At 45.6% G+C, this 111210-nt stretch overlaps 4 protein-coding genes across 6 annotated transcripts; 3 read left to right on the top strand and 1 right to left on the bottom strand.

Annotated features, from left to right (window-relative positions):
• The first annotated feature begins 16133 nt into the window (after positions 1-16133).
• On the top strand, positions 16134-22866 carry LOC133948484 (protein FAM180A). Its single transcript, XM_062382262.1, has 3 exons — positions 16134-16361; positions 21190-21287; positions 22186-22866. Exons 1-3 carry the CDS (start codon positions 16286-16288, stop codon positions 22528-22530), a joined length of 519 nt encoding a protein of 172 aa, XP_062238246.1. The 5' UTR covers positions 16134-16285; the 3' UTR covers positions 22531-22866.
• A 19737-nt stretch (positions 22867-42603) lies between these two features.
• On the top strand, positions 42604-79611 carry sema3c (sema domain, immunoglobulin domain (Ig), short basic domain, secreted, (semaphorin) 3C). Of its 2 annotated transcripts, none has more exons than XM_062383197.1 (18): positions 42604-42737; positions 47482-47658; positions 61251-61411; positions 61960-62022; positions 65126-65245; positions 66827-66917; positions 68185-68304; positions 68452-68594; positions 68686-68800; positions 69220-69289; positions 70500-70644; positions 70763-70985; positions 72577-72665; positions 73464-73505; positions 73739-73896; positions 75130-75197; positions 76194-76324; positions 77310-79611. In XM_062383197.1, the coding sequence occupies exons 2-18, from the start codon at positions 47523-47525 to the stop codon at positions 77745-77747; spliced, it is 2313 nt and encodes a 770-aa protein (XP_062239181.1). In that variant the 5' UTR covers positions 42604-42737; positions 47482-47522; the 3' UTR covers positions 77748-79611. The 2 variants fall into 2 exon arrangements, with proteins under 2 accessions (XP_062239181.1, XP_062239180.1); XM_062383196.1 differs by lacking the exon at positions 42604-42737 and adding an exon at positions 43678-43847.
• A 728-nt stretch (positions 79612-80339) lies between these two features.
• Positions 80340-86346, bottom strand: cd36 (CD36 molecule (thrombospondin receptor)). Of its 2 annotated transcripts, XM_062383403.1 has the most exons (13): positions 86279-86346; positions 84448-85333; positions 83948-84108; positions 83694-83838; positions 82939-83094; positions 82745-82836; positions 82599-82648; positions 82397-82466; positions 82056-82243; positions 81850-81968; positions 81700-81773; positions 81208-81262; positions 80340-81106 (listed from the first exon to the last, which is right to left on the bottom strand). In XM_062383403.1, the coding sequence occupies exons 2-13, from the start codon at positions 84568-84570 to the stop codon at positions 80933-80935; spliced, it is 1407 nt and encodes a 468-aa protein (XP_062239387.1). In that variant the 5' UTR covers positions 84571-85333; positions 86279-86346; the 3' UTR covers positions 80340-80932. The 2 variants fall into 2 exon arrangements, with proteins under 2 accessions (XP_062239387.1, XP_062239386.1); XM_062383402.1 differs by lacking the exon at positions 86279-86346 and having other exon boundaries at positions 84448-85628.
• A 2370-nt stretch (positions 86347-88716) lies between these two features.
• Positions 88717-104431, top strand: gnai1 (guanine nucleotide binding protein (G protein), alpha inhibiting activity polypeptide 1). The gene is made up of 9 exons (XM_062382673.1): positions 88717-89208; positions 96505-96547; positions 97659-97800; positions 98171-98328; positions 100654-100782; positions 101956-102085; positions 102205-102358; positions 102492-102715; positions 103218-104431. Exons 1-8 carry the CDS (start codon positions 89091-89093, stop codon positions 102680-102682), a joined length of 1065 nt encoding a protein of 354 aa, XP_062238657.1. The 5' UTR covers positions 88717-89090; the 3' UTR covers positions 102683-102715; positions 103218-104431.
• Positions 104432-111210: the final 6779 nt, after the last annotated feature.

Raw genomic sequence — 111210 nt, 5'->3', positions numbered from 1 at the left:
GGGAAAAGTTTTGAAAGAACACACCACGGACGTGGAATCAGATCGATTCACTTCCTGTAGAACACGTCATCCGGAGGGAATCAAGGTGAAGAAGGCATCAGGGGCTAAGAATAATCATGTGTTTGCTTTTAAAAAGAACACTTGAGGCTGGATGAACTCTCACGCTGCAAATAAAGCTTTAATCTGACACCTTTCCTTTTTCATAACGAGCTCTGCACTGAGCTATATCTGGAGTCTTCATATTTCCTGTGACATTGCTTTACGTCGTGGGGAAAGCTGCCGTGTCTCTGAATCCATGATAATTGGATAAACGTACCATAATAAAAAAGAAGAATAAACAGGATATGATGCAACATGTGCTCCATCGCACCCCCCCCCCCCCCCCCCCCCCCCCGCTGTATCTTTTGTGCTTTTTAATGCTATTTTTGGGGCCTTATAATATTTGTATTTGATCTCTGAGGACGCTCCGTGTTCATCGCCATCCACTTTTTGTTTTCACGCCGCGCAGCTGTGAGCGGCTCCCATTATGTCCTCGGTGCACTGCATTGTGGGGGATTACTGAAAAACACAATCAGACATCAAGCGCTGTCGGAAACGCACGCTGACTTTTCTGATTATGCATAATTTTGTGTAGACACGTGACACACTCAGAGGCAGAGTGAGGATGTGAGGGGAAATGCGGGCAGAGATATTAAACTCGGCTGATTGAGGACACAGTGGTCAACAAGTCACTCGTCACATGACACACTGATCTTATAATAATCCTACAAACATTCCCTTATCATAATCATAAGTATGTTTTCATTGATTTGGACTTTAGGTTATATATTTCTTTCGGTATTGAGGTACTGTTACTTTAAGAAAACACGCACCTTGTAGGATTTGCATTGGGGGCCGTGAACACTGTGTGAGTGACAGCCAGCCCAGCCCAATAGTTGGAGGGTCGCAGGTGTAGGTGGGTGTGTCCACGAGCTCTCAGTCAGGCTCCCACCCCCATAAGTCCAAATATGGCTAACTATGGTTTCTAAAAACTAATTTGGCGCCGAACAACATTTCTTAAATATGAATATTCTCTAGGAATCTAATGGAAGTTATGGAGGAGCTGCTGAATATTAATAAATATACCTTGACCTCTTGTGGATTTGACCAGCTCTCAGGAAAGTACCCTCAACTTCTCTCCATCGTAGAAACCATCGACCCGTCTGTTGTCTCTTCGTCCTCAAACAGCCTCGTCCTTTTTTTCCTTTAACTTAAACTCACACTTTGGTTCAAGTCCTCCACCAACAGCCGGGATGAGACACCCACCCGTCCCCCCGTCCCCCCCCTTTAAGATGATTCATTCCTAAATATATCCTCACGTTCGTTTCTCGTGGCTCCACCATCTGGTTGCTCGGCAGAACCAAGGCACAGACCAAGGTTCCAGTTCTTTCAGCTCGTCTGTATTTAGAACGCCGATCTGGAGAAGCGATCACTTGAATTACCGAGCCAAGGTTAATTGAATGACAAACGCACCGTTATGTCAACTGCTGACCTCCATTATGACGCTGATGCGGCCATTGACGTTTATGGGAACATGTCAGCATCATGCCGATTTCTGACCCCCGGTGAACGCGGTGTATTACGAGGTGTTACAGGCCATTGACTCTCGCACGTGATCGGCCCTTCCCTCAGGTCTGAGAGACGAGCTGATTACAAGTGTCACATTTATCACTACAACATTTAGCTCTGCCATCCCCTCATCTCCTGCCTCCATTTCCCCGGATCCTGAACAAACACATTGCGGTGGAACCTCCACCCACTCCGGGACAAATGGGATGGAGCGGACCCCGATAGAGGCAGAGGACGCCCGCCAGCGTCTTTCTTTTAATTGGAGGAGTGGGCGACTGAAAGATAAATATCACTTCCCCTCTCCTCCCTTTTCCGTGAGGCTGCGATGCTGTGCTTTACGATGAGATGACACAAGGAGGTGAAGAAAAGATGGCAGCGGGATGAAGAGGAGGAGGAGGAGGAGGAGGAGGAATTATCTGTTTAACAATAGAAGTTTATATAACAAACTGGAGAGATCCAGCCCCTCCAGGGACGACTAAAACACTGCGGCACCAATTGTAGAAAATCCCATAATGTGTGATTTTCTCATGTTGAAAAACTGCAGCGATTTTCTCCCCCGGGCCATTTCCAATAAATTACAGTGAAATCATCAGGAGCTGATATCTTCATTTCTAAATCAATACATCGTTAGGCTCACCTGGCTATTGATCAATTATTTTAAATTGCTCTCATTCCTCAAACAAGGTAATTTTGCTCTGGATGAATGGAACCAAATTCAGCTTTATTGAATAGAATGTTAGCATCATTTACCTCGTGTAAATCTAGTGTTAATAAATCATTTAATACTTTGTTCATACTCTGTTAAACGGGTCCATCATTATGTATAAAGTTTCAACAATCCAAATATCAGAAACACTTGAACAATCATCAGAATCATCAGAACTCGATAGAACCACTAAATATTAGAGAAACTTTTATTTAACAGATCGTTTAATTGGGTTTTTCCTTTTCATTATATTTATTATAACGTTTATTATTAATACATCCTCTGCGTTCTGCTCTGCTGACCACACTCACCTCTCCGACTCTTTCTATTAACTCCACACTGAAGGTCAAACTTCTCCTCCTTCATTGAGCAGCAGCGGGCGTCGTCCCAGGCTCTGAACTGTGGCCCCGTCTGACTGATGAGGTGCTCGCCCGGCGCTCTGCAGGTTAATGGTTTTCATCAGCCACGTGTTAGGAAAGGAAAAAACGAATATAAACATCTTTTATAGTTGAAGTGTCCGAGCAGTTCCTGAAATTGAAGTGGTCGGGGTTTTTTTTAAAAGATAAAGAACGTTCATTGTTTGTGTTGTTTTAGACACAGATGCTTTAAAGTTGTTATTCATTTGAAATGTCACGACACACACACACACACACACAAAAGAGAGAAAGGCAAAGTAAACAGTTAACTCGCCCAAAGAAAGCCGCTCTGTTGACACGAGGATGATTAAGCACCGTGACAGACTTGATATGCAGAACAGTTTTGTTTTGAACGCCTCGCTGCCCCCCCCCTCCCCCCCACCCCTTTTTCCATTTCATGAGCTGTTCTACAACCCAAACTGCCATTTTCAGCTTTCTCCTAATTAAACAAATATCATATCTCTTCAAAAGACAGCCAACAAACAAGTAAACTCGCTAATGAAAATGCTATTAGATTCCTCCGTGCCTCCGCGCTCAAGGGGGGGGGGGGGGCGGGGATTATTAATTTATATTATTTCTGGGCTGACAGTTTTCTGCAGGACTGCTGTGAGGCTGTGAGGCTCTGAAATAAACAAGACGCTGCTTCGGGTTTCAAAACTATATGCAAGCTATTGAGATGCAGGGTTTCAGCAACTCGTGCAAACTGAATATTTTCTTGTTATTAGCGGGGGGGGGGGGGGTCTTCGAGGTCGTGGTGTTTTTTTCACAGGTGCTCTGTTTGCAAACGTTTCCTCTTTGTTTCATTTGCTCTACGATAGAGTTCCCAGCGAAGTGGTCTGTGATCGAGATGTAACCCTGGTGCTGCTTGACACCGGCTTGGCACCGGCTTGGCACCGGCTTGGCACCGTGTGGAAGCCGCGGCACTCCACCACAGAAGCGAGGGCTGACAATTATTGATTACACGTGATGGAGAGCTCATTTGGAAAAGGTTGGAGCCGCGGCCGCTTCTGTTTGTCTAACAAGCCGTGCCGACACGACTCGGTAATTTCTCTTCATTAAAACGGAGGGAATTATATTTTTTGATTTATGTCGAAGGCACAGAAGGGCTGCTCGTGTTACCTGAAGGGAAACAAAGACGCAGGTAGATCATTATTTAGACTTTACACACATCGCAGGTGACAGTTATTTCCCTCTGGCCCGGCACACGGAGTAGACCCGTGTGAGCGTGGGCGTCCTCTGTGTGTCGTGCATGTGTGTTAGTGAGTCCTCATCCAAATAGCTCCTCCCCACAGAGGGGACATTTCTGTCAGGTGTTAACTGAGTCGTCTGACCTGTGAAGAAAGATGGACGACGAGTCCCAGCTTCCTCCTACTCGACAAAAATGAAGCCAAAACATCCCTGGAGTATTCCACTAGAGGGCGCACTACAGGACGCAGACAGTGGATTTGCATTCTGTACAATGTCTGGCAACGTTACAAGAGTTCACGGGGACTTCTGATAGAAAAAGGTGATTGTGTAGCCGATGTGTGAGTCCCCTTGAATCATTGTTGTTTCATTTTTGAGGACATGCACGACAACAGCACCAAACGGACACGGGATCCTCAAGCCAGCGATGATGCACCTGCTTCAAGGCAAGAATATCTCAGGACTTAAAAAGCCGTTAACAAGTGTAAAAATCCTGGAAATGTTGAGAGACGCCTGAAGGCATCATTAATTTAAGCCTCTGTCAAGTTTCAGTCGTCTGGAGGAGATCCAGAGCTGAAAGACTCGTTTCCCGACAGGTAAACTTAGAAACAACAATTCTGAGGAGTTCTCACATCTCCACCTGTTCCTCTCCTCTCGACACCAGCTCCACAAATTAGCTTCCTGGTAGTTTCAGGGTCATTTCAGGATCACCCTGTCGTTTCTGCAAGTCCTGTTGAGACGATAAAACTCTACCTGTCTTCAAAACACTGGAGCGGCTCTTCTCGGAGGAGGACAGCCCCCCCCTCCCCCCTCACCCCCCCTTCTGTGGAGATCCTGTCTCATCCCCGCCGAGCTCCCGATGCTCGAGTCCTCGCTGTCAGCAGGCGCCGGCTCTTAATTGCACGAGGCCTCTGCTTTGGTAATTATGTTGTCGAACGCAGAAGAGTCGCGAGTGCAGATAACGTGAATGGTACAGTGTCTCCTCTCTCTCTCTCTCTCTCTCTCTCTCTCCCTCTCAGATTCATCTTGATCCCGGGGGAAGACCTCCCCCCCATGAGAGGAGAAAATGAGCCGCCCAGGAAGCAATTGAGCAGACAAAGAACTTTGTCACATCGCTCGCAATCAGGAAACTGGAAAATAAGAAGACTCTATTTTTTCTGCCGTGCCTGAAATAGAGCGGCACAAAGAGAACGCGTCTCCTTTGATTGTCTCGTTTTATAAAGTAAAAGGTTTGTGTCACGTTGGTAGCGTGGCTCTTAATTACAGAGGAGCTGCTCTGAGTTTAATTGCACAGAGTATTTTGTTTATCAGAAGATCTCCCACCTTTGAGAAAGTTTTCCAAAAAACTTTAATGTGAATTCATCCTCATGGGTGGCAGTGTTCTAGAGCTGGAGTCGGAGTTTCTGCCTTTGTGCTCAACACAATAAAATATGTATGCGTTGGACAAAGTGTGGTGTCTTCAGGGAGGAGTCTGCTTCCTCTGGGTGGAGGCTTGAATCAATGGCTGGGTTTTTTGAGCGATGGGAGAACCTGAGGAGAACCCGGCAGGTCAGCCTCTTGTCTTCTGATGTCATCAGGAGGTCTCTCCTCGGGCGCTCCACCCTGGTCTCTTCAAATACAAAGGGTTTCATCACTGATACAGAAGATAGAAATAATTCTGAACCATTTCTGAACAAGCGAACGAGTTGAAGGCACGAAATCCAACCTTCTGTGAGGAGTGGTGCAGGCGCCTGCAGCCCATGGGAAGTGAAGACCCAACTCAAAGCTCACCTTTCATCTTCTCACCTTCTCAACTGTATTGACTAGAAGATAAAACCTCATTGTCACAACCTAATATCTTCTCTCATCTGTCGCTAACAAGTTTGATGAGGATGCTGAAGCTGTGTCTGCAGGTTATACCCTCTGATTTAATTGCTTATATGATTCCTTATATATATATATATTCTACTAAAGTGTAATCAGTTCAAAGCTCAGCTGGATGGGGCCCAGTGTTGCATGTCTGTTCCCTGGAGTCTGTGGTTGGCTTTGTCACATCGTGTGAGAGGTGATCGATGCAGACTACCAGGGTCAGTGTTCATCTGAGCGCCGCAGAGAGAGGGTGATAGAATCCATACGGCCCCGTCGGTGGCCTCATTCTCTCCACTCACAGACCAGCATGCACCAGTTCACCGAAGATTCTCTGCTGTGGCGTGCAAACCCCCTCGCCTGCGTGTGTCACGAGCGCACACATGTGGAGGAGGGACGAGTGTGCACAGCTGGGGTGCAGTGCCTGGTCGCTGGGGTCAGTACAGTCACTGCCAGAGGGGCCCTGAATGCAACCTCTGGAGGGGTCCGGGGGGACGACAGAAGAGGACAACTGACGATAAACAAATAAACAAACAGACTCGTAGGCCAACGACCCCTCGTGGTTCTGACGAGTCCCGACCTGCTGCGGGGGTGCATCTGCAGCGTGTTGCCTTCAGGCCGGGTCACCGCCACAGTCGAGAGGACTTGTCTGTGATTAAAACTCCAGAAACTGACCTTGAGGCTGCGAGTGAGAAATGCTTGCATCCTAATACAAAGAGGGAAGGATTAAAGGGGGGGGGGGAATTGAAAGATAATGGGAAAAAAAAGACAAAGGCAGGAGGAAATAAAGGGGAAAGGGAAGGGCGGGCGAGAGTCAGGGAGACATAATGGAATAAGTTATGAGTAGGCAAGATGGGCAGATAGAGAGCAGGAGGAGATAAATAACAGAAATTACGGCGGGGGGGGGGGGGGGGGAGGAGCATCCAGGGCAGCGCTCGCTCACCGCCCGGGTTCGGTTCAAGTTGGTGCACGGAAAGATTAAAACCAAACCAAGAGATAATCCTTCAAGAAAAATATGTAGCTTCAACATCGTGTGGATTTTGATTGAGTAAATCCCAGTTTTTTTTTCCGGTGCATGTGAAGTCTCTTCTTTTGTCCTGTCGCCGTTTTGTAAAGGAAGCTGAATGAAATGCTGGAGGCGAAAAGTCACAGGGAAGCTTATGCCTCACAATTGCCCTTTAAATCAGCTTGGATCATCAGAAGTGAACAAGGAAAAGGAGGAAAATGCAGGAGGAAGTTTCTTTGACGGGATGAGACGGGGGGACGTGGAGGCAGCGAGAGGTCCGGGGGGGAAGGGTTGTTTGAGGAGCAGAGGGTTCAGCGGAGGACGAACCCGAGCTCCAGCATCTTTAATCTCCATCTCATCAGTTTGTCAACGTGAAAGACAAATCCAAACGATATGTGCTTAAAAACATCCATTAGCATCAGCGAGGAGGAATCAAGGGCGAAGACGTGGTCCCACTTTGTCAGAAAATAGACAAATCCGTCTATTAAACATCAAACTACAGCCACTAGCTGGTTAGCGTATAGGTTAGCTTTTTGCAGAAGAATCGAAGCAGAAGAAAGAGCTAGCCTCGATCCGTCCATCTCTCTAATTAAAATGTCCCATCCTGTTGCCTGGGAGCCTATGGATGAATGAAAGCCTCTGTGAGAAAGACATGTGTGTTAATTAACGAGCTTTGTTTGACGTATACGGGGCAAGTGTCAGTCAAACTAGTGTCCATTTTCAATCCTTGATATTCAAGATGTCAGTGTCCTTCGTGTACGTTGAGTTATATGTTTGCATATTTGCATGTGCTTCAGCTGCCTGCATGGTTTTTACCCCTACATCTTCAAAATACACAAAGTGCAGCTTAACTCGAGTTAACTGCCTGGAGGTGGGAAGGTCAGAGGAGTTGTTGTTGGCTATAGTGCTATAGATAATAGATGGACAGCACAATGAGGTTTTTCAACACACTAAGGCAAAAATAAACCTACCGTGTTAGATAAAGGGGCAAGTTGGGTTTCTCCTCAGAGGCATTCATTGTGTTGCACTCACAAGAAAATGTAAAAAAGTAAGTGAACAAAAAATGAAACGAGAGCCTGAAGGAGAAGTGGTAATCTTTACTTATAGCTCCACTGCACACCAGCCAATCACCGACAACTGGAAAAGTACTAGAGGCCGTCCATCGATCCAACTGGAACTTCGTTAAAAAGCCTAGATGCAAACAACCAGTGCAGTTCAAACAAGGTCATTTAAATGTAAATATACGGTTCCCGGGACGTGCATGGTAACTCTCTAAGGTATTGATTCCCTGAGTCTGTGTCTAAAGATGTCACCACTAGTTTGTGACAGGTCTACAGCTCTATGGGGGGGGGGGGGCAGCAGAGACACAGAGGTGTTTGCTGCAAAAGGGGGAATCAACACTTGACTTTCAGACACAACACAACTGAGCGTTTGCTTTTTGCCGTCACTGACTGGTCCTGAGGATGTGAGGAAATGAGCAAAGCCACCGGAGCGAGGCAGCACCGCAGGAGAAGCCTAGATGGAGGAAGCTTGGAGAGGTGACTTGTACCGCGCCACGACTAATGAGACTAATGAGAGGAGATGGGGGGGGGAAACACATTCACAGTAAACAACCTGAAGAGAGAAAAACAGAGAGAAGAAGGGAAAAACGGCTTAAAGGCACAAAACTGTGACTCACACAACCGGTTGTTTGCGTTTGTGATAAAGACGCATGTTCCGTCGTATGTGCGCGTCTCGTGTTTCGAGTTGCTTCGCTCACACAACCCAGTTGTGTGTCGTTTTGTGCTTTGATGAAGAGCTTAGGCTTTGAAATGTGGAGTTTAATTGTATAATCCGGACTTTGTGAGCCAGGAGAACCGGCGACGGATCTGATCTAACAAGACACACGGCTCCACGGTAGACAGCTTTGAGAGGATTGGGAAGGGGGGGGGGGGGGGGGGTAAGAAGTGTGCGATTTTTAACAAGGGAGAGATTTGGATTTGGTCGCCTTTGTGACAGTCGCGAAGACAGACGCACAATGAAGAGAGAAAGGCAGGTTGGAGCCGAGCTGCATCCCTCCCTCCCTCTCCATGTTGTTTTTGAAATCGGATACCGAGGCTGAAGAGACGAAAGCTCAGAAGCTTTGAGATGAAATGTGTTAGAGAAATGGGATTTTCTTTTCTCCCAGCTGTTCGGTGCATCCGGATTCCAAACCCTGTGAATATTTATATATCAACAAGGTTAACATTGATAAGTGATTTGATGTGATTTTATAGAAATATTCCTTTTAGTGTCATTGATATTGACAAGGTGGCTTTGGTTGAATTGGATTTCGAGAAAAGGGCGAGTCAGGGTGTGTTAGTGGGTTTTATCATTCTGCTCTGACTGATTCTCATCTGAATGTCCATCACGTATCATCACAATGCTTCTCACTGCAGGTTATCATGGTTTAAATCAGAAACTGTCCTGGATTAACATCAGTATTTGACAACTGTACATAAACAGACACGGCTAAATCTGTTAAATCATAGTTTCATCAAGTGTTAGCAAGGAGCTAGCATCTTTATTATAAACTGTGGTCATACTTATACTATGACTAACTTATTATGACCAGATAATCCATTAATAACAACAAATAGATCCAATAAGCAGTTTTAGCATAGACATAACTGCTGTCTTCTTAATCTACGTTATGTCAGTGTAATTCCATAAAATGGTCCATAGGAGGCGTCACTGTGCAGCTCTTTAATGCAAAAAACGAAACACGTGTGTGAACTCAACCTGGTCTAAGGTATCCTGAGCCCTTTGGAATATTGCAGCTGCCACAAGAGGCCCAGATGTCAGACGTAGAGATTGATGCAGATGCAGATTCAGAGTCTCGGGTCTTTGTTTGTTTCACAGAAGAAGAAGTGCAGGTTTTATTTCTCTTGTCATTGATGCTCAGCTCAAGGGGAAAGAACACAGAGGAAAATATGAGACTTTCTTTCCTCAAAGTTTCCAATGAGACTGAAAGCAAATAAAGAAAGTAAGCAAATAAAACCCATAAATTCTGCTGAAATAATATATGAAATATGTGTCCGCCTGTGCTGGAGTGTTGAGTTCTTCATCTTATTTCCTTCCAGTCGCTCGCTTTTCATCATCATCAAGTAGATTTACTGAATTCACAGCTTCAGGATCGGAGTGAAATCTGTAATTCAGGTCCAAACCTTCTTTGGACATTTTGCACGGTTGCGACTTTCACTCACGTTGCATCAGCCCCGGGCCAAGTTCCCATCTTGTTGCATCCACGTGCATATGTCGCTCATAAAAATTAGCTCCTTGTTCGGTCCGACAACACGTAGAGAAGATAAAAGCACCCCCCCCCCCCCTCTAGTAAGATATGCACTGTGTGAAAGAAACGCCTGACATATGTAGAAGCTCAATTTCACAACTCTCCTTTACTTTGAAAACTCAAAAAAGGGTCATTGTATAGGATAAAAAACAACTCTTCTTCTCTCCTGACCCATCCCACGTCCCTCCTTCAACTGTATCACACAATGTTACACAACCTGCTGCTCAGTTTCTTCAGTAGTTTTTGCATGATTGTGCTTACAAGCAAACAAACGGGAGCGAAGGAAATAAAAAATCAAAACTGGGACATTCTTCTCTCATAACTTTCAAACTCTTTGATTGACAAAATTTCAAGTTTTTAATCAGTCTCGAGTGTTTAGGTCATTAAACTGAATCAGAACAAATGAACACTGCTCTTGAAATAACTATTATCTACAGATAATTAGAGCAATCAAGATTGTGCCCAATTACAAGCAAGAGAAACAGAACCACACTGAAGTCTCAATCTTATTTCCTGCTTTAAAACTCTTCCTTGAACTTCTTCTCTCCTGGAATATATAAAGACAGACACTCCCTCTGTTCGCATATACATACATCTGATTTTCATTTCCTGTATTTATATACCCTCTCACACTCTGGGCCCGCTCTCGTTCTCGGTGCCTCTGGCTGCAGTCGTGACTTCCCCCCCCGCTCGTTAACGCCGCGCGCCCTAATGACTCATGACCAGCTGACGACGGGTCGCCGGGAACCGTCGGGTCCAAAGTCACGCATCCATCACGTCCCAGTGACAGATGTTATCGCCTCTGTCCGTGTGTTGGCGGCACGACTCCGTGAGCACCTTTCATTAACGGGCAGAATACCGCCAACGCTCCAGCTCGAGTGCGAGCGGCGCCGTGATTACACAGGAAGTGAAGTGTGCACATCCGTCATTAATCTGGTTATTGGGCAGCAGTCCCTGGCAGCTGGGAGCGTTGGGCCCACTTGATTCGGATTCAAACCCGGGAGGCTGGCAAGGATCTACGTCGCTGGAGTGCCCTTGAGCAGAGCACTAAATCCTTACGAGCTCTGACTGATGCCGGTCATCAATAAATCATCGTAATAACTATTGTGCAGATTTCAACCGCAGGTGCTGCAGTCGAAAACTTTTTGAAGTTTGGCTTCGACCGGCACCGGAGAGCAGAATCCCCCGAACAGCCTCGGAGGCCTGTGAACTCCTGATATCACCGTCAGCTCCCAGATAACAAGTTTGAGAGGTTTCATTTAGATTCAGGTAGAAATCAAGTCAAACTTTTATCCCTGCTTCATCATCTTCTGTGAAAAGAGATTTTAGACTTTCCTTTTTCTATTTGTTGCAACCAAGGAGCTGTGCAGAGCAGGCAAGGAGGGATTTGTTCACTAGGGGGCGCTGATGCTGTAATCTGCTGTGGGCCCCAATTCAGCCTCCTCATTCGGACCCAGGTTTCCTGTTTGTACTTTAATCACTGACTGAAACAATTTAGATCTTAAAGCCTTGGCTCCAAAAATACGACTCAAATTCCTTTAAAATTGCCATTTGCTCGATTTATATTCACAACCCCCACATTTGCACATTTAAATCTGTGCCAAAGTTTAAGCACCACATAGATTTAGGAAAGTCTGTTTTGCCTGCAGCCAAAAATGTTCAAGAAGTCCAGCAAGTGATCGAACGTCTCTAACTTTAACGACCAGCGGGGAAAACTTTACCTCCTAATGAATCCCGACGAGTTGAAAGAAGTTAACGTGAGTAGAGGGACCTTTGGTAGAGATTGATTCGTCTAGAAATGACAAAGTGAAAAGACTGCCAGAATAAGAGATGCAAGAAGTGATATCAATCTTCTTATACAACACACACACACACACACACACACACAGACACACACAACCAAACACGCCACGTTTCAACTCGTTATAAAATAATTGGTCAAAAAGCACCGGCAGGAGAACAAAGCGGGAAATTAGCGACGTCAACTCTACAAAGACGTTTCTATTAATCCCACGACAGACACGGGTCTTTATTTACGCTAATGCCTGATTACACGTTAACGAGACAGGTGGCCTGCTCGCTCCAGACTGCGACTGTAGCTGTCGTCTCTGCACCAGACAGCGGAGACGTGAGTGTGGGTATATAAATGTAAATCAGGCAGCCGGCGCCCACCAGGACCGAATCACGATAATGCAAGCTGTCCGAGACGTGCCAGCTCCGTTTACCGACCGGCCGCTGAGCCGTGACGCTGCTCTTATTCAGATGAGCCCTGATGAGGCCGCGTGTGATGGACAGGCCAGGTGATTATTCCACGGACAGGTGCGGTGATTCGGGCTTCGAGGCCCCGGCGCTCCGAGCTCAGTGTTTCTGAGGAGTTGTTTTGATGCGTGGTGTTTCCTCACAGCTCCAGGTGGAGACGGTGCAGACAGACGGTTCTCCCTCTCGCTCTCCTTGTGACGGCTGCCATGCTGCCACTGACTCCGCTCAATCAACAGATGCAGGGTTTTTTATCCAACTTTCAAATAGTTCATTTCCAACTTCTCCCTCGCTTTCTCTCTCTCTCTCTCTGGCTCCAGCTTTCTGGAAGACAAAGAATGTTTCCCTCGTGACTTTGCACAAATCCCTCCTGCAGCCTCTCGTTCCTTTTTCTCCTTCGCTCGTTCATTTACGTGTTTTTTAATTTTTTGTTTTTTCACCTCCTTGCAACCTTGTGGATCAAGCACAACACAAACAAACCGGACCGATGAAAGAACCCATGAAAGCTTTTTGGCACAGTTTTGGTTGGGGGATTAAAAATAATTACAAAATTCTAAAGCCCAACCTCTCAAATGTCTCCGCTTGGTTCTCCACAGACGGAAGGAGTGAAGCGCGGGTACAGAGAACACAGTTTCCTTCATACTTCATAGCGGGAGGCTTTTATCCTCCAGGAAGAAACAGTGTTTTACAGCCAGCACCTCGGCTTCAGGCTTCAGCTCCTGCAAATTGTTAGAAACAATAATCAGCTCAAACTTAAAGCTGTTACTTCAGAGCATGAGTCACTGTCCCACGGATTGAAAATCTCAGCGTTTTGTGTATTTGCAGGAACCAGGTCAGGTGTTAGCTCATTATTCTGACCCGTAGCGTTGTGATATGAAACTGCAGCTGCAGACTTATTGTTTTTCTTATTGTAGCTGTAATTTGCTTATTAAATGAGCCTCTTGCAAGTTCAGATGTACAGTGTCCTCGCGTCCAATTTGCATATTTGAGGCATTCCAGTGATTTACAGCACAGGAGCAATTAAAGCCAAGGACGTCTCGAGGGTCCCCACCTGGTCTGAACCCAAGCAGCCCTTCTGATCTCTGCTAAGCGGACGCATTCATATTTTTTTCCCAGAGACTTTATCTGCATAGAATTCAATTAGTTCTGAATTCATGCAGCATCACCACAAAGAGTCGGGGCGACGGAGCAATCAGGGCGGGGATCTTCTTCTGTGCGTCAGGAGGGATGTGTGTCTTAACACTGCCCCCCCATGGACACCACAGGAAACACTTGGTAGTATATCCTCTTGCACCAGTTCAGGGGCCCTTGTGAAGCCTCATTAGTGAGTCCTCATCAAACCGTTGTGTAATAAACTGTCACTTTTAATTTTTAAGTTTTGTGCTCATCCTACCTGGTTTATCTACAGTGAAGATTTGAACATTCAATATTTCATATGAAATGAAACTGAATTGTCTTTATTACTGTTCACGTGTTGTTATTAGTTTGAATGATTTAGTGATCTGCTGTTATTATTTTCAGACCCACGTTCACAACTTTTCAAAATAAAAGCGGTAGATTCCACTTGAACAAACCAGTAGATATCGGGTGTCCTGTGGGTTTGACCTCACTCAATCACTGTGGGACCATTTCCTCCAGAGTTACAGTCGCTGGATCTCTTCCCCTTCAAGACGCCATCTGCCCTCACCTTATGTGTTACTCATGTGAATCACACGCCAGCAGCAGTCACCGCTCAGTCCACCGGGACGCGCGCAGCTTCCTCATCCATGCAAACGTGTTTTTATCTTCCTCATGCGACAGAAAAACAAGGATACATACCTTGTGGTGCCCATCTGCCACCGGCACACATCACATCAAACATATGGCGGCAGCTAAAAGGAGATGAGAGCCACGCCGAGCTGTGCAGATTAATCAAACCGTTTGAACGTAGAACTAGATTATCAAGAAGATCTTTTATGTCGTGTTTTGCCGTAAACCCCCCCCCCCCCCCCTCCACCCCGCTCCTCCCATTCCAACGTTGAATCGTAAAAACATCTTTTCTTTTACGTCACACGGAGACATCAACTCGAGGAGCGTCCAGATGAACAGAGTTACGACTCCCACGTGGGCACTCAATACTTTTACCGCCCCTGAAATGAACCGGGGGGGGGGCGCCGCTCATCTGCCGCCGCCGCCGTCGTTTATGGTTTTCGTTTCTTGTGACTTGAAGTCCTGACGCTTTGGTCAACGGGGAATTCATTCTGCTGACACGACTTCTGAGGCTTCTCCGTGTTAAACAAGTGGAAGACGTCAGCGTTGATTCCAACATCGATAGGAAACGGTGGATTATTACATATTCAAAATAATGAACTGCTCCTCTCTAATCTACCGAAAGGCCTTTCTTATTTTTTATGTTATTCTACACAGGACTCATCACAGGAATATTAACTGTTATTCATTTTAGCAGGTGCAACTCGAGGGGGCCGAGCCAAGAAAGCAAAGCCCAGTGCACCTACGCACTCTTTTTTTATTGCTCTGGCAGCAGAACAGGGACTGTGTGTGTTTACTGCCCATTTTCTGTGGCAACAAAGAGCTGAAGAGGAGGCGGCGGCGGAGGAGAGTTCTTTAAAGATGAGGGAGAGAGTCTTGACAGCCTTGGATCGAGATGCTCTTGAGTGGGTCGTCGACATGAAGCTGTTCGCCTGCGTCTGGGTTTTCGCCACCTGCAATCAAACCAGCCTCTGAAGTCAGGGCTTTGTTTATGCTTCGTTAATTAACCTGGAATTTAAGAGCACAACTGCAAGGAAAATGTCAAAATGAAGAAAGAGTTCGGAGCTAGAGGGAGGAGGATGTGATTTCCAGCTTTAGTGATTAAAGTGGAGGAAAAACACGACTTATTTTTCTGGGTTTGGCCGCAGTTTCAGGTATTTCCCTAAATTCAGATTTGCCAGTTCTCTGAAAAAGCACAAAATAAAGGCAGATGGTGAATTTATTAGCCACAACAAATATCTGGGGCTGGAGCCACGATCGTCCAAACACTGAGGTCACGAGCCCGGTGACCTGCTGCAGAAACGTCTGAGCTCCAGACAGAGAGTTGATATTGGACGATTCTGCACAACCACAGAAATGATTATGTCCACATTTCCACTGAGTAAATGTTTGTTAAATAAAAAGGTTAACTAAAAGGTTTACTGGCAATTGTGCTTTTAAAAATAAAAACATTAACTGCGGGTCCAAGATGAATGTAATCCCTGCTATGGCCACAAGTTAAAAGTTTTCCGTCTATCCTCTGAAATGTAGAATAAGTTTGTAATTATAGAAAATCAACTCTGAGAATGTGACCCAAAATTACATTTCGGAGCATAACCATATAAACGGATGGATCCAGGACTGATACCTTGTTGCCGCCCCCTAGTGTCCAATTCAATGAATCGCGGTTTTTTTTGCCAGAGGAGACCATCCAGCGCCAGTTGGGTTCTGGCTCTTCGGACGCTGTTGTGCTCCGTCAGCTGCCGAGTTGGTCGGAGGCCTTGTTATCCAGTCGGTCGTATCGGGAGTCACTCTGTAAACTGAACAAGCCAGTAGCTGTGAGAAAAGTGCAGCCAAGAGGGCAGACACTTCCCAAATCCTGATGATTTCCAGATGAGAGCCCAGACTGCTTTGGCCTGAGAGGAGAACACACACACACTCACGCACACATAGAGAGAGAGAGAGAGAGAGAGAGAGAGAGAGAGAGAGAGAGAGAGAGAGAGAATAATAATACAAATAGGGAGGGTAAGAGGGGATGGAGGGAGGAGGGAACACTCAAGATGAACACGGTGAATGAAGGATGGTGTGAGATGTGGAAACGCAGCAGCGATGCTCACTTCTCACGTCTGTGACTGTTTCCCTTGAGGGAGTCGGAGGCTGACGGGGGGGAGGGGGGGGGGGGGAGCGTGCGCTGACCTGTGACCCCCGGCGTGAGGATCGTCAACATGACGCGTTGGTGGGCGCCGCTCGCCGTTGTTTACCTGTCCGTCTACCTGGCAGCCGCTCAGCACCACAGGAGAGGTAGGCGCCCTCGTCTCTGTTTACCTTCACAGGCCGAGTGTGGAACATCCTCAAATATCACAACCCGTTTAAATCCTCTTTTTAAAAGACTTCTAGACTTGTTAGAAAATGAAACAAGTGTGATGGTTTGTTTTTGTCGCACATCTTCGCTTCTGTGAAAGAACGAGTTTCTCTCAGAGACATCAGAGGCGTCGCCACATGACGGACGTCCACAGATCTTTTTCCAGTGAAGAGTGACTGGCCTGATGTTACTGGATCCACTCACTGAGGAAATTCCTTTCTCAACACTCACATAGCTTCAATTCTTTGGAAAGACTCAAGATGCTGCAGCAGCAGGGCCACTGACAGTTAGAGGCTGTTATTCTGTGTGTTTTTATGTCATTATTCAATTAAAAATACTGGTTTGATCCATGGTTTGACAACAAAGATGTTTTCTAAGAGTCAGGATCTTTGTTGTTGTATTTATTTGTATACTTGCTTCACTTTGGAGCAGTGTAAATACAACACTTGTATATTTTTACCTTAAATCCAGCCACAGAGCAACACTAGCATCTTAATGGAGTCTTGTTTCTGGACACCTGATGAATTTAATCCAGTGTTCACGACACTAATGTCTCTGCTTTGGTCTCCACCAGCTCCTGAGGGAAATACCTCCTCAGCTGCTAGATGCACCACTAGGAGAAGCTGCTGCTGTTTGTTTGGGGAGATGGATTTTAATTATGAAAAGCAGCACATGGGCCATTCAATCCTGAACACATCATACATATAATTTCTAACATCTCTATATTAAGACCCTGTTAAACACTTTTCATCAAGGTCGTTCCAAGCGTTTCAGACTGGTGGTGAAGTTCACTTTGAGCTCAATGATCCCGTGTCTCCAGTATTTCAGAGTCCACAAGCTCAGACCTCAGCCCAGAGAATGTTAAATATGTTTTCTCACAGTTCAGCCTCTCGCAGATCGGGCTCACAGAGGGAGGGTCGATGCTGAAGTCTGTGTTTACAGTGTAAATAGTGGATTTTCTCTCTGACTCTCTGTAATAACATTCTTTGTTTGGATTGTAACGATCATTTGAAATACTTAGCAGAAGATGAAGCCACCGGGGCTTTTTAAACTTCCATTTTGTTTGTTTGTTTGTTTGTTTGTTTGTCCCCCCCCCCCCCCCCCTCTCTCTCTCTCTGTATCTCTCTCGTGAAGACATCCCTCTCCAGCCGGGAGTTACCCCTCCTAATTAATGAATCTCTGTTGTTCCCTCATCTCCTCGCAAGCCGTTAGCGGGAGATTACATGTTCCCTGCCTGTGCATAATGACACCGGGGGAAGCCGGCGCTGATTGTTTTGGAGGATTGGCGGAGGGGGGGGGGGGGGAGGAGTCAAGATGGACGAGCAGCTGGGGGAAGCTGACATGTTGTGAAGAAGGACGTCTACGTTAAATCTTCAACTGATGTGAAAATAGACAAAAAACATCAATTAACACAATGTTTGTGGGTAATTGGACACTTGGCTGCTAAAAGTGTCTCGAGCAGATGTGTTGTTGTGTCAATGAACGAGCTCACATGTGAGGGCGTGTGCATGTCGGAGCCGTACCATCACCGTAAATCGTGGGGGGGTGGGGGGGGGGGCAGTGCAGCCAATAGTTGTAGGGAGATGGAGCCTTTAGTGTTTTTTTCATGAAAACACGATCTGCTTGGCAAAGAATGTTTACGGGAAGACGTGGAAGGAGCCGGTCGACTGAGGAGAACAAAGCTTGTGGATGAACGGATGTCAGTAAGTAGAAAATAAACGTTTATGACTCCACAGCAAGTCGAGGTTGGATTCCAGGACGTAGCTGGCATGTTCCCTGGTCAACGACCAAGAGAAGGATTCACGACCAGAACCTCAGTGGATTCACCACAAGGCTGCAGCTCGCGTAAACATGCAAGAAGAAAACATGACGATGAAGGTGGAGAGGGACAAAAACGTGGCGGTGGTGTTGTAATGGTGGAGTCGCCAGAGGAAGCTGCTCACTGGCATTTATCGATGATTTCACTGGTGAGAGAAGCAACAGGACGAGGTGGAGAGGAGCTTCCTGTTTGTTCAGAGGCTCATTGGACAATGTTTCATCCCGTGCCCCACAAAATTAAGCCTAATTAGTTGGATTGCCCCCTGGTGGCCGGCTGGAGTATAACTCATTAACTCCACTGCCTCCATGTTAGCAGATGGGACATGCATGGACGTTAAATACGTTTTTTCCTTCTCTTTTCTAGGGTTTGTTTTTGATTTTTGAATAGTAAAAACTTCACGATTGACAGTTTAATTCACATTCTCTTTACGACAACTTTGCTTGAGCTCAGAGAACGAGAGAGAGAGAGAGCCGTGGATCTGAGTCTCTGACTTCTGAAGGTGAAACTCACACAAAACTACCACCTATGCTTTTATGCACTATTATGCACTCGAGATGCAAAGTGCTACGTTTTACAGATACAGTAAAAAAATTACAGCCGTGCGACTCTGCACCTGTCAGCGGTGACACGAGATGACAGTGATTCACTGGTTCAAGTCTCTACTTACTGCTCATCACGGAGGGAACCAGTGGGTTTGTGGGATTTCAGAACCACCCACTAATTTTCATGTCCTTCCAGAGGATGATGAATTTTTCTCCTCGCTGTCCTCGGCTTTTCTTCATCACCTGACCTCCACGCCTACCTGTGCACCTGCTCCCGATGCCTCCGTCAGCTCCTCTCTATTTATAGCTTCCCCTTTCCTTCGCTCTCCTGCCAGATCGTCTGCGGTGCAGCTCAGCGTCTCTTTGCTTTCAGCTCAACCAGTTTGCCCCTAAGCCATTTAAGTCTCCTGCTACGTGCTTTAAAGAAAGACTCGACTGACTCGTTTCCAAACCAGTGTTTTTGATTTTTCTATCCTCGACCTGTTTTCTGAGCCCCCCCCCCCGATCCTCCGCCAACCACATGAGCGTTCACCTGCTGTAACCTCTCATTGCAAACTGCTGTAGCTGCTTTTAGAAACATGACACAGACACTTTGAACCACATTAAAGGACAAAAAACGAGAAGTCGTAGAAAAGTTTTATGTAAATCACAGATTATTAAGTTTAATTGTAAATCACCACTGGGTTCGTGGCCTCCGAGCTGTCGTCTCCCCGCTGCGCCTCCATTCTTCACCTCCTCGTTCTAACGAGCGCACACTCCCCCCGGGCCGGGGTTCTGTTTACATTGAGTAAACCCCCGCTGATAATGTGGCGTCTCCTCTGCTCAGTATCTAATGTGAGTGCACGGTCGTTCCACTCGGGCCCTTTGGACTCCTGCCCTCCTGTCCTGTTTCCCAGAAGTCCCGGCTGCGGCCCTGCTTGGGTGGGGGCGGTTGAAGAGGTGAAGGTTTCACGAGGACGTCACATATACACCCAATTGTCCCCGGCTGTAATATTCTAGCACCAGAACTCCGAGCCACAGATTGTCTTCACCTCCCGAGCGGCGTCTGGGCCGTGAGATCCAAGCCAGAGCGGAGACTGGCTGTCGGCCCGGGGCGGGAGGCAGGTGCACGGGGAGATCTGCCAGTTGCATGTGGCGTTGGCTCGACTCACAAACGCCATAAAGAGCAGAATGTATCTGGGCTGCGAGGCTTCGGGGCAGCCGGGCTGATCGCTACTGCAGAACTGGCAAAGCAGCTCGCAGAGGGCGACGCTGAGGGCCGGAGGAATTCAGATCAGGCCCGGTGTTTATTCTCTACACCTCATTAAGATCTGTGTCTGAGTGTGTGTGTCTGTGTGTGTGTGTGTGTGTGTGTGTGTGTGTGTGTGAGCAGAGTGCTGGATGGCAGCAGGATAAAAACGAAGCAGCTGAAAAAGGGGGAGCAAGATATCTGGAGAAGCTCAGAGGGAAGTTCTAACTTCCATTTTTAGAATCCTCTCTCTCTGCTCTAATCAAATTCAATTTCCCCCTCTCTCTCTTTAAGGCAACAAAATGCTCCCGGAGTCTCCGACAATAAAAGATTCACAATATCCACATGTTTAAAGAGTCTGGGAAGACAACGGAGACACATTTAGAAACTGTATTAAATTGGAAATGTGACCAATATTCCTTTTTATTTCAGCCTTGTTTTGAGTTTCCAGTGCAAGTGGGAATATCTGCTCCCAGTAACTGGTGTGGTTAGATCCAGGCCTCGTTCATAAACATCTCCGTGAACCCAGTCCGTCTGATTTCATTAAGAATTCTGAGAACTTAGCTTTTCATCATACTTTTCAAACCACAGAATCAAAAGATGAGTTAAAACGTTTAGGTTTTTTACTCCAAAACTTATTTCTTTCATTAAATATTCATTTGAAGGTGAATGGTATAAAAACTCCTTTAAGTTCTTCAGAGTCCTGCAAAAGAAGTGTTGTGAAACTATACTTGCTCAAATATAAAATGTGAGGATTATATCATAGTGATGAACCCACAATGAATTAGGAGTTCTCTCTGGAGAAATGGGATCTGACCACATGAAAAAACGAGTCCAGGTCGATGTGGAACCTCAGATCTCAGGGCCCCTGGGCTGTAAACACATATCTGGACCTACTCTTTAAAATGTGAGGATGTCAAATACACCTGTGTGACCTGTGAGCTCAGGTACTGGCCTCTGGATCCATGGCTAATAAATATGGGAGCTTCTGCCTCCAGGCTCGGGTCACAGACCAGTGACCCTCTGCTCAGCTGCAGCCGGGTTCTCACCCGCCTGCATAATATTTGAGCTGTAATGAATCTGTGTTGACTTGACCTGTGCCCCCCCCCCCCCCACACACACACGCACGCATGCAGCAGTGGCTCTAATCTGATTTCCCTCCCTCCCCTGTGTTCCAGCTCTGTTTCCGGCCGCGTACAGAATAAAGCGCGAGGCGTACTCGCTGATCAACCCCACGTTCCAGAAGTCGGTGGAGGACGTCAACCTGCTCTTTGAGGTCGGTTCAGATCCCGTGGCTTCAGGGAAATGAAATGAGTCAGCTCACAGGAAGCTTGTTTGAATGTGTAGCGACGTTTCCAAGTCACACATGTGTGGTCCACACTGTTCAGCAGAGCATGGGGACAAGGCCCAATGCAAAGAGCTAGAGATGGAAGATTTTATTTTAATTTTTCCATTTTGCTTTAAGTCGGAAATGTCAAAAAAGGGTGCAATGTCAAGAAGAAGGATCAGGAGTTTTTTATTTAGCATATTGAGAATTAAGTCTAAATTTTAAATAGGTTGAAATGCCAAAACAAGTCAACATGTCAAAATAAAGTCCAGAAGCAGAATATTTTTGCATATATGGAGAATTAAGTGATACAAAGTAAAGTAAAATACCTTAGAAAGTTTAAAATGTAGAAAAAAGTCAAAATGTTAACAACATTTTTATATTTGGGGGGAAAAAGTTGCATAAAGTCAACGTTTTAGAAATATTTTAAATTTCATAACATTTGAAGATATGATTGTCTTTAAAAATGTGCTTTGTGTAGATAAATTGACGAAAATTCAACATTTCAAAACACTTCTAGAAACTTAAAAATTATTCTCCTTGTATTATTGACTTCAACATTTTTCATTCTCAAAGAGCACAAGAAACAAAAAGTCTTCCTGCTCTCGTGTTATGCTCGACCATAATTCTCTCAACATCCAGCTCCTGTTGAACAGAGAGAAGAATGAAAACACTGCGTTCTCGTGCTAATCATTAGCAGCAAAGTGAAATATGTGTTGACGCGTCTTCCTGACAGTGAAGCATGTATTCATATCCTGGTGTTGAGCAGGTGACGCAGATCTTTGGTGTCAGTGTCTGTGGAAAGTCGTTGTGTGTTTGTGAATGTAAATGTGTGGTGTCTCCCCAGATCCTGCTCGCTGGAATGCAGATAGAAGGAGAAGACCACGCCATGCTGATCCCAGATGAGGAGCTGGCGTCCCTGAGGAGCGTGGAGAAGCTGGACGTCATCTGCGAGGACGTCCTGCCCAAGAGGCTCTCCGACATCCGGCGTCTGACGGCCGAGCTCGCCGGGCGCCGCCGGCGTCTGAGCGGTCAGGAGTTCGAGAGGACGGTGCTGACCCTGGTGTTCGCCGCCCAGACGCTGGCTGGATCCAGCAGCCCGCAGCAGAGGGAGGCCTGGACCGAGGAGCTGCTCCAGCTGTTCAGAGCCGTTCAGAGAGACCTCACCCCCACCGGAGGAGCAGCCTCCTGAAGACGGACAAGTCATTATCAGTCTGATGCGTGTAATTATCTGAAGCTTATTTTAACCCGAGGCAGTTTCATGTATAATCTGCAAACTAACTGTAAACATTATGTACGGTAACACAACTATTCTTAATTCTACTAACTGAAAACAACATGTTTTGCAAAAGTCAGTGAGAGATCTGTATGAATTTAATAATTCATTTTCATGATTCAGAAATAATTAGCTTTGCTGTTTCTAACAACAGGAAATGATGCCATGTATGAACTTTATCACAGGAATGCAACTGTACATTAAACTGCAAAACTTCCAGAGCTTTAATCAGATTTATGGCTTTTTCTACAATCGACTCAAATTTGGTGTTTATATTTCCGTTGTGTGTTTGTGTTTTTGGGATAACTGTGTCCAACAACAAGTATTTTAAAATGTCTACAGGTTTCACTTGATTAAATGGACATATTAGTTGTTATTCCTGTTTATATCTGGTTGTGAACGTGTTTTTATTAAACTTGTTTGCTGGGAAAAAGATAAATTCAACAAAGTGTCTGAGCTCCACTGAACCACAGGCTGTATTGGTGCCATGGCCAAGAGGAGGTTGTGTCTTCATCCCTCTAAGGTTGTTGATTGGTTGGTTTGTCCGCAGGAGTCTTCCAGGAAACTTGAAGGATTATGGGACACGGGACAAAGAAAGATAAGGGGGCGGATCCATGATTTGATTTCTCAGGGATCTGGATAAAAAAGATCTGATCTGATATCTGAGCGTGAGCCACTTGGTGCAGCCTGATTGAATTTAAGGGCCGTTGGCTGGAGGTGTGTTCTCCACTGAGCGTCACTCCTCGTCCTCCTGTGCCACCTGGGAACATCTATCATCACATAAATTCATCCAGTCGGTGCTTTTCTCAGTGAAAATATCATTTGATTTACCAGTAAAACTCTTTACAGATTTGCACTGAAGTGTGTGTGTATACATCGAAATGTGTGATCGCTCATTTCCCAGTAAATCCCAGTAAACTGGAGGAGGTTTGCTGCCACTCTCTTGTTGGGAAGGAGCTACCTGCAGTTGGAGGAGATAGAACGTGAACATCTGGTTTGTAATGGTTCCTCACCTTCTTCTCTTCTTTGGAGAGGATGTTCCTCCCAGTGTTCCTCATCCACAGCCACCAACTGCAGCACCGGGTGTCTGAAACGTCCACTGAGACCACGGGGGGCCTCTTCATCTTGCTGGAGTCTCTCTCTCTCCTCCCTCCTCATGTCTGTTTTTCATCCACTGCCCCGAGCTGCTGCTGGCGCTGACTCAGGAGGCCTGATTGATGAGGAGGTGAAAAAACGGTGGTGCACAGATTTCCTTCCAAGACGCAGGATAAGCCTTCAGTCCGTGCGCCGCTCTAACGATGATGATGATGAGGCCGCTTCTTGACAGAGCGTAAAGAAGAAGTAGGGGATACTGAAAGAAAGGGAAAGTGGAGAAGCTCAGGGTTTTATTTTTCTGGTGTCCGCTCTGACAGCAGCGAGTTTCATTAAAGCATCTCAAACCTGTGTTTCCTCACATTGTTGTTGTGTGGGTGTTTGCTTCTAGTCAAAGTGAAATTGCATTTCCACGTTAATTTGTTTAAGCTGCCTCATGAATTCCAGATGAGTGTCTATGCAGTTGTGCAATATGGGCAAAACTCATTCATTTAATTCTCCTCTGTGCCAGGACGGAATATGTTAAATATTAGTGACTCACAGTTTCTTTTTGCAGAAGTTAATCCTGTTAAAACTTTCCTGACGACTCCCTTATTGCTCCAGCCCCCCCCCCCCCCCCCCGCGCTCTGATCGAGCTGCAGATTTAATAAGAGGAATGAGGCTTTACTGACTTATCACTGTCCTTTATGATGAATGACTTTCTAATATTTGTATCCATTAAGTGTGTTATCATATAGGCAGCGGGTGGCAGGAAGCATGTTGAGAGAGCGGCACCAAGTGGCCTTGGAGGGAAGTGCCGCCTCGTGGGGCTCTCGTGTCCTTAATTTAACTTTGTCGCCTAATATCCATGTTTCTGTAAGATTAGTGAAAACGTTCTCTCTCCAGATTAGGACCTAATATCATGGATGGATGGATGTAATATCTGGTGCTGAGATAAAACACGGTCCTGATCCAGAAGATGGAGACGATAGAGAAGTGCTCACCTGTGAATCTTTGTGGAGTTTCAGTCAGTGAAACTTTCTCTACATCCCGTTCACCCACAGTTATCTACCGCTCTCCCTGCCTCGTCCAATCAGCCGACTGTCGGGTGTTAACGTCAATCAAATGAGCCTAATCAGCCAATCGGGTCGTTGCTGACAACCTCTTAAAAACTTGGCCCCCGGTCAGAGAACATGAAGATGGAACACAACGTTCTCCTCTCTCTCTCTCACTGTCAGTCGTTCCCCCACTCACCTCCAGTCTCCCCCTCTGGAGCCCTGGAAGATCTCCTCCCTTCAACCAGCACCAGTGTCACGACCCCAAGGGGGGGGGACTAATCAACCCTGATGCCTAAGCACCAAATAAACTCTGATTTATATCGTGAAGGCCCCTTGTTTGACGTGCACACATTGATCATAGCAAACGTGCACTCTCTCACTGCCACATCTTCTTTTGAATTGTTTCTGTCTGATCTTACAAATCTCAGTTTGTGAAGCCCGAAGTCCGTGAACGTCTCCCTCCTCCATCGTAACAACGAAGAATCCAGTAAGGATAAACATGTCTACATCAACATAAGTAAGTTCTTTCGTTTTGTACTCATCAGCCACAAAGAAGATAAACTTGCAACAAACACAGAAATAAAACCAGAACTTGTTTCATTACTTTGCAAATAAAAGTCTTTTTAACACGTACATGACCAGCCCCTGAAATGATGAGATAGTGAGCAATAAAACATCCAATAGACTTCATCTTCATTCTCACTCCTTCATTATGAAAACCACAGGGACACCATTAAACCTGCCTAAACAACATATTCATAATTTAGCCTCTTTATTTACCTTCTGTCACGTCTATGTGGATGTGTTGCTCCACATCCCCACTAGGTGGCGGCATATCCAAACCCGACTGGATCCTCACTCATGGTTCAGGTCATGATTTTGACTTTTCTTAGAGTTCAATGCAGATATCATGTTAACATTTACGTAATATGCACAATTGTATATAACATCCTCCTCATACTCTCTTTTACCTTCATGTTGGGAATGTGTGGAAGCTGTAAAAACGTCTTTCAAATCTCTGGGGCTCATTACAATATTTTATTTTCTGCACATAAGGGGCAGCGATGTGGATTTCCCTCTTTGATAGCTGCAGGGATGCTTTTCCTTTACGGTGGCTTAATTGGAGCAGAGTCTTGTCCACGCTGGAATGTGTCTCCCGGTGGAAATGCTTTGTGATCACCTCCAGCTGAACACACAGTTGTTTTAACTCAAGCTTATCAGCTGCATGTGTGTTTCTCTCCCTGCAGCTGTCGGACACATTTTCCTGTCTCGAATCCGTCTCGAAGCCGTGGCAGCATCTTCCAAACACACACGTCTTTTCTGCACCGAATCAAAAGACTAATCACCTTTTAACCACGTGTTTCATAAATGGCCACTCGACAACCTGCCATAATAAAGATCTCCGAAAGACCCAATGGATTTTTCTTTCGGGTCCTCTCTCTCTCTCTCTCTATCTCTCTCTCTCTCTCTCTCTCTCTCTCTCTCTCTCTCTCTCTCTCTCTCTCTCTCTCTCTCTCTCTCTCTCTCTCTGCCCTGTCACATGACTCTAAGTATAACTTGGAGATCGGCTTCCTCGGATATTATGAGAAAATAATTCAGGATCTTGATCTCGGACATCAAACACTGCAGCCACACCATTAAAAACATTCCTCTGGCAGAAAGGAAATTCTGCAAAAAGCCCGAGCTGGGCAGAGTCCAAGCTTTGAAGATTCCTCAGACACAATGTGTTCATGTGGAAAATGTCAGATCTTTAGAAGATGGTCCCTGAGCTGCCCTTGTGAGGGTGATTTTGCATCTTTCTTGCAACGCTAAAAGCAACACAATGTAAGTTTTACTGAGCAACAGCGCCCTCTGCAGCCGGACAGGGTAGTTCATTCTGTTGTGCTGAGTCATATATATAGATCCACGTGTCAGAAATTAAGCTAAGATGACAGAAACCCTGTTCGAGTCAAACTTCATTTCACGTGTACTTTGACTTTTTTACTTTGGTCCACGTCCCATCTGCTAACACGGAGGAGGCAGTGCTGCAGCCAGTCACCAGGTGGCGATCACACAGCTTTGGCTTCACTTTTGGGGATGTTGTTATATCGTCCATCTTTATATTTTAAATGTTTACAATACAATACAATAATTTCAATTGAAGCTGTGACTCAGTCAGTTTCTCACAGGAGATCGAACCCACTCACCAAAGTAACAGAGCAGACGTTCGGGGAGTGAAGAGTGGGAACGAAAGAGGAAACATTCTCCAAATTCCCAGTCACCGAACCATCAAACCCATTTTAATGAAGCTGGTGATTTAATGGTTAAAAAACGTGCACAGTGCCGCTTTAACTGTCACCACCTTTGCGTGGTCTGGGATATAGATTTATATATAACCATCATATAAACATTATGGCCACTCAGCAGTTGAAACCACAACTCCACATCACGGCCATGTTGTTCTAATGTGGCTAATGCGGCCAAATGAGTGAAGGAGAGAGGTGGTGACGGAGGAGAGAAGCTGCAGAGAGGACGGATGGATGGATGATAGACGGGTGGATGAAAGTGGGATGCTTTTTGTGAGGGAGTGGAATATCTCACTGTGTCCCAGACCTCTTGTCCCAACAGCTGGGAGACGCCGTCCGATGGAAATCTCCAATTACATGAGTGAGACAGAGGAGACCGAGTTGTGTGGATTGTTATTAATGTCCTGATTTTTTATCTCACACCAGTGAAGTCAACAGTTCCCACAACAATCCCAGCTCTCAGATACTTTCCCACCGAAGCAGGTTTGCAGGTTTTCTTTGATAAGGCGTCGGGAGAAAGTCGGACTCTCCAGGAAACTTATCGCACATTGTTATGAGGAGCTGCGTGATTCACATGGGAGTTGTGGTATGTCCAGTTTCAACACTAGTCTCCGCAGGACTCTAATTTGATTTGGCTCGGTCCAGGGCGGCCGCAGGTGGAACGTCCCCCCCCCGACGGAGCCTGAAAGCCTGAGAATGCAACGTGCGGGTGATTGATAACTCTGCTGCGTGAGGAGCTCGTCCTCTGTGAGGTGAAATCAATGTATTATCTCATCTACTCTATACAGATCTTTTACACAGGCTGAAACTGCATTTAAACACATATTCTGTCCACATGAGGATTTTTTAAAGGTTCTAAATCTGCTCTGATCAATGTTTTCGAATTGACAATGTAGTGAAAACCCAATAAAACCCATTCTCCTGTTTTCCAGCTTTTTATTGTTTTTCCTTATTTTAGTTTTATGCCCCATAACTTGGGGAAATTTGAAGATATAGGCAACATTCTTTTTTTCCTGTTTAAAGTGTATATACACAGATTTTCCCGCTGTGGGAGTAATAAAGAAGTATATCTTAACTTGTATGTAGTTCCTTACATTCAAAATGGGAATCGATTGATACAAGTATTTATAAAGCACCTTTCATCAAATCCAATCCAATTCAAAGAGCTGTGCATGTGAGGAACAAAACAGAGGATGTTAAAAACGATCTGCCCCCTTTCTCCAGATCCAATGCCAAACTTTAACAGCTTCTTATTTGGCCTACGTCCCATCATTCCATACAGTTTTTTGAAATCCTTTCAGTACTCTCCTGCAGACCGTTTTAACAGGGGTGAGAACATAACCTCCCTGGTGGAGGTAATTCAATTAGCCTTCAGCTCTGCGTCTGGCAGTGCACACCATTGTACCCACTTGGCGGACGACCAGAACAGCAGTTCCACGTTTTTGAGCTCGTCACCGTTGTTCGAAAACATCGGCCGTGACTAATGGACATTTTCCGTCTCATGTTCTTCACATAGCTCCTCACTGAAGTCGTATAGGATGAACGGAGGCCGCTTAAAGAGAGGAAATCGACAACAGAAGATCAGGTTGTGATTGTGAAGTGCTTCTGATGTGTGTGTCGTCTGGAGCTGCTCTCCTCACACAGGCCGACGTCTCCTGCTCATATCAGAGGCCTGATGATGAGATGTTATGGCAGGAGGAGGAAGAGAGCGAGACCCCCCAAATCACTGCAGGTCAAAGTTTCTCTGACCCCAACCCCCCCGCACCCCCCCTGAAAAGGAAAGACTGATGATGCCTTCCTTGCATGTTGGCTCCTTTCAGATTTTGAGATAAACCTTTGTATCAAGTTGCATGGCGCTGATATTCAGAATTGTGGGCTGCAGAAGAACCGCGGCCAAGAATTCCTCCTGATATAGCTCCGCAAATTTGCAAACTTGATTTCAGAAGTGAGTGTGGTTCCAAAGATAGACCCTGGCGGGACTCCGTGGAACCAGATCCCGCCTGGTGGGGCGATGAGTAAACAGCCGAGGCTCAGAGGCCGGACTCGTGGGCGTAATCCTCCGTGTAAACACACGCTGAAACATTTGATTTCCTCTTTAGAAAAATGAATATTTGTTGATTTCCAGCCTGGCTTCCGTTGACCTCTCAAGATCAAGGCTGAGTGATCCACCAGCAGCAGGTGGCTGCGGCTCAAAACACACTTGACTGTGAATCACTGGCTCGATTCTCTGGTCAGAGGAAAACTGACCAGACTGAGCCTGTCAGCTTTGTTTTCCCTGCAGCCATCTTGGTTTTGCTTTAAACGGACACTGCGCTTTAGCGTAAACACACTCAGGAAACAAAGCGTCACAACGAGGGAATAGGAGTGTTTGTTACTTGAAACTGCTGTGTGTGTGTGTCTGTGTGTGTCTGTGTGGACTGGAGCTCCGGCCAGATCACCAGGGGCCGCCTGCCTGCCCCATGATGTGCTTGGTGTTAAACCGACTGTGAAGAAGTGTACAGGGCCCCTGGGAGTGGTACACCAACCGTTACACTCTCATCCCTCCGCACCCTGCCGTGTTGTGTATCGTCCGTATTCGCACTCTGGAGGAAAAACAAACAGCCGGCGAGTGTCCTCGTCTTCACCCTGGACGTCCACCGCTCGCCGCTCCCTGCATTGTCCCGACACGCCTTTATTTTTTCCTCCGCAAGAAACACGAAGATGACGAAGAGCTGAGAGAAAACAAAGAAAAACAAGATTTATTGTTCCCCCGGTCGCAGTTTACCACAGTCCGTTTTCTGGAGAAACAGATGTGTGTCTTCACATAAGTGGCTTCGCAGATGCTTTTAGTTTGATGGCACAACTACGCTCGACACACACACACACGCACAAACATACACACACACACTCACTCGCTGTGAAATGTGGGACTGAGGTTACATCCATACCACTACATTATCATTTTGAACCGCTCTGCGATGGATCTGCCCGGCGTCCACTCCAATCCTGAGTTTTAGAGCCACTTCAATGGAGTTTGGAAAACGCTGCCTGCCCCGTTTTATTTTGAAACCTTCAGGACTCGATAATAATTTATTACAAGCGTTGCTGAGTCTGTTAAGTTAAATTTTGCTTTTTATGATGATACAAAACTCTCAAATGGACCAAGATCATTTTAGTTTGACAATGTCCTTTTCAAACTAAAACATATATGCATGGATGTAGCCTGAACGTTCACTGCTTCTTTTCTCCACCTCATTCAACTCCTTTTTCCAGATCCACTGAACTTTTAACTTCATTGTCACAGCGAGGGGAACGCGTGGCATCTTTCTTCTTCCACAGTAAATCTATAATTCATATTCAATGGGCTCAGGAATGTTTTTTTGCTTCTGGGAACTCCTTTAAAATAAGAGCACAGAGGACGAAATTCCTACCGGTGTTGTTGTCTGCTCTGAGGGAAAACCCGACTTTACCCAGGAAATCCTCGTCTGCAGCGGGGGGGCCGGGGTCGACCAGCGTCACACAGGCACATGCTTCTCATCTGTGTTCCTGCTCCCGGTGAACTTTGCATTTAATCAAACAAAAACAACAAAAACCAGCAAAAAAGAAGCTGAATGAATGAGAATAATCAACATAAATTTAATGGTTTATTAGCGTTGACCTCAAAACGGATCGTATGCTTCATTTGCATTATTTCTCATTGAGCACTAATGCTGTGCATGGGGGGGGGGGGGGGGAGAAGGGGGGAGGTGTGGCCGATGTTTTGAAATGTATGCAAGAAAGTGCAGTCGATACCGAGCTGCCAATAAACTGTAGCTAGTATAGATAAAGCTCGAACTGCAGCAAGATTAATTGTCTTTTTATCGTAAGGTCTGTAAATTAAAAATACCATAATCCATTTAAGTGAGTCGATAAAATCTGACTGTGCTGATTTGCACCTTATTTATTTGCTGATTCTGTTACACTGGTTATCCTTGAGACTCCTTATGAATAGTTTATTGTGGTCGGAAGCTCTCGACTCCAGCGCTGCCCTCTAGTGGACGTACTGCTTGACAATAACAACGACTTTACACCGACCCACACGATCAATGTGTCCATCAGATGCTTGTGGACATCCCGAGGTCCAGATTGAAACAGAAAGGAGATCAGCTCTTAACCCCTTGACATGAGGACGTCACCACCTCAGCTTATGTCTTCTTGGATTCTAGCTTCATCTTTTTGTCTCTGTTTGAACCGAGCAGCACTTCGGTCCACGTGGCCTTTAAATGATTTTGGTTTGGAATGTTTGGCAGATGCAAAAGCTTCAAGGCTGCTCCGGATTATTTTGTTTTTCTCCCAGAAGATTCGCTCACGATCTGTTTTTACATAAGAGCGAGTGAGTGAAATTATGTCCAGGTCCCTTTAATATAATATTTCATCGGTTCAGACCGCATGTCCTCGGGAAAGATACTGATCCCCAAATTACCGGTGATGGTTGTATCATGTGTGTGTGTGAGTGAGTGGATGTTGTGTCGTATAAATCCCTTTGAGCCGTGGATTGGACCAGAACAGTGGGATATAACTGTGGTGTATTAACCATTCTGTGGCATCGTGTTTCATCTGATAATAAACAACAGGTTTTTCCTCTGGAACCGGCTGCTGAGGCTGTCGGCTCTGTGAAGAGTCGAGAAGTCGAGACGCTACTTCACGTCGGCTCCTCCACTCTTAATCTTTTTCTTTCTTTTCATTTTCTGTTCTTCTTTCCCCTTCCAGCACCATTGACTCTCCTCTTTCTGAAACTGACCGTGCATTTGTCTTCAATTGTTCACTGTTGAAATTAAGCTTCCAGGCACTGAATAAAAGATTGTATTAATCAAATTCCTCGACTGTTCAATTTAAACCTGTGAAGTATATCTTCAAAACCTGCCTTCTTTTGATCTGACCATATATTTAAATAATTAATGTTTAAATATTTTGACTCTGAACTCCTCCGTATCATTTTTTATTTCTATATCTGTGTTCCTACTGTGATTGTAACTGCTTTCTGTTGTTTGCCTTCAATTTTAAAACTTGTAAAGCACCTTGTAACTAAGTTTTGGACGGTGCATAATACAGTTTATTATCATTATTAATATAAAGCAGAGTGACCTGTCTCCTGCTCTGAGGGTGAACCCACTTGCAGCAGATAGATGTCCGCCCTACACCCCACCCGCCCCACTCCTCCTGGGAAAACGAGTCCACTGGTTAATTGCAAGCCCGATCAATCTGAGCCTGGATTGGCTTTACCTGCGAGTATCCCTGATCTTTCACTCACCTAATTAGCACTATTCATCTACGTGGGCTGGAGACGGTCCCCTGGCACTTCAGAGGACGGGGCTCATTAAACATCTCGTCTCTGAACGGCCCTTTCGCTGCTGCTGACCTCCTCCTCCTCCTCTCTTTCTGGGGACACTCCCCGGAGGTCGGGGCGGTGCAGCTCTTTCACTCTGCAGACTTGCACTGGCTTTGATTATTGATCTGGAACCTGAAGTCATCCCCCCCCCGCTTGAATGTTTAGATGTTCTGCAGGGGGTCACCCCGTGGAGGTAATCAGGGACAAGGGGAGAGACAGGTCAGAGACCCTTGTGTAATTGAATTGTCGTGAGGCAAAAAGCAACAAGCAACTCGGAGTCATACAGACGAGGGGGGGGGTCAGGTCAGAGTTAGATGTTATTACTGCATTTTAATAATTTGTCTTCAATTTAAACGATTGGTGCTGAAATTAAACAAAAACCTTCTGGGGAATAGATTAAGCAGTGTTTCAGGGTTGAAAGCTCCGCCTCCCATCGAGCAAGGCAGTAAGGATAATTAAAAGTTGCAGTTAATCAGGTGACGTCTTTTTTTTTACAACTAATCCTGAGCTTATTGATTTAACTGTCTGAGCAGCAATCAGGGTGCCACTCAGGGTTCGATTGGCTCGGTCTTTAGATGCATGTCAGCGGCTTCACTTCAAACCGCTCAATCTGAAGTTTATGTTGCTTCACTGAAATCAATGCAGCTTTATGAATACGGAGAAATCAAAGAAACAAGCTGCACAGATCTACGTGACTTTGTGAGTCTGTATTTTGAGCTTTGTGTATTTTGAGACTCGGGGGGGGGGGGGGGGGGGCAGAGAAACTCACGGGAGGCAAATGTAAAGTTCAAAATGACTCTAGTCGCAAAAACAGGTGGTCACACACACAGGAAGTCCGACCGGAAAACAGGCACAGCTCCAGGAACCTAAAGTCGCAAACCGTGGAGAACAACAGTAACATGAGGTAAAGCACAGAATATCAGCAGAGGACAAAAGAAGCAGGAGGAACGAGGTGGGCAGGTAAATTGATAAAGTGAAGGTGTGGACCATTAAGAGGAGGGAGGCAAATGAAAACAGGAAATTTTTTCATATCCCCAGTCGTGACAATTCATCATTTAAAAGGACATAAATGTGAAACAAGCTCAGATACATCATGTGCAATATCACCACCGGTCTAATATAGGTGTTTGGGCAAAATTGCACATTTTTATCTAAGGAGCAGAAATCAAACTGGTATAGAAGTAGATTCTACGTGAGCAAAGTCGTCCACTTGTGATGTTTCTCTTAGCAAACTCCACGTTTCCACACTTCCAGCTAATGCAGTGTTTACCCAGTGTATATTTAAACCCACCATTAAAAACGTCATCCATCAAGATGAGTAACTTTTGGGGTGAAGTGTTTCTCTTTGCAAACGAATAGAGGCCATATTGAACTCTACTGTGCCGATGACAGAGCGTTTTCAGATGTTGATTTATCTCGCGATTGGTCTCGCTCATCAGCTGACCTCTTGACCCCCAGGACCCTGCATATAAAACAGCAGGAAGTTTACACAAGGCCCCCCGATTTGTAAGTGAAGGGTTACACAGGACAAGTAGAGCCTCCCTGTCTCTGCCATGCAGCCGCTCGCATCTGATAAATGAGCCTTTTGTTTCACATTCATTTATTCAAATCTGAATCCATAAAAAAGTTAACGCAATTAACGTTATATTCCCCGTTTCCAGGAATAGAACTTTGAAGTGGAATTGGAGAACAAGCTGCGATTCTTTGGGAATCCGAGTATGGCTTGTTTAAACTGGAGTCTCGTTCCCAGTGGAGGAGCAGCTGTGTGAAACCAGCTTTCTTCCAGTAACGATGCAGATAACACATTGTTCAAATTCAACATCTGCTGCTTATGAAGAAGTCTTCCATCCATCGCCGGAGCTGCAGCACAAGTGATCAGATCAGATTTGTGACTGTTGAACTGTTGAGTCATTTCTCAAGAGGGTGCAGAGTGCAGCGGGGCCTGTTTACTACAGGGTGCCTTCACTAAGTGGCCAGCCTGTGTAGTGTTCCATAAATAATAAAAAAAGGGGCTGCCATGCACCAGGTTTTTTTTACAAGGCCGGGGCGCGGTGGAGCCGTGACCTACAAGCTGCGACATCATATATATACGCTCCCTTCCACAGGTGACTGGCTTTGGTGGGCGTCGGGGGGGCTGGGATCGAGGTGAAAGGCGGGTGAAGGTGAATGGAAAGAAAGCGAGCAGCTCCTCTGGGATGGAATCATTCCTAGAAGGGTGTATCTGGGATCTGGAGGGTTCATGGCGAGCAGTGGCCTGGTTGGCAGTGAAGTGTGGTCTTGGGGGGGGGTTGGGGGGGGGTTGCAGTCACCTTCCTGTTGCAGCGCAGGCAACTGACATCATGCATCTGTGTCTCGTGCCACGGCGAGGGTAAGGGATACAACTTGACCTCTTGACCTCTGGTGAAATTCAGCCATTCGTCATGCATCGCCGGATTCAGGGGCTCGGGCTCCCGGCACATCTGCTCATAATGCAGGTAGTGTGCGAGTGGGGGGGGGGGGGGGGTGGGTGGGTTGGGGTGGTGGGGGGGGGAGTGGTCGCAGCCTCAATGAATCCGAAACAATCTGCTGATGTATATGAATTGATGGCAGTTGAGCCGCCGCCTGCAGAGAGACGGTGGCTCTCAGCGTAATGAGGTTATATATGCGTCCTCTGGTTTCCAGCTCCTCACCCTTGAATCCCGACCAGCGGCACTGAGGTGGTTTTTGAAAACGTACGATACATCAGCTCACGCGCTCCAATCCATCCTCATACTTTCAAACTATGCCATGATTGCTGCAGAGTGTCCCATTTAGCTGTCCGCCGGTGTTTAAAATGATGGTGAGTAGGAGCCTTTAGGGAACTTCAGGTGTTTACATTCTCCGAGACAGATGACGCTATAGCTCTCGTCGGCTTAAACACTCTGAGGGCATTAGGATTTTATGTTTTGGACCCCCTTGGTGCCAGATCTCTCTTTTGTACTGTACGCTCCCACAGCACAAGATGTTCCTCAGGCAGCGTTTAGCGAATCAGGCACAGAAATTACATTAAAGGTCTTTTTTTAGTTTGGACAGAACACAGAGTCGTTTTTGACTCCACGAGCTATTTGGAGTCCCTGATGGAAGTCTTGTGAGGTCGAAAGAAGTTTGAACCAAGTTGCCAATTCAATTAAAGATAAAAAGGTTATTTTATCTATGTGGTGATAATCAGACAGATGCCTTCAGGGGCCTGGGTGCTCGCTGGAGAAGCAGATGCAATACAAAATGGGGAGTGGCGCGGAAACGACATGATTAATATCAAACAAAAATAAAAAATAATGTCAACAGTTGCAGTCAACAGTTTTTTAAATCCTAAATATAGAACAGTGTAGTTTGGTATAAGACGTGAGAGGAAAATGTCTGTGGCATTCAGGAGGCGTCTGGCTCCAGCAGCAGGAAACAGGATGTGACGTTTCATTTCCGGGTCGTCACGGGCGTTTGAGCCTTCATCACCAAATCTCATCAAATCACTGACATCGTCTTCGTCCTCTAGGAAGAAGACATCCGGAGACACATGCCGGCTCATCGCTCTGACAGTGTCACCTGGGTTAGGAGAAGGTCTGACAGCAGAGAAAGACGCCCTTTATCTCTGCTTGAGGCTGTTGTTCCAACCCTACTGTCAGTATGGTAGTTAGTTGCATTGTGGGTAATACAGGTTCCTTGGTCTTCACCTTCTTCTTCGCTCTCCTCTTCCTCAAAACAACTCTCTCATTGACCCTCACTGTGTTTCGACTTGTCCCGCGAGTCGCAGCGACAGCATCTTCTCCGCTCCTCGTCTCGGTCACAGAGGTCAAAGCTGTGATTGACACCCGGTCGATGACGGACAGGTGACCTCCGACCTCTTGATGACGTTCAGGTCTCGACTCTGACATGATCTCCTTAAAGTCAGGTACGCCGACAGAATATATTTGGCCATCGCACGCTATCGAGTGACCTCGTTGTTCTCAGCCAATTCAGGGGTGGTATACGCCCCCAATAGAGCCCCCCCTTGTCCCCCCCCCGCCCATTGACCTGATGGTAACTCATGTGGAAGAACCACATGGAGATCTGGACTCACTGAAGATATCCGCAGTGACAGACAAATTACAGGAATGGAGATAAAGGAAGTAGCTCCGCCTCCATCCTGGACTTTCTACTTAACCCATTTAAATTATGACAAATGGTGCGGAGGAGGAATGAGCTCGTTGCAACAGGCATCTTTTTTCCTTTTGAGGATTTACCCGGACTGGTATGTGGTAACCCTGCATCGCTCCCGCTGGGTGTTTACCATCAGAGCAATCACCGCAGATCTTATCGCAGTTTCGATCCACTGGTCAAACTGGGCACCCCGCTGAGCCGAGAGTTTAACTGCAGGTTAAACCAACACGGTCCTGACGTGATGCAACCAACTTTCCCTTATCAGCGGATTCTTCTCCGAGCTTTTTCTTTGTTCACGTTAGATTAAGATAAGATTCTCCCATTTTCTGGTTTCAAAGCATCACAATCACTGGTGCTCGGTTGTTCTGTTCTTAGTTTGAAGACGCTGTCGTGTTTAATATCCCAGTTGAAGGATGCATCTCTTAGTGCGTTCCCCCTGTTGGAAAACAAAGAGCGATGGAGGCAGTGACACTTCAGGGAAATGAGGTTTTGAAATTTAATTAACTACAGCAGGAGGCAGAGTAACGAGACGGGAGCTGCCGCGGCAGGTTAATGAGCTGACAGGCCGAAATGGATTCTCCTGAGCGGTGATGGTGCTGAACGAGAAGGCAAAGCCCGAGGAGAACAGGAGGATCTCGAGTGTGGGGCGTGATGTTCCATCTTCTCCTACTTGCTCCCGTCTTTGTCTCGCTCATCATTTAAATAAGTTATTGAGCCGATAACATCTAGTGAGTGGCTGTGTTCTCTCGGTGAATGGAGCGTGGAGGCTATGGAGAATTACAGAGGTCACACATTTGGGAGAGGAGACTACACACTAACGCACATAAAAACAACACAATGCTTCATTTTCAAAAACGCTGGAGGTTTTATTTTGGTCGTTTTTTAGATGTTTAAACTTCTTAGTTCCTTTTTAACAATTATAAGAGAAGAATAAGCTCGCTGAAAGGAAAATAAAATATTATATTTATATGAACTGCAGATCTAGCTTCACCTCCTCCTGATAGTTTGACACGATATGATGGGAAAGGTGATCAGTTCTTTGCAGGACATGTACTTGCAGGTGAAATCCAGTCGGCTCGTTGTCTGTGCTCAGGCATGAGTTGGTGAACGGGTCCAAATTCCTCCGGGCCACACCTTTTGTCTTTTCTTACCAAACAACTCGCCGGCGCTCAGTTGAGATCACACTTTGAAAAACGATTAATTCAGCAGCATGGTTTTTGGATTAAGCCATTTTCAGCAAAAACATTGTAGAGCTGGAGTCTGTCTACAAGCAGACATCTCCCTGACCCTCTGATGTAACGTTCCCTGATTCCCAAAGCTTTTCATTGATTCTTGACTTCTTGCCATCTGCTCTTAAAATGATAAAACGGCCTCATCACACCGTGGAACAATGACACCTTCTGTCCTCCAGCAGCAGTGAGGAGGTCCCGTCTTCAGTCTGCAGCATTCGGTCCAGCCAAGTGGACTGGAATCCATCCAAAGACCTCATGTAGCCTCCTGACTCTCCCCAGAGATCCTCAAGCTTACTTTTATCTTCCCAGATTAAACCTGGCAGGACCACGTGTCTTCTAGTGAGGGTCTGGACGTCAGTGATGTCACATCTTGTAACTTCAGGCTCAAATTGACTTGCACCACTTCCTTCTTACAACTCCCATCTGCTCCCAGTTCCTCCATCACTGCCTCAGCGGCAATAAAACATCAGACACATGACAAACCTTGAAATGGCATCCAACATTTTCTGTTTTCCAAAAGCCCAATTTCTCTACATCTGTACTAGCCCCGCTGCCACTGCCCCCCCATTGAGATAATCCCTGTGTCTGCAGCCAGCAGCTCTCCTGGACCTCCTCACTCTTACAACCCTCTCCACCTTCCAGCAACTCCATTACTCCAGGGTCTGCTTCCAGAACTCTCCTCCCAGCAGCTGTCACTCGTCCCAGTCCAACCACTCGTCCCAGCTCCAAGAGTGGAGTCTCTCGGGCCGATTGTCTCATCGCGTCGTCGACCAAGTGGATTAGCCTATCTGCACCGGGAGCCAAATATCCACACACAGACACACAACACTCCCAGCATGCTCTGTTTCAATTTCCCTGGAAATCCCTGCTACCCATGTTTTGTTACTCATCTGAAAACTGTCCAGCCCTCAGGAAACACTATTCAGACAAAAAGCTAATGTATTTTTTATGTTTGATTTAATTCTCCCTCATGGAAAAGAGGCTTAATCTATAACTACACTAGGTTATGTGTTTGTCTGGTAGTTATCAGTGTTACACAACTACTACCAAACGAATTACAGGGAAACTTGGTGGAAAGAATCAGTTTGGGTCGGGAGGGAAACCACTGTTCAGATTCAGGAGTTTCTTTTCAGCATTTAAGGCCTTTTGCCTCATTCTCAGATAGTTATTCCTGGTTTTTTGATTAAAAACATCAGGCATTAGGGGGGTGATATTTATGAGTTTGTCCGATTTGGTGCAGATCCAAATAAAAAGTTAAATCGAGTGCCCAATTTAAAATGAATCCCATGCCCCTGGCTTAGTTACTTACTCACTGTTTCTTACCTCATGCAGATCTGCCACAGTTCCTTAGGTTAATTCTGTTGGAAGCAAGTTAGGGGGGAAACGTCAAGGGTCAATAAAGGATCATCACAGAGGGCCGCTAGGTCTTGATCTTGAAATGGTTGGTTTATTTAACTTATTAACTCGTGGATGTGGACGGTTAACAGATCTCACCATGAAGCTCGGCATCAGGAGTGGAACAGAAGCTGTAGAACACAGGAAGAAGGATAAATCACAACCAGGTTCTGTTAGTTACCACCGGTGGAAGAAGCAAAAGGCCTGAAGGAGAAAAACTTCTAATTTGATTTATCGTGTCCTCCCGCCCACCGACATGGAAGTGTGCAGGACAGGAAATGATGTGCATTGATGGGGGGGGGGGGGGGGGCAGAGGGGCTCCACATTGACCACTTTCTGACCATAACACTAGAATATCCTGGTCAAAATACATTGTGTAATAAATCCAATTTAACCATTAACCATAGTGAGATAGCAAATTTACCCTCATTTCATACCGAGTGGAATCAAGGAGGGTCGGTTCTGTGTGTTCTTTTCTTTGTTTCTAAGTTTTGAGTCGTGCACCGCAAAGCTTGTACAATCTTGTGTTTAGAAATATTTCAAAAACATGTTGCACCATAACTTTCAAAAGACAAAGACACAATCCAGTACCCTGCATGTCTCCGTCGTGTCTGGACGTCAGCCATTTTACCTGCCTCAACCAAGAGTCTGTGGAACAACTCCAGCCAGCTGCCAAATCTTTGTTATTTTTGCTTTGATGATGATTATATGATTTATTTGTTTTAATTGCTGCCTTGTAATCTGTCTATTTTTCAATGTGCTCTATCTGATGAGGATTCTTAGTATTTCTATATCATTATTGTTATGTTTTAGAGAGTTCTTGTACTTTTAAAAGCCAAAATGTTTATTTTTTATTCCTCTGTTGTTTTGTCCTTTGTTTAAACTTTAAACAGTTTGTGGCTTCGTACCATGTGACACAGTGAGAATGAAACCGAGAGAAACCTCATTTTTGTTGCTGCTCTTAGAAATGCATCGCCTGGGTTTGGACAGAACTCAGAGACAACATCTGGGTCTAGGTGTGTTTTACTTTCTCTAGCTTCGGAAACCAGTGAGTCGACAAATGAGTCACTTTAACGAGTTTTCCCCTCATCACTGGCTGGTCTGTCTCTGTTTGTCCTCTTCTCTCTGCTGGACTTTCACTTTCACGTCAAGGCCACAGTCAGACCACGTTACCCCGAGCCCGGACTCCATCACTGTGCTGTTACACTGATGTATGAATTCCAGCTGATGCTTCGACTCTGAGAACGAGGTGCAGGGAAATGTCTCCGGAGCTGCTCTGCCGCCGAGCGTGACTTTGGCAGGTTTCCTCACCTCTGGCTACAGAGGCGGCGAAACCTCTCATATTAATCTCCGGGAGTGAGAGAGCCTGTTTGAAAGTGAAGGACGCTGCCTGTTCCTGTTTAGCATTTATCAGATTTTGCCCTCTGGTGCCTGGCAGCCAATTAGCGGTTCCATTATTCACGTCTGTGCCCCCTTGCTTTTAGTTTTCCCTCCCTCTCGCACAAGTGTCGGCCACAAGCACACACCAGCTGCACGGATGGAATGAACATACGCAAAACATCCCAGCAGCTGCCATGATGGGAAAATATAATCTGTTATGGGTTTTTTTTTTCTTCCAGAAGCATTATGGGAAGAACACAGATTGTTGAATCGGGGGTTTAATCTCAAACCAGCCTGGAAAACATCGGAAATCATTATCAAGCAATCGTCAACACATCAAGTCACATGTCTCCCTGCATCACGTTGACTGGAATCTGTATCATCGCTCACTTATGGATTAAATGGAGCAACACTTTACTACTGTACAAGATAACCGCTCCAATGGATCTTCGGGGGACGAGATGGAAAATCCATTAAAGTGCAGCAGAATAAAGCTGTCAACACCCAGACCGGGGTTTGGAGAGGAAACAGCAGTTTGTGGAAATAAAACCAGTTTTGTGTTCATAGATATGGACTCTCTCTCTTTTTTTTGTTTGTGAGGGCGGTGCAGGGTTTTAGGAACCCATAAAGTATTTTTATGTCTTTAGAGGATATTTTTGAAAGTAGTTTATCGAGTAAATCTACAACAAATCCTGGTTTCAACCTCTTAAATTTATATTTCAGGACTTCTCATCTTCACCGATACGCTGTGAAGACCGAACCTTGTGCTCCGGTTATTTATCGAGCTTAGTTTGGGCTATTTTCGGACATTCAGAGACTATCAGAACAATAGAAACATTTTATGGGTTCTTCCCCGACTCATATCGCATTCATTCATCCAGGTTTTGTGATAATCTGTTCAGGTGATTTTGTGTAATCTCACCAACAAACAAACCAACAAACAAACAGGGATGAAAACATAACCTCCGTGAAAAACCAAAGTTTGAAATGTCAGCAATGGTTTCCTTACATCTCTTCGTCGTGCTGGTTTCCCAGTTCGACCGATGTTCGACAAAGAGAAGCCGGATGATGAAAACACATCCTGCCTGTGTTCAACCGGCTTCGTGGCACCAGCCGCTGCTTCTTGAACCTCACAGGAAATAAACAGATGTCCTGCATTCTGGTTGATCATGTTTCTCACAGCGAGGAAAGAGCAGAACCGTAAAAAAACTGAAACGCCAGCAGTGACCCCGAGTGGATGTGTATTAGTGTGTCACGGTTACTCGGTGTCTAAACAACGTCTTACAAAGTGCAAACATGTGCACGTGATGTGGCGAGCATCACGGGGGGGGGGGGGGGGGGGGGGCTCCCCTGACCTTTGCATGCGCGTCACCCATCAGTGTGACAAACGTGCAACATCTGCAGCTCTAACATGGCACCGCAGCCCAGATGTTCAACGACAAGAGACCACGCAAGCGTCATTTTTCAGAAAGAAAATGGAAAAACCCTTTTCATTGAACTCGCTGAAAGACACAAGCCCGTCTCCTGTCAGACGTCCCACCTGTTTGCCAGACCCTCTCTGCGGCTCACCACACTCATTAAGTGGATTTACAGCCCGGGCTCCGTCGCGGGGATAGTAAAGGATGCGCCTCATCTCCATTTAGCGCTCACCCACCTCCTTTCCATTCTTCTCCTCCTCCCAACAGTGATGGGCATGCCAACGGGGCCAATGAATACCCCCGCACCGCTCTGGTGGGGCTGACACTTTAATTGAAGAGGCGTAAATCACGCTGCATTGTCAGGGACGGAGGTAATTATTTCCCTCTGGCTGAGAGACACCAGCGATCCCCCCCCCCCCCCCCCCCCCCCCCGTTCTCCCCTCGTCCTCTGTTTCACACATTCTGATTTAACAATAAGCTCCACTTGTCAGCCTTGAGGCCAAAGTGCTAAAAGTGTGAAAAATCCCTTCAGGTCCCGGGCTCCTACCTGCAGCCGACTGACATGTGACACTCAGGGCTCGGGGGGGGGAAACACAAACACACCCATTCATGAAAATGCAAGCGGAGCATAAAGTCTGTCTCTGCGGAGCTCAGCGTGGAAACACAGTTAATCTGCGGTGCTGGTTCGGCCAGCCGAGCCAAGTCGGCCGAGACTCCTGACTCCTCTGGTTTGGGCTCGTGTGGAAGCCGCGTCTGTTTTGGAACCGGGGATCGTGTTGATGCAGGTTTGGCTCAGTCCAGGATTTCATTCTAAACTCCAATGAGCCCATTTAATGGATTATTATTATCCATTTTTTATATGTACAAGTTTGGGTTTGCATGCTTTTGGTTTGTGCTTCGGTCGACAAAACCAAATCCAAATCCTCTGTTTTTCCCGGTCGACCACATCGGATGAGGATTGTTATGACTTCACGAGGACGACAGTTGATCACGCTAAATGGTCGAGGGGGTTTGAGAGGGAATGTCGGTAATACAGGGACAGATCAGCACTTTTTTAGCCGTGCTAGCTGTGTGTGGTTCTTTGGGGAAGGTTGTGTGGTTTCTGATGGTTAGTCCACCACACTGGTCAGGGCTGAAACATTTCATCAACTACTCACAGAAGTATTGATTATTCCTTAAAAACCAAGAGGATAGGACCGACTGACTTTGACATCTAAGACCTCCTCAGCATTTTGGAGTCTTGAAGAAACAGGAGCTGAAACCAAGTGTTTCAGACAGAGGCTGAAAAGAGGAGCTGCAGCAGAGGACAGTCTGAGGAGAGTGATGTGTATCCTGAACATTAGAACAAGTAAACAGATTTTTTAAACAAGAATATGAGCAGAATTTGTATTTGGGGATGGAATTTGATGGAAAATCTGTTTTTTAAATTTGGCCTAAATGTGTTTGAACTCTCAGGCTTCACCTTCCCTCTCTCTCTCTCTTTCTGTGTGTGTGTGTGTGTGTGAGGTACGTGTCGTCCACTTCATGTTCTGAGCTGTACATGTAGTTAACAGGAGGGAGGGGAGGGGTGGGGGGGTAGGACGATCATGTCAGGGAGGGGTAGGTGGGAGGAGAAGAGGGAGGACGGGGGCTCGAGTTGGAGAGTGTGTAATAGGACACCAGCCCTCTCTCTCTCTGTCTTCTCTCTCTCCTCTCTCTCTCCTCCCTCTCCTCTCTCCCTCTCTCTCTCTCAGTCAAGCCTGCTGTGGGAGCTCTTAGATGGAATAGCTGCATTTTTCTTCTGTGGTGTCACTGGAGGAGACTGGAAACAAGGTGGTTGTGAACAGAAGGGATAAATAAGGACCCGGGTCTGGTGTGATACCTGGTTTTTCTTCACATCTGATCCACACTGGAAGGTGAGTCCTGGTCCGAGGACTGATCTTAAACCCTGTCTCTGTCGGAACAGGGTCTGTCTGCTGCTCTGTGCTGAGGCAGGATGCAGAGAGGAGCTGGTGGGCTTCAGGCTTAACAGGTGCAGGGTCCCACCAGTGAGGATAAACTGACTCAATCTTCAATCTTCACTTGTGTGTTATTACATTTGTCTCCTTGCTACACGGCTTGATTTCCCTCATTGGATTGCACTGTCCAGAAAATGAGTCATGACTTTGCTGCAGCTGTCTGATGGAAGCTGAAAAATGTGTCTGGGGCAATTCAACTTTTTTAAAAGCCAACCTTTGTCTTCTACTATAAAAAATGCTCTTATTTGTGAACGTGAAAGAGGATTGTCTTAGATCACAGGGTTTGAATGCTGCCATCACAAGATCCACATGCTGGTTTTGAAGTTTTGATACTTGAAACACACACACACTCTGTCTTTGCTGTGCCCGGTAGGCGTGTTTGTGTGTGTGTGTGTGTGTGTGTGTTTGTGTGAGTGTAACAGATCCACAGACATCTGAATGACAGGGTGTGGTATGAACACACATCGCCCTCTCACAGACGGGACAGGGAGCAGCTTGTTTACGATTTCAGTTTTAATTCTCGTGGGCAAAAAAACAGAGGGACATTAGAAAACAATTCAATCCCTCAAAAACCTAAATTTAGAGGAACTTTCTCTTTCAATTTCCTGTCCCCAAATTGTGTTCATGTGTTTAACGCATTAACACGAGCCAAACAATTACTGAGCCAGTTTGGAAAAATTAAGGGAAGGGGAAAAAAGGATTTGCTTGTACAGCGCTGCAGTTTTCTCCTATCAAAATCAATCAATATTAGTTTTTGAGCAGCGCTGGTGGAGGTGAAAGTGCGATGGAAAACTCATCAGGCTGTCGACCAAGGGAACGCACAATAAACACAATTAGCATTACACTGGAAGTACAGCTCTGACTCTCTGACCTCCCTTGAGGAAAAGCATTTAATTACCTTTCCAGAGATGCTAAGCTGGAATGTCGAGATTTTGATGAACTCCAGATGATTATTTAAAGTATGTATTATCTTTTTCATTCCCTTGGCAACAAACTGGGAAGCAACTCTTAATGGGAGACCATTACACGGGGGGGGTGGCGCGCACGCTAGAGTCCTCGTGTGACGATCATCAAAGAAATCGAGGCGTTTGTGAAACTGAGGAAGTGCCTGAACCTGATCTGGTGGAGATGTCACAAGACGCTCGGGAGGTGACTAACTCCCCGGATGATGAGTTTAGCAGCTGTGGGGCCGACGTTTCCGTGCCAGAGCTCCTGCCGGGGAGATCACCCACCTCTCCCAGTCTGCATGGGGGGGGGGGGGGGGGGCAATCCACTTCAATTATTAAAATTAACCATTTTCCCCTATTTGCTTGTTTATTTGTCACTGGACGAGAACGTCAACACTGGACCGTTCTGCAAATCCCCACGTTGGACTCATTTTTATTTTTACGACGTCCAATTTATAAAATCCCCCAAAAAACACTTAGTTAGGATTTAGGGGAAAGCTTGTGGTTAAAGTAAACAATGTGACGTCCCCCCCCCCCCCCGGTTCCATACTCTGACGTGTTGCCCCTTAATAAATAAGATAAGACTACGCTTTTTACTGCACTGGCACTGATCTGTGGCATTGGATATAAACGCGTGACATATGGAATTACTCAAGCGGATGTCATTTTTTTATTTTTTCCGGACCCATTGCTGTGGATAATTCCCAGACCACAGCGTTTTACACTGGAACTAATGTGCACCAGAGAAATTGGTATTTTTCCCAAAAAACTGCAGAGTTAAAACTCTCGTCAAACTTTAAATGACCCTTTTGTTAAATGTGGATTTTGAAACTTGGACTCTGTAGAGTTGAGTAGTGAAAATGATTAACTTGGTGATCTGGTTAAAAGTCTTGTAAGGCCGCACACAGCTCCGGTGCTTATCCACAACTGCTTCATCTTTTTGGAAAAACCTCAAAATCTTATCACACTAGAATCAGTGGAGCACGAACCTCCAGCATCAGTCTCCTTTAATTCAATCAAGCTGCAACAAACTACACAAACTCATGGATATCAGTTCTCTAAATACGCCAGATTTTTCACAATCTGTAAATTATAAAATGCTGCAATGGCAAAGAAAGTGGAAAACAGAAAAATCCTGCATCTGCACCAAAATGTATTGAGTTCCTCCCTCACTCATGCTGCAGCCTTCCAAGTTTCGTGGATATCTACTTATTCTTTCTGTAATCTGGCTTGCAAACGACCAAACTACCCAAAAAAATAAGGACCCAAGCTTTGTGCAATGACGAGACACCACGAGAGGCAAGTGAGGACATCAGAGACATACGTTTTTTGTAATGTTTGGCGAACCAGCCCTGTCAGAATAAGGGACAGAAGCCAGAACAGGACGAGGGCTGTCCTGAGCCTCGGGCTGAAGCTGCAGACGCCCGAGCTGAGGGAGGCTCTGGGGGAGGACGTGTGTGTGTGTCTGTGTGTGTGTGTCTGTGTGTGTGAGAGATGCAGTAAGACGGGGGCTGCAGCACAGCAGCCGGCTGGTTTAAACCCCATGCTGCTTCATTCCTCCTCATGCAGCCAGAGAGAGATTCCTTTCCCCTGCACTCCTCCACATGTCGTCCTCATGCACCTGAACAGAGGAAGTCCGGGCCTCTGCTGTAAATCAGTCACGCTGCACTTCACCACACCACGCCCCACAACTCAACCTATTTGTATGCTACACCCCGAGACTGAAATGTTCATGGCAAACATGCAGCTTTCTTATCTCCGGTGCACCATCAATTTTTCAGTGCACATCAATAAGCCATGAGAGTCGGGATCCAGCCTCTTGTTGAAAAACAATTTTTCTTTATGGCATTAAAAGTTAAAAAACAAAAGGGTCATTTTCATCTGTACAGTGCAGATGTAACTGCAGAGCGTTCCTCCAGCAGTGGACTTCTGGATCGCAGGAGGTACAGAGCCCCGCGGGCAGCGCACTACCTGCCGCCATCAATTATTGAGCTCCTCCTGTCCTGATATAGAAAAGGAACAAGAGAAGGCCGAGGAGGAGAGTTTCTCCGGCAGCTCTTTTGTGCAGATTTAACTCATCCATTTTTCAAGAGGGGTGCATCTGCAAGGATATCGTAAGAGATGTGCAAGACCGACATGTTGTGCTCCGGTCGACAGGGCGTCTTCATTCACTAGAGTTTGGGCAAAACATACATTGTTTAAAGCTGTAAATATCATTGTTGTATCCTGTGTGTTAATTCTGTTGCAGCCTATTTCTTAACTTTTGCTTTATTCCAGAAAGTCGATAAATGATATATGATGATAATATTTCAACGTGTAGTACGACCCTGGCATGCAAGACAAAATTATACAACTATATTTATCCAGATTTTAGACATGTCCTCAGGTTTGTTTCCAGTAGATTTCAATCATCAAAGCTCTCCTGGTACAAGGAGAGTTGTGTTTTACTTTTCCATTTGCCGAAACACCGAAGAAGGGGCTTTTTAGAAATAGATACAAATTGATTTTAAGTCAATTTGCAACAGTATGATTTCATCAAGTTTGGGAAAACTTTCAATCTAGGTCCCTGACTTTCTCTCCAACAGGCAGCGGTGAGCGGTCGTGGTTCCCGAGCGGCGGCACAGTCATGGGCGGGCCAGAGGTGAAGCCCGGGCCACCTCTGGTGTCAGCTGTGGTTCTCTCCCTCCTGGCTCTCTCTCTCCTCCCCACCGAGGTCTCCTGCCTCCCTCAGCCTCTGCCCAGAGTCTTCCTCACATTCGAAGGTAAGAAGAAACACGTGAAGCTTGTTGTGACTCTCCGCAGATGGAGGGAGATTGCACTGGAGCCGCATGTGTTTAGCGCTAATGCTAAACAAATGGTCGATAATCAAGGTTAGCCAGCGGCTACGTGATAATGGAATAACGGCTTACTCGGACTTTGCAGATCTTGTGTATAACGATGCTGGTTTTTTTTGGATAATAAATAGTTTGGCTTCTCCAACTCAAACACACCTCAGGCCTGGACGCTTTGTTTTTGGAAAGACCCTCATCCAGTCATTTTCCTGTTGTGTGTAAGCAAAGAGTCACAGCTCTGCAGGAGGTGGAGCTGCTCATCAGACCGTCCCTGGATCTGTTCCTAGTTAAACTTTAATCACAGCACTCTGTGCTACGGGCCTGTGGGTATTGTTGCTGCCTCTGGTTCGGAATCTACTGTTTTATTTAATTTCTTTGACGTGGTTTATTTTATGAATTTTTGATAATCCCTTGAACTGAGAGTGTATGTCGGTGGTAAGCAGGTTAGATTTGGTGAGGATGAGCCGTCCTGTCACTGCCAATGTGCAGAGTGTTGGAGAAACCGTGTGCCGGGTCTGTCAGAGAAGCTTGATCTCCTCCCACTACCTCTTCCTGTTGATTAGGCCTGGAGATGTTCTGATAACCGGTAATACCGAAAGATTAGGGATCAGGCTTCAGCGAAAATGCAAATCTACTGACCACGTCTTTGGAGGATATTAGTTTCACCATGATAACGCTGTAATCTTCTTTTCCTGGAAATCCCTTCTACTTCAGGAATTGATTTACGGGGGAGTAGCGTTAGCCAGATTTGTGACGTATGCGGGGCTTCCATTTTGAGGGGTGGCGCTCGTGTTGCCACTTACAACTCCAGCGATAGGCCGTACAATGACAGCAATCATCACTTACATGCAGGGTAAGTGGATACAGCTGTTTTAAGTTGTAATCATATCGGATGGTGGTGCTACGCAAATTCCAGGTATCCAAATCAGGATTCGGAGAAAAATGGAATCTAAACATTTCTGATTAGGCCTCACAGAGCAGATGAGACTGTCACTCATCCATCACTTAATCAGACAGATAGAGAAGTCAAACAATGTGAAGCAGCAGCTCTTCTCTTCCTCAGACTGAGGCTCAATATTCCCCATGTGCCACGTATTCCCCCGTTTCGGGCTTGCACGCTTACACTGTCATTCCTGCATATTTCTCTTTTGTTCTTTTCTCGGCTTGTGTTTATTGTTTCGCTCCGAATGTCTGAACCAGCCTGTCCACTCTGTCTCAGCTCTCCACGCTGTGTGAGTCATTAAATAACCGCCGAGGGGGGAAATAAAAGCTCAAACCACTGACTGCTTGAAAGGAAACCATCGCTGTCTCTGGTTTTTAAGAACTCGAGTCACGTTATCCACTCGCTCCTCAGTCTTCCAAATAGACATCCTGAAAGGTCAAAGGTCACAATACTGAAGATACGATCTCTGTAATCCTGCAACACGTTATTCCCTCTGATGTGCAGATTAGATTTGATTCATGTATTTACTGTAAGCGTGCATCTCCTCGGGGAGCACCATAAAAGGAGAGTTTGACTGCAGAGCACCCATTTCTTTTACAGACTCTTAGACTTCGGTCTTAATGAGAGTTTGGATGTGTGTTTGTTTTTATTGAGCTGTAATTAGAAGAATGCATTTAGCCGAATTTATGAGTCAAGACCCAGCAGACGATGGGGTTGTAAAGTAGCAGGGTGTGTGTCCACAGCTATAAACAGCCGACTTCCCTGTAAATTTATATTGTGCTGCAGCTTAGCATCGAGTACTTGAGCTTAAAGAAATGCGAAGTATGAGTCGATACCCATTTTTGAGCTGAGGAGGATGAGGGTCATAACTCCCGCTGTCTGCAGGGGGAGAGTTCAGCATGGGTAAGCACCAGATGTATGGAAACTCTTAAAGCCTGAGGTGGATGTTCTTTTCACGCTTAAACACCGGCCTCTTTATGGAGGGAAGAATTCAGGGAGTCTGGGCTCCGTCCAAAGCAGCCAGGAAGATGGACGGCGAGTCAAAGTGGAGGACGGTGGGCGGTGTCCCAGTGGGGAAGAGAGAGCGCAGGTGGTTTGGCACCTGCCGGGTGGCCTAAAATGTGAATTCTTCTGCCGCCAGATGTGAAAACTCGAGCTGGAACTCACTAAACCAAGAAAATAAACTGGCGAGTCAGATGCTTGTGTTGTACATGGATCCGGACCCTTGGATATATCCTCACCCTTTTCCCTTCTTGTGTCACTGCTGAAATCCAAACCAGGGGTAAGGCCGGTTCGTAAAGCCCCCCCCCCCCCCCCCCCCCCCCCCCCCCACCGACCTGCGGAGAAGTTGCTGTCTCTGACATTCTTCTCGGCCTCGCTCTGCTTACTCGTGGGTTCTGTGGGCGAACGCGGCCAGGCCACAATTAAAACCCCCATAATAAACATGGGAAAATGCAACTTACCCAAATAATGAACCCTCAAGCAGTGCCTTTCTCTTCCGTGCCTCGGATAAGAAACACCGGCTCACAGCAGCAGCACTGTTCTGATAAAAGATAACAACTCCTCAACATTTGCTTTGGCCCGTTTCATGGTATGTTTGATGTATTTACTGTGTAAGAACGAGGCTGAAATGCGATACAAACATTTGGATTAATTTGAGAGCGTGTGTCAATCCTTTTAAAAGCTCTTAATATTTATTGATAATAACAGAAGTGGTCTCATCTTGATGTCTAGCTTGTTTTGGAAATGCAGAAGCTTTTAAACGTTTTATCCAGATTAGACTCCGACAGAAACTTGACTCAATTACACTAATCTGACAATTTAAATGAAGCTTCCACATGTTACTTCTTAGATGATTAGCGTTAGCATAGAGGGCTCATAGTCTCACAGAGCCTCGTCAATAACTAGTCCACCGAAAGCTGTTAGCAATTAGCAATCAAGAGTTTTCCAATGGTTTGGGGTTGGCTGGAAGAAGGTGTAGCCTACTTGTCATATTCTATTGGACTGTGGGGACTGGAAATTTAACTTGAAGTCTGTTTAGTACCATACAAAATCTGTGTTGTAACAAAAATCGTCAATTACCGAAAGTGTCATTGGTTTTAGTCAATAAGTTTCCAGTGGTAGACAATTTAACTCAGGCTTGAGTTGAGGGAACAGCTCCTTACATTAACTGAACCTTAGCACCGCACGTGCCCATAACTCTGGTACTGTATATATTTTGTTTCATATTGTTGTTTTATGTTGTTTTTATATTGTTGTTTTATGTTCAGTGCATCAACGAACGACACCAAGGCAATTTCCTGTATGTGCAATCATACTTGGCAAATAAAATGATTCTGATTCTGATTCTCTGATGTTGCTTTAACATTTGGCTTATTTTTTAAATGTCAAAGTTTTGTAGAGGAAACAAAAGTTTATATTCCTTTACCAAGAAAATGTATCTGTCCTGAAATCCAAATATCGATTTCCCTCCTTATGAACTAATACCACTAATAGTGAGTTGTGTCTGTGGTGATAGTGTTAACACGGTTCTGCTGTTAATTTTAACTTTCCGATATTTCAATACTTCTGATGTTTGCACAGACAACGTACAGCTTCACCAAATACATTGAGCTACTGTTCTGTTTTGGTATCGTATTAACACTGCCATATTACCCCCTGCTGGTCTAATACTGTAAAGCAATACGCAGCTTATTAGTTTTGCTACCGTATCCGCAGTTGGCCCCATTGATGCCAAAAATTCCTTTCTAGAAAATGTGGATCAACAATCTGGGGCCTCAGTTTTGGCAGCTGGGTTTCGTGGTCTGCGTTCAGGATCAGGATCATTTAATCTCATCAGTGGTCTCACCCTGCTCTGGCAAACCTCCAGGATTCAATACAGAAATACATACAGTACGTGGGGGTGAGCCCTTGAAGATGTTTACTCGAGAGTGAACAGGGCCATTCATAGGCTTTCGTGTGGATAATGTAGATTTTCTGGACACGCAGGAAGCATTGATTAGGACGATGTGTGCGGTTCAATTAGCGCTCGCCAAATGGGCCTCGATAGCGGCCTGAACAGAACCAGGCCCGGCGACCAGGAGCCAGGCCTCAGAGAGCAGATACACCGGATCCCTGCGCCCTTTCATCAAGCCTCATTACTACTGATACTCCACTCGCTCCCCATTATTCAAAGGGGAGTTCAGACGCTGCAGTCGGACGTCAGTCTTTTAAGCGTGTTTGCTCATGAGGGTTTTCAGCAGTGAGTGTGTGTCAGCAGAGACTGAGAGAGATTGTGTGTATTTGCTCGCACTAAGAGCCTCAGTGAGCATTCCTCGACTTTATTGAATTTCGCTTGTTTAACTTTCTCCCGAGTCATTGTTGAAACTATGTGGTTTTTAGCTGTGCTAGCTACGCATAGATTTGAAACAATATCTACAAGCTGGTGCCGCAGTTATGTTAAATACAGGATTTCCACAGATTTCAACCTCAGGCAGAGACAGAAGAAAGAAGAGACACTTTATAATAATCTGGATCGTAAAGGATTTCTCTTGCAAGATGCAAAGCACAACAGAAATAGCGTTAACACACCTTTTAGATAATAAGACCTACCTAAATAGATTTAAGACAAACTATAGGTCTTGAATATAGTTAAAAATCCGATTTTTAAGACCCCACTGAAACCCTGAGATATCAGGATCTCTTACTATTTGAAAAAAAAGGGTGTCTTTGCTGATCTATGGTGGATGTAATGTCAAGACCAAGACAGAATAATGTGATGCGCAGGTCTTCCCTTCTTCTAGAATCAGTCATATCGCTTCCTAGCCCCTTGAAGGATTCTTTAAATGGGCTGTTGAATGCATTGAGTGAAACAGGCATCTGACGTGGACGCTTAACGGTATGCCGAGGTCTTTTGGGGTCAAGACAAAGGTCAGAGAGTCAGAGATCAATGCTGTCAAAGGCCGATGAGAAGGTCTTTAGTCTGTGACTTCAGGTTAATTATTTTCTACCTCTTTCTTACATTGGACCTGAACATTAGCATCTCTATTCTTCCATAAACATAATAGAGCCAGTGAAGTAGAATTAGTGATGCTCTGTGGTTATGGAGAAATCCTGGGAGGGCAGAAGCACGGGCCTGTCGAAGCTGTCAGCGAGGGCACACAGAGACATGCTGCAAATAGCTGTAGGTTAGCGATGCATGTGTGTCTTCTGAATGCTGCTGTGTCCACGGCATGAGGAGAGCTCGTTCTTGAGTGAATGAGTTTGCATTTTCCCCCCAGACTCAAGTCCTGGGATCTCTATCTAATTACCTGAGTCGCAGCATGGAGGGTTTCCTGCAGGAGGGTTGATGGTGAATGTGATGAGCTCCAGCTTGCACCGCCTCGGGGGCTGACAGCGTATGAGTTGTTTGACAGCCTCCGCTCCGTCAGCCGGTTGTCCTCCTGCCTCTGTGTTGAGCCATTCCTGCGTCTGACCTCACTCCCCCTGTTGAATGTTTCATATATTCCTTTCTCGGCTACATGTTGAAAGGTAATCGATGGTCATTAATATGAACAGAAGAGAGAAACTCTTAGCCAAGGTCAACTGGAAGAAATCCTTTGGGCTGGAGGTCGGCATTATCTCAAATCAATAAACTGACCCTTGAAACCATTTATGCAAGTTTGTTTGTATTCCTGCCTCTGTTGTAAAGTGCATATATTCTAAACTGAGGTTATTGAACTGTCCATTGTAAAAGGCATTGATTCCATTTCCATTATTCCAAACAATCTTACGACCTGAATACATTTAAGCAGCTCGATCAAAAGCCAGAAGTCCACAGCCAAATCCGAACGTTTCTTACAGGCGCGTTTGTAATTGTTGCACTCGCAGCAAATCTTAACCTTCACTCAACAGCAACAGAAACAAACCCATGACCTCAGTGACATCACGCCACATGGGAAGTGCAGCTTATTTTAATATATGACACAGGTTCAGCCTTGAAGACGCCAGACGCGTCCCACCTGGTGGAACTGGTGCTGAATCCCCTCGCACAGAAAGACTCTCTGAGACAGTGGAGTCACAGATTTACTGTGAGAGGTAACCGGAGGCTCCTGGTGAGGGCCAGGTGACGGGTCAAGGCCAAAAGCCAGCAGGTGAACGGGACAGTTTGATTCCGTGTGTCAAAGACCGGCGGCTGGTGACATGTGAAGGGGAGGCCAGGTGCTAATTGGGGCATCAGGAATGAGAACTAGCTTGCTGTCGGGCAGTATGATGAACCAGTTGTCATCTCCAGTTTCAGCTCCCTACAGGGAATATTATCCAACACCTCAGCAGGTCAGCCGTGCACGGAGACCAGGAGTTGACATTGGTGCTGGATAACATCACTCTGCCCAGACGTATACACAGAGCCGAGGGGGAGAATACACCCGGGGCTCACATGTCATATTTAGATACGTTGTCTGCATCAGAGAAACCAGTATGAGAGAGAGCGTGCATAAGTGCTTCGGCATTCGGTATCATATGATTCTCATTATGAACGTCTGGATATAGATGATTGCTGATAGACGACAATTGGGACACGGACGCAGCATTTATAGTTTTCCTTTTTTAAGCTAGCGCTGGCGTCTGTCCACGACAAGTTGTGGCAGTACAGTTCCTTCCAGCATGCTGTTTGCTGTTTGCCAGGGAATGTGGAGCATGTCTGTTGGACAGACAATCGGACGACTCTGTCAACCAGCGCCGGACGTCCTGGGTGGTCTGCTCACACTGAAACAGCACCTTCACTTCCCTTTCTGCCAAATGTGTATATGCCACCAGTTATTACTGTATACCCTTTGGCTGAGTCCCCCCCCCCACCTCCCCTCTCCCAGGGAAAATAGATTGGCCGCACCAGTCGGTCATTTTTTATCTGGAGAGGCGCCCGTCAGTTGCCTGGGATCGAGTCTTTTACTGGTGCAGCATGCATGAGTGGGCCAGAGCTGTGTCTCCTAAGTGCAGCCATCTAGAACCGAACCCAAGAGCTCTTAGCATTGTCTGGACAAAGAGCAATGGCATTTGGCACCGGGTTCGAAATCAGGCCTCCACGATGAAACCCACTCCATCTTGTGAGGATGGATTAATTGCAGGGGGGGGAGCAGGGGGGGCGGTATAAGCCCCAGCCTCAATATTTATCAAGACAGGGGGATTGTGGGTCCTCCCACCAGCTGCCCCTGACAACCACAGAGCAGGTTCTCCTTGAGCTGAATAGAAATCAAACCTCATTAGCACGGAGTTAATTTATTCATGCCGGCCTTTCAGGTAGAAAGCCAATTGATGAGGGGCTGATTTGCATCGTGGGCACCGAGGTCGGTTTGTAATAGGCCCGCTGTCCGACCCTGAAGTGTCAATAAGGCCTGTTTGGCCTGTGTTCAGGCACTGGTGTTAATCATAAAACCAATACTCCAGATTCCCAGTCAGAGCTGTTCATCCCTCCTTCACAGTGGCTAAGCTACCGTCCCACACTGTTGCTTCACGCTGATTTTAACACCTTCTCTTGTCGGGGGAGAAAAGTCTCCACAGATGGATTTTCACGAGGTTACTCCCCAAACTGGCAACCAGTTGGAGGGAAACTGACAAACCACAGCTGTTTTTCAGCCGTTTTTCTTCTGCCACCGCACTTCCCTCCAGAATAAACCATCGTGCCACACCGTTTCCTTCCGTTTTCGACCACATCTAGCTGCTGCCTGAGAAACTGGAAGAAGACACATGGGCTGTTCAAGCAACACCAGCTCAGTGAGTTGGCGCATGCTTCTTAAATGTCAAACCCAGGCGCGTCCCAAAACTACAGTTGCCTCTCTCATAAAAGACACAGCATACTTTCCAGCCTGCTGTGAATTCTCGTTTTATGATGTGGCATCACGACAAAACATTCCTTGTATGGACATCCCCGAATCAGAACCACGGAGGCGTTGTTTACTGCGAGAGGATTTATTGTAAAACCTGGTTATCGGATCATGCAAACAGTTTTGGAGGTCTCGACTGTTGAAAACCTGAGGAACGCTTCCGTGTGGTTGATGCCTTTCCTCTGGTGGCTGCATAATCACACCAGAGCACCGCAGTCTCCCCTGTGCTTTAATTGCTGCCACACAAACAGCGCCCACAATGACAGGTCCCTTCCTGTTGCCGGCGTTCCTTTTCTATTTCTACTCTGCTTCTCACCACAGACGAATAAAAGAGGATGTTCTTTAACTCTGTGGGACGCGATAGCATGCTGCCTCTCTGGATTATCACACCCAGCGTCCGTGTCCGTGACCGATCCACTCTGTCATGGTTCACAGGATGTGGGGTTACCTGCCACAGTGATCACAGCGTGCCGTTTTCAGCAGATATCTTTTCTTCGAAGTTGTCGTGACAGCGGAAAAAACGTGACGTTAGCTCTGCGGTCGTGAAACAAAGGCTGCATTCAAATTTCTGAAAGTCCAAAGTGCAATCAGCCACGGATCATTTCATTTTAACTTACGGCACATGTTTAAAAGATGGATGTGCCGTCATCAGGCCAACTGTGACAACACCAGACGGCCTCTGCCGATTTCACTTTAATCTATGGCTGCAACTTCTGCTCATTTTATGTATTGATTGATCACTTATTATTAAAGTGTCAGAAACGTAGAAAAGAAAATTCGATGAAAAATGGAAACTTCCAACTACTTCTTTTGAGGAAAGTCAAATAAACTGAATATACGCTCCAGATTATCTGTTATTGGACTTTAATTGGATATTTAATATCAAACACATATTTATTGTTCTTTAAAACAAAGAAAGGCAGCATACATTTGTAAAGGGGCATTCCGCCAGTTTTACACAAAAGGATCCGTTTAAGCAGTAAAGGAAAGTTGTATTCAGTCTTCTGTCTCCCAGGAGGATGTTTGAGGATGCCTCTTTATCTTCAACACTGAAGTGCAGTTTGTTCAATGGTTGTTGGTTTTATTCCCAGCAAGATTACACAACTACAACAGGACAGACTTTAAGGAAAGGGGAAGGATGGGACATGGGCCAAGAGAGAATCCACAAAAGTTTTGGCACAGATCCGGACAAAAGGTCGGATCCAGTAATTTATTACGTGAGATTTTTATTGTATCACTGATTTCCTTGACCTATTCATGTGTCTTGATGAGAGGATCAGGATTAATCTTATTTAGAGGACTGATTTTCAGTGTTTACAATTTAGTGCAGCTTGATTGAATTTAAAGGAGGCGGTTGGGCCTTGGCGAGGGCACACCATTCTATTTAAAGTTATTTTTAATCTTTAATCAACACTGTTTTTAAAGAAACATCTTGCTTTACTTGTTCTTTTTTCATTACATCTACTTCCCGGCTCCTTGACCAACATGCATGGGTAATGTTTTCTGCCTTTCTTCAGCAAAGGAAGCAACGTGCTGTTTAATGTTGAATGACTTCCGTGATTTCATGCCAACAAAAGGCTTTTGTGCTGCGTCCGCTCGACCGCTTCACACAGCATCAAAGAGAGGGAGAGCCTGGGCGCTCCAGACGCCACCTTGACCTTTGTGGCCGTGCCCCGCCGTCCATCGCTTGGATCAGGGTGGATCGGATCACCACCGGTCCGCCAGGCGACCAATAGGGCACCATGGGTCAAAGCTCAAAGTCAAAGGCCCGGCACTGGGGACTGATGGGAGGTCTGCAGGGTGGTGTAAGGCCCACCTGCGCCCATGCATAATAGAAAAGCCCAACTGTCGCCAAACCCCCCCAAACCCTGCCACCTTTGTGTGGTCATTTAGTTTCTTTCTGCCTCTCTGCCTGCAACGAAGACACCGGCAAGTCGGACAAAGATAAGAGTGAAGACTGTCTTTGCGCCGAGGAGGACAGTTTTATTACTCCACTATCTTTATTTCATCCCTCAGCATAAACAGATTACAGACTGTAAATCCATAAACAAGATGCCGGAGCCAAAGTGATGATGTCCACACACACTCCTGTCTCGGGAGAGGGGGCGATGTCAGCATTGAAGAATGCATATGAACTCATGACTAACAAGCCACATGTGGTCCAGAGGATTTCTTCATTGCACACACACATATACACACACACACACACACACACACACGACAACAGAAACAGTTGTGCTCCTGCTTTTGTTTTCTGGTTTGATAGATCGCCCTTTCGTGACATCCAGTTGTGTGAAAACCTGATAAAAGTTAGACACTCTACAAAGACGTCATATGAGAGGTATGAGTCTGTAAACACTTTGTCTCGGAGCGTATATTTAATGACCCTTGAAATATGTTGATGATTGTTCCGAGCAGCTCCTCTGCCCGTGATGGAGCAGGTGCACTGGAGATGTGCGCTTTGTGACGTGTCTACGGAGCCTCGGAATCCACGAGTCAATAGATTGAAAGCAGAGCACGGATGAGATAGTGTTTCCGAAGGCATGTGGTGTCCGGAGGATTCTTTGTTTTGTGTTAAAACTCGACACGACCCTGCTGCAGCCGGCCTTCCGCCCTCAGCAGGGAAACATGAAAGTCTCCTGCACAGCCCCCCCACTGACAAAACAATACGAAGTTCACCACGATATTAAACAACGATATTTCACCCGATACCACGCCCCTCTCTACAATGTGGTCCCCTCGTGGAATGTTCTGGATAAATGCTGTCAGATACCGATCTGAGGAGTCAGGAGTGAACAGTCATGGCACAGTCAGTTAACAGTGTGTGTGTGTGTGTGTGGGGGGGGGGGGGGGTCCTGTTAGAAGTCGTTGAAAATCACCAGAAGATAAACTAACAAACACAGTCAGTTCGCCAAAAAGAAACGTTAGTCATTACAGAATACAGCAAAAATAGATCACTTTAAGTGCATTTTGAGTTTAGAGAAATTGAAACTAGTAACAATTGCATTTGTAGAAACTGTATCACCTATATTTAACTTTTTGTCTCTTGTAAAAAATGTTTATTTATTAAGTTATTTGACATTTCAAGATTCATTACGTATGAGTCAATTATCAAGTCATGCTAGCTAGCTACATTTGCTAATTGCTAAATTGATAGTCTTTTGGAAAAGGAATTATTTTGTTGATATTTGAAAGACGTGAAGTTTAGCAAACATAAAAATATTTAACTCACATTAGCTCAAATAGCCACAGCTAAGCTAACAGTAAAATACTTACCCTCCTCTCGTGGTAACCGTGACTCAGCTAGGCTAACGGCCTCTAAAAAAACCTCTGTAGCTGGTTCCTATCATGTAATTTGGATAAATACCTAAACTTCCTAATGGCCACTTCCTCTCTCGCCTCTCGCCCTTCTCTCAGACTTATATTAGATAACTTAAAAAGCTGCGGTTCCCTCGATCGCCCGTTTCACCGCCCTCCGTGGTTTTGACTCAACCGCTGGAGATTCCTTCGGCCTGTACGAGCTATAACGTCAGGTTGTAAAACTCGAGTCACGCGCGGACCATTGAATTCATGTTGTTAAACGACAGCTGGTGTGTTATAGCGTAGAACTGAGGTGGAGTAGTGTGCTCGGAGAAGGTTTCCTGACACTGTCTTTGTGGACTGATTCTGGGGGAAGATGGATTCAAATAGATTGGACTGGAATTGGAAGAATGTGTGTTTTTGATTAGCCTCAAATTAGTATTTGACCTGTTGATGGTTCGCAGAGGCCTTTAGTGTCTGCAGCCTTTTCAGTGAAGGATAAATCTCTGTGAGCTCTCTGTGATGTCTGCGATGCCATCTCCTCAGCTTTGAAGCGTTAGCCCGATGCAATCTCTCTTTTCTCGTAGATTTACTCTTAAGCGCACATCTGCTTGACGGGACACCTTAACTTTTAATTTAGTTTCTGGCAGGTCAGGTAGAGCAGAGTCGTGTGTTCTCCGCACATGACGCTCTCGCCTCTGATGATACGAACTTTCCAAAATACCCCTCAGCGCTCTCACTTGAAGACATTAACCGTATTATTGCCTAAAGATGGCAAACAGAGAGGGAAGAGTCGTGGGAAACTCGCCCTGTGCCTGAAGTGGTTAACTTCTTTTCATTCAAAGTTAAACACTCCAGGCTTTAATGTGGCGAAAGCGCCGGACAGCGGCCTGTGATCAGAGCGAGTGTGGGGGGGTTGGGGAGGGGGGGGGCTTAGGAAAAGCCACTTTCCTTTCGAGATAATAGGCCCCAGCCTGAAAAGCGTACGTCGCACAATAATGAAAATGTGACTTCAGCCCGAGGCACTGAGGCAACGCAAACCTGTTTGTTGATTAGAGGAGGGAACACAAAGAGAGCTCAGAGAGGATCAGCGGAGGGGAGGAAACGGATGGTGTGGATCCACGTCGCCCCCCCCCCCCCCCCCCCCCCCATCACCCAACACCCCCCCTGCTCTCAGCGCAGATTGGAAAAGTGATAAATATGCATGAGTTTGACTTCGACAGTGAAGTTCTTTGATGGAGAGTTCTCTACCTCTGGAGCAAATAGGCTGAAAATAACTGTCAGAGAATGTTTACTTGTGTGTGTGTGTGTGTGTTTGTGTGCGAAGAATGTTCCACTTTTAATGAGTAGAAGACACTCTTGTACACTTCACAGTTCCCTTTTTCCCAACGAGTTCTCCGCAGCCACAGGACGGGAATAAATAAACCAATAAATCATCGTGAGGTCAATGTCAGGGGCCATTTATTTTGTGTTCACGATGTGTCAGTCCACAATGTTTCGACCTGGCTGCTGGTGCCATTCCCATCATCCTTCTGAACCGGAAAACATAAACATCCATTGGAGGTTTTTTGGGATTTAAAGAGGTAGTCCAGTCTGGAGATGCTGTCTTCAGACTTCAGACTTTTATCCTATTATGTCTTTTCACAGGTTTATCACTATTTTACTTTGCATGTATTCGGTTTAATTTTATATTTCTGTATTTCTATTAATGCTGTCCAGCTCACCTTCTGTCACCCGCAGTGTTAAGATGGAGTGATCACACCACTCGTATCCTGTTCCGGTCATATATCAAACTAGAACTGCACTCAAATACCTCTGTCCAGACCCAACATAACCCTGTCATACATTACATTAAATCCACTAGATCCGGGCTTGTACTTGGTTCTGCACCAAATTGCACACAATCATAAATATCAGTCCCAGAAATATGCCCGATAATATCCATCAAAATGCATGAATTATTCAAAAAGCCCTCTATCGCAATGTTAAAAACAGTGGAAACAAATCCTGGATCCACACTAAGTTCAGGAACAGTCATGTGTTTTAAAAGTATAATAGTGTGGCTGCAGCTGAGCTTGATTTCCAAACTGGTCTGAATAACAAGTCTTTTCCTAATCGGTCGAGAGGAATAAAGGTTGTTATTTGAACTTAACTTACTATGAAATTTGCTTATACAATAATATATAGACTGTTTATAATAATGATAAGGATCTTGATTATACCGAGTCATGTTTTCAAAACCAGCCTCCAAATCCTTAGAGTCATGAAACGGTTCCCTCTGAGTTTTCTTTCCAGATCTCTTATTCTGATCTTGGTGAGATTAATGCTGGCTTGTGGGGGGGGGGGGGTTCTTCTCTCGGGTTGAATTCAGCAGGAGCCGAGAGGAGAATGCCTCTCTTCCTCGGTGTGGATAGAAGCTTAATGGGTGTTCTTTCTCTCAGACCTGCAGGCCTCGCAGTCCTTTGAACACTACAGCATATCGGACAAGGCCATGGACTACCGGATCCTGCAGATGGACGAGGACCAGGACAGGATGTACGTGGGCTGCAAGGACCACGTCCTCTCCATGGACATCAACAACATCACCCATGGCTCCCTCAAGGTCAGCGGGCGCTTATTGTTGTATTCTAATGCACCGCTGGGACCCTGGTGTTTAAATCTAGCAACACGTGCGGCCCATTATCACACAGCCAGAGTACACATTATTATAATTTGAGCGATCATATGCAAATTATCGTGCAATTTCCATCATCAGAACCATTTGGGGTGTATTCAGGAGAGCCGTGTAAAAGCTGGAGCTCTCCGGTGCCTGGTGGCGTTTGCAGTGAAGCAGTTATCGGCAGAATAATTGACAACAATGAAATGCATAAACAGATGGAAAAGCATTTAGGTTTCCCCGGGGGAGCGCTCCACCGCGTCCATTTCCCTGAGTAAATTGCTTCATATGTTCATTGAGCTGGACCTTCCAGCACCTCTACAGGAAAAATAAGAAACACAAAGCTTTAACAGAACCCAGGGTCGGCTCCTATCGAAACAGGAGCTTTCACAACGTTTGTTATATTCGCTTACAATAGAACTTACGATCAAAACCTCAATATGCTGCTGGTAACCGTCCGAGCTTCTATAAATGTTTTGTTCTCTTGCCACCAGGTGTTCTGGCCGGCGTCCACCAGCAAGATAGAGGAGTGTCAAATGGCAGGAAAAGACCCAACGGTAAGAACAGGCTTTCCAAAACCTTTCTTTTAGGATTCAATCAATAAATAATCATCCCTCCATTCATTATCTTTCCATTCTTTCCAATTCATCACACCACTTATTCTTTAAGGGGTTGCAGGGAAAGCTGGAGCAAATCCCAGTTGCCTTAGCTACATTTCTTTAGCGGAAGGGTTTGACATTTTAGGAATGATTACTTTATACATCGGCCAATATCGGAATCGGAAACTTTAAATATCCAATCTAGTAAATGGAAATGTGTTTTTAATAAACCACCTTCTACGTCACTATTAATGTGTTTTCTTACTTTTCTGAAAGGTAAATTGATACTATATTGTCCCAAAGGAAAACTTTTGACTAGTATGCATGAACATAAATATATCAAGTATTAAAGCTTCAGTAAAAGACCAAAAAAAACATTTCTGAAACTGAAATACTATACTCTGCATACTTGTTCATGTTTTTATGTTTTCTGATTTGTCGGATTTCCTTTCTTTAACCCAAGACTATGTTCCTTTGAGAAGAAATAACAGATTCTTCCTCTCACAAATGAAAAACTGATTTCATAACATCCGGAGCGGTAAGACAACCAGGCCTCGTGTTGTTTTTTTTGCCACCGTGATCCGGATGCAGACGAAAGGTTTTGCCGGTTGTTCCCAGATCCGTTCCTCCAAGTGGGTCCGCCGTGGGGGGGGTTGTGCGTTTGTTCACCTCCTGGGATTTCCCTCTTCCCATCTGTGGGCCTGCTCCAGCCACATGTGCGGCAGGCTCCAGATGTCCACAGGCCGGGGTCCTCCTAGCATCGGCGCGGCTGGTCAGGACCCGAGTGTGTGGCGTGGGAGGATCCAGGGCCGCGGTAGAGAAAACAAACCAGAATCAAAGTTCGTTGACGCTGAGGCTTCACAACCGGGGCCTGATTCTGAGAAGCACGTGTTAGCTGCAGTGAGATTTAACGAAGCTCCACAGCAGGACTCAGATTCCTCCTCCGTCCTCGGTTCGCCTCTAATTGGCCTCGTTCTGAAACATGCACAGCTGCCTATAGACGCTGCAGCTCACAGGACGGGGGAATAGCAGGATCCAATAAGGGGGTTTTATTTTTAGAGGAGCATCTTCACGTGCATCACCAGCCTGATTTCCAAAGCCCAAGTTAACAATAAGAAGTTTCTCACTTTGGGAAACAGGCGCTGCTCGTTTGTCCTCCGCCCCGTGACAGCAGCTGTGGTAATAGAGCCGCACTGTTGCGGAAATAGAGGAGAAGCTGTTTCCAGTCAATGAGTGATTTGTGCCGCTCTGAGTCACCGTCCGCCGGCTGCAGACAGGCTCCCACAAATATTTGGGTGAGCCATCTCCGTGTGGAGCCGCTCAGTGACCCCCTTCCCCTTCGGTCAGCCCCTCTCCTGCAGGCTGCTCCGTCAGAGCCGTGTCTAAAGATTCAACTTTTTGGTCTTAAAACTTTTCTTGGACTGCTTTCAGACTCTGCAGTTGTCTCATGACATGTCATAGAGGGGCTGCATCTGAGAATGCACATGTCTGTTGCTCTGGACATTTTCCGGGAACTTCTTACGCCAGTCCCCTTGGTATATGTCCGGAAGTGGATTCAAAGTAATTGACGACGTTTAGGTTGCAAATATCTTATTTTATTGATTTTTCTGATGTTGTTAAACAAGTCTGACCCACACAATCTCCTGCTTTGTTCTTTATGTGTAAAAGGCAAACTTCAGATATTATCCGGATCCAATTGTTCTTATCTTTTTTCCGATTTTATGTCCGCAATCGTCTTCTATTGTCTCTCCTCCATTATGCAAGTTTCTTCATTCTAATCCCAGCCCTCCATCCTTCTGTTATTCCTACCCTCCCTGTCTGTTTATATAAAGTTCCTCTTCACTGATACAATCTGTGCCGAGCCAGGGTAAAGAAAAATCAAGTGTGTTTGCTGCTAGCTCAAAAGCTTCCACTCTAAAGTCGGCAACGATCGCCGCTTGAACTCGAGGCCACGAGTCTGGACGCAGTCGCGTGTGTGTGGATAAGAAACGTGAGAGGAAAAGAAAGCAGGATGAGCTACCTAGGTATCTGTGAGGCTAACATCGGATACAGAGCGAAGGCCCGAGAGACTTGACGAGATCAATCTGCGATTAAAAGTGAGGAGACAGCGAGGACGGATGGAGGGAGATAAAGAAGAGGAGGATAAATGAGGAAGGGGTGTGTGACAGTCGAAAGTTCTCTTGTTTTTCCTCGATGGCTCCCAGTGGTGCAGCAGCTGCCATTCCAGCAGGACATGTCTTCCTCTCCTCCTCCGCCTCTTCCCTCGCTCTTCATCTATCCACTCGTTTTCTGTAAGCTCGGTGCCTGATTAGCTCCTTTAAGCCCTGCACTGCTTCTTCTTCTTCTTCTTCTGCTGCTGCGGGGTGGGGGGGGGGGGGGGGGGGGAGGCAGCACATCAGGAATCTGTCTCACCTCCACGTCACGTTCGGTAAAACCCTGACACTGGTTTTCCACTGGCCCGTTGATTCCAGAGCAATGAGATCTCGGAACATGTGCGATTTGTGTGACCGTCATGACAAGTGAGAAGTTTGCATTACTTCATCACATGACACGCGATACTGCAGGACAGATAAACAGGCTCTGGATTTCTGGATCTCACCTTGGCTGCGAACCAGGAAACAGACTCGATCCTCCTGCGACGTCCATTGTGATCTCTGAGATTCAGATAAAACGAAAACAGTCGTTTTATTTTTACACGGTGCTATAACGGCTCCAGCTGAACGGATGGGGGCATGTGTTAGTCATATATTTTTCCTTTTTTAAATTGTGATAACATTAAAGGGAAAAGCGTGTTTGCTGAACAGTGGCCACAAGTGAAGATGATGGGAAACATCTGGATAAAGTGTTTAAAGGGTTGTAGCTGCACCTCAAACGATGATGAGTCAGCAAATTAAGACATTGATGCACCTAATAAAGCAATACACATCATGTCAGGGCAAAATAAATCGAATATGAACGCTGCCATCTTGAGCTTTTGGTGATATTTGCCGGTCTTTACCTTATAATAAACATTTTAGCTGTAATTATATTTGTATTCTCTTTATTCACTCCTGTTTTTCAGCACGGCTGTGGGAACTTCATCCGAGTGGTGCAACCGTACAACAGAACCCATCTGTTCATGTGCGGCAGCGGAGCGTACAGTCCGGTCTGCGTCTTCATCAACAGGGGACGGAGACCAGAGGTGAGGACACACGAGGACACGAGGACACAGTCACTGTCCTGGACTCACTAAGGAGACACACTCTAGAGGGGGACACCTACTTCTTATCTGTTTAGATACTTAACACAAGCATGAATATCATCTTAATTAATACGAATATCTATTTCTAAATTATAAGAATTTAAACATAATCTAAGAATGTGGTGGTATTAAAATGTAAAAATTCTCAAGGGGATTTGTTGATGGGAGGATAAAACATCTACTGGACGTGTATGAACTGGATGACAACCAGTACATCTTATCTTAAACTATAAATATCTTAAATTAAACATGTTCTTTTACTTGTGTACAGAGTATGATATGAAAAGAACAAACTAAAAGACTGTATAACTTTATATGAGCAAACTTTAGTAGAAGCGAGAGCAGAGAAACTCTCCAGGAGGAAAGTGCTCACCGAGTGAACAGCGTTCAGACGCAGACGGCCGACTGCTTTCAAACACTAATAGGCCGAGTGGGAGAGCTCCCAACCAGGCTCTTTCCACGCCGCGGAGCCTTTTGTCATTTGGGGGTTTTGTTTGAAAGGCAGGCTGCTCTGTTTGCAATTTCTGGGCTCAAACATGTCAGCGTCTGAAGAGAAGGGATCTGTTAAGTGTAACAAGCTGCCGCAGAGGGAAGTCGACTCTGAGCTCACAGTTTGCACCTTCGCCCCCGAGAACGTGCCCCTGACTCTCGTGTTGTTGTGGAACCTGATAGGCCGACGGCAGCCGACACCTTATTCGCACGTGTCAGCCTTTTTTTTTTTGTGTTGTGACATGGTGTCTGACTTTTGCTGCTCGGATTCAAAGTGAGACATACATGTGCACTTCAATAGAACATACAACTATAATCTTCCTCTGAATTAATTTGACTTTATTCTCAAAAAAATAAATGTGAAAACGGCCTTCTAGTTTCAGCTCTGCACATAAATGATTCTGCAAAGGGAAACGTCATAATAAGAAATAGGTCTTTAAGATTAATGGCAACGTTTAACTAACTTAATGACAGAAGCTACCAGATGGAGTCGGTCCATTTCCAGAACCTGTTGGCAAACGGCAACCTTTTTCCCGGTAGAAATTCTTCTGGCCTCACGACACCGGCTGCTTCTGTTGAGGAGAAGCAGCAGCAGCACCATCGTGGATCAGGAGGATTTCTAATTTACCCCAGGTTATTCTCCGAGGGGCTCGGGCTGTTCAGTTCGCCACCATGAGGTTCGGGAGGAAGGCGGGGGCGGGGGGAGGGGATTGAAACTTAGCAGTACATTTCCACCTGAGCTGGAGGAATGACTATCCAACACATTAGCGGGGGAAATTCCTCCTCCTCTCCCTGTAGGAATGTTCTTTTTTACCGTCCCACATGGACCAGTTACCGTACACCAGACCTGCAACCGCCCTTTGTTCCTCCCTGAAACCGAAAGGGATGGAAAGTCGAGCCGGTGGCCAAGCTCTGGGACGTTGGCTGCACTCATAAGATCCATTTTATTTTAGCCGAGGCCACGAGACGCACTAACAAATCACATCAAACTGTCCTGGAAGCCTCTGACTTCCTCTTCTCTCTCTGCGACAGGAACAAGTCTTTCACATCGACTCCAGGACCGAATCTGGAAAGGGGAGGTGCTCCTTCAACCCTCAAGTGAACACGGTGTCCGTCATGCTCAGTAGGTACCTCCTTCCTCTTCCTCTTAAAAATCCCCCAAATACTTCATCAAATCAATATCATCTTCAAAAAGGGAGACACTGTGATGTCATCGTCTGCAGTGACAGTACCAAGCGTGATCTCCAGGGGGCGTGAATTTATGAATATACGTATTTGATAGTTGTCTGTTTATACCATTGTCTGTATATGAAGATGGATTCTCCCCAGAAGTTGAGTCAGAATGTCTTGACACCCTCTAGTGGCTGGCTGCAGAATAAACCCTGTCTCCTCCATGTTAGTAGATATGAGCCGAATTAAAAAAGTCAAAATACACGTCATATAAAACAGTTTCTGTAATTTTAGATGTTTTTCTGCAAAGTTTGTTTTTGGTTGATTGATGCTATAGAAACGAGGTGAAACATCTTGATTGACAGCTTTAAACTGACTTATGATTGGTTGAGCTTTTGTTTCAATGGCACCTTGGAGCTCCTTCCCCCCGACTGCTACTGCACAGACTCTGACCCAAAATGACATCATTGGCTCAATTAGTTCGTATTCTGGAACATTTAAGCTGGGCCAAGCTCAACCCCTCCCCCCCCTTCCTAATTCTCCATCCTCTTGATCTCTAATTGGCGGAGGAGTGTTTGGTTGCCGTCGACACGTCCAAAAGGTGACACATTGCCCCCTCAGCTCCGCTTTCCGACACCTGAACCCGAGCACTGCCGTGTCAGCAGCAGCAGCAGCTCTGCCAGCGAGCGAGAGCGACCACAGCAGGGGGCGAGAGCCGGGGGGAGGGCGGTGGATGAACCTGAAGGGCGGAGAAAGGAAGGAAGGTGCTCAGGAGTTAGCTACGCAACACAATGCCTCCTCCCGATGGAAATCTGTGCTTCATCCCCCCCCCCTTAAATCCTTATGTTGTGGAGCCTCTGCGGCCGCCTGAGTTCTGTCGACACTCACTCCTTAGCGAGCCAGGTTGGATGAGGGCCACATTCCTCAAATCCTCTCCTAACTTAACCCACATCCTCCCCGAACACATGGTGTGGAACACATGGATGGTGTGAGAAGTGAAAGTAAAGGAACGACTGAAAGCATGAAGCGTTATTAGTTACAGACGCAAACCTGTCGTGAACCCACGACTTAAATATTCATGGTAGAGTGTTCCTGTATTCTATCTCAGATCCCTTAAGCGGGTATCTTGGAGAATATTGTTGATTTTGTTGGTGTGTGTTTGTCGTGTTTGTGTGTGCGTGCGTGTCTGTGTGTGTCTGTGTGTGTCTGCATTCCTCCAGACCAGGAGCTGTTCTCAGGCATGTACATTGACTTCATGGGGACTGATGCTGCCATCTTCAGGAGCCTGACCAGTCGGAATGCAGTGCGGACAGACCAGCACAACTCCAAGTGGCTGAGTGGTGAGCACACACACACACACACACACACACACACACACACACACAAACACACAAATTCGAGCATGTAAACCTTTTCAAGTAATTACCTCCTTTAATTGATTTATAACAGCTTGTAAAAGTCTCAGTAAGCCGATGTCTTTCCCTCAGAGCCCATCTTCATCGACGCCCACCTGATCCCGGACGGCACCGACCCCAACGACGCCAAACTCTACTTCTTCTTCCGCGAGAGGCTGACGGATAACAACGGAAACACCAAGAACATCCACACCATGGTGGCCAGAGTGTGTCCGGTAAGTGCCGCTCGCCTGCTGCCCCAGATGAATCAGCGTTGTGTGTTTGTCTGCGGCCTGGAGTTTCCAACGCGCTGCTCTGTGTCTGCAGAGCGACATCGGAGGGCAGCGGAGTCTGGTGAACAAATGGACGACGTTCCTCAAGGCCCGGATGGTGTGCTCGGTCCTGGAGGAGGACGGCACCGAGACCCACTTCGATGAGCTCGGTGAGGGGAGCACCACATTTATATAATTATTGCGTTTCCTGCGTTGTTGTGTTGAGTTTGAAGCTCTACAAAACAAAGTTAAAACAATAAAATCATGCAGATAAGATCCAGAGGCCAAGCCAAGAAGTTTAAATCTTATTATTTATGTTCCTCGGTTTCGAATGATTTCTTTCTCGGCAAAAGTTCCACAACGCTTCCTCTGTTTGGTCTGGATTCTGAGGATTTTAATAACCACGGCTCTGTTGCTTTTGGTTTCCTCCTGTTCCTCTTTTAGCCTTTAAAACATCAGCTCAAAGATCTTTAGACTTTCTTTTCCAATCAGGCTCTATCTATCACTTCTCACCTGCTCAGCCTCCCGGTGTCCGGGGAGGGAGTTTGTGGAAAGTGTTACTCACTCCTCTTTCCTCCCTTTTTCGCAGAGAACGTGTTTTTGCTGGAAAGCGATCAGCCCAAGAGCCTGCTGGTGTTCGGGGTCTTCACGTCCACGAGGTAGGAACGCCCGGCTGGCGAGGCCAACCGTAACATTCCTGCCGGCCCCGGTGGTTATGCTAATCGCTGACTGGATACCAGCAGGGAGGGGCTGTGCCTGTCAAAGGGCCCGACACCTATAGAGACGTCATGTGTCATGTTTCAGAAGCAGCTTCTTCTTCAGATGAGCATTTTGCTGATCGTCTGCACATCGATACAGAACGTGTGTAACATCTGGCTAATATGAGCCAAACAGGTTTTTGAGAACAGAAGGGATTTTATAGCTGCGTTTTTTAAATAGCTGAAACCTGAGGCACGTGCATTTAATCTTTAAAATACAGAAATAAAACACATATGGAGACCAAATGTTTTGTACAATTGAAAAAGGATTGTCAGTGAAAAAACTAAAACTTTTGTACTGATCATTAAACCCAAAGAAAACATCACTGGTAATTATATATAATCATGTTAAAATGTAGATATAATTTTGATTAGGAAATGTTTTCATTGTATTTTTCTATATATTTATTTTTCCAATCCATATAAACCCTCCCTATGAGACTAGGTAATGCCTTAGGTTAATTTCCATATAATTAGACTGAACAAAGTTTGTTAACCGAAACATCTGAGCCACCCAAGTGGACACGTTTCAGCACAGAAGGTCAACTTGTTCCAGTAAAAGAAAAAAGTAGTTAAATAAAGTATAAAGTTCTGGAGAAGAACTTCCAAATATTCAGCAGACCCACTGTTCAACAGATCATCTCAGTGTGTGTCTCCCCCCCCCTGTCTGCCACCAGCCTGTGGTTTCCTCTACCTGTCTGCTCGGCCATGCATCTGTTTATAAGCCTGTTTCTTCAATTCATCCATTTCCTCCCTGAACCTGTGTGTGTCTGTGTGAGTCTGTTGGTCTGTCGCCACCTTTAGTTCAATAGTTTAATTCCTTCTCACGCCGCCACGGTTCCTCGATCCACTCGTTGCCTCAGGATCACAGAAAACCTCAAAGATCAAAACCCAAACCAAACAGCGAGCTCCTTGATTTCTCTTTATCTCATCGCCGTGTGTCTTCCTCCTCCACCTCTCACAATATCCCTGTGTTTCCTCAAAGCCTCTTTCATGTGTTGAGTCGTGTGGTTTTAAACGACTCGGCCAAAACCACATCAGATGGCTGAGCCCCGGTTCCACCCTTCAGGTTCCCACTCTTGTGTTTCATTTTGAATCTTGTCTCCCTCAGCTCCGTGTTCAAAGGCTCGGCAGTGTGTGTGTACAACATGGCCGACATCCTCACCGTCTTCAACGGGCCCTTCGCCCACAGAGAGGGGCCCAACTTCCAGTGGGTGGCGTTCCAGGGACGCATCCCCTACCCCCGGCCTGGAACTGTGAGTTCGTTCTTACCTCACCACGTCTTTATCGGTGGATAAAACTTAATTTTTTTAGATTGTTGACTCGATAAAGGCTTAAATATAAACAATAAAACCACTCGCTCTGTTTCTCCAGTGCCCCGGCGGAGCCTTCACACCCGACATTCACACAACCAAGGAGTTCCCGGACGACGTGGTGACCTTCGTGCGAAACCATCCGGTTATGTTCAACGCCATCTACCCGGTGGGGAGGAGACCCCTGGTGGTTCGCACCAACGCCGACTACAAGTACACGTCCGTGGCCGTGGACCAGGTTATGGCGGCCGACGGCAACTACCACGTTCTCTTCCTGGGCACAGGTAAGAAGGAATTACAGTCAGAAACTTGTGTGTGTGTGTTATAATGACTACAAACCAGTCAGATACGTGTGTCTTCGTAGTTTGTCTTGTTTTTGGAAACTTGAAGATATACTCTGATAACTGGAAAGCGAGTGATATGATCTCCCTCCACCCAGAGTCCAGCTGTTGTTTGACTTGTTTTCGCTCCTTCTCAGAAGAACATTAGAATCTTATGGTAAAAAAATGCATCATGGCAACAACACGCTGGAGTAATCATAGTCCACCGAGGTCACAGGGACAAAGACAACAGCCTGATCCTTCTCACTGACGCGCTTCAGAGGTAAATGATTGTTGAGGCGTCTCCTCGCCACAGTCGGCTGAGAGATAAACGGATAACAGAGGGAATGGTACACAGTGGGCGGGGCAGACACATTGGAAACAGGGGAGACAACATGAAGCAGAAATGATGCCGCACTTGGGTCATAGACAGGGCGACAAGACAAGGAGAGAACTTTGACCCTTTTACAGTCTAATTTGAGCCAATCAGGTGAAAGTGGATCGAGATAATTCTAAAATGTGTTTGCGTTTTTGTTTAAATAACAACTTCATGTTGAAACTAGATGTTCCAGTTACCTACGTGTGTTTTGGGAAAATCATTATCCCTCCTCGAAGATTTTGTAAAGATCGATTATGGGAGTAAACGTGGCTCCCGAGACGTTTCCAGCAGACCTGCACCTGTTTACAACACTGGTTAATGTTCAATAAGTGTAATAATATGTGTGCGTTTAGTTATTATGCGTCCATTCGTGCTCGTGCATGTACACGTGTGCACATGATCCGCTCTGGGACTCTCACGCAGCTGCTTGTGTTTATCAGGCAGCTCCTCCGTTCTTCAGCTGCGTTTCCACATCTGGGCCAGAAATGAAGCTTTTTGTCTCAAGGACGAGGAAGACGCTCTTATCGGGCGCTTCCAGGAGCGCTTACTGAGACTCTGCTGCTCCAGCTCCCAGGACAGAGCAGCTTTATTAATCGTGGTCACTGCATTTCGTCCTCTGGTCCGAGGCTTTAATAGTTTTCATTCCCACTCCTGCCACAGTCGATTTTGCTTGTGGAAACTAACCGTGGCTCTCAGGACTAATTCGAAAGCAAACATGGGCAAAGGAAAATAAACTCTGAGTTTATTTTCTCTCGCTCCAATGACGGAGCACATCACTGGGGATTGAGTGTTTGTGTGTGTTTACTGAACACATGATCATGAAACTTGGAAGAAGGAGTCGGGGGGAAGAACCCATTTCATTCTGGTGTGGATCCAGGATTCTGTTTTCAAGTTCTTCGATATTATGAGATAATATTTTCACCAAGTTTCCCAGGGAGTAAATGGTAAATGGTCGATATTAACAAATCACTATTCGAGTCCTGATGACTGATATAACAATAAGTATGTGCAATTTGGTGCAGCTGGATTGAAATTACGGTTGTCGAGCTATGTACGTTCCACAGAAAGACAGACAGGCAGAGTATGTGTGTGTGTGTGTGTGTGTGTGTGTGTGTGTGTGTGTGTGTGTGTGTGTGTGTATTAAGAGCTCACACCATGTCTCCACTCTGCCCCCAGACAAAGGGACGGTACAGAAGGTGATCGTGCTGCCCAGTAACCAATCCCTGCACGAAGACCTGATCCTGGAGGAGCTGGAAGTGTTTAAGGTCTGCCGTCTGTCTTCCTCCCCTCCTTCTTTCTTTTCTCTCTCTCTCTCTCTTTCACTTTCATCCCGTTTTTTTACCCTCTGCCAAAAAAATCAAAGGGGTGGAGGCGGAGGGCACACTTGGCCACCACACAAAGGCCTGGGGGCAGCCAGGCGAGGGGCAGGGTGATGTTCGGGGAGATGGATGTTCTGATGGGAAACATACCCACATGCTGCAGGAGGCTGTTCGCTGCCCCCCGAGCGAAACCCTCACACGTGTCGGTCTATCTTTGCTCACGTCGCTAAAAACTGATCAACCTGCGATGGCATGTAAAGGCCGAGATCTTCCTGAAGCAAAGTGAATCTGAAAATGATTCACCCTCGATTTACTGAAAGTGTTTCTGTCAGGAAGGTTAAAGACATCTGGCGAGAAACCGACCTTCTGTGTTATGGCTATTTCTTATTCAGGAGAAGTCTGATAAGCTTCTCTCTGCAATAAAAAAGGGATTCTGTTAAATATCCTTCCTGCCAAAAGTTAGAAGACGTCAATATCCCTTTCGTCTTTGCAGGAACTTTCAGCACAACGATTTGTTCTTTCTCTCCTGGACAAATAAGAAGGGGCAGGATATTCACAGTTTATGATTTCACGGTGCTGGCAGGCAGATGTCGCGCCTCTGAAACCTCAGCTAGCTGTTCACTTTAGCTTCGTATCCACCAAACAGGAATGAGAATGTTCTCCTCAGATTCCTGCTATTGCAAAACTTAATAAATATTATGTTTGAAAGGTCTGAGCTTGCTTCTTGTATTTCCCATTTTTCAGAACCAAGCTCCTGTGACCAACTTGAGAATCTCCTCTAAGAAAGTAAGTATCCCTCAGCTTTGGTCTCCTGACACGTATAGTGCAGATTTTATTGCTTTAACATGTCATTGCATGTCTGTGGCTACTACGCTCTGCACGGAACAGAAAAGCCTCCCGAAGGCCAGGAAATAATAATCCATAATTGTCTCGGCGCTCTGCCTCATTTTCCTGTCGGCCGGGGGCCACTTATTAAGACAAACAGGGCGGCTGACATTTGAACTGTTTACTTTTTGCAGCAACAGCTGTACGTCAGCTCGGAGTTCGGGGTCTCCCAGGTCTCCCTGCACCGGTGTCCCGCTTACGGCTCGGCCTGCGCTGACTGCTGCCTCGCCAGAGATCCCTACTGCGCCTGGGACGGACTCAGCTGCTCACGCTTCTATCCCACCAGCAAAAGGTACACTAAGGTTTTTACAGTGGAGTTCATTAATCAGAATCTTTCAAATTGAATGTAAGGAGGTATTTAGTGTCCTCCAAAGGATTGTTCTCTTGAAAACTATGCATGAGCTTCAAGGCCCCAAAGCACATTTCTCAGGGTGAGTAAGTGCTGACATGTGTGGATCAGGGAGCTCATTCACAGACCCAGCGAATCAAAGCTGTAAAGTCTAAAATAAACACGCGCGAAGTGCAGGTATTTTTAAAAGGCTTTGCAGTATTTTTGTTCTACAGCATTCAGGTTTGCCAAATTACCTCAGAAATGGGAAATCAATCGGCGTATGACACCCAGTCAGAGTGAGTGTGGGCGACAGCTGATGTCAAACGATGTGTCACGGAAGAGAAGCAGCTCACCGGCTCGAGAGGAGAAACGTGACGAGAATCCCTCAGTGAGCTTTTCAGGACGCCGCCATGTTGTGCCGATGACGTCAATTGAAAAAACAGCGTCCGCACGATCGGAGGATGAAAACAAAACTGTGATCGAAAGAAAACTTGTAAAATCACAAATTGATTGAAGGAATTGAATCAAACGCTTTTGGAGCTAGAGTCTAGAAAGACGTTTTCAGTTTGGTCCATGTCCCATCTGCTAACATGGAGGCCCATTAATGACTTATACTATAACTGAGATCCTTTGGGAGCCATCCTAGCATCCGGCTTTGTAAACAATGTGTGGTCTCGTGCAAAAATGTGTAATCAATCATTGTATCACAGAGTTGTGTTGAATGTGGGTCGACGGCTGCTGTCAAACGAGATGTTCCAGAAGAAGAGAGCAGCTGAACTTGTGAGGCTGAACGTGACAGTCCCTCAGGGAGCAGCTCAGCCTGATCCGTGTCAGTGATTCTGCGTTTTGTCGTCGCCCTCCCTCCGTCTAGACAACACACACACACACACGAGGATGTGTGCGAGCGACACCTCACGTCTCTTCTTCCAGGAACCAGCTGTGTCTCCTGACGTCCCAGTCAGTCGCAGGTCGAGTTCAGTTTGGTGGAAAACGTGCCAGCTGCTTACATGCTCTTTTCCTCAAGCTGTTGCTCATGAGCGTGCAGCGCCGGGTGGAATAACACTGTCAGACTTTCCTCATATGGTTTTTGGCAGCGACTGATCCCTGCATGGTTCAATGGGAGGAGGAAGTTATATATGTATTTTTCTGCATTGAGCCGCAGTGTATTCTCACTCATTGTTATTTGTTTTTAAGGAGGAGCAGAAGACAGGATATTATTCATGGAAATCCACTCACTCAATGCAGAGGATTCAATCTGAAAGGTAATAAAAACTGTGCTGATCTAATGTTTATATTAACAATGGGTGCAATCATAAAAGTGTTGTTTCTGGTGAGGAGGATTAAAATGAACACGGCTTTATAGAGCAGCAGAACTAGAAAGGCAGATTAACAGCAATAAATATGGGTGTGGAACAAATACGCCCCAATTTCTTAAATTTAGATATTTTCCTTATTCCCTGAAAATTTAACAAATATTCCTGAATCCTCCTGATAATCTGCATCTGCATCTAAATTTATTAGGATCTTCCCGTACCGCCCCCCAGACCCCAGACTCTAGGCCTCCAAGTTTGGTGGAAATGAATGCCGGGGGTTTTGCGTAATCCTGCTGAAAAACAAACAAACAAACGAGATGTCCTCACAGTAGAGCTTCTCCATCTGCCAAGGCCCAACCGCCCCCCAATGAAACCACATTCACATTCACCAGATCCGGATTTGTAATTAGATCTGCACCCAACTGTTCGCACATATCAGAAATATCAGAAATACCGGCTGTGAATCAAAGCCATCATGGTGGTTTGGTCCGGCCAGTGCAGAGCGTCCTTCAAAACCCAACCAGTCGACTGGCGTGGTGCAGCCTAATGGCAGGAGATCTCCCCCGAGAGCTTCACTTCCACAAACACTTCCCGTCTCCAAATGAACACGAGCTCGGGGAACCGAACCATATGGCCGTTCCAACTAATTAGTCACAGCCCTGTCATGTAGCTGCGGATGAGTGATGAACCTTTTAGGCGAATCAAAGACGACAAGGTAAATGAGACGGAGCCGAGTTAGTCCAACGCTCTGGAGGTCGCTCTGTCGGCGGAGGAGCCGAGGGAGCGTGGGCGGTGATTGGTTGAGCTGCAGGTGTCCGACTGAGCTCTGAGTCAACATGCGACTCTCACTGGTGGGACGGGAGACAGATTTGAGTCCATCTGTGGGGCTTTGTGCAAGTGACACGTGTGTGTGTGTGCGTGGGTGTGTGTGTGTGTGTGTGACAGCCTACAGAAACGCAGTGGAGCTGACGCAATACGGCGTGAAGAACAACACCACCTTCCTCGAGTGTCTCCCCAAGTCTCCCCAGGCCTCGATCCGGTGGCTTATCCAGAGGGACAACGACCGGAGGAAAGAGGTCAGTGTCACATTAAAGGCAAAAATATCTGTCCCCAAGTTTCCAAACACAGAGTTCATGTCCCAAAACCATTTCAGAGAGGTCATAGGTCAACAACACAGCCCGCTGCTGCACATACGTAACAAATGAAAGTTACTCAGTGGAAATCCCTGGAGATGGTGATGAGGTTTAAAGCGTCTTGATCTATAAGAAGCTGCTCGGATCGTTAAATATTACATCGAACAAACACGTAGCAATCAATGGAGCTCAATCAGGACTGAATGGCCTGCGGACGGACACGCTGTTAGCGTCCTAATGAGCGGTGACACTGATCAAACACAATATGGACTTTGACCGATAACTGGATCTCTCAGTGGGGACACATTCTGTCAAATATCTGACACCAGTTAAACAGCGAGAGGCCTTTGAGAGGCTGAGAGATTAAATAAAGCCGGGCGAGAGAGAGAGAGAGAGAGGCCTGCGTGATGAAGACACATCTTTAATAGATTTAGCTCCCGCCTCCGCGGAGCGAGCTCGGAGTAATGGCCGTTTTACAGCCATTTCCACATGAGAATAGAAGTTGGCCTTTAAAAATAAATCACTTTAGTTTTACGGTGTGTGGAGTCATTAGTCTCCTCCAAACGAAAGCCAACCTGGTTTCAGTCGGTGGGAGGGAGGATTTAACGGTGTTGTGTTTTTGGATCAAAGCATCAGATCGGTGTGTTGCTTGATTGTAAATCTATTTTTAAAAACAAGATTAATGTAAACCAGGAAAATCTGTCCCTTCACTGAATGAATGATGATGCCGAGTGCTTTCTATTAACTCTGTCATGGCTACAAAGACATCTGACACAAAATGAGATTATGAAGTAAACGGATTATGTAAACGGACACGGAACTCTACTGGAGGGACAGAAAAATCATTCTCAATATTCCCTTATTGTGTTTCATCATACATTTATTCTGTTTTTTGTCTTTTTTAATTCATCCCCTCTTCCCGCTGCAGGTGAAGCTGAGCGACCGCGTCCTCTCCACGGATCACGGCCTCCTGATCCGCTCCATCCAGCTGTCGGACCAGGGCCTCTACTTCTGCCTGACCACCGAGAACGGCTTCAAGCGCACCGTCGCCAAGATCCGCCTGCGGGTGCTGAGCGAGGCCATGGTGAGCGTTCTGACAGACAAGCAGCGGTCCCCGTGGGCGTGGGCCACCGCCCTGCACCCCAAGGTCCTGCTGTCGGCCTTCAGTCCTGCAGAGAGCCTGGCTGTGCAGCAGTACTGCAAGGAGAGGAGGGAGCTCCAGAGCCTGCAGCAGAGGCAGCAGCAGCAGCAGCAGCAGCAGCAGCCTCAGCCGCCCGGGCCTCTCCGGGGGGACCTGGCCAAACTGAAGCCCCTGCTGGACCGCAGGAAGAGCCGCAACCGGCGGAACCACGTCCCGGACGTCTGACACCCGGAGCCGGCAGCTACACAGACTGACAGTGGAACCTCTCCTCCAATCCTGTATCACACCAGGCGGTTTACAAAATCCCCATTTGCCAACGCTCATCTCAAACTGCAGAGCGGCACTGCGGATGGACGGTCGGACGAGGAGGTGGGTGTGGGGAGCTCTCATTGGACGGTATCTCCGGCTGTTGCTCAAGGTGGCGGAGGAAACACACCTCCACACACGCACAGGCACACGCCACCAATAAACTCTGCTATTTAAGGCTGATATTTCTTGTGATAATGCAACTTGAGACACAACAATGGTCAGTGATCTTGACAAATATCGTACATTCAGGAGGGGGAATCAGAATCCGCCGATTATTAGGGAGGATATTGAAAAAGGGACAAAAGTGAGACAGATGCATGTTGGACAGTGAGCTGTCTTTGTCTTTACAGTAGCGTTGTACTAGATTCTACTCACATTTGAATGTTTTGAACTGACAAAATTCTCTATTCAGCGAAAACCTTGGGGCTGTGTGATTGTGTAGAGAGCTTAAATAACACTCATGTGACAAGAATACAAACAGTACAAGTCAAGAATATATCAGTTTAAATCATAGCCTGTGAATAAAGATGGAGGACGTGTCTCTAATTCCTCTCGTTGTCAAATTCTAAATTTATTTTAATTCAGTCCCATCTGCAAACATGTGAGAGGCCACTAGGGGGCGATCAAAAAACCATTTGGCTTCACTTTTGGCGGAGCTGCCACGTTGTCCATCTTTATATACACACTATGGTACAAAGACCAAAACAGAAATGGTGGCTAGATTGTATGACATACAGTGTGAGTGGCTGCACACGTCTCACACGATCCGTCCTGTAATGTAAAAACGTACATTTACGAGAATGTGCCTCGATGTAATTCGGCTGCGTAATGTATTTGTATCGTACTTTCTCTTTTTCCAGCATGTTTATAGAAATTCAACCATAATGTTGAAGTCTTACAAAGGGATAGTCAGACATTTCGGGGGAATACGCTTATTTCTTCGCACAGAGTTAGATGTTAAGTTTCTCGGTTAAATCCGCCTACTAGCAAACAACGCTTTGAGGTTTAACTCTTGATTGAAGTGAATACTGCGATATACCAGACTGGAAATGGCCGAACCCACCGCATAACTCCCATGAAACCACTTCTTCTGTTTTTTGTGTGAGAGTTCAGCTCAGTCTTAATGCTAAGCTAACGTGCTAGCAGCTGTAGCTTTATACCATACACACAAGAAAGTGTATTTCCCCCAAATGTAAAATTATTGCTTCAATCCTTGCCTGGATTAGATTTAATCATTTAAGAGGTTTGCACATTTTTTTTGTTTTAGCCTTCAGGTAAATAATGTTACACCCGTTAATAAAGTGAACAATGACAGTTTCCTTCTTTGGATCCACGTTTTCTCCCGACTGCAGCAAAGTGGACGTAGGTTTAATTCAGAAGTAGTAATTGTCAGTGAGATTGACAGTTTGACATATGTGAATACACCTTTTAGGAGCGTAGCTAATGTACAGTAGATGAATGGTCGCTTGTGTACAGAGTTTTTTTTTTGTTTGTTTTGTTTCACTCATCCTGTTAATTTAATGTGCTGTGAAAATCTTTGCTTTCACCGTGTATATAAATCCAACATGTTTTCGCCCACTAACTCTGACTGTATCTGCAAATTGTGGAGAAATACAACATTGTTTTCATTCTGAGAAAAGACTTTCACTCCAGTTGTGCCGTCCCTCGTTCAGATCTCTGCTCCGCCACCGACATGTCAACTTCCGCTCAGTGTAATGTCCGTGTTATGTGTTTCTATTTATTAATGTCCTGATAGCCTGAATAAACATGTTCAAATTAATCTCAATTTTAAGGAAAGTTCATAAATTCAATGTTCAGATTTTTTTGCCTCAAAATGTGAATTTTATATTTTTGCGTTACATCACCCACCTGTCCATACGTATTATATTACGTGTGTTATTATATCGTAAATAAATATTTACAAATTTTGTTATATGCACTTATTTGGGTTCCTACCTTAAGGTCAATTTAAATATTGACACAGCTTTTCAGCGTAGCAGAGCAAAAGATTGTAGATTTCCCGACTTTAGGCCGAAACTAGCTAGCTCTTTCCCCCTGTTTACAGTCACTTAGCTAAGCTAACCTAGCTTGCTGCTGAAAGTAGCTTTAACTTTATCCTACAGACATGAGCAGGTCTTCAAGCTCATCTAACAATGAAAGCACGTGTATTTACTATGGAAAATGTATGGGTGGGATAATACAACGTAAACATTTCAAAGGTGGTTGCATAGTACCCTGGATACACCACAAGCTGCAAAATGCAAGTCCGCTGAAAGGGGGGGGGGGGGGGGGGTACCTGTCTGTTTTAATTTGAATGAAACACTCCCTCATATGTGTGAAATGTAAGATTCAGACCAAACAGAAGAATCAAAGACACCAAGGAGGCTTCTGACGGTAACTTAAAACCAATAAAAGTGTAAAGAGGTCTCCAGCTGGGCAGGAACACCGCTTTCTCACCAAACACACCCAAGTACCATTCATAACCAGAGTGTAATCGTGCCACCAGCCTGGTTTTTTATTGCTCTTTTTGATTTATTGACTGCTCAAGCTAAAGAGGAAACAGAATTACTTCAGCTTGACTGGCACAATGCAGAGGATTGTTTCAGCCTAGCCTTTATTCTGGGCTGCAAGGGGTGTAGAGCGTGAGGCGGGGTCAGAACAATCCGACACCAGGAACACGACAGCCAATGAAAAACTCACTTCTTAGCTTTTTTATTCATTTTTTAAAGACTCTAGTTCAGCGAAGGACGTGAACATTTGATTAGATTCATGTGCGTTTCTGTTTAATAGGACGTCAGAGCACATTTCTCCTTTGTGCGGATTATGAGCCTGACGGTTAAAAATGAGTACACCTGCTTCCAGAAATCCCTGATTGAGTTAATGTTACAGTGTTTGCACCTGAAATTATACTTGGCAAAGGAATTTAGCTCTTTAGTTTTAAAAAAATCACAGTATTCCCCCTCCCGGTATCAAAGGAAAAAAACATCATAAATAAAACTACAATTACAAAAAAAGTGCAAGTCTATATCAAAAACAGGTTTGACGTGCCACAGCAGCTTAAATGCACTTTGCTCCACAACAGACACGTCCGCCTGATTTCATCAGAACCCGGACTTGCTGCGGCGACTCCTCACCACACAGTAGGAGATGAGACACCCGGCGAAGGCCGACAAACCGAGGCCCAGCAGCACCTGCTGTATCGTCTCCAGCATGTCGATACGGGAGATGAGCTCCTTCTTGAACATGTCTGCCGTCGCCTGATCCAACTCGCCCGTCTGGTTACACAGGGGAGACGGAGGAAGACTGATCAACATGCATCCCGAGCTATGACATGGCGATTGAACTTCACGACAGGAAGGCTCGGTGTTTATCTTACCTCGTTCATCCAGAGGAGAGGGAATATAGTGTAATCCTGGACTTTGTTAAGGATCCTGCAGGGAAAGAGTTCATAACTTTCAGAGCGTGATTCTGTTTCTAACTTTCTTTAAGGTATAGTTTGGGAATTAGGAAAAAAAACGCTTGCTTGGAGGTAGATGTTAAGAGATTTAGACACTCTAATGGATCTTTGTGGTAAGTTTAGCAGCTTAGTGGTTATCTTATTACTTAATTCAAAACCAATAATAATAATTTAATTGATTAACTTTGAAACATACACAGGTTTTGTACGAACAAAAACACAAGATATATGGTGTTTATGATTCGCTTGTCAGATATTGTTACTTTTGGACGAAGCCAGGTTAACTTAGCCTGCTCTCAGTCTTTAAGCTAAGCTAAGTTAGCCAGCAACACATCTCAACTGTTCTTGTCTATCTCCCGTCAAAGTGTATTTCCCATTGTGATTTCCTTTTTAAGGTAAAACTGAACTTACGTGATGACTTTCGATGGCCCGTACATCATATTCACTTGAATTCTTTTAGCGAATCTCATAGAAAACCCGGTTGTCTGGTGAAAAAAAAAGAAATTGCATCAGAGCTGTCGCCTCTTTAGGTGAAAAATCATTCAGAAGTCAGTGACTCACAGGTTCCACGTCTAAGAAGGTTTTATGGTGCTCCTCGATGGGATTCAGACCCAGTACGGCCTCCCGCAGGTATGGACTGGCGTGAAGGAAGTGCGGCAGAGAGATGAAGATAGATGTTACTGTTTGGATGGGGGAGGAAACCGTGAGCACAGGGATATCTGGTAATGCCCGAATTCTACCGTTCAGTTCCCAAAATGCAAACTCACAATCTTTACAGGGGGCGATATCCAGTACTCCGCCCAGGGTGCAGTTCCTGGTGGTCGTTGGGTTCTTGCAAAAGCACTTGTTGTCTGGGTTGACCGTAGGGGAGGCCAGGGTGGACGCCAGGAGGGTGTAACGGTAAAGATGAATACCTTTCAGATCAATGCTCTTCTCATAGCTGGCTGACACGGACCTGAAGACAAAACAAAACACATGTCATGAATCCGAACGGCTGGAGAGCAGTGGTTTTTGTTACTGGAAAGCTCTGACCTCTAGTGGTCGCTGAGAGGAAACAAGTTAAAAGGTTGCAGGCTCTCAGAATAGGACGATAAATCCTTTTAATCACCTGCAGATGTCTGATGAGAAGAAGTAGAGAGGCTTCTTTTTGTCCAAAAACGGAGGGAAGGCGGACGCATCTGAAGAAACGAGGAGAAGTTATAATCATGATTTATAGACGAGTGTTTGATTGTTTGTTTGTTCAGCTTCATATCGCAGACGAGTGTTTGATTGTTTGTTTTTTCAGCTTCATATCGCTTCATGAGTTGTACCTGTCCCATTGATCATGTCACAGTACGTGTCGTTCCAGAAGGACAAACTCCTGTTAGGGAAAAATCAGACACAGCTAAATTATATTTTTACAGTTCTACAAAAACAGCCTCCTCACTTTAAGAACCTGTTCAACTGTACGACTCACCTCTCTCCTTTCCACATGTCGATAATCCCCACTCGTGAGATGTCCTCCTTTCCAGAGTAAACGGTGTAGAAGCCATCAAAGGTGCCATTGAACTTTAGGAAATGATTAATGCATGTCAATTTTAAAGGCGTGGCTGTGTGGGTCATGTCTTGTCTCTCCATATGAGAGTGAATCTAAAATATCGGATCACTTACGGGTACAAATGCGCCCAGGGTTTTATTCAGCATGGGGTCGGTGTAACCCCACAGCAACTCCTTGACTGTGCGGTACTGGAACAGGGAGGAGTTGCTCGACTTTATCTGATTATTCAGGATGAAATGTAGTTCTTTGGGAAGCAGTGAATACGCTCCCTGAAAAAGAGCACATTTATATCCATTTTTTTATTTTTTACTTCTCAGTAGCCTAATTTACTCTTGCCCTGAAGTGCAAATCACAAAACATGACAGCAAACCACAGGATAAAACAACAAAACGCAAAAATGAAACCCACAACACAACAACAAATCACAGAAAAACAACAACAAAGCACAAAAAACAAAGCCTAACAAACCAACAACGAAGACTAGAATAATGTAACCAAACCGGCAGAATTAATTGGCATCACAACATCACAACACTGTGAATCACAGTGTTGTAAGAACAACCAAATAATGACAGAAATCCTCTTTAAGAGAAGTTTACTTTATGTATATTTTGATTTTAATTTGGGGTGCATGACCTATGCTGCTGCCAGCCACCAGGTGGCGATAAATGCGATTTGGCTTCAATTTTGGTGAGCTATCATTTTATCCATCTTTACAGTCACTAATCTTTATGACTTGGTGGTTTTCATGCTCACAAATAAGGGACGAAGCTCAAACTGTTTTGAATAGTTGCAGACCAAAGCAAAACAACTTAACAGCCGCTGAGTCACTGCAGGTTTCACCGCCAAGTGGGTGACACTCACTTACAGCCACAGCCAGGTTGATGGAGGTGATGTTGTCCTCCTCTGGTCCCACCGACATGGCCGGCTCGAAGACGGCATTGAGCGGCATCAGGAAGGAGGCGGTACCGTTGGGGTTGAACGTGATGTTTGCTCTGGGCAGAATCCTCGTCCTGGACGGGGGGGAGGTTTGGTTAAGATTCGTTAGAGCAGATTCTTGTGAACAGATGAGTGTGACGCTGGCAGAACAGGAAACACAAGAGGTGCACGAGCCAACATCACCTGTACGTGTAAGGTCCTTTTTCCATGACCTCTGGTTTCGCACCGTTCTGCACAACCTCCAGTGGGTTTTTCACGTCAAAGAACCAGAACTGCCTGTACACCGGCGGCCCTGTGGACGTCCAGGTGTCATAAGCTGTGGTTCCAGGCTCGATGACGGACTCCTAAACCCCACAGACACACACACGGTCTATTTTTAACATTCCTCAGGACTGCCAGCAAGACGGCTGCCCAGCTGATCCATGCACAAGGTTGAAGCTCTGTCAATAATCTTTAAATCGTTAAAACGTTCTTCTTCACAGATGCTGATTTTGGCTCTGTGCACAGCTTCTTGTTTACCAGTAGAAGCAGCGCTCAGAAACACACTTACACACACACACACACACGCACACACACATACACACACGCCTCTCTCCTCCCGTTTCTCCTGATTCACCTTGATCTCTGCCTGCACACTCACACTCCCAGTCACTCGCCTCCCCGGGTGAAACCGAGCACCATACCTTCTCAACTGTTCCCTTGATGATGCTGTCCCCCACTGGGAAGAGGATCCCTCCCAGTATGGCTACCACAGCCCCAATCACGGCTCCGGCTATGAGTCCTTGCTCCTTGTTGCAGCAGCCCATGGTGCTGTGCGTTTTTCCCTCTGTGCGACTGTGAGAATGTTTTGTCTGCCTGGCAGCCGGTTCTCCGTGTGTCTCTGTGTCGTTGGGTTGTGTGTGTGTGCAGCTTGTCAGTGTTCGTGTCCCCGGCAGCAGAGGCAGGCGTCTGTAGCATCAGAGGAGCTGACAGAGATGCAGAGGCCAGGTAGAGGCAGGCAGACACTGCTGCACCTGTCTTATAAATGAAGTTATATAATGAAAAAGGGAGGTTTAAAGTTCACCTGAGAGAAAGAGAGAGTATCACCCCACCAAGCAGGTAATCATATCTGACCCGACTGATAACGGCTGCAACAGTCTGGGGAGAAAGGTCTCGCAGGACATTGGACTCAGGGTACAATCCTTCATCGGCATTCAAGAGGATTTATCAGACATCAGTTCTCGGTATGCCTGATCTCCTCTCCTGTCTCTCTCCTCACTATCTCTATTCACTTCAGCTGCTTGGTGGAAAAAGCAGAAAACGAAGAACACACTTTTATATTTGTGGTTTAAGAGACTCCTCAAAACCACTAACCTGTGCACCGATGTGCACTAGTTGTCTATCTGTGGGGTTATCAGCAGCAGATATGTTCTTATCGAAAGGTGAATTGCACATAGCAGGTGATTTGTTACCCTCCGTTATGGTGGCATAGTTGGAGCAGTTGTTGGGATGGGAACCCTTCTGCATCGTCAGCATGTATCTCAGGGTCACTGGTGATTTACCCCTTAGCCTGTAGCCTGTACGCTTCACCTGAGTGCATAGTGATAGTTGCAATGAAAGGTTTTAACACTTAATCCCCTGCGATTAATCGACTAGTCGACTACTTTTTGGGAATAGTCGACATTTGCTAAATTCCAAAAGTCGAGAAATGCCCAACACATACACAGACCATGCAGTTTGGAAATACCTATCCATGTAGAATCTTTATTAGGATCTATAAAAGATCTCAGTGACAAAGCAGATTTAGCACTGACCGTGCGTGTGTGTGTCTGTGTGTGATAAAGGTTATCTGTGTTGTGGTTGTGTCGTTTAATAGGACAATAATATGAACAGCTGTTTATCTCTTAAGGTTATGTTTATCTTGTTTCCTAATTGCTGTATAAATGGTTTCTGATCAGCAGCAATATAATATTTTCTCACAGACCAGGGGAGTTTCATTGTCATGGTTTTATCCATCTATCCATCTATCCATCTATCTATCTACTTCCTGTGATATTTATAATAACAATTATAATAATTTGTAAAAGCTAACTCCTGATGTGTAAATTTAAATGATTAGCTTTGTAAATCCATGCAGTTCAGTACAGTTGAACATTCAGTGTTATCAGCCTGGACTCTGCACAGCATGTCGGACCCTGCAGCTCTGTAAAGTTACAAGCTGCTACCACTGGAGGGCAGCACCAGCTCTTGCTCCAGTTCATTTCTTTCCCTCAGAGTCAAACCACTCGTCTCTGTTCATTAAAACAAACAGACCTGTTCAACCCAGTATCAACCTCACTGGGACGATTTACAACCACCACTGTTTGTCTTTCACCTTCACTGTCAACATTCGGGAATAGATTTCATTTTTTGTGAGAGACTTCCTGTTTCTCCACCAGCTGGTCCCACAGTGGAAACACAGCTTTTAATAAGAGTATTCTTATTTGGGTGTTTTTCTTGATTCATATTTTTTGCCTGCTTTTAAACTAACTGTACCTTTAAGCAGCGTCTTGTCACATAAAAGCTCACATAGGCAGGCCTCCATTTCTGAAAATGAAAAGTTCAAGAATTATGGAAATAACACTGGAAAGATACTTTTCAGGAGAATCCCACTGGTGACTCTGGCTTCCCAACAAGAGATTGATTAACCGGAGACTAGCTTTAAAGATTAAAAATATTAAAATGTGTCACATTTAAAACTGTACCAAAAGCCAAATGTGCATATATACACATATATGCAGTTGCAATAGCGAAATTGTGTATGGTAAGTTAATGGTTACAAGCATACACTTTATATAAAGACGGGCAAGATTGTGGATCTCTAAAAGTGAAGCGAATGCGATCTTGATCGCCCCCTGGTGTTTGGCTTAGTATAGATCATAAATCCCAGTTTCTCCATGTTAGCAGATGGGACATAGAAAAAAACATATCAATTAAGATGCTTTCTATCATTTTAAGTGGCTCTTATTCTTCTGATGATTGTTCAAGGATATTATGGCTTCATTCCTGGATAGAGGGAGGGAGTGGAGACACATCATCCATCTTTATTATTTACAGTCTCTGGTTTTGAGTCCAGTCAAGTAATTTAAAACAGTGGAGTTGACTCTCGTGCTCTGCAATAAAAACATAAAGAGAAGTACAAGAGTTGATCAAATATAATACAGCAGAGTTTTGGGTCAGCTACAGTAAACTTGTGATTAATACCCTGAACACTCATAAAAGTAGGCAGAAGTATAGCCTCACAGATCTTTTACAATGGGAGACACTGTTCTTTTCAAGGAAAAAGAATGTTTTCATTGTCTGTGGTTTTTTCTGTAATAGATAAGACGAAATAACCTTTTTTTGTGTGTCAGGGATTCACCCTTTGTGTCTCGTTATCTCAAACTGTTACAGGGCCCGGCTGACACGGAGGGAACCTCCAGCCGGCGCAGGATTGGACAGAAAGGTCAGAGCCTCACATTTGCATGTGCTCCCCCCAAAAAAATTTGAAATGAAAATGTGACGATGTTCGGTGAGATAATGTGTGATCCGTGGAAATGTTTGAACACCAGCAGCATTCACCCGGTGTCTGTTGACTCCAGTTTGACTTTGTCCAACAGGTTAAATTATTTAAACCACAAACAATGGTCGTGATGCGTTGATTGAGAAGGTGACACCGTCACGGTTACTGGGTTAGTTACGATGGGACCAATACACATAAATGTATGGTACACTTATCGTTTATCCCTTAAAGGTAATGTACTTAATAATGTACTTAGTATGATCAGGTAAGTATTACAACTGGGAATATATATATAAAGTGTTTTTAGTTGTTTTTTTGGAGAAACTCCTGTTTCTGTTACCAACAATTTAATCAATAATATGTTGATCGTATTTAATAATGAAAGTCACATATTCAGCTTATAATGTAGAAGTGATGAGATGTTATCGTCAAGCTGTGGGTCTGCAGGTTTTAATGGTTTCTGCTGTTAAAAAGCTTCCGGTAGGGCGTCTACCTTCAAAATAAAAGCATCAGACTACTTTAAAAAATAATCTTTTGTGTTCAACTGCAACACACACCAAATTAAAGCTAAGCTTCATGTTTGATTTGACAAGACAGATTCACACGCTCAACCAAATTTTGAGTCAGTCAATCATGACATCATGATACGTAAAAAGTTAGAAGCCGACTTTGAGAACATTTATTTGACGTGTAGTTGGACTTTTGAGTTTGGACCATGTCTCACTCGCTAAGACGAGGGAGGCAGGGTTTATTACCTGTACTGCAGCCAGCCACCAGGGGGCAATCGAGAGGATTTGGCTTCACTTTCGAGGCGCTGTCATGTCGTCCATCTTTACATATAGACAATGGTGTTTAATGTTAAGGTTGGATCCAAGGAAAGGCCCTCTTCAGCTGCATTATGGGATGTGTAGGAACCAGCATTTTGCTCAAATGTGTATCCACGAGTCGCATCTCTAGAGGAGGGTCACAGAGGACATGAAGGCTTAAAACTTGGTGTAAATCGCGAGAATTTGAATGTCGGGACTTATGGACACTCTGATGATGCCACAGGAGCAGTACGGAGGCATTTTTATGTGGTTTCTATACGTTTGAACAAGTGGTCATCATTCACTTCAATTGTACTGGAGTTGGCTGCAACACTGTTTAGCCCTGAAACTCCAAATGGGGTTTTGTGGACTCGAACACTTCACTAGATAAAGAGGGAGGAAACAAACTGTGATTTGTGAGAATGGGCCATACAAATTCAAATTCAAATTGTTCAAATAAAATATAATTGATTTGATGATGTTGACGAGCGCAGAGGACTCTGGAATCACAGACGTGTTGACTGTTGGTATTGGGTTTGAGGAAGTGGCAGCTTTTGTTTTGAAGGATGGCTCCGGAAGTGCGTGCCCAGCGGACCTCAGTTTCTCCTCCAGCCGCAGCCGCCCGGGCACAAGCAGCAGTTACCGCCGCAGCGAATGGAGGCGAACGGGCGCGAGAGAGACACATCCTCCCGGAGACACACTCGGACCTAACGAGGATTTTACGCCTTTTTTTATTATTATTAAAAAAAACGACATTTTCCATCGGGAGGACGAAACGACGCACACTTATAATTTATAAAAAAAAATCTTTAAAGAAAAATAAAAGTCGCATCGCTTCCCCTTTTCTATTTTTTTTATTTTTTCTCCTCCTCCTGACAAACAGGGCGTGTGAGCGGGTGAAGCAGATTTCGAACCCGTTTCACGCGGATGTCGGTTTAACCCCGCGCGTCCGTGTGTTTGTGTTTTAATTCTCACCACCTGGATTCGGACGGTGTCGAGGATGGGCTGCACGCTGAGCACCGAGGACAAGGCGGCGGTGGAGCGCAGCAAGATGATCGACAGGAACCTGCGGGACGACGGGGAGAAGGCGGCCCGGGAGGTCAAGCTGCTGCTGCTGGGTGAGGAGCCAGGGAGGGAAGGGGTAGAGGTGCTGGTGGTGGTGGTGCTGGTGCTGGTGCTGGTGCTGGTGCTGGTGCTGGTGCTGGTGGTGGTGGAGGTGGGGACCGGGGCAGGAGGAGAACTTCTCCCCGGCGGCGGTGCGAGCTGAGCGGACACACGGGGAGGAGAGGTACCCCCCTCCAAGCCCCGTGGTGCTGTCGGTTAATCGACGCCTTGAGTTTCAATTCCGCATCGCTGGCACAGACACACACACACGCACAGAAACATACACACACAAACACACTCTCCCCTCGTGCTAGGTCCATCTGTCAACAGCCTTTAACTGTCAACCCCCCCCCCCCCTCCTAAAAAAAATACCCTTAACTTAACATTAATCCGTTTTACTGGGATTCAAACACATGACAAGTTCATTTCTCGTTTGCTTGCTCCCCTTCTCTGTGGCTGGCATCACGTCCATTCAGCCATTTGTTTCACTAAGTCCTCTCAACAATGGCACATTTCCTCTGTGTGGATGCAGTGAAAACAGCCCCCCCCTCCCTCCCAGTTCATCAGGGGCCCCAACTTTTGCTGAGTCCAGGCCATTTCCAGAGGTATTTAATGGTTCAGTCACTGGTTTGGGATTCAAGTTTTCAAATTGTCCTTTCCAGCCGAGACCAAGAATTCTCTCGGGCTCAACTTTTCACATCAACCGATAATTATCTGTCTTTCCAAGATTTAAATGTCGGTGACACACGGCGAGGTCAACGCGGTGCCGGTGTCTGACTGGGAAGATTCTCGTGGAGACCATCTCTTGTCAGAACCACAACTTGGAAGGTTGGCGCGTAGTTTGTTACGTGATTAATCGTTGCTGTTTGTTGGGTAACGTGAACCAAAACTTAAATACGTTTAATTCCAGCGTCCATGAACACAATCTGCATCTGAGTCGCATCCAGAAGGTTTTTATAGTCCGTGGTAGGGATTCACGACATCATCAAACTAGGTCTCAGGTCATCGTTGTGATGGAGAGACCCCCTAGCTGCCAAAGTTACACATTGTGCGTTCAAAGACTTCTTAGTTGAGTTAACGTTGTTGTTTTAAAACTTGTTTTATCTCCCGGCTCCTCGTATGTTATGCAAAGTAAAATCTTGCTCAACAACTGATTCATGTTGTCCTGAAAAGGGGCTGGAATGACAGGAAATGACAGTAACGTTGTGGTTAAATGATGGAGGGGGGGGTGAACATGAGCAGGAAATAGCAGCCGTTTAAAACCAAATTGGCACAAAAACAAATCGCCAAGCAGCTGTGTGGCGTTACACACTGATGTGGGGATGGATGCGTCATGACCCTCTCAGCAATCGCCCAATTTTGCCTGACCTTTTATCTGTTACTTTCAGATCCTCTTTAAATCCCCGGCGGTAGCGTCACAAACAACCGTCAGCCAAACAAAAGGTTATGTGTTCTTCCAGTGAATGGATGAATCACAAATCCACCTTGAGGACGCATCAAGTCTTTATTGGAATTTTTAGTCATGATTCTCGGCACCCTGTGACGTATCTGGAACTCCACAATCCAGCTAATGTGCACGATTGACGGCTTTACCTGTGCAAGTGGAGAAACTCTGTTATCCATGTAAATAGAGAGCATAGGTGAAGAACTTTTCCACCAGCCCTTCAGGTGGCTGGCTTTGGGGAAATGTTGACATGCACACACACACGGTATGTGGGTTACCAGGACACAAACGCTGAAGCCAGTATCAATAGCAGGCAAACACCCGGCAGAAGGCCCAGTGGAGGAGCTGCTGGAGGCCTTTTGGACAGACTTGTCAGCCAGAGCAAGATAAACAAGATCCCCTCACGTTCTTTCACTTATTTTAACACATTTTGCTTCTGTTTGTGTTATTGTTCATGAAAAATGGCACAATCGTTGCATTTCAAGGGCGTAAAATGGCCCTTGAAATGCCCAGTTTTACCCTGTTTCAACATGAACGTACATATTTTCTGGTTGAAGGTAGACAACATTCCACAGGTGCTCGGGAGGCCAGGTGGGGCTTGTTGATTTGAAAGCGAGCGTGTTGGGTCAAGTTTCTGCTCGGCTGCTGTAGGGTGGAATAAGAGGTTTTTATCAGCAGTAGTTCACCCGTGCTGTCTCCAGTTGGAAAGCATGGTGGCTCCTGGCACAACAACCCTGCCACTTGGGTACAATCCATTCAGCATGGTCGCTCTTCAGGTTAGCGCCACAAGTGACACACAGCCCGGTGCCGGAGACGCCAGGAGAAAGGAGAAGAGGGCCCCGTAAGATGACACTCCCCACGGGTGCAGCATTAAAAATGAAAGGGCTCCACAGCAGAGAGCCGAGGGGCCTTCGTAAGAGCGGGTTGAGTTGTTTGTCCTGCTGATTGGTCGACTGGAAGATTCTGTTTCGGAGTTGTTGATTCACGGTCATCTCCTCTACAGATTAAAAAGTCTTGATAGGAAGGCACTGGCAGTCCTGTAGAAGTGTCAGCTGCAAAACACAGTCTCTTGTGTATCTACCAAATGATACACAAAATTTGTGCCGATTTGGGGTTGTCGTGTTTAATCAAAGTTTGAACATTCATTCGATCGTGAGGGACAAGTTCTTGTTTAATGAAATCATTCATCTTGCATTGAAAAAAAGATTTTGCCTGGGAAACAGATAAGGATCTCTGTGAGTCAAGTCCAAACCTGCCGGCAGCCTCGGGCTCCTTTTGTCTTTCTGTGGAGAAAACCGAACACGTTTCTCATTTAGCTCTCCGTCTTTATTTGGCTCTCCCTTTTTCTCTCATCTCCTGGACCCAATTATCCTACTATTCATATCTACATGCTAGAATAGATTACAATTTCCGCAGCCTAATTACTCCTTCTATAGCTGTCGTGTATCAGTGGGAAGATTCTATTAATAATGGTCCAGTCTTTGACTAACTTTTGTCATTGAATGTTTCCCATATTTTAGAAATTATGTGACCGGTACGACAGTGTTCTAGTTCTTGAAGACCCTGATATTAAAAAGTACTTTAATTGCTGCTGGATGCATTATTAGTAAAGTCTAGTCTGTTCCATTACATGTGTGAAAAAACAATCTTCCACAGATCTGCCACCAAGCAGATTGATCGCTGTGATTTCACACGGTCGGCTCCCCCGCTGGGCAGAACCCGCTCGGCGCATCCTGGACTTCTTCACGAGTGACTCATACTAAAATCCTGCAAGAGGACGAGGGAAAAGAAAAAGAGGAATTAATCTGCGAGAGGGACTTTAATTCATAAAAGAGAGAATGCAAAAGAGGGAAGAGGGACGTGTGTGACTGAGAGTGAAAGACTTGAGATACGGGGGAATGGCGTTGGCTTCATGTGGCATCACTAATGTGGTTAGCGCATTGTGCCAAACTTCGTAAGTCCTCCTTCAGTCCTTGGAGTTCTCTGCAAACTGTGGACGGGCTGGGCCAGCAGCATGTCCCCCCCCCACACACAAACCCCCCCGACCCATGCAGAGTTCTCTTCATGCCAGGGATTTGACCTCAAAGCCGACATGACGTGCGACCTACTGGAGGAAAAAAAGAGAAAGTGAAATTGTGGTTGCCATGCAAGGGATCTATTTCAGATTTTCCAGGTGAATTAGCAGAGATGTATTGTTAATCCATGAAAGGAAGATTGGTAGCCATTTATCACATTCAACATCCACTGCTGCTGTTTTTAAAATCATTCCTCGCTGCCTTCGTACCTCGAGGAAGATCAACCAGAGGGAGTTCCAAGAGGGAAGATGCTTTTGTGGTTTGCAGATGGAAAATTCTCTGTAATCAGTGAGGAGGAGGAGAAGAAGAATGAACCTCCTTTTTCAATGCAATGGTTTGCTGAGATATTCCTAAAATAGTTCGAACCACCAGAAAACAGGAACCAGCTGTTCCAGTGGTTTGGAAGCGCTGGAGCTGTCCTGGGGTGGGCGTATCAAAGCTGAGGGCGTGTAACCTGACTCTGCATGAGGAGCAATAGGTTAGGCCTGTGTTTCCATGTCTCCCTGAAAGCTCTGCGTGTGTGTACGTGTGTGTGTGAATGTCAAAATCAGGACAACTCTTGTGTTTCTGCAGCGTCCAACACTAACAGTTTCTCACCACTGGCCCACTTGGCTAGAAGAGCAGAGTTTCACTGGCCCCCTGTGTGTTCTCACTAGCTCGGCAGCCCAAGAATGAAAATAACCTTTTTCTCCATAACTTTATAATTATAAGGAACACATCTTGCAACACTCGCGGTCAAAATACATTTCAGTCATTTCCTTACGCTATGGGACATTAGGAATAATTTAACATAATCACAGAGCACAGTACATTACGGGATGTCATTGTCATTGTTGAATTCCTGGTTTGAGGTGTAAAACCTGCTGGAAAGCTCAGGAAACTTTGGCAGATCAGCAGAGTTGTGATTGTTCTGAACTTTGATTTACCTTCAACATAACACGCCGATGACGTGTAGTGATTCCTGGAGAAGAGCGACCTTCTCCTCCTAAGTGGTCCCTGGCAGTCAGCTCCGCCTGCATTAACCTTTTCCTGGCCCTGAGCCGCCGGGCCATCGGCTCCGTCCGACCCTGTTTTGTATTCCTCAGGCCTCGGGGCTTTGACAGGAGCCACACCCTGATGATATCCCTGGTGTTAAGAGGACGCTTACATAAACACGTAGCTCACATCTCATTGATTATGATGAGGGTCAGGCCTTGAATTCATAATATCTGTCTAGCTATAACCACTGAAATGCTCAGAATGAGTAAGCACGCTCTCTGTGAACAGATGTGGCAGAACATGTCTCTGACACAATTTGGTTTTGATGTTTTTCTCAATTATATGTTTGTGTCATGATTCATCAGACATCACTGGTGATTTTCACTTCTTGACGCAAATTGTTCACAAGTATTTCTCAACAGCTCGAACTCGTCTGAATCATCCGTTTGGTTAAATATGAGGAACTTTCCTTTCTGATTCTGTAAATGTGATGAAGATCCGGAAACTGGCATTTTTGGGAAGTTGTGTTTGACGGCCAAATAAAGAAAAATACAATAAAAATAGCTTAAAAAGGTAAAATAGCTATAATCTGATTTATGAAGATGCGGCTGCAGTTATTCAAATACAGATGTTTTGTTTTGTTCAACTGATAAAAGCTGAATGATCAGCAATCAAAACAAGACTTAAAGTTATTCAAATAAGTTTATTTTTCTGCCCAGAGATTAAGATTCAAACAAAACAAAAATCTCCTCTCAAACAAAGTGGTAGTGGGAGAAGTCACATTATGAGCAGTAAGATAAAAGTTTCTCTTATCATTTTTATAGGAGCTTGCTTTGGATTCGACGTGAGCTCAGAGTCTCAAAGTGGCTTTTCCCGAGTCCCACATCGAGACGCACTGTGTCAGAACGCAAAGTGTCTTGAAGTTGGCCGAGGGCTACGGCTGTGTCAGCCCCCCCCCCCCCCCCCCCCCGGCTGTGCCCAGTTGAGCAGCGAGGTACATCTGCCACCGTCTGCGTGGCGAGTTCCACAGGGATTCACACAGCTGAGTGTTTAGCCTGGGAGCCCAGGGAGCTGCCACTGTACCGTCACACACACACACAGACACACACACAGTCACACACACACACACACACACACACACACACACACACACACACACACACACACACACACACACACACACACACAACATCCCCTCCCTCCAGGCCGCTCCAGCACCCGAGTGGTGACACGTAATTAAAATAATGTGTCCTCAGGTGGATCTCATCCAATTATACTGAAGGTGAAGTGCCAGCGCTGCACTATCAGCATGCAGGGCAAGTTTGTGGGAATCCAGAATTGCACACAGCTGTGGAATGCATCTATATATTTATATTTATTTAATCATTCATTCATTCTGGGTTAAATTTATATTTATAGTTACCTCCAGCATGAGTTGCCTTGTGTCAGAAATGCAGCGTTGCCATGTTCTTTTTGTTTTTGCAGCATCAAGAAACATGGAACTAGTTTAAGGGGTGTGGGGGGGATTTATTATGCAAGAACAAGCCATCTTGTCTCTGCTGACAGTGTCACAGGGTAAAATACATCGTTAGGTGTCATGACGTGATTCCAGTTTCCCTGTATTCTGCGGCTAGGGCCGGGGGGGGGCATTAACTGGGGGAATAACCATCTCTGAAGTGTTTTGGAAAATCGTCCCTAGTGGCTACGTGACGCCACTGACAGCCGGCTGGTTTGCCTCCCTTGTAAGTCTCCTCTGATGTGAGGACGCTGGGAGCACATTAGTAGATGTGGATCAATGTGGTTTATGAGGACATCACAGGTGGCTTTGGTCCGGGGGGGGGGGGGGGGACGAATTTAGCGAAAGGGCAACTTCCTAGTGAGCGGCTACGAGGGCATCAAATACAGTCGAGGAAAAAGAGCAGCAGATGCATAATACATAACGCTCTCTGTGGAAGCAAGCATGTCACACACAGACACACAACCACACACACACACACACACACAACCACAAAGCCTCCTCAGGTGACTGTGGCCTCACACTACAGATGTCCTGGATATAACGAGAGCCGTTGCCATGGAGCGGTGGCGTTTGAGAGAGATCGGCGAAGCAAAAAGCCGACGGTCATGATTCCCTTCATGCCCCCCCCGCCCCGGACCCGTCTTCCCCCCCCCCCCCTGCTCTTCTCATCAAAGCACCGTCTCGCCAGTCGACTCCTCGGCAGTCAATCTGAACAGTCGCCGGCACTCCGAGAGCCTTTTGCCATCCGGAGGTGACACCGCCGTGATTCTCTGGCACTTTAACAGCTTCCCCCCCACGCCCCCCCACCCTACCCACCGTCGATGATAATAATCCTTTTTGCTGCTAAGTCACATGCCGCTCTACGGCCAGGAGCCGTGGCGCAGAGACAGCGTGATGCGAAGCCACGGCTGATAACATTCCACACACACGGTCTTACACAACGTGAGGTTCAGACACACAGGAGTGAAGCACGATCACAGAACAGTCATCTGACCGAGAAGGTATTACTACTAATCAGTATATTAGACTGGAAATCCCTGGAGCACCGGCCTAACCAGGACTGTAATAACTTCTTTTAACTTGGAAACACACTCGCACACACACAGATACACAGACACACACACACGCTCATTCTCAGTTCTGCTGAGATGAAGTGGTTTCTTTGTCGTGGTTCCTCGTCAGATACTTTCGGCCACACTTCTGTTGTTGTTGAATTTCTTGCTTGTTGCAGGAGTCAATTTATTTGAAGTATTTCCAGTCGAATAATTCTCTTTTTTTCCTTTCTGTGTTCCAGGTGCTGGTGAATCGGGGAAAAGTACAATTGTCAAGCAGATGAAGTGAGTCGCGTCTACTTCTCTGTCACACAGAAAAACACTCAGAACAAACCTTGTTTATTTCTGTCTTCTTCCAGCGTGTTGATAATGGCTTTTGCAATCAGCTATTGTTCTCACAGAGCGGTTTTTTATTATCCACAACACAAACTGTGTCAAACGACAACCCGTGCTCTCGTAGCATCTCCCTCTGGATGATGATATGCTCCGGGAATCACAGCACAAACAGGTGCCACCTGTTAATGGACCATGAAGAAGACAGACGCAGAAAACATGTCTCCCTCCCATCAGACATACAAAGTGTGTGTGTGCTACACATACTAGTAGACACACACATGCTGGAGACATGGCTTATAAAGCAGCTGCTCTTCTGTGACGTGACTTCTCCTCTTGGTTCTTCACCTGGGGAGGAAGAGCTGAAGGCTGCACATCTAGAAATGTTATTTTACTCCTCTTAAACTCTTTTATAAATCAGAAGAAATATTTCATATTTACTTCAGAGTTTATACTTATTGAAGCATAATACTAGAACCTGACTGATGGGGAAGTTTAGGGGCCAGTAACCATAGTAAGGAGTAACTCGATGACGTTTTCAAACCCTTATGAACAAGACATTTCATTGAGTCTTGGTTACAGCTTAACCATCAACTTTATTATAAATAACTATAAATTAAAAGAAACACAAATAGGAACACTTCCCACTTCTTTCTCCTCACTTGTGAAATGATACTTTTATACTTTCTCCTTCAAGTAAAATTGCTAAATAGCTGGAATCCGACATTATATTAGATTGTGTGCATTCAGCTGATGTTTCGTGAAGAAGGCGCTCTTGTCTTTAACACAGAAGATTGAGGCCCTTGACGGTCTGTGTGAAAGGAGCTTGCTCTCTCTGGATGACCACATGTTAAAGCGTTCAGAAACCAAGTGCACGGAGATTAGAGACACTGTGGCCTGACCATAATTCTGAGCATGTCAGGTCCGAGTTCTGAATGGGATATTAAAATAAGAGCCGTGGAGAAAAGGAAGTCAAGGAAGAAGACGTTTTGTTTTACGGTGCAGAAAAAGGACCCGATTCCTGACCCTGGTTCCCCCCCTCTCTCTCTCTCTCTTTCTGCAGGATCATCCACGAGGCTGGCTACTCAGAAGAGGAATGTAAGCAGTACAAGGCCGTGGTTTACAGCAACACAATCCAGTCCATCATCGCCATCATCAGAGCCATGGGCCGCCTCAAGATCGACTTTGGCGACGCCGCGAGAGCTGTGAGTGACGGAGAGAGGGATGTAATTCAGTTTAAAGTGAATTTTTGGCATGAACACTCAAGCGTCTGCAGGAAAAAGGCTCATGGGAAAGTAAATCTTAGGCTTGATTGTAGTCACGAATTCAGAGGTTGTTTATAAGTTATTTAAAGTGTTTTTTTATAGTGTTAAATTCCAAGGAAATGCTTTGACGCCTTGTTGATATTGAGAAAGGTCCCGTCTTGCCCTCGCATGTGCACAGGGACAAATAGGTCTTGTCTACTGGTATTTTAGCTTGGAAAGTGGATTAGAGTGAACAATGAAGGTGGTGCAATTACTAAGATTGTCACTCAAGTTGATATTGACTCCACCTTTTTTTTACCCCATTCGCCAGGACGATGCCCGGCAGCTGTTTGTGCTCGCCGGCTCGGCTGAGGAAGGCTTCATGACGGCGGAGCTCGCTGGCGTCATCAAACGTCTGTGGAAGGACGGAGGCGTTCAGGCCTGCTTCAGCCGCTCCCGCGAATATCAGCTCAACGACTCGGCAGCATAGTGAGTCACACACACAGACACATCTAAGGACACGGGTGCATCAGGATTTTAACACCTACACACTTTGTAAATTCTGTCAATTACTTTTAATTGTGGATTGTAAATAAATGTGGAAGACATGACAGCTCCTCCCCTGGTGGCAAGCTGCAGTATAGGTCATAAACCCTGCCCCCTCTATGTTAGTGGATGTGACATGGACCAAACTAAAATGTCAAAATACACTTTTCTGGAATGTGGGTTCGGTCCAGTGTTCATGTTTCCAGTGCGTTTGGTTTTAATTAGTGATTTGAGCAGGCGTATCGGTGGGACCTCCACCCGCCACACGTCCCAGCCTCTGGCCGTGCTCAGAGCACAGAGAGCTGCAGCGTCACGCGTCTGTCTGGACTTTCAGACTGTCAATATTTGTCCTCCTCTGTCAGCTCTGAAGAGCGGCGGCCGGAGAGAATAAAGGATCTTTGACCTCGCACCTCAGCACAGGAGCCTTTGCTTAAAAAGTGAAAAGAGAAATCGCCCAATCACATAAACAAAATCCTCAACACAGTTACTTTTCTCGCCCGGCTTGAATACCGTGCATATTGTGCAAGAGCCCTTGGCATCAAAACGAGTGAGATCATCACAAGGCAGCTCCTGAGCCTCATGGGGAGAAAAGCCATTCGTCTGTTCGGCTGCAGAAGAACAAACAGCAGCTCTGACGACACGCGCCGAGGGAACCGCAGTCGTTGGTCATTTTTCTAATTGGTTCCCTTAATCCTGCTGTCCAGAGGCTTTTCATGAACAAAAAACACTATTGTTAAAGCTTGTGTATTTTTTTCTTTTCTTTCTTCACTTAATTCCCTGGAAGACAAACAACAGGCTTGTTTGCTGGAAGGAGAGATTACTGGTGTTTGTCTGGTAGGAAGTAGAGGTCTCTAATCTTTCTCCCTTCCTCAGATGTAACCTTGAGGTCGGGTCAAGGGAGTTTGAACGCTCATGTGTGATCCTGTGTGTATATAATAACTAAATATTATAATAAGTAAACTTGACACCTGGATCCAGAGATACAAAAGTAAAAATCTATACCCAAAGAAAGTTTAGTTTCATTTCATAAAAAGACTGAAAAAATGAATAAAAAGAAACTTTTCATTTAAGAAGCTAGAACCACTTTGTTTTTGAAATGTTATTAAAAAAGAAATGAAAGTTAGACGTCAAGAGGATTTCTCCAAAATGTAGTTGCTTGAATTCAGTTGATTCAGTTGCTAAATGTCATTTGATTCCCTTCAAAGCGATTTTAAGAAAAATGTTTAAGGTCACACTATCAGTTGGATAATTGAGGGACTTCAAAGCAAACCATGCTCATCATGTGATTGTAGTTTTCTGGTGAAAGCCCGTTCAGAAAAACACATTTTCTTAGATTGTTGTAATAGCAACCACCATGAGCAAAAAAGAGTAAATGTTGTTTTAGGGGATTTTCACGGAACAGGGGTTTTAGTAAGAGGAATTAAAAAAAGCCTAGAATCCACTTTAAGTGCCAAGGCCCAACAAATGGCCCACAGCTAATGGCTCTTTTCAAAAAGATAAAATCAGTTAGAAAGGTCGAAAGAACGACCTCTGTAGCAATGTTAAATAAAGTTAAAAAAAAATCTGCTCCTTTGATTAATCCTTCTGAGAAACACCATCCCTCCTATTCCTCTTTATTCCCATTCACAAGCAGAACAATGTGGAGCAGCTCCCAGGACAGACAGTTTATCCATTGCACCACAAACACATTCACACTTTCATGTAGGACATTTCCACTTCAGCTGCGTTTCCTTCGAACCAGGAAGGAACCTGCAGGGAATCCACCGAACACAGACCAAACAACCGTTCAGTCACATCTCAGTGAAATGGGACGGTTCCTGTATTTAGGTCTTAAATATGTTTCCAGGTTATAGACTGTATCTAAAGATGAACGAACAAAAAGTACACATAGAGATGTTGGAGAAATGTGATGATTGACAGGTGTGACTGACTCGTGATCAGCTGAGCCTGTGTGTTGATGGGAACTCGTTGTCAAGGCTCAATCCCAAAATGTTGCAAAACAACGTTGAAAGAAAATCCTCAGATTTCACAACATGAAGTCATTTTCCACTCAAATGTTGTTCCAACAGGAAAGTTGGAATCATGACTGGTTTCCAGTCTGAAAGGATCTAACCTGAGTGGTTTGAACGCACTTGCCCTTTAATGCTTCTGATACAGTTTCTCCCACTTGTTTCCCTTCTCCTCCCTTTCACCTCCTTTTGATTCTCCTCACCCCATCCCTCCTTCTCCTCCTCCTCCTCCTTGACCGTCTCCTCCTCCTCCTCGCAGCTACTTGAACGATCTGGACAGGATATCCCAGGCCACCTACATCCCAACCCAGCAGGATGTCCTGAGGACCCGAGTCAAAACCACAGGCATTGTGGAGACGCACTTCACGTTCAAGGACCTGCACTTCAAGTGAGAATTGACTCCACTTGAACAATCACATCAAACTGAGTTGTTTCTTTTTACACGATGGCTTAATTAGGTTTCCTTCCTGCTACTGACTCACCGGCTCAAATTGAAATTCCCTTTGTTGCGTGTGCAGCTGTGGGTTGCGACACAGTGTGTGTGATGGTGTCGTGCAGCAGCAGCAGCAGCGGTGACTCAGGCCGCTCAGACACAACGTGGGGGCAGGCGGCTCCATGATGTCATGTTTGTCACACTGACATTGAAATTCATTCACGACCGGAAGACAGAATCCCACTGTTTGTTGGTTACATAAACACAGCAGGGGGATTCTCCTGGCCGAAAGTCAGGTGGGCGTGGTTCTGAGCCCGGGGCAGACACCCGGGGGGGGGGGGGGGGGGGGGGGTGCTTACAGCCACAGAACCACAAAGCTCGCTCAAGCTGTGGGACTCCATACTGAAGATACACAATTCTTCACTATAATTGGTTCCTACTGTACTAGAATTTGTCATCACGCAATTCTCTGTACAAGAAGAAACCCTGCACAGAAACACAAAGTTTATCCACAAGCAAATGCTCTGTTTCTGTACTTTCATTTTTTTTTTCATAATAATAATATTTCAGCTCTCTGCTCACTAACTCTCCAGCTGTGAGGGTAAAGAGAATTAAACAGAACTGATCTTCTCAGCCAGGATGTTGATCTTTTAAATAAGTCGAATTGATTTATTTGGTTTCCAGCATCTTTTGAGTGACAAATTAATTAATGATTTATTTTCCTTAACAATCTTCCTTTATAATTAATTTCTCGAAATGTGAGGTTGTGTGAAGATCAGCAAATCGCCCACATCCGTTCCTCTTAGCAGGGCAAAAAGGAAAGACACTGTAAAAGCTAAAAGTCTCTTCCTCTTCCTTAATCCTCTTCGACGGTTACAGTGGACATAGTGATTAACGGGACCTATGAATATTCTCCCCATTGCAAAGACAAAGATTTGTTGTTTTCTTTCCTCTTCGTCACGTCTCGTCATCAGTGAGACCAGCGACTCTTCCACACATTCGTTTTTGCCTTTTGGGTTCCACATCACTGCTCATATTGTCTTGTGTGTTCTGTGGTTATCACTCGAGTGGATGGGATGTGTGACGAGGAACATGCTCACACACTGTCTCTCTCTCTCTGTCCCCCAGAATGTTCGACGTGGGCGGTCAGCGATCGGAGAGGAAGAAGTGGATCCACTGCTTCGAGGGCGTGACCGCCATCATCTTCTGCGTGGCCCTCAGCGACTACGACCTGGTGCTGGCCGAGGACGAGGAGATGGTGAGTCAGACCTGGAGGAGAGCTAGTATCTCCTTGATGGGTCACAGATGGAGTCCTCTCAGTGTTCACGGATCAGCCAGCAGCCTAGTGACCGGCGGGGTCTTCCTTCTTTCCTTCAGAACCGAATGCACGAGAGTATGAAGCTGTTTGACAGCATCTGCAACAACAAGTGGTTCACGGACACCTCCATCATCCTCTTCCTCAACAAGAAGGACCTGTTTGAGGAGAAGATCAAGAAGAGTCCTCTCACCATCTGCTACCCGGAGTATGCAGGTGAGACGGCAGCATTTGAATGTCTTGACATATCTTTTCAAAATGCCACCAGGGGGCGTGTTCCAGATGATTTGGCTCGTCTTTAAATCCACTCTTATGGTTTTGACCCTCCCGCTCTCCTCGTCTTCTCCAGGCTCCAACACGTACGAGGAGGCCGCCGCCTACATCCAGTGCCAGTTCGAGGACCTGAACAAGCGGAAGGACACCAAGGAGATCTACACCCACTTCACCTGCGCCACCGACACCAAGAACGTGCAGTTTGTGTTCGACGCCGTCACCGACGTGATCATCAAGAACAACCTGAAGGACTGTGGTCTCTTCTGAGGACCATGACCACAAGGACCCTTTTTTTTCTTGGTAAGGAACTCTCCTCCTCCTCCTCCTCCTCCCCATCTTCTTCTTCTTCTTCCTCCCCTTTGCGACTGGCTCACATGCCACGGACGTGTGTTTCGCACACATGTGTGGCTCGTGTGTGGCTGTGCGTCACGGATGAGAACACGCGTCAGGATAATGACTGAAGGCGTGTTCCCTGTAGCATCGGGATGCGGTGGGAGTTGCTAAGGAAACAGAGGGAGCCCGGTTTTAAATGCCTGCCTCCAATCTGGCGTTTTTCAAAATGTGTTTCACAAACCAGTGTTGAATCCTTCAGACTCACAGAGGAGCTGGAGCTGACCACAGACATGCAGGCTAATCGGGTCCAAATCAAAACTCATAACTTAATCACTGAATCGTTGGAATCAGTGTCATCTAAATATAGATGAATATATGTTGTGCTCCATTTAGATGTTTGTGAAATGTCAGCGACGAGGTTCCCTCCTCTTTCCCCCCCCTCCCTTCACGTCTCTCTCTGTGTCCTCAGGCGGTGGAGCCAGCTTATTGTGCATTTTTGGTGGGGAAGATGAGACGAGTCGGGAGGATCGGTCACGGACCAGCGCTGTACTATACGCCACTTTTAACAGCTTTATTTATGTTTTTTTTGTCTTGGAACATTTTTGAACTAGCGTTTGAAATCTGTGTAGGATGTTTGTATCATTGTAAAAGCGTCACGGCACAATTTCCACTTGTTTTTTTTAGTTTCTATTCTCGAGGAGGAGGTGAAGAAGATTTTTTTTTTGCTGTTTCTTCTGCCGGTGTCTCTGGAAAAGGAAACTTTGCTATCGGTGGACATTCTTCTTTTTTTCCTTACCTTCAAACCGAAAGGGAAGAGAAGAGGCACAACTTTGAGTCCAGTTTGTTGGTTCCTGTGCCTTCGCATGCCTTTCACTGCGGTCCTAGTCCTGATGCTTGTTCTGTTGCCTGCTGACCTGTTCTGAACATAAAGAGGTAAACTGTTTTCATACGTTAGTGTCCCTGCTATCTTCTATGTGCACACCACTGAGCTATCAGGAGGAGGAGGAGGAGGATTTCCCTCTGGTTTAAACAGGTACATGGGTCGTCAACATGTAGCCTCCACAGTCCACTAACCCCCACTACGCCCCCCCCAGGCCTCGCTGGCCGATCCACACAGTACAATACCGAGATGTACATTGTCCGGGGTCGGTGTTTTTAAACGGTGTATAAAGAAAACATCCCTTCCTCCCAACCATTCAGAAAACGGCTCGTCGAGCTGGCGCTGGGCTTCTAATACGCTCACGTGTTTTAAAGTACAAAGACCAGAGATGGCACATTTTACTGTATATTTTAATGTATTCAGAGGAGGTCTCTGGTGGAGAGGAGGGTGGAAAAAAAACGGAACCACCGAAAAGATTGTTGTAAAGGTGAGGATGGATCTCATCCAGCTGCAGTGAGTAGAGGGCAGGGGGGAGGGGGGGCCCGCTGTTTGAGGATCCGTGAAGAAGGCGACGATTAATTATGAGGTGACGGGAATAAAGAAGGTCAAGGGAAAGCTGGTCTGTGATTTTTTTTTTTTTTTTAGATCGGTTCTACTTTGCCAAGAGGTGAGACACGATCCTGGATCTGTTCATTTAAAGAAACTGCCACAACTGTCGATGTATGTGTGTGTTCTCCGCAGAAGGAGGATCTTTGTAGACTCATCTCCCTTATTTTGCTAATAAAAAAAACAATTACAAACAAGGTGGAGTCGCTGTGTCCTTTCACACGTGTGTCAACGGTTGCTGAAGCATTTTAAACGAGGTGCTTTGATGGATATATTCAATCTGTTGACTGTTGCTTCTAAATGTCTCGTGTGCGTCTGTTTATGAATGGAGATGCCTTGTTGTCTCCACGTCGGCAGCTACACACACACAATGTCGTGAGCTCGAAACAGGACCTCCACCACATTGATATAGAGTGGCCTTTTGAAGGCTGCGTTACCTGCTGCCGCGCTCGATGCAGAGGTTTGTTCAGATGAGCATCGATCAGGCCTGAACTCTTAGGGCCGACGTGTGTTCACTGATGCATAGAAGCCGCCTTAATCCTGTTTCCCCATTGACTTGTGACTGTGATGTAAACCACTGATAAGGTCGTCTCCACAGCCTGATGTCTAATTTGTATAAATACCGATGGAAAAACAGCTGATTATGTAAGTCACAGCCTCCAATTCATTAGGAGTTGTGTAAATGACCCCATGCTAAATATACATCCGATATCCACTCCTTTTTCCTCCGTTTTGGTCTCCACCAGTCCCCTGAGGGAACTATCTGGTTCTTTCTGCTACATGCTCCTCCCCGTGTTCACCTGCTTGTTGCTACGACATTTAATTCAAGAAATATGGTCAAGAAACTATAAACATCAGCTACAATCAACCAAATCATTTAAGTCGCAATCCCTGAAAACCAACAAAATGAGTTCAAAGATGGTAAAATTCGCCAAATGAGAACTACCTGATTTGACGTATACTTTAACATGCAGCCTACTGATGACTTATACCACGGCCGGCCATCAGGGGGCGATCTACATGGTTTTGGCCTCATTTCGGTGGAGCTGTCATGTCGTCCATGTTTGTTAACAGCCATTCAAGTCAACATTAGTAGAACAAAGAAACTAGATTCCACCGAGCGAGTGAGCTGACCAGTTTCCCCAGTGGAGGAAGAGACCAGGACGCTAGTTCAGCTCCATTCAACTTCCCAGCAGCCATTTTAAATGGTGGTGGACCATGTGGCCCAGTAATGTCCTACAGGCCCACGTTAGAAACGGAACTAAGACGAGTCTCTACAGGTAAGTTATTTACATTCTTCCTCCCTGCTGTGCTCCCTGTGTCAGCTCATTGTGTTAAAAGGTTGTGTACTAATGTAAATCTGTGGTTTCTGTGATTATTGCCCAATTTCATCAACACATGATGCAAATTTTGTTGCTATTGTCCATTTTGCGTGAACCACACTGCAAATAGGAATCGATATGAGCCTGAATACAACACCACACTTCAGCATTCAGCTCAAATACAGTAGCACCGGGTGGAGAAGCTGCATAGGTCCGTGTGTGTGTGTGTGTGTGCCCAGTTTGCAAACACCCATTAGCTGCTGTTCACACCAGACTAATTGAGGCCACAGCAGCAGAACCTCAGTGTGGTGCAACAGGATGTGAATTCATTTTCTCCTAAGTTACATCGTCTGGTTATAAAGAAAGTATTAAAAAAAGAATGTATTTTGGCCTTTGTGTATTTTATGCCAATTGTACGCAACAGGGTCGTTTACACACACACACACATGCACACTGGTGATTTGCATGTGTGCTGACGCTCGCCTGTGCAGCAGTGGAATGGTACAAAGTACATTTATTGTATTACTGTATTAATTGTGTATTCACCTGAAAGTTGTGTAGCCATCGTTCAGTCCTTGATGTGAGTCAAGGACTGATGGAACAACAGGGTTCCCACGGTACCTCGAAACCATGGAAAACATGGAATTTACTTTTTCATTTTCCAGGTTTGGAAAAGTCATGGAAACTGAGCAAAAGTGAACACCTACATGGAAATTGAAACAGTTGTCCTTGAAAATTGTATTGGATGATGTGTAATATAGTAATAAAATGAAACTATTGAGCACAGAATTAGGATGAGTTTATAAAAACCCTTGTGAACCGCATGGATGATCCCATGTTGTAGAACATGCTCTTGGCATCCTATCTGGTTTATGGATGTTGGAATTTTATCAGGCAACCTGGTGATATGGACTTTGAAAATATAGTTTCGGATTGGTGGACTTCGGGAACAATAACCGAGAAACAGTACTCGTGATCTCAATAGAAGGGTCAAATACATGCATTTTCCAGCCAACACGGGAGCCTTGACATCTACAGTGAAACTTTTTATGCAAGTTTATCCTCAAATGTAAGTAGCTGTGTTTTAATTGTGTGGTAAACCTGGGTTTATCCATGATAGTTAGTAAGCAGTGCAATCTTGCTAGCTAGCTAGCTGCAACCTGCTAGCTAGAAGCTCACACTGGAATTGTTGAGGTAATTTTAAACCCTTGCTTTTAAAATACTAGAACTATGTTTGTTCCCCATATGTATTTCACTCATTGACTTTTCCTAAAACCGTGTTATTCACCACGTTTAGGGTAGTTTGTTTTGAATTTGGATTCATTAATGATGGTTAGAAAGAACATGCAGTGCAATCTTGCTAGCCAACATTCAGCTTGCTAACTACCTAGCTAGTGTTGGCTAGCTTGCATTGCTAGCTAACTACCAATACATTTTCACATTAGGCTGTGACATTACTTCTGTACTAGTTGACATGACCAGTCTAGTCTTGATCAATTTTGTAACATTCATTCTTATATCTACTTTTAGCTATTTTGTGATTTTCGTTTGTTTCTTTAAAAAAATTATACGACTAACATTTTGGGTGAGACATTTTTGAAAAATCATTGATCATGACCAGACTGATTCTATACATCTATACTGTTAAGCTAAGCTTACTGGTGAGGTTGCTGTACCGAGGAACCACAGGGGAACCAGCCTTATGTTTTCCCTTTTAGGTCTATTAGTTTGATATACAAAAGCTTTTACAGAGCAGGAGTAGGCATACTACCCCGGCTACGTAAGACTCATAATCTCAAATGTGTGATGCATTACAGGAGTGAGTGACAATGACATGCTGCAGATTCAGGATGAGGAAGAGAAGAGGGAAGATGAAAGAGGAGAAGAAGAGAGGAGGATACAAGTGTAGAGGATGACAGAGGAAAAGGTAGAAGAGTGGAGAGGAGTTGAGAAGAGTAGGAAGAGAAGACAGGAGCGGACACGAGAGGGGAGGTGTGGTGAGAAGAAGACAGGATGAGATAGGAGAGGAGTGGAAGAGAGAACATATATCAATCCCAGTCCTCATGTGTCTCAAAGTTCCTGTTCAATAAATTATGGTTCATATACAGCTTCATGCATTATTTCATGCATGTATATATCAATAAGACATAAACTCTAAGCATTTACAATGTAGACTTGACTGGAACATCTTTTAAATCAAGTCAGTAGTCAGGTGTCCTAGGGGGTTGTGAGGGGAGGGGGACGCGGATGGGGGCGGAAAGCTTCAGGGGCCAATAGATCATCACTTAATATGGTACCTGGAAAATCAGGAGGTAGCATGGAATTTTTTTTCAAGGAAAGCGTGGGAACCCTGAACAAACAAAGAGACCATGAACAGAATGTGTTGTATTTATGTGTTTAAACAACACCCTTACACCTCTTTACAAAAGCTATCACAAAATAACAAAGAATAAGTATCAGGTTTGACTGACGTGTAAATAATTAAAAATCAGAAGTAACCTCTGTGTGGTGGTGAACCAAAGTTCAACATTTGACAAGTTGACATTAACGGCTGCTGCTTTAGTGTCGACTGTAACATTGTGTTAATGGGTTTATAGTTGCTGACGTCAGCGACTCATGACTCATGAATATTGTAGCTGTTTTTCTCAGAGTTGTTTTGACTTGAGGAGGCGTACATGTGTCTGTCCTCGCCTGAGATAGAAGTGCTTTTCCAATTTGACTGCACTACATATCAGCAAAGATCACATAATGTGTAATTAATAATGAGAGAGGTTTTTAAAACGGTAATGGACGTTTGGAAGTGAATATTACAGCGTTTGCAGGAGCATCCTCTGCAGCATTAATATGACACAAATCTTGTATTGAACAGAATAGGCTGGTACTTTTACTTTCAACTCAAACGGGAAAGTGAATGTGGTACTTTTACTTTTACTTGAGTACTTCCAACGCCCCCAGCCTCCTCGAGTTACAGGTTGACACTTGAAAGGTGGAGCGAGTCTGAGGAAGATAAATGAGAGATACATTTGTGCGATGCCGGCTCCCACGGGTGCTGCCAGTTGGGGAAGTTGAAGTGTGTGAACTAGGGTGAGGAAGGTGTGTGTGTGTGGGGTGGGGGGGGGTTGGGCATATGCTGTATTTATAGCACCTATAAAGATGAGAGAGCGAGAAGACGGAGCGAACGAGGGGGCGGCCATGATGTATCAGTGTAAGAGCAACAGGGGTGACACTGTTGAGGCGTCACTTCGCAATAACGTGAGGGTGGAGAATGTCTGAAGTGTGTGTGTTTGTGTGTCTGGTGTGTGAGGAGGAAGAGGAGGAGGAGGGGGAGGGTGTAAATAGATGGAACAATGGAGGCATTTTCTCTCTGTTGTTTACCGTCTCTCTCCTTGATCACTCTCTCCGGGGCCAGTGGGTTTGGCCGAGCCGGTTGAAGTGGCCTCCCACCACCCGGGTCACGGCTGCTTACAGTCGGCTCGCCACAGCTATTTAAAGGGCCACACTAAAATTAAACAACAACTCTACTTGTGTAGCACATTTATTGTATTTCTGTCATCGTGCCAAGTATTTGTCTCGCCTCACAGTGGATGAGGAGACACTACAGAGCCTCCAGTATGTGCACAAACTCATTCTCACGACAAGGGGCTTTGATTTCTACCATCAGGGTCACATCACGGTCCCTCTTTACGGATTGTAGTCGTCCAAGTTCAAAGGTCAAGGTTGCTTTGATCCCACAAAATATATGTTCTGCCCTTTGAACTTGACATTTAAAAGAACAAAACTCTCGGGAGTCTTTTCAAATTTGGTTCAGACGTTCCCTCAGACTGTAAATGAACTGATTAGACTTTGTCTGTGCAAGGTCAAAGGTCAAGGTCTGAACATCAGAGCATTAATAACCTTTTCAATTAGTTACACAAAACATATTATTATGAATCTGAAGATGAGCAGAATGTTTCCTTTATCAGACGAGTGTGGCAGAGTATAAAAACAAGATATTAAAAAAAATCACATTTAGAAGTGAATGTTATTTTCTTTCTGTTGTGCTATTGTTAACTGAATACCTCAAATTGTATTCAGCATTTTCCCTGTTTACCTAAACACACCCCTTATGAATAATAATTTTATAATATAATATTTAGTATTGTTATATTTTGCAATTACCGTGAAATTACTTCAGAAATCTTTGGCATTTTCTCTCATCAGAGAGAAATATAAAAATGTGACATATAACCTATGTATCTGTGTGTGTGTACGTATGTGTACACGTGTGTGCGTGTGCATGTGTGTCCAATTACCAATCAGAATCCTGTTTGAAGCTGTGTGTCATGACATCTTGGAGACGGCAACTTCCTTCACCGTCATCAAACCCAATTAGCTTCCCTTTTCCGTCATCTTCATGTATTTGTGTAGCTCTGAGTGTGACAGATTGAGTGTCTGTGTGTGGGTGGGAGGAATGTTTAGGTGTTTGTACGTGTGCATTTGTGCGTCGTTCAGGATGCTGTATGCGTGTGTGTGTGTGTGTGTGTGAGTTTGTCTGCCATCAGTGCTTCTGCTCGTCACCTGATATTCATTGGCCGTGTTCATTCAGTCCGCAGATTCCAGCTTTCATCTCCACAGACACACAAGCGTACACACACACACACACAGACACACACACACACTTCCCCGTGATGTCACTGATTCCTCGCTCCATGGCAACAGTGAGCGAGGAAGCGAGAGGAGAGAGAGAGGGAGGGAGAACGGAGCGAATATTCCTCCACAGCGAGAGGATGGAGTCGTTATAAATAGCTCCTGATGTTCCTGGGAGTCGGACGCAGGAGCTGGGGGGGGGGGTTCAGAGCTGAGGCGTTTCACTGAGAACCTTCTGGACCTGGAATAACTTTCTTCTCCTGGTCTGTCCTCCATCAGTCGCTCCTCTTTCTCCATGTGATGTGTCAGAACTCCCTGCAGCTCTCTGAGCGTTCCTCCGGCCTCATCGGTGGTTTCTCTGATCCTGTGTCAGTTAAATGTGTGATGGTGCATCTTGTTGTTCGATACCAGTTCGTTTTTTAAGGGGGAGGGGGGCAAGAGGTCACAAGATAAAACGAAGGGGTCACGGGATGATTTACAAGGTCATCAAATGAGAAATAAATTAAAGCTCCCTCTCTCCCTCTCCGCCTCCCTCTACCTCTACCTCTCCAACTCACCCTCTCTCCCTCTACCTCTCCAACTCACCCTCTCTCCCTCTCTCCCTCTCCCCCTCCCTCTACCTCTCCAGCTCACCCTCTCACCCTCTCTCCTCTCTCCCTCTCCAACTCACCCTCTCTCCCTCTCACCCTCTCTCCCTCTCTCTCTCTCTATTCCTCTCCCCCTCTCTCCCTCTCTCTTCAGTCTCCCTCTCTCTTCCAGTCTCCTCTCTCTCTCTCTCTCTCCCTCTCACTCTCTCTTCCTTTCTCTCTCTCCCTCTCCAACTCACCCTCATCACCCTCTCTATCCCTCTCCAACTCACCCCTCTCTCCCTCTCACCCTCTCTCTCTCTCTCCCTCTCCCTCTCCCTCTCTCTCCCTCTCACCCTCACTCCCTCTCTCTGTCTCTCTCCCTCTCAGAGTTTTCACCTCTCAACATTCCGGCGTGCCCACTGCGGACGGAACACTAAAGGTCCACTCCAGTCACATGGG

This window comes from Platichthys flesus, chromosome 23 (genome assembly GCF_949316205.1).
Source record: "Platichthys flesus chromosome 23, fPlaFle2.1, whole genome shotgun sequence".
NCBI lineage: Eukaryota > Metazoa > Chordata > Actinopteri > Pleuronectiformes > Pleuronectidae > Platichthys > Platichthys flesus.
Note: the sequence above shows the minus strand (reverse complement) of the source record. Positions and strands in the feature narration are given on the sequence as shown.

Bases quoted from the DNA above. Each gene is read 5' to 3' on its own strand.
- gnai1 (XM_062382673.1), top strand. From the start codon at position 89,091: ATGGGCTGCACGCTGAGCACCGAGGACAAGGCGGCGGTGGAGCGCAGC. The intron at 96,548-97,658 runs GTGAGTCGCGTC...CTCTTTCTGCAG, and splicing joins ACAATTGTCAAGCAGATGAA to GATCATCCACGAGGCTGGCT. The intron at 98,329-100,653 runs GTGAGTCACACA...TCCTCCTCGCAG, and splicing joins CTCAACGACTCGGCAGCATA to CTACTTGAACGATCTGGACA.
- LOC133948484 (XM_062382262.1), top strand. From the start codon at position 16,286: ATGACGCGTTGGTGGGCGCCGCTCGCCGTTGTTTACCTGTCCGTCTAC. The intron at 16,362-21,189 runs GTAGGCGCCCTC...CCTGTGTTCCAG, and splicing joins CGCTCAGCACCACAGGAGAG to CTCTGTTTCCGGCCGCGTAC. The intron at 21,288-22,185 runs GTCGGTTCAGAT...GTGTCTCCCCAG, and splicing joins ACGTCAACCTGCTCTTTGAG to ATCCTGCTCGCTGGAATGCA.
- sema3c (XM_062383197.1), top strand. From the start codon at position 47,523: ATGGGCGGGCCAGAGGTGAAGCCCGGGCCACCTCTGGTGTCAGCTGTG. The intron at 47,659-61,250 runs GTAAGAAGAAAC...TCTTTCTCTCAG, and splicing joins AGTCTTCCTCACATTCGAAG to ACCTGCAGGCCTCGCAGTCC. The intron at 68,595-68,685 runs GTAAGTGCCGCT...CTGTGTCTGCAG, and splicing joins TGGTGGCCAGAGTGTGTCCG to AGCGACATCGGAGGGCAGCG.
- cd36 (XM_062383403.1), bottom strand. From the start codon at position 84,570: ATGGGCTGCTGCAACAAGGAGCAAGGACTCATAGCCGGAGCCGTGATT. The intron at 83,095-83,693 runs GTAAGTGAGTGT...GCTCTTTTTCAG, and splicing joins CCATCAACCTGGCTGTGGCT to GGAGCGTATTCACTGCTTCC. The intron at 81,969-82,055 runs GTGAGTTTGCAT...CCATCCAAACAG, and splicing joins TATCGCCCCCTGTAAAGATT to TAACATCTATCTTCATCTCT.